General features: G+C 43.9%; 4 protein-coding genes across 9 annotated transcripts in view; 3 read left to right on the top strand and 1 right to left on the bottom strand.

Annotated features, from left to right (window-relative positions):
• Positions 1–11,694: 11,694 nt before the first annotated feature.
• On the top strand, positions 11,695–20,804 carry atp6v0d1 (ATPase H+ transporting V0 subunit d1). Its single transcript, XM_023951357.2, has 8 exons — positions 11,695–12,084; positions 12,762–12,933; positions 15,568–15,746; positions 15,824–15,903; positions 17,292–17,369; positions 19,729–19,905; positions 20,015–20,092; positions 20,215–20,804. Exons 1-8 carry the CDS (start codon positions 11,958–11,960, stop codon positions 20,374–20,376), a joined length of 1,053 nt encoding a protein of 350 aa, XP_023807125.1. The 5' UTR covers positions 11,695–11,957; the 3' UTR covers positions 20,377–20,804.
• A 3,915-nt stretch (positions 20,805–24,719) lies between these two features.
• Positions 24,720–89,567, top strand: foxr1 (forkhead box R1). Of its 5 annotated transcripts, XR_013654739.1 has the most exons (9): positions 24,720–24,983; positions 25,162–25,254; positions 26,137–26,285; positions 26,730–26,798; positions 26,925–27,052; positions 29,181–29,413; positions 76,409–76,615; positions 86,772–86,811; positions 86,904–89,567. XR_013654739.1 is itself a non-coding variant. In XM_078944084.1 (7 exons), exons 1-7 carry the CDS (start codon positions 24,863–24,865, stop codon positions 35,456–35,458), a joined length of 828 nt encoding a protein of 275 aa, XP_078800210.1. In that variant the 5' UTR covers positions 24,721–24,862; the 3' UTR covers positions 35,459–35,473. The 5 variants fall into 5 exon arrangements, 4 of the variants coding, with proteins under 4 accessions (XP_078800210.1, XP_078800211.1, XP_011490737.1 ...); XM_078944084.1 differs by lacking the exons at positions 76,409–76,615; positions 86,772–86,811; positions 86,904–89,567 and adding an exon at positions 35,424–35,473 and having other exon boundaries at positions 24,721–24,983; XM_078944085.1 differs by lacking the exons at positions 76,409–76,615; positions 86,772–86,811; positions 86,904–89,567 and adding an exon at positions 64,315–65,591 and having other exon boundaries at positions 24,722–24,983.
• A 637-nt stretch (positions 89,568–90,204) lies between these two features.
• On the top strand, positions 90,205–103,146 carry LOC101159792 (troponin T, fast skeletal muscle isoforms; the record flags this gene model as incomplete). Its single annotated transcript, XM_023951312.2, has 12 exons — positions 90,205–90,508; positions 92,208–92,225; positions 92,424–92,444; positions 94,630–94,648; positions 94,737–94,776; positions 94,883–94,999; positions 95,080–95,157; positions 95,474–95,587; positions 95,690–95,799; positions 98,030–98,120; positions 100,491–100,531; positions 102,958–103,146. Coding segments are annotated over 12 exons (990 nt in total), but the record flags the coding sequence as incomplete, so codon positions are not given.
• A 15,108-nt stretch (positions 103,147–118,254) lies between these two features.
• LOC105357454 (myoblast determination protein 1 homolog 1-like) overlaps positions 118,255–121,896 on the bottom strand; it is a 4,758-nt gene continuing 1,116 nt past the window's right edge. Inside the window, exons 2-4 of one of the 2 annotated variants that reach the window (XM_023951300.2) lie at positions 120,937–120,990; positions 120,009–120,063; positions 118,440–118,730 (exon numbers count right to left, since the gene is read on the bottom strand). In XM_023951300.2, the coding sequence (XP_023807068.1) occupies positions 118,582–118,730; positions 120,009–120,063; positions 120,937–120,990 (258 nt within the window). In that variant the 3' untranslated portion in view covers positions 118,440–118,581. Of the gene's footprint in view, positions 118,731–120,008; positions 120,064–120,936; positions 120,991–121,896 lie in introns of both variants that reach the window. The other variant, XM_023951304.2, reaches the window with a different exon arrangement.

Below are 121,896 nucleotides of genomic sequence, written 5' to 3'. Positions count from 1 at the left end.
AGGTGATTTTCTTTTTTTAATTCAAGATGAGGTCAAAGGTCAACATAAATTCTACTATGCTTGTAAAATTTTGTAAAAAAACGGACAAACAAGTTAATTGTTTTTTTATACTGTGGGAAAATGTGAAAACCGGCAAATATCCTACTTTGTCACAGACTGGCTGCTAAGCTGTAGGTCCTGTGGCCATCCCATAATCATTTCAAAACGTGCTTTGGAAACCCCTGACACGTGTGTTTGGGTTTTCTTAGTGGACCATGGCATGTTCTTAGGAGCCCTATAAGAGATTTAGGTCCTATTCTGTTCTATGTGCCTTCTCCCACTGTGATGTCATCTTTTTTTATAGAGGGGGGGGGGGGGGTCGTTCACTATGCCCCAAATTCCCTCTTGTCAGATATGAGGTGTTTGCAAATTTTGGGGAGTTCCTCAGTAAGTGTGTGTGTGTGTGTGGGGGGGGGGGGGGGGGGTCATACTATTGCTCAAAGGCGCAGTAAGAGAGAAGAATTGTAAAAAGGGGGGTGGTCCTTCAGTCCAGGACTGCTGCAGGACAGAATACACCTACTCTCAAGTCCAAGTCTCCAGTCACTGGGTTTGTGTGACTGACATGTCTGATTCCTGCCAAGGACATGTCAGTTCCATCACGTAAAAAACAACTAAAGTTCACAAGAAAACACTTTCTGCCTCATTTCAACCTGTCATCTTCCTCTGTTAGGATTTACCTTCAATGCTTTGTCAATGTAAATATCTCTGTAAAAACAGTCAAATAAAGAACATGGTAGCCTAAGAAAAGTTGAATATTACTACTGATGATTGATGATTGTGTGATGAAATGATCATTTGTGTGGAGAAGGTTTGGTACGACACAGTTTTAGGGCCACAGTGAGAAAAAACTGTGGGGATCTTTTTTTGTTGTTTCTCACTTACTGGAAAAAAAGTCAAAATAGATTTAAGCCGCTACAGCAACGTTGTCTGTTCATTGGAGCCGTGCTTGAAGATGAGAGATGTGGAGCCTTTTGTGAAGCTTTATTTCCAGATAGGTTTCAAAAACAAAGAGATTCTGAACCTTCTGGTGACTCTAAATCAGATTATTGTCAGTGTAGTCGTCTTTCTGGGGTTCAGTGTCGGTAAAACGGAGTTTCATCAGTAAAATAAGGGGCTCAGAGACACGTTTGGGTGTAGAGGACCAATACTTTATTCTCCTTTTCATTCACAAACCCAGAAGTCCATTTGTCTCATGACGTCATCAACCTGTCATCAGAACACCAATGTGTTCACAGTTCCATACGCCCCCTCCTCCAGAGGAAACGTCCCATTTCAACATAAAACAAACATAAAAATATTCTGTTCTATTAGCTTTAGAACGCTGAAAATGCCAGAAAGTGCTGCTCCTCCTCAGACGGAAGCGTCACACAAACGTAGAGATCTGGCCTTTACTTTCTTTTTTGGGGTTTTGGTGGCCCTAAAACTCTGTCGGCAGAGGGTGACAGTGAGGGTCTTTTCTTTTGATTCTTGGCTCTGATGAACCTCTGCAGGACTGAGCCACAGTCAGTTTGTAAGCTCCGCCCACCTTTCTGTGATTGTCAGTAGCTCTTCTAGCCTCTTTGAACGACAGCTGACATTGTAAATACACAAAGGCTCTTAAATATAAACTCTCTAATGGGGGAAAAAATAGTGTAAAATACATACTTGTTGAGTTTGGATAAACGTTTATAATGTCAGAATTTATAGCTTCAGAAAAGACTAATGAAAAGCTCTCCATGTATTTGTAACCTCTATTCAAATGTGCATTATTGCTACAAAACAGGTGTTTATATTGTGAAATTTTCCTGGATAAAGTTAACTTAATTAGCCCTGAAAATTCTCTTTTTCTAACAAGTCGTAAAATAATTTTTTTATCACTTTATTTTATTGCCTTTTTAACCAGTAAAACATGTTGGAGATGATAAACTAAAGAGTGAAATACAAAAGCACAATAAATCCCATCTGAAAAACAGAACGCAGGAAAAAACATTGGTTTTTGTAACTGTTTTTGTGATGTTGTCATTGTGTAGATAGTTTTCTACACAATGAGTTTTTTGGATACTTTATTTATCCCTCAATGGGGAAATTCTTCTCCACATTTGACCCATCCCCTGGGGGAACAGTGAGCTGCAGCTGAACCAATCCGCTCGGGAGGCGGTAGCGTTAAGGGTCTTGCGTAAGGACCCTCACTGAGTGATGTTAACTGCTTGCCATTGATATGGTAATTGCCTCCGGGATTCCTCTGGGAATCGAACCCTGGGCTCCTGCATGGTGGCCTCTCCCTTACCAACCGAGCTACTCAGCCACAAGTTTGTATGATTCAGCAGTTCAATCACACATTTCCTTCACATTTTTCCTCTTTCCTGCTGTGTTGGTGAGTCTGTCTTATACTTGTGACAGTTTTCTTGCAAGTGGCTAGGAAAATGTTAACGTGTCATGTTTACATACCATGTTGTTCGATATATTGCCCGGATACAGAGTTGTGCTGGTCTTTGGTGTGTGGTACCCCGGGATCCTGCTTGTAACCTGGTGAATGTCCTTCCAAATGGGACCAACTTTGGGGAAAAACCAAAAGACATGGAAATGACCTACATTTAGACCACCACATTTGTTCCAACATGGCTGAGGCCCAAGAGGGTGCTTGATTGTGATTTGTTGATGTGATTTGACATGACTCGTAAATCCAGCCCCATACAGGTAAACAAGAGGAAGTAGAAAGGAGGGCGGGTCCTAAAGTTTGGCTCCTTCCTATAGAAAGAGTTGTTGACTTATTTGACTCAGTGATGTAATGTTGTCAAACACAACAAGAAAAGAACAATCTAACCAAACGAATCGGCTTCCTGAAGCCCCGTTTTCAGCCTGTGGGGGCTCCCCTGAGGTTGTGTGTTTCTGCAAGAGAAGGTCGCTAAAGGAGCTTTGGAGTAGAATACTGTGGTGTCAAAGGGTGCACTGAGGTCTAACAGGACCAGAATGGAGACTAGTCCTTTTGCTGAGGCCAGTAATAAGTCATTACAGACTCTAACTAGTGCAGTTTCAGTGCTGTGGCCTAAGCCAGGGGTGTCAAGCTCATTTTGGTTCGAGGGCCACATTCAAGGCGTCTGATCCCAAGTGTGCCGGACTAGTGACAAAAGCAAAAAATAGCTTTTTTTTGTTTTTGGTAGCCTACTCACTTACTATTACACATTAATTCACAAAGACCAACGGATCTAAATAAAATGCATTTCACTCTAAAAGAAACTGGTTTATTCAATTTTATACAGTCTGAATATTTTACATCTAACACTGAAGCAATCCCAATAATAAACTCAAACGGAGCTACAGAAAAACAAGAAACATTTGCCTAAAATGTAAATATGCAAATCAATGAATAACTGAACTAAATTAAACTTACAAGCATTTGTGAACATAAGAATTTGGAGTTAACCTCTTTTCTCTCCTGAAACGTCACCAGACCATCAATATCAGGATTCGGATTCTGTGCAGAAACACATTTACTGTCATTCAAGTGTGCAAACACAATGAAATGTCCAAGAATCTTTTAATGGTTGTTGCCTCAATTTTGTGGCTACACCTGCCTTCTTCCTGACCTTTGATGGGCGCCATCAGTGGCCAGACTGACGTCAGTGACCAGACTGACATCAGTGACCAGACTGATGTCGGTGACCTGTTCACTCCAACATTGTCCAGTACAGTAACTAGAGAGCTGACTATGTCATCAGCTGTTGTGTCCATCAACAGCTGACGTCTCTTTAACACCTTTAATAAAAACATCCAGCTGTATATTTCTGTGATGTGGACGTTTTCAATAATAGTGACCAAAAATACAATGGATGACTGGATTCCTTCATTTGGTTTCAAGTCTCCTCAGAGCAGGGATGTTGGATCTGATCGTAATCCTTGATAGACTCATGATGGCAAAGGTCGACTGCTTTTTGGGGACAAGACTTCTACAGCCTTCAGGATTTTTCCATAAGTTCACCATCTGAAAATGGTTTGGATGTTTGCTCCAACGTGTTTGCAATAAGGTGTCTGTCACTGCTCCATCACTGATGTCATGCTGCAGTAAATGCAGACGGTTGTTATTCAGTCCAGCTAATAGCTGGTAAATCTTCTCTTTTCGTAACCCTTGTGCTGTCTTAGATGACCCCCCCCCCCTTGCATTGAGGTGTTCTCCCTACCATAACAAAGGTGGATAAAGGTGGAAAGATTTCATGTAATCCATGGACACCAGTGAAGATCACAAATCATTGAAGAAAAAAGGTTCAGAGCACTGTCTAGTGGGTCTAGATGACCCAACTGTCTAGTGGGTCTAGATCAGGGGTCGGCAACCTTTTTTACTCAAAGAGCCATTTGGGACCGCCCTTTAATGAAAAAAAAGCACCCGGAGCCACAACCCGTTTTGACATCATTATATATATTATGCATGTATATATTATATCAAGGGTGCTCATTACGTCGATCGCGATCGACCGGTTGATCTTCAAGGACATGATTGTAGATGGCGGTCCAGAAAAGATTAAAAAAAAAGTACTTCTTTCTTTCCATTGTCATGTTTATTAGTTACATGTTTATTTGAACATGATTGTTTATGTACTGATGATTAAAAACTACACAGTAGGATGACACAAAGATCCTTTTGTATTAACAGATGAGGCGTTTTATTACAAAGGCAGAAAGCAGCAACCATCGTATGTCATGCTCTGCTGTAAACCGTTCAATGGGGGGAGCATCATGGCATTTAAGGGGCTGCTGGCTCCGTACGAAGCGCGTGCCACGTAAAAAACAGCTTCCTTATGAGCTCGTATTTATCAGGCGAGAACTGCAGAGCTGATAGCGGGAGGAGACAGCGGGGCGGCTTCAATAAACACTCCGGTTGTCCGGAGTGGTCTTCTGCCGGGGCCATGATGTGCCGCGGGGCAGAAAGCGACTTTCTGATGACAGAGTTTGTGCTCAGTGAATTTAAACACACGTCTGCAGTGACGTACGTATCAGAGGATGTCCGATTGGCCGTTCTGCATGTCAATCAAGTCCCGTACTTCTCGGTGAGGATTTTGATTGGCTGGTGGATTGTTAAGAAGTACTTTTAAAAAAAAAAAATCTTCTCTGTCCCGCGATCTACCCTCATGTCCGTGAAGATCGACCGTCGATCGCGATCGACGTAATGAGCAGCCCTGCTCTGAAACATACATCAATGCACATCTTCTTCCACTTTCGGCTTCTCCCATCCGGGGTCGCCACAGCGAACAAGTCGCATGGTAAATTTGGCAATGTTTTACGCCGGATGCCCTTCCTGACGCAACCTTCTCAAACCGGGCTTGGAACCGGCACAGAGGTAGAGAAGGGAACAATACATCAATGCACATGCATGTTTAAAAACACTAAGCGCAAACTCTCTGTCATCAGAGAGTTGCTCTCTGCCCCGCGGCACGTCAAGAAAACCATTCCGGACAACCGGAGTGTTTATTGAAGCCGCCCCGCGTGTCTCCTCCTGCTATCAGCTCTGCGGTTCTCGCCGATAAATACGAGCTCATTCATTAAGGAAGCTGTTCTTTGCGTCGCACGTGCTTCGTACGGAGTGTGCAGCGCCTTTGAAATGCCATGAAAAATGAACAAACTAAAATAAATTGTATTTTTATAAAATACTCATTATTTTCCAAAGTCACAGGGAGCCACAACAGATGGATGAAAGAGCCACATGTGGCTCCGGAGCCATGGGTTGCCGGTCCCTGGTCTAGATGACCCAACTCCCAATGTTAATGTCCCTAGGATAGCACAACTCCAAATGGTGAAAGTTTTCTTTATGGTGAGTCTCATAGTAGTGCTAAATGTTATTTTCTTTGAGCACCTGTTGATGACATACCAAGCACGCAGGTTTTCAGCTCCGTGAACAAATAAAACTCTGTGAATTTTTCCTGGAAAGCTCAGCACTTCACTTCAACCTTTTTTTCTTTTAGAAAACATTTTGGTTATCATTGTGTCACTAATGATCATTCTTTTAGCAACATAGCAGCGGTGAGGCTCACGGGGAACCAAACTGCATCTTTCTGAGACGCAGAGCTGTTCAGTTTTGCTTTTGGCACATGCAGAGATTTGCTGTCTCACCTGTTTTGCTTTTATCTAGTCAGATTTATGAATTTATGGCTGAGGATCTCCTGAAACTGTAAAATAAACTGTAACGTTTATGTGCTGACATTAAATCAACAGGTCTGTGTGATGATCTGTGAATCCTGCAGAGCAAATTATTAGTAAAAAGTTAGATTTTCTTTAAGATCTATTTGTTAAAACATAATAAAAAAGATTTAAAGCACATATTATTTTATGCTGCATAAGAATTTTTAACTTTTATGTTCATTTTTAAAGAGTATCCATGAAAAAATGCTATTTTCTCTTCATATTTCTACATGAACTGATGAAAATAAAACAATATTTCAGATAAAAATCTTAATAAAATGTAACTTCCACGGAGTCGGAGCTCTGACGTTTTTTTCTGCTGCACACATTTTAAACCTGTTGCTATCTTATGCCCCCCCCCCCCCCCCCCCCCTTCCATTGACGTGTTCTCCCTACCATGACAAAGGTGGATAAAGGTGGAAAGATTTCATGTAATCCATGGACACCAGTGAAGATCACAAATCATTGAAGAAAAAAGGTTCAGAGCACTGTCTAGTGGGTCTAGATGACCCAACCCCCAATGGTAAAGGGCCTAGGATAGAACAAGGGTTACACATGCTGGTCGCTACACAAACATGAATAAAAACAAAACTTGGTTTGATTTTAGCTGCTTTGCTGCTCTTTCTGGGTTGTACTCTGAGAGAAACGGGCCAGAATGGTTGAAAACGGCAGAATCCCCGTACGAACAGAACCGACTCAAAGTCTAAAGTTGGGTCTGAATTCCCGGCCTAACCCCAAACTACCAAAAACTATGTAGTGGCCTGAATTTTAAGAACATTCAGACACCATGCTCACTACTGTTTTTTAAACGACGTCAACAATTTCATGAAGTTAGAATCTAATTGATATGAGCGTTTTGCAATGAGTATTTATGAGATCACTGTCTTCTGAAGATAAAAACGTTGCTGGTTTATTAAAACTGGTTGGTGAAAATGTTCCGACGCAATGCATTGTGGTCTATACTCGCTGGTCTAGTGAACATCGATGCACACTGGTTTTTCACACAGAGATATCTAGGGCTCTGGATTTTAGAATGTAGATTCAGACAGAACTAGAAAAGGGCCAATAATGCAGTAATGCAAATTAGCAATATCATGAAACATGTTGAACATTTTATTAAGCTTTTATAAACAATACAAAACCTTCTTACTGTTTACAACTTTGCTTTTCTCAGGAAGTCACCATCATGAAGATATCAAGCTAAAAGTTCAATAATCTAATTCAGACATGCTATCATTGCTGGGGCATATCTATTAGGGGTGTAGGGAAAAATTGATTTGGCTATATATCACGATAGTTCATTTGGTGATACTTGTATCGACATAAAATGCTGTCAAAACGATATTTCTTTTAATATTTCTGAGCGTCCTTCAGCGTCCGACTCTTGTTTTCCACTTCACCTTCCAACCACTAGGTGGCAGCAGAGCACACTGAGCCTCTTTGAAGCAGCTCTACAAATGACAAGATCTCAGTGAAGCAGCTTTTTGTTATGATGTTATGGAAAAGAAATGTTTTCAATCCCAGTAAAACTTGAAGTGAAATATTTAGGAATTAAATTAGAGATGAAAAAGAAAGAGAAGAAAAAAACATGATGGGAAAAATTAACCAAATGCAGAAATCATTGGTTTTTCAGGGATTTTTGGAAGAAATTTGTTGTCCAAATCAGAAGGAATTTTTTATTTTTTTAACTTGTCCTGTCCAACAGCTGGGCAGACAGACGAGAGCTGAGGGCCTCTTGTGTTGGACATATTTTACTTTAACAAGAGGGGTTATTCATCTTCAGACAAACCAAAGGTATGACTGAATAAACCCCTTTTGGAATTGAGGCCAAACTTTATTAATTTCAATCATGTTTGAAAATCTTTTGTGTTGGACCGGACGGAAAAGGAAAGAGGGGAAGAAGAGAGAGGGACGTTAGAGAGGGGGGTGGGGTGGGGGTTGGAGGGTTATAATAGGGGGGGGGGGATAAGACCATGAAGCAACAAGTTTACTGGTTGTTTATCATTACGGTACGGTTCAAATGTAGTACAAAAAGGGCGGGGCCTGTTCACACACACTCAAATGTTATCAACACACCTGCTAGCTGCAAAAATGTCCACATGTCAACATGTACACAAATCAGATAGTGTTCACACGCATACCTATGCCTTTAAACCAACTAGTGTGAAATATTTCAGTCATTCAATCATGCAAACTATTAGTGCAAAGGTGAGCTAACACCTGTGCTCAGGTGAGTGTTTATGTTCTTCTAAAATGGATGGTGGAATGTGAAAAGAAGGAGGAGGAGCGCCCAGCCACCCCCACACCCAGACCCCAGCCGCAGCAGCAGCGGCAGCGGCAGCGGCAGCCGGAATCCCCCCAACGCCACACGGGAGCAGGCAGGGAACAACCGCCGCCCGGTCGACCAAGACCACCACCCAGGCCAGGTCCAGCAGGACCGCCGCGAGGCCCCCAGAGCCAGAGCACAGGGAGGCACGGGGGAAAGAGAGCGCCGCCCCAGCCCAACCAGGAGAGCAGCCCCCCCGCCGCACCGGGAGGGCCCAACGCAGGGCCCCACCCGAGAAGGGCACCCACAGCCCCAGACGAGCACCCCATCACCACCCAGGAGTTCTGGGCATCCCCCTGCCCCAACCCCAGGTAGGAGCCAGGAACCCCCAAGGGAGACCCGCTCCGCACTCCAGGCAGCCACCCACCCAGCCCACGGTTGGTCCAGGGAGGAGCAAGGCAGGGGCCAGCCACCCCCGCCCAGAAGGGGAGCACCCCGGGGAAAAGGGGGGCCCACAAGGGGGGTTGTGACCAGGCTCGGCCACAGTTGGAAATTTGGCGGGGCCCAGCGCTCAGGGGCAAGGACCAGAACCCACCCCACAGGGACACGAACACCCCCGGCTCAGGTGTAATGTGAACCCCCTCCCCGCGCGGAGAGAGCACTGCCGGGCCCAGGAAACCAGCACCCAGGAGACACGGCCATTGTTGCCAAGGGCCCAGTACCCCCCACCAGGGAAGGGGTAGGGGACAGATGGTCCTAGGTCCCACCTTCCTTGCAAAATGTGTGTGCGTGTATGTGTGTTTGTGAGGGTGTGTGTGCATGTGTGTGTGTGTTTATGTTTGAATGTATATTTTGAGGAGTAAAGGGTGTGTGTACTAAGGGGGTGCAGAAGGAATTTTTAAAAATTAATATATCTATGCCAATCTCTCTACATTAATCCAAAGAATGTCAATAAAAAGTAACTCAATTATTAATAGATTTATTTGGAGAAATAAGACCCATTACATCAGAAAATCTCAACTAATTAAGGAATATAATTTGGGAGGTATAAAGACGACTGATTTCGAATCAATGATTGGAATCTTTAGAATAAAATGTTTAAAGACTTTATGGCTAATCCTGACTCAATATGGTTTCATTTTCCCAAAAACATCTTCAAAAAAGACGGTGGATTAGATTTTTTGCTGAGATGTGACTTTCAAATTTCCAAACTTCCTATAAAGATTTCAGAATTTCACAAACAAGTTCTTTTTCCACTGGAAAATGATATTTAGTCACAATTTCACCCCTCACTGCGCCCCCCTGTGGAACAACAGAGTAATGACCACAGACAGGAAGACAATGTTCCATCAGAATTGGTTTGACCACAAGATTCTTTTTGTAAGTGACATTCTTGATTCAAATGGAGAAATTCTTCAGTTAAGAGACTTCAAAAGTAAATATGATATTGAATGTTCAACCAAAGAATTACAGAAAACCTGCAGAGTAATACATTTAATAAAAATACAATATTGTCTTCCAATGTTCAAATTAAACTACCAAATTTAGTAATAGGAGAAATAAAACTTAGTGAAAAAATGTGATAATAAATACCTAAACAAATCCTTTAAATGTAAATTATACCATGACTTTAACAGAAAAGTGAAATATAAAATAACTGAGACACCTGTCAGTCACATCAGGTGCTCAACTATGGACATTCATCAAATGGCCAGTGGTCCACAAAATGAAAGAAATGCAGTTTAAAATGATAAACAATTATTACCCTTCGGCAGAGACGTTGAGGAGTAGATTTGGCTTTGAGGTTGATCCGTGTGATTTCTGTCATGCAGCCCCAGAAACAACCAGACAGCTGTTTTTTTCATGTCAGTGATCCAAAGATTCTGACAAGATTTTCATAACTGGCTTAGTCAAAAAATTAGCAACATACAATTCACAGAAAAACACATTTTCTTTTATAACAGTAAGTTGCCAAAAGAGACAACAAAATTAGTGAACATCCTCCTGATTTTGGCAAAATATACTTATAAAAAAAGTGGGGAAAAAATCGGCCGAATTTCCTGTGTTTTAAAAATGAAGTCAGATTCTATTTATCCTCATTAAATGTATTCACAACTCAAGTCCTTTGATTGATGACATTTGTAAATCTGCTACAGAATAGTTACTGATCTAGGGGCCAGACTGTTGATTGCCTTGTATTTTAATTCATGCTGAAAGTTTTTTTTTATATTGTTTATATATGTATACATTTTATTTGTTCTTTGTTTTTGTGAAGAGCTGTGCTTTGCATCATTGTGTGGTTGTGTCTGCGAGAGTTTTGTAACAATTATATTTCAATTTAAAAAAAAAAAAAGCTTTTTGTTCTGAGACGTGAACCACTGAGTTTGTACTTGGGATGGGAGCCCAACAGAAACCATGTTGCTGCCAGGATCAGATAAAAACTCCGTTCAGACTCCTGAACCGTTTAAAGGTTCTGGAGAATCTACATTCATGTTGAAACTAAACAGAACTTTATTTCCTTAGTCACACTTGTACAACCTCATTGGTTCAGACACATTCATTCATTTATTTTATCTTACACTAAAATATATTTTGTTGTGGAAATCAGACAATGTGGACTGTTCCCTTAATAAATTTGAAGTTACCAAAATAAAAGCCCTATGAATTTGTCTATACGAGATCCAGCTGCAGTGCTTAATGTTATGATCATTAAATAAACAGAATTTTACAATTATTACAATGAAAGACGTCTTGATATTCAGGTAGAGTTTTATTTTTTAAGTCATACTTTAAAAAAGAAGAAAATGTTCTGGTACAAACATCGTAATACATATTGTATTGCCAGACTCTTGCCAATCCACTCCCTGTCTATTGTTTATGACCATCACCGTTGGGGCATACCATTCTGTGTATACCCACCATAATCACTCCTTCCACTAAATCTCTTTGTAATATTACAGCCATTAATGATCAATGTTGGTGTGTAACTCGGAGAAAAATATTGTCATTGTCTTTAACAACATTTACACAGAAAATCCAGACGTGAATTTAGGCTCCCAGCAGTAACTTTCTTCCTTCAAATGTATTTTGTTTGCTTTCATTCTTGTGTATAGTCCCAGACTCCTTTGTTTTATTACACAACTGAAACAGGGAATTTATGTACAGCAGGAATGTTAACACTCAGGAGACAGACTCCTGCGAGTGACCCCGACATGGAGGACACGCGCTCCTGTGACGTCACACGAAAATACACTACATCACAAAATTGTAATATTTTATCCAAATTCCTGGAATTCCAACAGTTGTGGAGAACGGAATGAAATAAAGTCTGCTGTTGTCATCCCGCCTTCTTTGGGATTATCGTCTCGTTTGTTTGCGGAACAAGGAAGCAGTGCTCACGAGCAGCTGACGAGTCAGATGACGGTCACGTGACGTGGGTCGGTCAGCTGACGCTAACGCCAAGCGGCCAGGAGCCCGGAGACAGATCCGACGGTCCGACAGGATGCCTTTCTCCGAGCTGTACTTCAACGTGGATAACGGGTACCTGGAGGGTCTAGTCCGAGGTTTTAAGGCGGGAATTCTGTCTCAGGCGGATTACCTTAACCTCGTCCAGTGTGAGACGTTGGAAGGTGAGCGGAAGCTGCTCGCGCCAAGCTAGCTGCTAGCACGCGCTGTCATTCTCCCTGCTAGCATAGCTCGCTTTGCCCAAAACATTTTTGCTGCGTTTACTCATCATGGCATTATTTACTGTAACTAATCATGTCAGCACGTACGTTTCACACCGGAAACGGGCCAATAACGACCTTTAGGTTCACCTTGTGTGAACCTTTTAGGTTGACGTGAGGTAAATTGAGGAAGTTATATGTTAGCTTAGCTGTTCTTTGGTTGACCGTTGGCCTGTGGAGGGCCGGTGACCGCAGCAGAAAAACGCTGCAGGTCTCTAAGGCCCCGCTCCTTCGTCTGGGAGGCTTTTGTCGTTGGGGGGGGGGGGGGGGGGGGGGGTGCTCACGGGGGACCACAGAGTAAGTGTGTGTGTGGGGGGGGGGCAGCTTCCCAAGAATTGACTAAATGCATATGAATGTTAACACTGTCCCACATTTCATGTAAGGGATAAACTCCTACAGTAACAGTGATGAGGATGTGGTGCTCAGATCAGCCTCCGTGCTCATGGAGCTGAAGGTTTCCCGCTCACCTGACGCTGAGTCAGGCTGCTGGACAAAAACGGTCTTCCTGGAAAGGATTCATGGATCAGCGATGTGCCATCCGGCCTCACGGCTGACGTGGTTACCGTGTTCTTGTCCTGCAGACCTGAAGCTCCACCTGCAGAGCACCGACTATGGCAGCTTCCTGGCCAACGAGGCGTCTCCTCTCACCGTGTCGGTCATCGACGACAAGCTGAAGGAGAAGATGGTGGTGGAGTTTCGCCACATGAGGAACCAGTCTTATGAACCGCTGGCCAGCTTCATGGATTTCATCACGTATGTAAAACAAACTCATGAGGATTGTGGCTGACGAATACCAGAATCTAGGGAAGAGATTTCCTCATTTCAGCTTTCTGCTTTTATCAAGGATGCTAAAGTTACAGACGTCCTGATTTACGTGGCGTCAGACTGTTGCATCCCGATGAGGGATTGGATATGTATGTTTTATATGTGTTATTATGAGGGCGGGGCGATACAGAATGTTTTTAGTTCACTAAAATAGTTTGATTCATTTCAGGCGATATAATCCAAATAACTCTACTTGTGAAGTGTGAACTCTGTGGCTCATGAAACGTGTGATCATCATTGATTTCCTGTCATACTTTAAACAAAACAGATTTACTGAAAAAACACGATTAAAGCTAAACGATCAAGTTTCAAAAGAGAACAGAAAGAAAACAGAAAACTGATCAGTTCCATTTGAACAAAACAAAATTCTACACAGATTTTAACGATTTCAGGACAAGTTGATGAACATTTTAGTCCACATCCTGTGAATAAAATCAAATGTTGTCTTCTGGTGGATCCGACCGGCTGACCTCTGTGGTTTTTGCTGGAGAATCATGTTTGCAGACCACGTTCCTCTGTCGTACCTCTACACAGGGGCCCACATTTGATTGCTGAGTAGCGGTAAAAAAACCTACCGGCAGAAGTATTCGGCCTGCAATAACTGTTCGGGGTCCCGCGACTAATGATGACGTCACACGACGGTAACACTGCTTGGACGAACTTCACAGCTACGTAGCGTCAAGATCTGCCAGGGTTCTACATATTTTCATTCAGTCTATGGCGATAGACGCATTCTTCTATCCAGAAAAGGTTATATCGTGATTTATTGAATTATTGTTTTATCGCCCAGCCCTAGTTATCATTTATATGGTCAGCGCTATATATTTCAAGCTGATTATTACAGATAAATACTTTACTAGAGTATTTTCCCACCTCTGGCATAAACGGATCACAACATTTTATTCCCGTAAAGCGCAGCAGACGTTGGCACAAGTTAGAGCAGTTTGATAAAGTTAGCAAGATATTCCCAGACCGGGACTTCAGGGCTCAGCACGTCTTAAAGTGACAGCAAGCGTCCGTATCGGTTTGTCTTAATGCAAACGTCGGCCTTCAGAGGCATTTCACTGTTTTCTGACCTAAACTGAGAGTAGACTGAAGGACTCTGCTGAGTCCAATGTTTATCACATCAATGATGAATCTCACCAACAACCATTTATAATAAATGTTTAGTCATATGAGATGGTCATCAATACTTGTCATAATAAGTCTTTAGGATATTTCAATGGAGTTATGAATCACATTTGATCAAAAATGTTCAATATTCTGAAAACACTTAAACTGCAGTCACCAAAGGTTTTGACATGACTCATTATCAGCTGTTTTAGGAGTCAACTAGTTTTTCTAGTTGATAGTTGCACAGTTCTTACTTGGATGTTAAAGCTACTTCTCTGAATTGCTCTGTTTATGTGTTGAAGCAGTGTTTTTCACGGCACACTTTAACCTTAAAAAAAATCCCGCGGCACACCAGCATCCAAAACTTTAAAAAGAAGGAGAAACTCTGTATTGATCTACAGCCCCTCCCTCCACAATCTCACATGCATTTTTGAGATAATTGTTGCAGAAAAAGCTGGAAACTGCAGCTGTTTTTTTCTAAAAGATGCAATAAAAGTTAAGTTAGAAGATTTAAAAACAGTTTGAAGTGTGTTCGTTGGTTTCAAGACGTTTAACGACAGATCTCCTTGTGCGCTGTCAATCTCATGACCCAATGCATCATGGGAGATGTAGTGCATAAAACGGCAGAAAGACTCTCTTCTCTGAGCTTCATTGTTTTGTTCACTTGTTCCACGGTCTGATACCGGATTCTGTGGAAAGCTACAGCGCTAAAGACGAGCTTTAGCTGGTATTTCTGTTGGAACTGAGAGACTTTATGAGCAGAATCAGAACAAGGAAGTGAAGACTTTAACTACTTCTGATTGGTCAGACTGATGACATGTGATTAAGCCTCAAGAATGATTGGTGGAGACAGTTAAAGGGGCGGGACTTTTCTAAAATACAGCCCAAGCTGCAGCTGAATCGCGGTACGGTCATTCTCTTCAAAATGTCTTTAATAAAATCAAATAAACACAAAGAAAAAAGTATTTTATGATCTTTCATATTCCTAACTACTCAGTGTTTTATCAGGGCCTGTTTGGATGAACACAGAGCTGAAATCCTGGAGATGGAAATGTTTTTACATCAGTGACTGAGGGTGATTACCCACGGCACACTGGTTGAAAAACACTGTGTTAAAGGATAAAATAATAAATGTCAGGAAACCTGGATAAATGGATTTAATTTGTTCATTTTTAATGTTTAACCAACTATCAGATTGGGACTCGGTGTAGAAACTCCAAACCAAGTGTGTCTGGTCTGGATCGGGCCATCCTAGTTAAAGTGACTCCCTTATGCTGACTGATGCAGACATGCATCAAACCCCCCCAGCTCTAAAACAGTTTCTACATGAAGCAAACGTGTTACTCTCTTCATAGCTGGAGGTAAACTCAGGCATCAGGGTTCAGTTGGATAGAGGAGCTTTTAGAGGAGCTTTCTGTTTGGTGTTGACCCGTTCTGCCCTGGACTCAGGTACAGCTACATGATCGATAACGTCATCCTGCTGATCACGGGGACGCTGCACCAGCGCGCCATCTCTGAGCTGGTGCCCAAGTGTCACCCTCTGGGCAGCTTTGAGCAGATGGAGGCCGTCAACATCGCCCAGACCCCTGCTGAGCTGTACAATGCCATTCTGGTGGACACCCCCCTGGGTATGTGACTGCCTCCACTCTGTATGTGAGGGAGAGCCGGGGGGGGTTGGTGTCTGACGTCTTGTTCTTCTGTCCAGCCGCGTTCTTCCAGGACTGCATTTCTGAGCAGGACTTGGACGAGATGAACATTGAAATCATCCGGAACACGCTCTACAAGGTGGAGTATGCTGTAGTTTGTGTGGAGAAGCTTGAGCTGCGTTTTCCTTCCACAGCGGCAGTCCTTCCTGGTGGGAAGAACCTGATGGGTTCCTGTAGAATGTTGATGAACTTTAGAGAGGATGTGGAATCAGGGGAAGAGCTTCCAGGGAAGATGCTGGAGATTCCAGCTTTGAGGCATTAGACAGAAAAACCCAAACCTGTTCCCCTGAAAACTGTCAAAGGCTGCTGGACGACTCCAGTCCAGGAGGGGGCGCTGCAGCAGCTTCTCTCTTTTTTTATGGATAGACTTTTTTCTCTCAAAGAAATTTCAGCTCATGTCTGTTTTTGACCCGCATCATGTAAGAAATATTGTCAAAAGAAAACATTTTTTGTCTTAAATGGTTTGTAAAGTTTATTGTTAGCATCAGCTTTTGAGTTTGTCTCTTTTTCTGTGTTTGAAACTTTAATGCAGGGGGGGCAAACAAGTTTGAGCATCTTGGATGTAAATTTGTGGGAATTGCAGTTGCAAATGCAGTTTCACTCTGAAAATGAAAAAGCATTTCTGGTTTTGACTTTTATGTGTAATTATGCCACAGAAAGTGGGATGATGGCCGTTTTGAATGTTGGAAAAGCTTCAACTTGTTCATAAAGGAGACATTTTGTGTCAGATGATCAGGAGGAGTAAACATAGTGACGCCATTCTGTTCAGTTAGAAAAGTAAGAATCTTCTCGTTCTTCCAGAAACGTCCTGTGTTCATCTTTATTCTCTGAATTAAGTCATTTTGACCATGAGGGAAACAGTCTGCAGCACAGCAAATGTTTAGGTTATTTTTCCAGTTATGGGGCGTAACCCGCGCAGATGATTGACGCTCACTCATGTGTCGGCAGCAAAACACACACACTGCCAAATTACTTTTATTATTTCTTTTTAATACCCTTTGATGGATTTGAGTGTGGTTTAAGGGGAAAAAACTATGAAATGAGGCACAGTATTTAGAAAATATGATGAGATGCAAAGAGCCACATTTGGCTCTGCGGCTCTGGAGCCGCGTGTTCACCACCCCTGCTTTACGGGATCTATTAGATCTTCCTCTGAGTTCTAGGATTTGGATCCAGCTACATCTAACAGGGTTCCAGTGGATTCATCCATCTGCATGTAAATTTTCCCTCACGGAATCACAGTCACCTTTGACCTTCTGAAAGTTGAGAAAGTGTGTAGTGAGGAGTTTTACAGCCTTGAGACGCGACTTCTGCAATAAACCAGCAAACACTGTAAAACACGAATGTGTTAATGTAGCTAATTTAGCATTAAGCTGTTGATTTGTTGTTTTAAAACGATAACTTTCAGCTGTGAAATCCGTGTTCCTCAGATCATTGCAGTAACGCTCATCGTTTTCCTCCTGTTAGGCTTATCTAGAGGCTTTTTACAAGTTCTGCTCCAACCTTGGAGGAACCACAGCCGATACCATGTGTCCAATCCTGGAGGTAAGCCTCAGAGCACGTCTGACTGAACGCTCGTGAGTGTGCACGTGTGCATATCAGGTGTTCATGAGCGTGCACGTGTGCATGTCAGGTGTTCATGAACGTGCACGTGTGCATGTCAGCCGTCCGTGAGCGTGCATGTCAGGCGTCCGTGAGTGTGCACATGTGCATGTCAGGCATCTATGAGCGTGCACGTGTGCATGTCAGGTGTTCATGAGAGTGCACGTGTGCATATCAGGTGTTCATGAGCGTGCACGTGTGCATGTCAGCCGTCCGTGAGCGTGCATGTCAGCCGTCCGTGAGCGTGCACGTGTGCATGTCAGGCGTCCGTGAGCATGCACATGTGCATGTCAGGCATCTATGAGCGTGCACGTGTGCATGTCAGGTGTTCATGAGAGTGCACGTGTGCATGTCAGGCGTCCGTGAGCGTGCACGTGTGCATGTCAGGCGTCCGTGAGCGTGCACGTGTGCATGTCAGACGTCCCCCATGAGCGTGCACGTGTGCATGTCAGGCGTCCGTGAGAGTGCACGTGTGCATGTCAGGCGTCCGTGAGCGTGCACGTGTGCATGTCAGTCCCCCATGAGCGTGCACGTGTGCATATCAGGTGTTCATGAGCGTGCACGTGTGCATATCAGGTGTTCATGAGCGTGCACGTGTGCATATCAGGTGTTCATGAGCGTGCACGTGTGCATATCAGGTGTTCATGAGCGTGCACGTGTGCATGTCAGCCGTCCGTGAGCGTGCGCATGTCAGCCGTCCGTGAGCGTGCACGTGTGCATGTCAGGCGTCCGTGAGCGTGCACGTGAGCCTGTCAGACGTCCATGAGCGTGCACGTGTGCATGTCAGACGTCCGTGAGCGTGCACGTGTGCATGTCAGTCCCCCATGAGCGTGCACGTGTGCATGTCAGGCGTCCGTGAGAGTGCACGTGTGCATGTCAGGCGTCCGTGAGCGTGCACGTGTGCATGTCAGTCCCCCATGAGCGTGCACGTGTGCATATCAGGTGTTCATGAGCGTGCACGTGTGCATATCAGGTGTTCATGAGCGTGCACGTGTGCATATCAGGTGTTCATGAGCGTGCACGTGTGCATATCAGGTGTTCATGAGCGTGCACGTGTGCATGTCAGCCGTCCGTGAGCGTGCGCATGTCAGCCGTCCGTGAGCGTGCACGTGTGCTTGTCAGTCGTCCATGAGCGTGCACGTGAGCCTGTCAGACGTCCATGAGCGTGCACGTGTGCATGTCAGACGTCCATGAGCGTGCACGTGTGCATGTCAGGCGTCCGTGAGAGTGCACGTGTGCATGTCAGGCGTCCGTGAGCGTGCACGTGTGCATGTCAGTCCCCCATGAGCGTGCACGTGTGCATATCAGGTGTTCATGAGCGTGCACGTGTGCATATCAGGTGTTCATGAGCGTGCACGTGTGCATATCAGGTGTTCATGAGCGTGCACGTGTGCATATCAGGTGTTCATGAGCGTGCACGTGTGCATGTCAGCCGTCCGTGAGCGTGCGCATGTCAGCCGTCCGTGAGCGTGCACGTGTGCATGTCAGGCGTCCGTGAGCGTGCACGTGAGCCTGTCAGACGTCCATGAGCGTGCACGTGTGCATGTCAGACGTCCGTGAGCGTGCACGTGTGCATGTCAGTCCCCCATGAGCGTGCACGTGTGCATGTCAGGCGTCCGTGAGAGTGCACGTGTGCATGTCAGGCGTCCGTGAGCGTGCACGTGTGCATGTCAGTCCCCCATGAGCGTGCACGTGTGCATATCAGGTGTTCATGAGCGTGCACGTGTGCATATCAGGTGTTCATGAGCGTGCACGTGTGCATATCAGGTGTTCATGAGCGTGCACGTGTGCATATCAGGTGTTCATGAGCGTGCACGTGTGCATGTCAGCCGTCCGTGAGCGTGCGCATGTCAGCCGTCCGTGAGCGTGCACGTGTGCTTGTCAGTCGTCCATGAGCGTGCACGTGAGCCTGTCAGACGTCCATGAGCGTGCACGTGTGCATGTCAGACGTCCATGAGCGTGCACGTGTGCATGTCAGGTGTTCATGAGCGTGCACGTGTGCTTGTCAGCCGTCCGTGAGCGTGTGCATGTCAGACGTCCATGAGCGTGCATGTCAGCCGTCCGTGAGCGTGCACGTGTGCATGTCAGTCGTCCATAAGCGTGCATGTGAGCCTGTCAGACGTCCGTGAGCGTGCACGTGTGCATGTCAGACGTCCATGGGCGTGCACGTGTGCATGTCAGACGTCCGTGAGCGTGCACGTGTGCATGTCAGTCGTCCATAAGCGTGCATGTGAGCCTGTCAGACGTCCATGAGTGTGCACGTGAGCCTGTCTCCTGTGGCTCTAACCTCTTTGTGGGTCAGTTCGAGGCAGACCGGAGAGCCTTCATCATCACCATCAACTCGTTTGGGACGGAGCTGTCCAAAGAGGACCGGGCCAAGCTCTTCCCCCACTGCGGCAAGCTTTACCCAGAAGGCCTTGCACAGCTGGCGCGTGCAGACGACTATGAGCAAGTGAAGGCCGTGGCTGATTTCTACCCTGTGAGTCTGCAGCTCCTCCCAGACCCACTGAGTGTCTTCCATCTGTCAATCATTACCATGACAGTCTGTATGGTTGGAGGCCATCATTAGTGCCTTTTTGTGTTTGCAGGAGTACAAGCTGCTGTTTGAAGGAGCTGGCAGCAACCCTGGAGATAAAACCCTGGAGGACCGTTTCTTTGAGCACGAGGCGAGTCGGCTGAAAGCCTTCAGGAAGTTTCATGTGAAGCTGGACGTGGAGCAGGAAGCATGAACCTTTAGCGGTTCATCACAGGACACGTTTGGTCCAACCGGCTTTGCTTCCATTTCCAGGTGAAGCTGAACAAGCTGGCCTTCCTCAACCAGTTCCACTTCAGCGTCTTCTACGCCTACGTCAAGCTGAAGGAGCAGGAGTGCAGGAACATCGTGTGGATCGCAGAGTGCATCGCCCAGCGGCACCGCGCCAAGATCGACAACTACATCCCCATTTTCTGAGTGCTCAGCTTCTTCCATCCTTTAATGTCCAGTTGCAGTTCAGTGGTTCAGATCCTGTCGTTGTCATGAGGCATTTTCCCGTCCATCCACAGTTTGAGTCGTCATCACGCCGCTTTCTGAAGCTGTTTATTCAGCTCTATGCTAAAAAACCAACATTAAGCTGGAACTCAGATTGTAAAACATGAATAAGAGCAGAGACCCCCCAGGACAGCTGCTGGTCATGTCAGCATGTAAATACTGTCTGAGGGACATTCCAGGTCTACTGTCTGCATGTCATGGCACAGGCCCCGCCCCTTCTTCATTCCTTGATGTTTGTGTGTATATGACCGTAACGGTCCATGTGAAGTGTTTGTGTGATGTTTTGTGGTTGTGGTGATGGGTGAGGTGTGTAGCATTAAACAAACTGCTGGGATGCAGCTTTGGAGAAACCTTCAGCTTCAGGTTCTTCCTTTACTGCTCTGAGCTCCAAGTCTCAGCTTTCCAACAGGAAGTGGGCCGAACTCAAACGCTGACTCCGCATTAGGCTGGTGTCTGGATGAACAGACCTCTGTGTCCACAACGGCCTGACCGCTGGAGGATGAGGAGGCAGTGGATGAAGATTCCTGAGCTCCACATCTGGAGAGCCGACGGACAGAGAAGCATGTAGGATGTAGAGATTTATGTGGAATAACTGTCCTGAGATGATTAGAGCAGCACATGAATGCTGTAGAATGTTGATCTTTGGAAAACTGACAGGCGTGACCTCAGCCTGCAGAGAGAACTTCAGTGCTAAACGGGTAAAGGAAAAACACGAGTACCTGTAAACTAGAACAGAAGAGCCCTGAAAAATCCCCAGTCCAGAAAAGATCAGGAACAGCTGAGATCCTGCAGGACCCTCAAGCCCCCAGGACCCAGCTTGGAGGAGAAAGCAGCGCAGAGGGGGAGAAACAGATCTTTTTCTGTTTCACAGTAGCTTCCATGCCGATGAGTGTTTGGAAAGCGGAAGCAGCAGCTTCTGCCTCTCAGACACTGGTGACCCTTTGACACCATCAGTGAGATTCCCACAACTTCTGTTTATGTTGTCATGACAACCCAGCAGTCACAACAGTAACAAATGCTTTTCTCTGAGCAACAGAAGGGCTGCACTGCATGACATCACATATACAGAACCCCCCCCTGTATTAGTGGGGGTTAGGGCCCAGAGACCCACAAACCTACAGACTCCATGTATCCATGTAAACAGAGAAGCATCCAGGCGTCTGGACTAGTCTGAGCTCTTGTGGTGAACCGGAGGAGTGACTGAAAACTATCTGTGAATCAGCGGCGGAACGCCGAACCTCTAGAAAAGAAGACATGGCGATGAAAATAGCTTCTCTGGTCAAAAGGCTGGAAACATTACAGCGAGCATGAAGCGTTTATGCTGGAGTCATGGAACTGTTTAGCTTCAGGGATAGAAGTTATTCTGTCCAAAGAAAAACCACTAAATGTACAAACATGCAGTTTTCCTGAAAATGAGAACCACACAATAGAAATGAATGAGGACTTTGAAAGTATCTTCTCTATTGTAGTTAAACTTCCTCCACATGCAGGAATGTATTAACGCACCTTTAAACAAACGCTTGGATGTTCTCATTGTATTTGTGTAGCTGCTCTGCTGTAGTGCAGGAACCCATCAGTCATTTCAAATCTTAAGTGACTGTTAATAGACACATATGGCCTTTTGTCCCAATCGCTTTCATCAATATTCATTGATGAGTCGTCATTCCAGGATTTTCCTCATGAATCTTCTGATGTAGTGGATACAACAGTCCAGAATGAGGCCTCTGCTCAGTGATTCCTCATCATCACATGTTCATGTCTACATGTAACCAGCTCAGTCTGCGTTTCTGCGTTGTGTTTTTTTGTTGTTGTGGAACGACAGGACAGCCGGCTAGTCTTTTATTTCGTGTTTTATTCTGCACAGCATAAGGGTGATGGTCAAACATGGACGGCTCCTACACATGATGGACAGGCAGCACGCTACAAAAAGGACAATAGGGTCTATTGAACACAGATGAGCTAACTTAAAATACATTAACCAAACAAAGAAACACTCAAATGATGAGACAATGATAATAAATTGAAATAAATAATAATGTTGATTGCTGCAAAATGCGACCTGCCTCGGACGTCTGTGTCACAACTAATAAAGTTTTTGTTGCTACACGTAGAATACAGACATGAACCGATAGAGGGCGCCCTAGAGCCCATTAAAATAATAAATAAATAATGACATCTGTGGCACGTGGATTCACATTTATTCTGTCACATACAGTAGACTGGATTCAGAACAACAAGCTTTTAGGGTTTGTTTTGCATTTTACAGACATTTTTCATGTGTTTGCGTTTCATTTGAATGTAGCTCCGCCCACACAGCCATTCTCTTCCACACACTTTCTGGGCGGTATTCCAGGAAGCATGTTTAAACTAGCCTGACTTTAACCCTGAACTCTGGCTGAAATCCTCCTGAACTTGCTTACTCTGGGTATGTCGGTTCCAAAAGACCGGATATGAGTTGGCGTAATTGCACTCGACTTGGTAACCCTGGGTTAATGCTCGTGCACGGAAGGTACATAAAGACATTCTCAATGGATAGCTGATTTAAGGGGTCACCATGGAAACGCGTGGTGAAAAAAAGAGAGCGCTATACTTCAGTGAGACGGAGTCTGAGATTTTAATGACGGCGTATGAAGATTATACGTCCATCAAAAAAGTAACACGGCTGCATCATCAGAAGAAAGAGTTTCTGCTTGTAGTAGAAGAACAGACAAAGTAAACGCACAAGTTTCTGATCTTATTTCCATTTTCTTTGTGACGCATATTTATATATATATATATATATATATATATATATATATATATATATATATATATATATATATATATATATATATATATATATATATATATATATAACTTATACAATTTTGCCAACTTAAATGAATTACTTCTATAGGTAACAAATAATTGAGTTAAATTTATTCAACCTAATTTCTTACGTCTATAAAACTCAGTAATTGTTTATACAACTCAAATTTACGTATTTATCTAACTAAATGTCATATTACTCCAATTCAATTAATATTTTTTCCATCTTAATTAATTATATTTCTTGATCTCTCATATGTCTAAGTTTGAACCGGCAGATATGCTCATTTTTATAACAATTAAAAGGATGGGGAAAAAAGGAACATTGCGCTCAAAGTCATTAAAGAATAATCCGTCTTTATTATTACACCCAGGTTTGGTAGGGGTGCTATATAAACTCATCATCCTCTCTTTCCCTCTCACTCATGGTGCAGAGACGCGAGCACAGTAAGACAAAATAAATTCAGCAAAACACAGTAAAACAGCTAAACAACTAAACACATTTGGTCAAAAACCCACATTTAAACCCAAATCCGTCCAGACAGGCAAAGGAAATGGTATCCCACAATCCCTTGCGGTGCCGCTCTAACAGCAGCACCAAAGTTACACCTACTTCATTGAATTAATTTGAATGAAAGTAAAATAAATGTCTGATAACTACGTGTTATTTTTAAACTGACTTAACAAACAAAGGATTTATCTTAACTGAAGCAAATAACTAAGTTAGATCAAAGTAAAAAGTTTCTCTTTCCAACATCCATATGTGGTCTTATCACCCTCTCACGGTGGAAAAAGTATTATCTGAGCTTCTTCATCCACTAAATCATCTTCAAATGGACACGCCATGCTTCTTCACCTCTCTGAAAACAAACTAACCTTCAACTAAACCTGCTCCCGACCAGGTTATGTTCAGAGCATGAGTTGCTATGGCAACTTGACCTACCCTGAAACATACCTCCATTTTTGGAACTGAAAGCTGAGGTTATCCACTTCCTTAGCCTCAAACTTACCGTGGGAGCTAGCATAACCTGCTCTCTGGAATACCCGCCTGATGCTGTTGCTTGAAAACACCAACAGCTGAGCATCAGTCAGTTCTTTTTTAAGCAAATTGATGTATTTCCTGATTAGTTAGCGTTTCCTTGTTTATCAGTAGAGATTCCTTCCATAACCCACCCACAAAAGGCGAAATCCATGAATATGAAGAACATTTTCTAAAGGAAAAATGAAAACAGCAGAAAAAATAAACTCCTCAGAATAACCCAAAAGACCTGTGAATCCATCATTTCACGGCTGAGATGTTGTTAACGACTGTTTTATTTGAAAATCCTCTCTGCAGCATCCAACAGGTTGTTGGAAGCATTGGACCATTCTGATCCAGAGTTTCTGTGATGAGGGTCACCTGACAGCAGGTGTGACGTGTTAACCTGTTCAAACATGAACTCAGACCAAGACCTCCATACAGTCACAGGCTGCACTCTTCTGGACCTAATTGAGGCCAATCAGGCTGCTGTGCTCCACCTGCTGCCCCCACAGCCAGCAGGCCCTGCTGTCTGTCATCACGGGTCCAGAACCTTCCAGAGCTCAGGGAAACCAGCCGGCCATGACGCTAGAGCTGAAAACCAGTGCTCGACTCCTGGACCTTCACTGCTCTGTGGGTCTGATGGACTGGGACATGCACAGGGAGCTGAAACTGCCAACGACCACCGACCAGCTCCTCCTGGGTGAAGGATTGTGTTTATCAGTTCATTGGCTGATGGCTGTTATTATGATTTAATAAAAATCACCAAGGCAATGATGTCACACAACTGTTAACAGTAAAAGAATCAACTATTCTAGTTTTCAAGTAAAAAAAATGGCTAAAAATGAAAACAACCCTCAGATTAGTTCTTTCCCTTCCAGATGAGAAGCTGAAGGATCAACATGCGGCTGAAAGACCTTCAGCAGGAACTCTGAGGAAATCCGACCCGTTTGTCTGGAACCAGAAAACGCCCGGTGAGTTCAGCGTCCACAGCTGGACTGTCCTGAAGAAAGTCAATTAGGGATTCAAACCCTCCACAGTTAGGAGGAGCCACATGGATGCAAGTTCTGCTGTGTGTGTCAGACGACAAACTGAAGAGATTTACAGAAATACAAGCCAATGGAGACGGTCCAGAAAGATTCTCCTGTTTTGAATGACTGAACTCCTGCAGTGAATTCTGATTCCGATGGAGGTCTGTGAACAAATGAAGTCGTGTTCAAACCTTTTGAAGACAGAATCCATCAGCCAGAATAGAAAGCCTTCACTTCCATAACGACATTTAAAACCAATGAGAAGCATTCATGCCGGGTCCGTCACATCTTTAGTGCTAGAAGGGACCGAAGGATTCAGGAAACGGTTCAGATTGCTTCAGAACTCTTTAATCCAGCAGAGCATCTGAAAAAGAGAAATCTCTGTGCGTCAGGAGCAAGACTCCCTTGGCTCCCTGTGGTCTTCATCTTCACGTCAGCGGTATTCTGGAAGCATCCAGAATTTTTCCAGAATCCTCATGAAGATGAAGCTAAAGCGTTGGGATCAGAACAGCCTTATCTGAGTTTGGTCCAGAAGAACCATGGACCCATCTGTAGCTAAAAAAAAGGCAAAATTCCCCCAAAACCAAACTATTACAAATGATCTAATCTAGAAAATAAAAATGAAGTTTTCCAGTTTATTTTGTTCAGCTGTTCATAAAATCCAGGCTAATGTGAAAGTCTTTAAAGCTTCAGTTCTAATGAAGTATTTCTGTTGTGAATGAAGCCTGAAGATGTTGGATGAGTTCAACACGTCTCCTTCTGTGCAGCGTTTGTCTCTGGCTCTCCCTGATGCTGTAGCTGCTGTGACAGGTTTCTGTTTTCCAGATGGCTTTAAGCCCAGCCTCTGGCTGCTGGTCAATCCCAACCTGGTCTGTCCCGTCCAGTACGAGCGCGGCGCCGCTGAAGCTGTGAGGGGCGTGGCTGAAGCTGCAGAGCGTCTCTTCACAGATCAGCCCTCTTCTGCTCAGCGTGAGGTAAAAACTTCAATCCCCTTCTGGGATTTGGATTCATGGAAACACGCCTCCTACTGTCCTGACGGAGAAGAGTTAGTTATTGCAGCAATTCAGCAAATTTCTGATTTGAAGATCTGCTAAACGTAGCTGATCCCCTTCACCCCCCCCACCTTGGGTCCATCAGACGGCCAACGATGCAGCAGGTGAAGGTAAAGCAGAGCGTGTTCAAAACAACACGCTGTCTGCAGTGCTGTGGGTGGAGGCTAAAAGAGCCAAATCTGAGAAGTATGTGAACCTCCATTGCTGTATTAAAGTCTAATGAGGGAGAAACAAACACCGTCTTTGCCAAAAAGTGCTTGAATCCTGAACATCAGCAGAAATCCAGCATTTGTTTGATCACGTTTCATGTTTTTTCCGTTCTGGTAAACTCTGGAGACACGGAAACACTTTTCCTTTTCCTGACAGACCAAGAAAGCTGAGGCGTTTCGTCGGCCAGCCAAGAGCAGGCGCATGGGGAGGACCACCAAGGTCATGGTGAGGGGTTTTTTGGGTGACATGCTCTAACTTGATCAGACGTCTGTGACCAACAATTTAGTTGTTTCTTTGCTTTGATTTCAGTATTTGTGATGGATTTGACTAAAATGATCCTTTTGTTTCCAGGACGTCAGTGCATTGAAGCCAGGCTGTTGGCCTCGACCGCCTGTGAATTACTGCATCCTCATTGCTTTGGCCCTCAAAAGCAGTCACACCGGATGCCTTAAAGTCCAGCAGATCTACAACTTTACCAGGTCAGGACAGCATGGTCTGCTCAAAAGCAAAAACTAAACAAAAAAAAGATTTTCAACCCACATCAACTAATGTTTCATTCAAACAATAACTGAGATGCTCTACTCCTGATCAGATTTGAAGTGAGGTTCTCCAAAGGTTCTTCGAGTAGTTGTGTTGTTGGTGACAAACGACTGTGCAGAAGACTGCCTTTAACCTCCAGCAGGATTGTGGTGGTTGATCTGGAGAAGGGCGGTGACAGAGCGGCTGTGGTTGGATGAGGAAGTCTGGAGTGACGAGAACTTTGAGTTGTTCAGGACCTGAGGTGGATCTGTGCAGGCTGACAGAACGACGGACGGATGGATCCCTCATAAAAGGAGCATTAGAGGTTCAGGGGGCAACAGCACTCCAACTGTCCAAGCACAATAAGCTCTGTCTATTTATTCAGACGAGGAAGTTCAGCTCCAGTCATGATTTAATATCTTCTAGGCAGCTCCTCCAGATTTAGCAGGAATGCGGATCGTTGTCATCTGCACTGAAAAGACGGCTTGTTTCCTAAAAACGGGCAGGTAGAGTGAAAATGAGAGGTTCCTAAAACGGAGCCCTGGGGTACATCGTGTTTGAGTGGCGCCTCTGAGGAGGACAGCTGTCCCGGTTGGACAGAACCTCCCACATAAACAGGACCTGGTCCTCCTTCACAGCAGCAGACTGCAGTCGGGATGATGAAACCATGTGGAAAAAGCTAAAGGCCAGCAGGGCCGTGCACAGGATTTTAGAGGGGTGGGGGCTCAGAAAAGCGCAGCAAAAACATACTTTTGTCCTTTTAAACGAGACGGAAATGAAGTGAAATTTGACAATAAAGTATAAATAAATACTCGGCTACTGCAGGTGAAAGTGGTAAAATAGTCATTTCTTTTATGTGAATGAATGATTGTAAACATGAGTTTGTTCACTTTATCATAGAATATTAACTGCTATTACTATTAACTATCATAGACAAAGCAGTAAAACACTGGAGGCTCTTTATATTAGTGCTCACAGTGTGCTGCAGACAGAATCAACATGAATCCAGTTTAATCCAGATGGTAATGTGTTAATCACAGATTTCCTGCAACTTTTATCCCCAGAATGCTGGAATTATTCCTATTTAATGTTCTGCTGCTGTGAGGATTCTGCAGGTCAGTCATGTTCTGTCCTTCAGTCACTCCAGGTTCCTGTCAATCATCTGCATGTCTTCGTGGTCTTCAGTCAGTAGATGGTTTGCAGATCTACATTGTTTTTTTCGTTTCTGCATTTCGGCTCCTCCGGTTCCTGACAGCTGCATCCAGTGTGACTCTGGTTCTGGATTTGGATTCCCAGCTGAATTCTTTTGCATCTGATCCTCTAAACAAACTTTGGTTGTGACTTAATACAGAAGACTGTGAAACTGAATGACAGAGCTTAGAGAAATACTACCTTAAAGTCATTCATTTAGTGTCAGACTGCAGTGAGGAAGCTATGAACTCTCCATAAATCCTGTTCATTTATTTTGAGAATTCCCCCAGTGTTTTATTTTGAAGTTATGACCACACTTCCTGTCCCTGCATGATCGGCTCTGTCTTGACTTGATTTACTGTTCAGACGTCAGGCTAAAGGAAAAAGTGACTAGAGCGTTTTCTAAAAGAGGAACCACATTTAAGCTCGTCCAATCAGCAGATGTCCACCAGTTGGACCAGAACTCTGATTCAAGCTGCTTCACGGGTCTCTTGGGTTCTCAGCAGCAGCGTCTCTTTCTGTCCCTGCCTGTCCCCAACTCTCTCTGTCCTCAGATGACAGAAGGGGGGGGTCTGTAGGCACTTCTCCCCTTCCATCTCTACCAGAAATCTGTTAATGTTAATACTACATTATAAAATGGCACTTTTTAACATGAGGCACATGGGGGAGGAGCTTTAGCCCCCCCATGTCTCTGCTGAGCAGAGCTGTTTCCGCTGTGACATGATTGAAACCAGACTGGAACTTTTCTGCAAAAGACCACAAAACACATGTGGACAACTTTACAGAAATATACCTACAGAACCACAAACTCCTGACTGGTTTAGGAGTTGTCATGTGATCCAAATGTTGAAGGCAAAGTCATTTTGGCCTTGAGATGTTGGTTCTTTTCCTTCACAGGGAGAACTTTCCCTTCTTCCAGACGGCTCCAGACGGCTGGAAAAACACGATTCGCCATAACTTGTGCTTCAACAGCAGCTTCCGCAAGACCTGCAACCAGCTGTGCAGAGACGGCAAAAGAAAGTCCTGCTTCTGGCACCTCACCCTGGACGGGCATCGCCGCCTCAAAGACGAGGTCCACCTGCTGACGGGGGACACCCTCAAGCAGCTGCAGAGGAGCATGTCCCAGCCAGGTGAGCTGCTGCTTTGGTGTGTGCAGCATGTTTCTAAGCCGACTATATTTATTCTGAGCTCTACATGTAAAAGTCTGCAGAGGGGGAAGACACAAAGTCAGGGATCTTCTGGGGATTTAGTCGCTCCAGGAGCCTTTCCTCTTAAAATATTTACCAAAATAAACCATCGCCTAAAAGCAAATGTGCATGGAAAACATCAAGGATATACAAAGCGTCTAATAAAAGGCAAAGGAACGGGCATTTATCTACTCGATGAGTCAAAGTCTGCTGTGCCGCTGTCCCAAAACACTGAGGGTGACGTCATCCCTGGAAAACGGTTCGCTTCAGCTCCAATTAAATTAAATCAGTTCAGTTTTTAGTCAGTAAACCGTCATTGGTCTCCTGGCTACAAGTATTCATGCAGTTAAACAGCAAACATGCACAGAAATGAATCTTAGGATTCAGCCGCTACGCTTAGGTTTGGGGGGAGAAGCTGATTCACCTGCATGCTCCTCCCCCCCACCAATGACCAGTAACACTATGCTGGTCTCGCTGATCAGGACCTGCAACCGCCCCCACTGGCGTTCTGCCATCTCTGTTCGACCTTTTGTTCACTCACCCTCCCAAGCACCAGGGGGCGCTCCTCAGAGTTCTGCCACGTTCTGCCTCAGTCTTGTGGGCCACGCTTCTCCTGCTCAGTTCTGCTGCCCCCCCTTTGTGTGCCACTGGCAGATTATAAAGAAAACAAACCCCCGTCCTCCAAGCCACGCCCACAGGTGTGCCTCACCTGGCCATCAATGAGCTGCGGAGCCGACATGAAAGCATTTTATTGGGTTGTTTTCAGTTTTGGAGTCTGGACGACACAGATCTTTTCAAATGCGACCCAGGCCACTGGGGTATGTGGTCCTGAATCCGATACGTATCCGATCTTTTGAAATGCGACCTCCGTCTGAACAGCCAGGCCACACGAATCCGACCCGTACGTCATCGATACGCTACAAACGACATCATTCTGCGTTGAAGTAGGCGGGAACGAGAACATAAACAGCAACCATGGTGGACGATGCTGCTGAGACCAGACAGTGGAAGGGAAGTGAGGTCACCCATTGGATTAACATTTGGGGTGACAGCTCTATTCAGGACAAACTCCAGGGCTCTGATCGCAACCGGGCGGTTTTTGAAAATATTTCCAGCTAAATGGCCGAGCGAGGTGTTGAACATTTCCCGCAATGTTTTCTTTCCTCCATAACACACAACATGAATGCGCCCCCACTGCCCCCCCCTCATTCTCTACCTCGCTGCACGCGCTCTCTCCTGTCTCTTACACACACACACGGCCCCAGCACACACACATCCCCATTCCACTACAGTGGGTCCAGACGACCCTGCCTCCATTGCCTTCTTAAAATGAGAAGATTGTTATTGTTCTGGCTCCTTTGTGAAAATAAATGTAATAATGCAAAAAGAGCTCAGCTGTTGACAACACTGATGTTGACATCCATTGCTAACGTTGGCTACTTCCACAAACAACAGTGACGTCGTTCACCGTTGAGGACTCTTCTGCGCATGCGGGTCACTTCTGGGTCATTTCAGGGTCACACAGGAGATCACAAAAGTTCACATTTCATTGGAAATGTGAACGGCCTTGAAAAACAATCGGATTTTTTCAAAAAATCTGAATTGAGCATTAAGCCCTGCAGTGTGAACGTAGCCTTAGAGACGTTCTGCTCTGGCTGCAGATGGAGCCTCTGTTCCATAGACGAAGAACAGCAACAAATAGATCCGACATGTCACAATGATGTGTCACATTTCACCTTCAAAGCTCAAACAAACTTCTTGGTTCTTGGAGTTGGTGCTTTGGAGTTTGAACAGAACCAGTCCTGACAAAACCCAAACTTAGCGGACTCTGGGATCAAATGCAGTCTGGTGCAGAATGAAGGCTGAGCTGTGAGAACCTAGAACCGTCTGGATGTGCAGCTGATCTGTGCAGCTGTAGGGTTTTAGTTAAGCTGGGTGTCGGTGATGATCCTTAAATATCACATGCGGATTCTGAGCAGACGATTGTCGTCCTAATAAAACTACTTTCTTTCTGTTTCAGATACAGTTTGGAGTTTACTTGAGATGTGACTGAATAAACTTTGAAACTGCATGTGCAGTTTTTCTGAGTTCAATGGTACAGCCGTGTCACCGTCTGGTCTTTATGATGCAACAGTTGATCAGAACCGCATTTTGTTCAGGACAAAAAACTAGCAGATTTATTTCAAGAAAAGATGCTTAAAGCCAGACTGAAAGAGATTTCCTGGCTGGGAAACTTCCTTTCTTGTTTCTGATTGGTTGGTGTAAAATAAGAATTAACTTGGAGTGAACTGTGAGCTAAGCAATGCGGATGATGGCTGTGCATGGCTACCAAAAAACACTTTTCCATAAGTATTGACTTTTTTTATATTGCCATAAATGAAAAGTTAGTGTGAGGCTGGTTGGAAACAAATGAGTAACTAACAACAACGAGGCCAGAACCAGTCCAGCTGTTTCACTGTTTAATGCAGGTTTCCTGGTTAGCTGAATGGTTTCATCCATGGGCGTCTCTCAGTAACATTTTTTTTTCCTTTACCACCACATTTGTGCACATTTGCATAAAAAACTGCTGCCTGAACCCTTGAGCAATAAAAAAAAAGATGGTCAACAGAAGGGATAAACGACCAAACTGGTGGTTTCAAAGAAAAAAACAGTTTTGACTCAAAGACAGGAAGTGAATGAACCGTCTGGACGTCTGATGGAACATTCCAAAATTGAGGTGCAGAGAGACCCAAAGCTTAAAGGAGTTGGACAACTTAAACCGAAACGCTACAGTCTGAAGATAAACCAGAGCTGTTAAAACTGCTCCCATCACAGATTCAGACTGAACCATCAGACGTCTGCAGGTGAGTTTACATCTGCGGGATTCCCTCCAGGAAAGCTCAGCCAATCCTTTCAGCGAGGCAGATGGACAGTAGAACCGGCCCGTCTTCTTACACATTTGTTCTGATGGAGCCCACAGCCTGGCTGTTGGTCTCCAACCGTTTTCAGGCTGCAGTTTAATATTTTCAGGCATCGGTCCTAATGGGGCTGAAGCCGGCGCTTAACGTTTTTTAGCTTTCAGTTGATGATTGATGTTGATGTTTAGCGTTAAAATGCTACAAGAAATGTAGTTTGAAAAAATAAAGCTGAAAACAGTTTTTCTCTTTGCAGATGATTTGGTGAAGGAAATTTGTTTTGTAGAAGTTGATTCTGATTTATAAAAACTCAGTAGAAGCGACATTATAGTCCCCCCCCCCCCCCCCATATAAAACTATTGCCTGGCATTAATCAGAGAGGGTACAAGTAAAAACCAATAACCTCATTATTATGGCCTCCATGAAAATAACAAAAATATAAAGTTCAGGGGGCCCAAGCAGGCTGGGCTCCCCGTCCCACAGCGGGTCTCTGCCTGGCTGCCAGTTCACCACCCGGGAGCCGGCATGGTGATCGGGATGGGTCCAGCTCCATGACTCTCCAGGGTGTCCCCGCCTTCACCCAATGGAAGCTGGGACTGTTGGGTCTATGTGTTCATTTTTTGATTTGCTATTTCTTCATGTGAGGCGGGCCACATATCGTCATTGTAACATTGATCACTTGTTTCCTCACATCGTGCAGCACTGTTTCTAACCCCCGTCTTTGTTGCCATTGGTCGATGCTGGTCACTGTCTACTGTTCTGCTCCAACCCACCTTTTCTAGGGAAGTTGCAATGGGATTTCTGTGACATAAGAATGGGAGCAGCTGGGAAGAGAACATGGGTTTAGAGAAGCTGGGAGAGAATTCAACATCAAATCAATGGCACATAAGAAGAAGTAAGGGGAACAAAGCAAGATGGTCCCAGTTGGAGGAAAAATGATGTGTGATTCTGTAGTCTCTACCTCAGGGGGGGGGACACTTTTCAGCATGCAAGCTTGCTTTGAAATGACTGGCTCCAGAAGATCTACCTATACGTCTCATATCTACAGTGGGGGAAAGAGTATTTAGTAAATTACCAATGAGAGAGGCCTGTAATGTTCATCACTATGAGAGACAAAATGAGAAAAATAATCCAGAAATTCACATCGTCTGATTTTTAAAGGATTCTTTTGTGAATTATGGTAGAAAATAAGTATTTGGTCAAAAACTACAGTTCATCTCAATACTTTGTTATACATCCTTTGTTGAAAATTAGGTTTTGTACAAACTAATGCTGGTATTTTGGTCCATTCCTCCATGCAGATCTCCTCTAGAGCAGTGATGTTTTTGGGACTGTCGCCGGGCAACACAGACTTTCAACCCCCCCCCCCCCCAAAAAAAAAAAAATTCTACAGGGTTGAGCTCTGGAGACTGGCTAGGCCACTCCAGGACCTTGAAATGCTTCTCACAAAGTCCCGCCTTCGTTACCCGGGCAACGTGTGTTTGGGATCGTTGTTCTTCTGAAAGACCCAGCCATGTTTCATCTTCAATGCTGATGGAAGGAGGTTTTCTCTCAGAATCTGGCCATTCATGGCTCCATTTATTCTTTCCTTTACACGGATCAGTCATCCTGGTCCCTTTGCTGAAAACAGCCCCACAGCATGATGCTTCCACCCCCATGCTTTACAGTCTGGTGTTCTATGGATACAACTCAGCAGTCTGTCTCCTCCAAACACGATGAGTAGAGTTCTTACCAAAAAGTTCTATTGTGGTTTCATCTGACCACAGGACATTCTCCCAATCCTCTTCTGGATCATCTAAATGCTCTCTAGCAGACTGTAGACAGGCCTGCACATAGACTGGCTTTAGCAGGGGGACACGTCTGGCCCTGCAGGGTTTGAGTCCCTGGTGGTGTAGTGTGTTACTGATGGTAGTCTTTGTTACTTTGGTACCAGCTCTCTGCAGGTCATTCACTAGGTCCCCCATGGGGTTCTGGGATATCTGCTCACCGTTCTTGTGATCATTCTGACCCCACGGGGTGAGAACTTGGGGGAGCCCCAGATGGAGGGAGGGTATCAGTGGTCTTGCATGTGTTCTATTTCCTAATAATTGCCCACACAGGTGATTTCTCCACACCAAGCTGTTTACCTGTTGCAGATTCAGTCTTCCAATCTGGTGCAGTCAACAGTCTGGTTTCTGGTGTCCTCGGACAGCTCTTTGGTCTCCATAGTGGAGTTTGGAGTGTGACTGTTGGAGGTTGTGGACAGGTGTCTTTATATAGATAACCAGTTCAAACAGGAGCCATTAATACAGGTAACCAGGACGGAGGATCCGTCCTGGTTACCTCTACAGCAGAAGTTACAGGTCTGTGAGAAACAGAAATCTAGCTGGTTTGTTTTGAACCAAATACTTATTTTCCACCATAATTTACAAATAAAATCTTTAAAAATCAGACAATGTGATTTTCTGGATGTATTTTCTCATTTTGTCTCTTATAGTTGAAGTTTACCTATGAAGAAAATTACAGGCCTCTCATCTTTATAAGTGGGAGAACTTGCACAATTGATGGCTGAATGAATACCTTTTCGCCCCACTGTATATGTTGATATAAATATTGCTTGGATGATATCTTGATCAAGATATATGAAACTTAAAGTGATATATCGCAGACCCTTTCTAAAAGAAAAGATTGAAATATCATGGAAAAGTTTATTCATTTCTATAGTTTCAAAAAACATGACATTTCATAGAATAGAGGTTCTGGGCCCACTGATTAACTGATTTTAATTCTTTGTTTTGTTTTACATAAACTGGGGTTCCAGTTAATGAAACCCACAAAGAGGATTTCAGAAAATTAGAAAACTGTGGAGAAATCTGCCTAAATGTTGGAGTGCATGAATATTTTAAACTGGGTTTCACCAATTGATCATCTACATCCCCAGATGTTATTAAATTGGTTCAGTTCAGTTCAATTGTCTTCTTCAATATGGGGAAGACCTCAGACTTGACAATCAGCTATTAGACTATAACTGATCCCCCTCCATCGTCTGGGTAAGCCACAAAAGCTCCTGTTGTTCACAGAGCACTGTGTCCAAGCAGCTCAATGGAGAATCTAATGGAAGGACAAATGCAGCAGGAGAAGAGACTGATGTGGACTTCAGTGGATCATCGAAGGGACGACATTCAGGAACCTGCAGACATCCAAAAGGAGTGGAATGAGGTGGAGGAACAGCTTCAAAAACCAGCACATTCAGACGGACTCCAACTGTCGGGTTCCTCGGGTCAAGCCACTTCTCATCCTGGGCCACTGGAGGAAACATCTCAACTGGGCCAAGGAGAAGGACTGGACTGTTGGCCAGAAGTCCAAGGTCCTGTTTTCTGATCAAGGTCCAAGGTTTTGGAGGAAGACTGGTGGCGAGCAGAACATGAGTTGCTGGAGCTCCAGAGTGGAATCTCCACAGTCAGTCATGATTTGAGCTCAAGTGTCCGGCACTGGTGTTGGTAAACGCTTTCTTCCATCCAAATCACTGCAACAGTCTACCAGAATGTTTTAGAGGACTCTATGATTCCTTCTGCTGCAGACCTGGATGGAGGGGCAGATGTCATCTTCCAGCAGGACGTGGCCCTGCCCATACTGCCAGAAGCACCAAAACCTGGTCTGATACCCACGCCATCACAGTGCTTGACTGGCCTGCCAACTTGCTGGACCAACGCCCCATTTAAAATGTATGGGTTACTATAAAGAGGAAAATGAGGGGCACAAGCCTACAAAACAAAGAGGTGACGATGAGCATCAAGAAAATCTGGACTTCTAGAAGCTGCTTCAATGCCACAAGCAGTGAGGCAGTAAGTAGGGCAGAGGGTTTCCCCACCTGTTGAAGATGGACATATCGTTTTGAAGTTACCTTACTTTGATTGGTTTGGTGTGGTTATGATTTCTGTCTAATTCTTTTGGGGGAGGGATAGCTGAGAAGTAAATTGAGTGATTTCTCCACAGAATTCTAACTTTAGAAATCCTGTTCTTGTTTTTTTTTAGCTGGATCCCCAATTTATGTAAACATAAAGAATTTAAAGTAATTAAAGAGTGGGCTCTGAATCTATTTGCTGTGAAGTACAAACCTTATTTGGAGAGTAAAGAATGCAGAGTTTCATCTCATAAACCTTACTCTCCCTGTGAAGCACGTGGGCGGAAACATGGTTTGGGGCTGGTTTTCCTTTTGTCTCTCCACTCTGCTGTAAAGTTTGGCTTGTCCAGGGCCCACAACACGTGAAAGTCAACTGTTCAAAGTTTGGGAGATTTAGTTTAAAGAGCCACTCCAATCATCTTTTGCTGTTTTTTCAAAGCATTCTCAATGGTCTTTTAATCATCTTCTCTTCTGCTAGTTCCTGCTAACTATCTAGCTGTTCTAATCTTTAGAGTATTTTACTCCAAAGATCACATCACTCCTGTGTTAGTTTCACTTCACTGGATCCCAGTTGATTCTAGAATCAAGTTCAAGATCCTCCTGTTAACCTATAAGGCCTTACATGGAATGGCCCCGTCCTATATTAAGGACCTCATAGTCCCTTACCATCCAATCAGAACACTTCACTCACTAAATGCAGGACTGCTTGTGGTTCCTAGAATTAGTCAAAGTACGGTTGGAGGTTGAGCGTTTAGCCACCAAGCCCCTGTTTTATGGAATAAACTCCCAGCTCATGGAAGAGAGGCCGACTCAGTTTCTACATTCAAAGCTAGACTGAAAACATTCCTCTGTGGACATGTAGTTGTAGGGTTAGATAAGTTAATTCTTCTCTAAGAGTTCTGGTAAATCGCCTGTTTGTCCTGGGGGAGGATCCCTCCTTCATGTGGACACCCCTGAGGTTTCTTCTACTTTTTTCTGGAATCTGTTTTTTTTTTAGGAGTTTTTGCTTACAGAGAAGGGGGCCTGAGGGGAGGGATGCCAGTATAGTTTAGTTTTCTCCTATTGAATTCTATGTATTCATGATTCTTGTGATTAATGATTTTTTTTATAATGTTTACTTTACAATTACCGGTCCGAAGCCCATGAAAACTACAAGATGAGCTGCTATTAAGTGATGAAGAGCCACAGTGTCCGTGTCACAGACATGATCCGTGTAGTTTTTGTGTTGGTCACCGTATCACCAGTCTGTTCTGTCCTTCTACTGACTTTATCCACTAAGGTTTCAGAGCAAAGCATTGGATGTAGTTCTATTGACCAGCATGAACAGTTCATTTGTGTCTGTGGTGATGCAGAAAACGATCACAGCCAGACCCGTCACCCCTGTCTGTGTCTGATGTGACGCTGCAGAAACAGACAGGGAGCGTCAATAAAGTACAAGTATACGCCACAAACAAATAATGAGTTTCTCAGTAACTTCCCATAAATAATCTCAAAAACTTTACAAGAAGTTATTACAGTTTTGTGAAAACAAATCCACAGAAATCCCTGACATCAGTTCTCTTTCTCCGGAAGGGAAACAGCATGTTTGAGTAATGCAGGTTGTAGACGAGTCCTTATCCCGACGCTAAAGAAAATTATAGCGATATTTGTAAGAATTACAGCAAATTCTGAAAAAATGACAGTGGATTCTGGAATATAGTGGATGCTGAAAATATCATTGTGAAGTTGATCAAGTTGACCACACCCACAACATGAGCGTCCAGCAGGTCACTCACAGACTTTGCTGCTTTGTGCCGTTATTGTTCGGGATTAAGTCACAAACAATAGAGACTCTTCTTCCTCAGGAAGCTGAAGAGGACTGGACTCTTATCCCAACTCAAGGAAACTTCTACAGAGCCACCGTAGAAAGCATCCTCTGTCTGAGTGCTACGGTGTGGTACGGGAGCGGCACCGCTCAAGTCAGGACGGACTTGGCCCGGGTGGTGAAAACCGCATGGGATTGTGGGAGGACCTCTCCCACAACTCGACTCGGTGTACGACAGCCGGCTCTGACGGAGGGCTGGTTGTTTAGCTGCAGACCTCTACCCTCTGGAAAAAGATCCTGGAGCATCAAAACCTGATAGACTGAGAAGAAGCTTCCTACCCAGAGCTGTAAGGTCCTGGTCCTGCACTGCATAATGACAATCCAAGATTCTGATTCTGATATTAACACACTGTTCATCCTGGTCAATATGGAATACTTCCCCGGAGTTTTGCTCTGTAATCTTGGTGGATAAAGTAGGAAGAACAGAACAGATGGTGATGTGGTGACGAGCACATGAACGACACGGATCATGTCTGTGTCACGGCCACCATGTGGCTTTTCAACCTTTGATTGCGGCTCATCTTGTGGTTTTCATGAGCAGATGAGGTCAGAGCCCACCATGTTTGGAGTTCTTTGCTTTTGTAGTTACAAATTTCAGAACCAAAATCACGGAAAACATTTGAACAAAGATCACCTTTTTTTGTTTCTTTTATGCACAGACATTTTATTTTAAATGAATGCAATACAATACACTACCATAAGAGTCCACTTAATTCTATTTAAAAAAAAGACAAACAAGCAAATACAAGGTTTGCAGTATTTTATAATTTTTTAAGTCAAAAACATAAACAGAAACATGTCAGGCATCTGTGTAACTAATGGTTCTATGGTTAGACTACAACAGGGTTCAATACCATAATTCCTCCTGGATATGGGCATCTTTAGCAAAAACAGTTGTTTTTCTCTTTGGTTCAGAGACAAGAGGGTAGTCAAAGAAACCCCAACAACCTTTCAGTGCCCGCCCCATCCCTCTGTCAGTACATCACACATGTAGCTACATTTCTAACCTCGTTCTTTTGTGTTCACTCTCCCTCTCCAGATCCTTTCTTTAAAACATTTTTCTACTGTACCTTAAGGTTACAGTTGACAACGGTTTACAAGTCTTTGACAGTTACTCAGGGTGCTTTCATGCTAGCATGTTTGGTCCACTGGAATTCTGATTTTCTTTGCTTAATTTGGTCAAATTAAAATCATATCTTGAGTCAGGACCAGCAGTCAGACGTTGACCCGTATGATGATATGCGTCTTTTACAAACAAGACCCGGCTTGGTTCACTAGGGTAAAGGAGATGACACCACGTCTAGATGTATGAACATCAGCAGACAGGTGGAACTGGTCAGTTTTTGTCTCTGATCTTTTTTTTCTCCTCATTGTTCATGCTCATTTCGGTTAATGCTGTCGCCTCAGCAGCAGCTGTTGGATGCTTACAGGTAGGTTAGTTCACATGAAACCAAACCAAACCGAATGAATAAAGATTTTTTAAATTACCTACTCAACTTAACAAAGCAACAGAGTTATCCCAGTGTAAAGTCGCCTTTTTAAAACAGGAAAAATCTCTCTGCTGTCAAGGCTAATTATAGATTGACAAAAACCCATAATTTACACAATGAGACCTTTTGAATGTGATCAAAAATCAATAACATCAAAAAAATTGAATTTTTGCACACTGTGACACACCTAAATCCATCCATTTGACCAGCATGCCTTTGTGTCAGGGTTCAAACATAAAGGGACAACTTGGGCTTTTGTTGTAGGGTGTAACGATTCATTCTAATGACGATTCGATTCGTATCATCATTTGTGGTGGAAGATGCAATTCATAGTCGATTTTGTTTCATTTTTAACGATCCGATTTTTGACCTAAAATGGATCCAGCCCACTTTAGAACTTTTCCAGAGGTTTTCCAGATTCTTGGATTCCTTCCAGATCATGATGGACTGATCCATTGTCATGACATCACATGTGTGTTGTCCGCTGGGATGCACTTGGTGGTTTCTACATTTTAGAAAATAAACCTACCATGTGTCAATCTAAATGGAATTTTCCAACATTGACAAAAGTATTTTGAAACAGTTTTATAATGGTATAGGTCAATTTTTATAACAACTTGCTTCAGACAGATTGGTCTGGTTGCATCGTAGGAATATAATCAATTGATGGATAAAGTCGATTAATCGTCACACCCTTAACTGTAACCCAATGTTAGAAATGGTATTCATAGAGCACACTTGGTAAGCAGTTTACCTTAGGACAGTCTTCATGCAGCCCATATACTGTGGCCGTCTTATGACATGTGGACCAAACATGTATGATATTCCACGACCCAAACAGGCCCTCTGAACACAACAGTGTTGTGAACCATAGATGCTAAAAGTACCCCAGAGTAAGTCCAGATAAACCTTTGAACCTTTTTATTCACTTACTTTCCAAAACCTTGTTTTCTTCCAGACTCTTACATTTCAGACTATTTTTCCTATATGCCCCATTGTTTCAGGAATGTAAAAGTCCTTACATCACTTTTATAAAGTTTAAAATCTGCCTGCAGCAGTAGATACTGAACCTTTTTTTTTAAAAACAACAAAAACATAATAAACAAACTTCATTGCATCTACTCCTGTAAAGTAAGTTGCATCCTACTTTTTTACTTGTAAAGCTGAGATTGATCGTCTTTTTAAGCACCAGTAACTTGCATAGTAGACTAATTTCCCAATAAATCAATACAACATATCATTTCTTAGTTTGGATCCTCAACTATCCAAATTTGATCACTTCCGGTTCTATAAGATAGAAATGACTTTCTACATGTAGGGCATTTTTCGTTCTTTCTCCTTGACCTTTCAGCTCTAAATCTTGAATCAGTCGTTTCTCTTACAAACCATGGGTATCATCAGCTGTATCTGTATTTTTTGTTGAACCAAACCCTTTGGCTTTTCGGTTAAAGTCCTTCCGTTCATCCTCTTGAGATTTGCGTTTTATCAACCCCATTCCAAAAGCCGCTGCTGTCTTCAACGGTTTCTCTGCTGCCTCTTTTAACTTTCTGGCATCAAACCGTGGGCTGTACAGTAAAATAGGCAGGCGACTGACAAAAGAAGGAACATCTGTCTGATTGTCTTTTGACTGGTTCTTTTTTTCTGAATCTTTCTTCTTCATGTTGATCTGATCCATGATTCTTTCTTTGGTAGAAAACATTTGAAAAAGAAGCGCATCCCACATCTTGAGAGCCTTTGGATCTTCTTGGTTCTTAGTAACCTCCTGGTTAACATCCACTTGATGAGTGTCCTCATTGCTGATGCTAGAACCGACTGAAGCTTCAGCCTCCGGCGCTGGGAACGTCGGTTCGTCAGGCTCAACCACCATGTGTTTCTTCAGTCGCGTCCATCCACTGAGCTTTCCCTTCAGGCCTTTCAGCTTCTGGGCTGTTTTTGGTTCTGTAGTAGCGGGTGGCGTTCCCACTGTGTCTGACTTGTCAGTAGCTGAAGATACAGCTGATGTCGCTGACTTCATGGAGGGCCTGACTGCCTGAGTTTCCGTCACAGCAGCTGCAGTTTTGGCCTTCAGATCGTTTTTGCCTGTGAGGCCAGTTTTTTGCGGAGATGACGGTGACATTCCTCTGTTTGGAGTTAGGGTTTTGACTGAGACTGAAGCCTGAGGCAAAGAGGTAGGAGTGGCAGTGTCAGTCACAGTAGTCTTACCTACAGATGCTTTCATGACAGTATTTGTTGCTGCCTTGGTTAAAGTGAGCTTGTCTACCGCTTTCCTAACACTATTCATGCCTGAGATAATCTGCATTTCTTCGGTGAGAGGCCTTGGGGATTCCAGGGCTGGTATTTCTTCAGGTGCTGGATTTTCATGCTTAATTGGACCGTTTTTTGGGAGATTAGGTGTGCTGCATAAAAGTGGATTAGTGTAAAAGCTGGACATGCTGGCTTCTGGGTAATGGGAGGAGTTGATTTCTTTTGCAGTTGAATCAGATGAGAAGTTGTTTTTCACATGGCTGATTGGTTGCTGCATTTGTACTTCAGTGACTAATGTGTCCTTGGTCGAGAGAAGTTTGATTTTTGGTTTCAAGATGTGTTTAAGGGTTGGTTCAAAAGGCTGCTCTGCAGCATCAACAGTCGTATTAATGTAAAGAGGGTTTAAGGTGGGGGGGTTGTGCTCTTTGGACAACCCTGTCAAACAAACAGGACTTAAAGATGTTGCAGTTTGTGGGTTGTGAGAGACTTCCTTTATAGAATGCATTTTGATGGAAGCATGTTGACTATTTGAATCAGTTTTTGTCAGGGATGGAGAATTGGTTTCCAACGGGGTTTTTGTGTCATTTAAACAGGAGATTGGACTTTGTGAGTTCCCTGGAGGTTTTGAAGAGATTAATTGTTCTTCAGATTTAAGATTCCCGGTCTGCTGTATTGTCTGTTCAATATTGATGGCATATGTTTTGGCCCCAGCACTCACTAAGTGGATAGACGGTACTGTCTCAGATGGTTTTACATTTTTCATTTTGGGTGGTGGGCTTGCTAAACATTGATTTTCAATAATTGTTGAACTTATGGGGAATATCTCTTTTACAGCAGTTTTATTGGTAATTTGAAGCCGAGGTATCAGTGGGGATTTGTTACCATCAGCTTGTTTACTATTAGAAGCTCCATAACCTGATGTTTCCATGGTGTCAGATTTAGTTGTAGATGGAGAATAAGGTCTTTCTGGTTTGATCAGAGGACTCTTCGGTGCAATAAGCCTTTGACTGGAGATTATTGGGGGTGTGCTGATGTCCAGAGCAGACAGGTTCACCGCTTTAATTGGTAAAACAGCTTCTATGTTAGGTTTGTTGGGGACAGTGGTTTCTTTTGTTGAAATATCATTAGATTTCCGATTTAAATAGAAAAAATGTGTGTGTTCAGTTTTGCTTCGTATGTTTTCTAGAGTTCCAGGAGTGGAACACTGAAGTGGCTCAGTGGATGTCTTTCTGAAATATATCGTTTGACTGTTCGTGCTCATGTCTTCCCTTTGGAAGTCTGCATTTTCTGGAACATTTTCTGCTCTGACATTCAAAGTATGGAGACGATCTTTCATTTCTTTAGTGTTGACAGTGGCATCCACTGCATTGGAACATTCCTGGTAAGTTCTGTAGGAGTTCAAAGTTGTGCCTTGCTCAGTAACATCACTACAGCCTATCCTGGCCTGTATGTTTATATCTGAGCTAAAACGTTGTCCCTGCTGTTTTGTTGGAACATGTGATGTGTCTGAGTCTGAATAGAACTTACTGCCCCAAAAACCAGCTGACTTGGTTTCAGTATCAAAGGGCACAGGAGAGGTTGGTTCTATGTTGTCTCTTCCTAATAAAGCACTGCTGATAGTAGGGACTGCTGATTTTAGTGGATGGTTTTTTGTGTCTGCAGTCTGAATTTCTCTCCAAATGTGACTTGAGTCATTAACAGAAGGACTGGGTCCATTGCTCCTTTTAGGCACAGATGATGAACGGACAGAAGAACACGTGGATGCTTTGACTGGTCTCTGTGGTGAAGGGAATTCATTCGAATACATGTTTGGTTCATTGTTGCATTCCGCCTCAATGCTTTTCTTATGAAGGGGATGTTCTGTGTTAGCAAATACTGGAGGATTGTTCCAAAAATTACTTAGCAAGCTATCACTTCTCATTTCCATTAATTTCTGCTCTTTACCTAAAAGTAATTCATTGGCTCTTAAATTTGGCAGGTTTGCTGAAAGATCATTGGTGAACTGTTGCACTCCTGTGGTGTTTTTTACAGTATGGCTGTCTGTAATTTTGAGTTCTGGCTCTACTGTTGGAGGTGCGTTCCTGTTTTTACATTCACCAATGGAACTTTGTGTTAATAACAGACTAAAATTAACAACTTTTTCTGACTCCTTTGAAACTTTAACTCTAGATTCTTCACTGCATGTTTTATCCAACATCAGAGGTTTTCTAACATTATATGTTTTATCTGTGTTATCTACCTCATCTCGGTCACGTTGTGCCTTTGGAGTAAAACCGTTGGTGAAAGAAGAACTTGACTGATACCTACTTTCACCTTTGAATGGGGTCATGGCAAGCCCTGCATCTGTAGAAAATACCACACTTTGTGAGTGTACCTCACCTCCTTTAAGTACTGGTATTGTAGCTTTTGAAGTGGAAACGTCATTTGTTGATTGTTGCATTGTTTTGACCCTGTCCAGATTGGAGGTTTTCTGTAACTGTATTTCATTACAGTGAGCTCCAAGCCAACTTTCTTGAGCGGCATCTTCGCTGCCTTTGACACTCTGTGAAGGTGAAAGATCAGGACCACGTAATGTCTCACTGCGGAGCAAAGCAGAGAGATCCTCATGGCCATTGAAGGATTTGTCATCCTTGCAGACGGATGGTTCATTTACGAAGGGTTTGTTGGGATTAAAGGGATTGGGGCTGGGATGTAATGCAGTTGTCCTTATTCCACCATAAGCAGCATATTCTGCTGGGGTCAGTCCATAATATGTGGACTGTGACTTGGGCTTTGAGTTAGCCAATGACATTTGTGCCTCCAAAAGCGATGTTAAAGACTTGCGAGCCTGCACTGCAGGTGGACGATAGGAGGAAAACCCTGGACTTGAACATGGGGTTTGCATTTGAGTGACTGGTGAAGGTCTGAGTTTGTCTGGTACACATAGAAATGATGGCACTGTTGGCAAAGATGAGGCTTCTTTCTCTGGACCTTGGTCTGTCCATGGCTTTGTTATCATAGAGGTGGATATAGATTTCATAGCAGGGGTGTCAGATGTGTTTGAGAAATCTCTGTGGAACAGCTCGTTTTGAGTTTGAACTTTGGTTTTCTGTCCCAGAAAATCTGGTGCTTGTGAACCCTGGATCGAGTTGAAACCAGGTGTTTCAGTAACCGGCTGTTGACTGTATTTTGATATATTTAAAAAAGGAGTAGGAATTGATTTTGGGCTTTGAAGAATGTCCCTCTGAGACTTCAGTAATGATGGTTTCTGATGTGTGTTAGCAACTGATTCAGTTGTTTTCTCTCTCAATCCAGCAGATGAATACGTTCCCTCATATGTCGGGTTGGTTAGAGCGAGGTCTTGAACGGAAAGTGGCTTCGAAATCTCAAAAAAAGTGGCCCTTGATGTGTACATCCTAGCTTGTATGTCTTCTGATCCTTTCTCCTTAAGTGACTTATTTAGTGAAATCTTTGAGGCAGTAACTTCAGATGACACTTGACGAAGACTGTTGCCATTGCTGGTTGGGCTGGCAGGCCAGGATGATGCCTGCCTTGTAGAACTGTCTCCTAGATAAGTGTTTGTCCCCCTCTGGCTGCCTATAAATGGCTGTGTCTCTGTGTTTGAAATGGATAGTGGCACTGGAACAGGATGCAGTTCTGTTACTTTAGAATGTGACAGACCTGGGTAACAGTTGCTGGTGAGAGCAGAGAGAGTGAGGCAGTGAGTTGATATTTTAGGACTGGACAGTGCCACAGAATCTGGGGGGACTGTTGTGACTGTCCCATGGGAGTTTGAGGTTGAATTTACAGTGGGAAGGGGAACTGGTGCTGCCATATTCTGTGGTGGATAGGAGAGGGCAGGTTTCAAAGGTGGAAATAGAAAGGGAGTGGCATCGTCAAACAGAAAGGAAGAGCATTGGTACAGGGGAGCGACCTGGACTTCAGAGTTCATGGTCTGAGCTGTGCAGGGCTGAGGTTGGATGTTGCCCATGGTTTGGCCATGAGTGCTTTTTTGAGGAAGAGGGGAACCAGAATGGTCATAGAAAGAGAAGGTTTCTGCAACAGAGATTGGATCCGGTGTTCTTGGAGGGCTGGACAGATCACTGTGCTCCAGATCTGTACTGGCTTCATTGACGGGTGACAAGCAGGAGCGGAAGGGGATGGGTGTCTGAGACAGGCTGGTTTTCTTCTTGGCCCTTTTCTTCTTGAGTTTCTGAAGCCTTGCATTGTCTTTGCCAGGTTTTGGCATCAAAGGAGGCGGATACTGCTGGGTAATGTCCGATTCCAAGCCATTGCTGTAGTAAACCTCCATTAACATTTCACGAATCTGCAGGACAGATAACAGGCAGGTGAATCTTGACATCACACTCATAATGGGCTCATTCAGTCAAAGCTTTATGTACACACGGCTATTGATAGGATTTTGGCTGTTTAATCATGCAGGTAAACCAAAAAATTGTGTTCCATTTTTTTGGATTGGCTGTAAGATTTTTTAATTATTAATTAGAATCAGTTTCTACTTTTTAATCTTCTAATTTTTTACCTCTTTGGAGTTTCTTTTAACTCCATTAATTATGACTGAATTATGCACATGTTTTGAAACCAACCAAACTACCTTTTGAATGCTAGTTTGGTTTTGTGTATCCAGTTTAGTTCTTACAGATATATCAGAGTTGGAGTTTTATTTTTACAGTATATTTGAAACAAACAAACAAAACTAAAAAAAACTAAAAACAAACAGAAATACTTAAGAAATTCAACTAATGTCCAATTTTCACAAAAATGAACAAATCCATTGTATGTATGTGAGTATGATAGCTGGGACAAAGTTATCAAATCCAAAGCTTTGTGAAAACACAGGCGGCCGTGGTGCAGAGGTAGAGTGATCAACCTCTGCATGGACGATCGGAAGTTCCCGCCTTGCCTGTAGGAGTGTTTTGAAGCGTCCTTGGGCATGACACAACCATTGCTCGTGGTGGTAGGAGGTCGGCTACAGTGTTTGGCAGTGGAGCCGTTGTTAGTGTGATTATAGATGACTGTGACTGTAAAGCTCTTTAGGGCTTTTAAGAAGGTAGCAAAGTACTACAGAAGTGCTGCCATTTCCCATTTCACTGACAGTATCTCACAGGAGCCATTATTAATAGTGACTTATAAAGTCAACTTAAGGAAAACTCTAAACTGTGGCAGAAATCATTCATTCTGAAATGTATCACCCAATAATAAAAGTTCAGTAAGCTTTAGCATTACCAAGTATTTTATTACTTATCTTTTCACCGACCTGTCACTCACCCTCACAGGACACATTCCAACTAGAGTGTGTTCACAACACTCAATGAATAATAGTGAAAGATTTTCACCTCTTTTACATGTTTTTTTATTTGATTTGAAATGGTTTATTTCGAGCAATCAAGTAAGAAACATACACAAAACAATCCAATCATCAGTTATACATTCATACAATAACAAATCCAACTTAGGATATTTAGACATATTAATAATTATTGCTTGAAAGGGAGTGGAAGGAAGCGAACTTATAAAATCCCACCCCGTTATACCGTAACCGTTTTATTACATGATTTATCAATATCTGGTTCCTAGCATTTATCAGACAGAATTAAGAATCCTGAAGTATCAATAAATATCATGACAAAGATCAATTACTTAAATCATTATGTAAAAAGGAAATAAATAAATAAAACTACTTTTAGGAATCAACATGGCAAATGCAGATCATTTATCCAAAATCTATGCAGATTATATTACTTATAAAAGTCATGTATATGATTAATAAAAATAAGACTATATCAGTAAAATAGAGATAACACTGTTTCAAAAAATTTCTTAGCAAAATCTGATCAAGTATCAAAAGTTAAAATATGTGCAAAATTATGTTACATAAGAAAAATCATGCATCAATTTTTCAATTTTTGGAGCAAGTGAAGTAATATAATTAGTAATCAATCAATTTAACCATTTTCAAAATTGAATAAGCTTTTTTATTTTTTATAACAAGTTAACGCTGTGACATAAAATAAAAAAGGGTCCATAATCTGTCAAATGTCCAAGGTTGGTATTCCTTCTTCTGCTGATTAACAGCCGTTCTTCTGGGTTTAAACAGAGTTAATAGTTCTCTTCGCTGTAATGTCTGCAGACATTAGATTAAGGTCCATATCCTTCTTCAGCTGATATCAGCGGCGCTGAAAGTTGAGGTCAAGTTGTCTGCAGGTCAGAACTCTCTGCTGAGAATCAGGTCACTTCAGACTTAGAGAAAGCAATGAATCCAGGCGTCATATTTCTTGAAATTATATTTGGCTCTTTGATTTCTTACTGCATGTAACACGTCCGTGATCAAACACTTCTCAAAATCCTTCATGGTCTTCACAACCAGAACCTTGGACCGGTCCGGTGGACCGAGTGGTTTGACGTAAATCCTGCAGCCTTTAACCCAAGTGTTCTCAATCTGCTTCTGCTTCCTGAGAAGCCTGGCATGTTTGGTGATTTCAGCATTCCTTCTGGTCAGATGGTCGTTCAGATTAGCAGCAGATCCCTTCAGGTTCTTCCTTTGGTTCATCAGAGCTAGCTTGTGTTTTTGATTCAGGAACGCTGGTTTATCCGTCTCTTTCCTCCTGGGGAGCGGGGTGGCAGGTCTCCATGGTGTTTAGATCCAGGGAAATCCCTTTAGATGTGAGAAATGATTCCACTTGGTGTTCCAGAGATTCTCCATCGCTCCCCCGTTTCAGAAGAACCACTAGCAATGGTAGTGCTATTAGCATTAGCAATGCTAATTCCAGCTGCATTTAGCTTTGCCCGAGGTTTGATCAGTACTTCAGTGACAATGACATTATTGATCCTTACTTGTTGTTCCACTTCATCCAGTCTCTTCTCCAGAATGTCGACCCCGGTTATTTTTTTGCTTGTTTTGAGCTCGGAATCTTCCGAAGTCTTCCATTAGCTCCTTCAGTGGAGTTAGCTTAGCGTCACTTGTTCCATGAAAGGATACAGTGCAGCTTGGATTTCATCAAGAATCTTTTTAAGGTCTTCTTAGTCCTGGTTTTTCTTAGAGGCCATGGTCAGCTCTCTTTTTCCGGAGAAAGTCAACTTTTAAGTCACTTGAAGATAGTTGTGTAGCTGCCGTGAGCCACACGCATCCATGCTGTAACATGTAGATCATGTGCCTGCCTGGATTCATCCACTGACAGCAAAGCGTTGTGTATTCCTACCCTACAGTCAGAACTATGCACCTGTATTCATGGGTTCTACTGTATAATAACCCCCCAGAGAAAGTAACAACAGTTTGTCTGTGTTGTCTGGGACCAAAGAACATGACAGTGTTGTTTCTGCTTCAGGGCAGTTGTCAAATTCGACCCACCAAGCCCATCCTGAACCTCCCCAAGTGTGGGAGTTTGTTGCAAAAAATCACTCTTACAAACAAACATTTGTAAAGTTATTATTTGAAAAACTTTAGAGACAACATTCAGATCAAAAAGCTATTTTGAATGACAGACGCCTGCTAAACTCCCCTTGTTCTCCACAGTGATGACCCCTATGGAACTGCAGTCACTGATTCTGTCCATGTAGGCTAAGCCCCCCCTTCTGACCCCTCAAGCTTAGAGACGTTTTTGGTATTGCCAATGCTTCATGCCTCGCTTTACGGGGGCAGCCGTGGTGCAGCGGTAGGGCAGTCAACCTCTGATCAAAGGTTCAAATCCCACTTTGCCAGCTCATGTGTCAAAGTGTCCTTGGACAAGACACTGAACCCCACATTGCCTCTGGTGGAAGATTGGTGCCAAGGTTTGGCATCAGTGTGTGAATGGGTGAATAGGACTGAGAGCACTTTAGGCCTTCGGGCCATATACAAGTATACAGCATTTACAACAGGGGTGTCAAACTCCTTGAGGGACGACCTCCTGCTGGATTTTCAGACATCCTGCCTTATCTACAGTTGATTACAGGGATCAGGTGTTTTTTCCCAATAAGAAGCTACAATGTCTGGTTAGTTGGAAAGCATTTAGGACATGGGCCCTCAAGGCCAGGAGGGCCATGCTCCACTATGTCATTTGTTGGCACACAGAGAAGAAACTCTATGTGGTCAGTCAGTGCAGAAATTGATCTTCTCTGTTAAAACAGTGTAGACGAATCAAAACTCACAAATTATTACAGTATTAAGGTTAAAATTGCCAAAATAACCATGCGAATCATCCACAACACTTTAGACATAACGGATCGGTCGAGGCCCGGGTTAACAACGACCGCCACCAATGCTGTTAACCTACAGGGTGTCGGTGGAAATTTGACTACTGTTGGTCGAAGAAAGAGGGGAGGCAGAAGGGTCCGTGGCCAGAGAGAGAAGGGAAAAGGCAGGAACATAGGTTTGAGAATAGGGACTCTTAACGTTGGCACAATGACAGGGAAAGGCAGAGAGCTGGCAGACATGATGGAGAGAAGGAAGGTAGATGTACTGTGTGTGCAGGAGACAAGGTGGAAGGGCAGCAAGGCACGTAGTATTGGAGGAGGATACAAACTGTTCTATCATGGTGTTGATAGGAAGAGAAACGGGGTAGGAGTGATTCTGAAGGGGGAGTTTGTAAACAGCGTTCTAGAGGTGAAAAGAGTCTCAGACAGGATGATGAGCCTAAAGTTAGAAATTGAAGGGGTGATGGTGAATGTAGTCAGTGGGTATGCGCCACAGGTTGGCTGTGAGTTAGAAGTGAAGGAGAGATTCTGGAGTGAGTTGGATGAGGTCATAGAGAGTATCCCCAGAGGAGAGAGAGTTGTTATTGGAGCAGACTTTAATGGGCATGTTGGTGAGGGCAACAGAGGTGATGAGGAGGTGATGGGCAGGTTTGGTGTGAAGGAAAGGAATCTGGAGGGACAGATGGTAGTGGACTTTGCAAAGAGGATGGAAATGGCGGTAGTCAACACTTACTTCCAGAAGAGAGAGGAACATAGAGTGACATACAGAAGTGGAGGTAGGAGTACTCAGGTGGACTACATCCTATGTAGACGAGGTCATTTGAGAGAGGTTAATGACTGCAAAGTGGTGGTAGGAGAGAGTGTAGCCAGACAGCACCGCATGGTGGTGTGTAAGATGACTCTGGAGGTCAGGAAGAAGAAGAGAGGGAAAACAGAAAAGAAGACCAAGTGGTGGAAGCTACAGAATGAAGAAACTTGTGAGGAATTTAGGCAGAAGTTGAGGCAGGTCCTGGGTGGTCAGGATGAGCTTCCAGATGACTGGGAAACTACAGCAGAAATTATCAGGGAAACAGGTAGGAAGGTGCTAGGTGTGTCATCTGGAAAGAGGAAAGACGGTAAAGAGACTTGGTGGTGGAATGAGGAAGTACAGGAATGCGTCCAGAGGAAGAGGTTGGCTAAAAGGAAGTGGGATGTAGAAAGGACTGAGGAGGGTAGACAGGAGTACAAGGAAGCGCAGCGTAGAGTGAAGAGAGAGGTGGCAAAGGCCAAACAGAAAGCTTAGGATGAGCTATATGACAGGTTAGACACAAAGGAAGGAGAGAAGGACTTGTACAGACTAGCCAGACAGAGAGACAGAGATGGGAAGGACGTGCAACGGATAAGGGTGATTAAGGACAGAGATGGAAAGGTGCTAACAACCCAGGAGAGTGTACAGAAAAGATGGAAGGAGTATTTTGAGGAGCTGATGAACGAGGAAAATGACAGGGAAAGAAGGGAGGAAGATGTGGTTGTTGTGGAGCAGGAAGTAGCAGAGATTGGAAAGGAGGAGGTTAGGAAGGCTCTGAAAAGGATGAAGAGCGGAAAGGCCGTTGGTCCTGATGACGTACCTGTGGAGGTATGGAAGTGCTTAGGAGAGACAGGAGTGGAATTTCTAACAAGGTTGTTCAATAGGATTTTAGAGAGTGAGAAGATGCCCGAGGAATGGAGGAGAAGCGTCCTGGTCCCGATCTTTAAGAACAGGGGTGACACGCAGAACTGCAGCAACTATAGAGGAATAAAGTTGATGAGCCACACAATGAAGCTGTGGGAAAGAGTAGTGGAAGCCAGGCTTAGGAAGAAGGTGGAGATATGTGAGCAGCAGTATGGTTTCATGCCCCGTAAGAGCACCACTGATGCCATTTTTGTTTTGAGAATGTTGATGGAAAAGTACAGAGAAGGTCAGAAGGAGCTGCATTGTGTGTTCGTAGATTTAGAGAAGGCGTATGACAGGGTGCCGAGGGAGGAGCTGTGGTACTGTATGAGGTCGTCTGGAGTGGCAGAGAAGTATGTCAGAGTAGTTCAGGACATGTATGAGAGAAGTATGACGGTGGTGAGATGTGCTGTAGGTCAGACAGAGGAGTTCAAGGTGGAGGTGGGACTACACCAAGGATCAGCTTTGAGTCCTTTTTTGTTTGCTATGCTGATGGACAGGCTGACAGACGAGGTAAGACAGGAATCTCCCTGGACAATGATGTTTGCGGATGACATCGTAATTTGCAGTGAGAGTAGAGAGCAGGGGGAGGAACAGCTAGAGAGGTGCAGGTTTGCTCTGGAAAGAAGAGGCATGAAGGTCAGTCGTAGTAAGACAGAATACATGTGTCTGAACGAGAGGGATCAAGGTAGAAGCGTTAGGTTACAGGGGACTGAGGTGAAGAAGGTGCAGGAGTTTAAGTACTTGGGGTCAACAGTTCAGTGTGATGGGGACTGTGGAAAAGAGGTGAAGAGGCGAGTGCAGGCAGGTTGGAGCGGGTGGAGGAAAGTGTCAGGAGTGTTGTGTGACAGAAGAGTGTCAGCAAGACTCAAAGGAAAGGTGTACAAGACAGTGGTGAGACCAGCTCTGCTCTATGGGTTAGAGACGGTAGCAGTGAGACAGAGACAAGAGGCTGAGATGGAGGTAGCGGAGATGAAGATGTTGAGGTTCTCCTTAGGAGTGACCAGGTTAGACAGGATAAGGAACGAGTACATCAGAGGGACGGCTCATGTTGCCTGTGTTAGCGACAAAGTCAGAGAAGCCAGACTGAGATGGTTTGGACATGTTCAGAGGAGGGATAGTGGATATATTGGTAGAAGGATGTTGGAGATGGAGCTGCCCGGCAGGAGGGCAAGAGGACGGCCAAAGAGGAGATATATGGATGTCTTAACAGAGGACATGAAGTTGGCTAATGTTAGGGTAGAAGATGTCCATGATAGAGTGAGGTGGAAAACGATGATTCGCTGTGGCGACCCCTGATGGGAAAAGATTAAGGTTAAAATAATAAAGACTCAACGCTTATTATAATATTTAGTACACCTTTGTAAAGTCATTGAGGGAGACCTTGGGACAGTATTTGCTCCCATAAGAAACAGATTAGTAATATCCTTGTCTAGAGAACGTCTGTTTAACATAAAATTGTATTTATTCTCACTGAAAACCACATTCAACTTCTTCACACAAACTAGCACGTGTTGATATTTTTGTTTTGGGAACATTCCCCCACATGTTGAGCATCTTGCATCCTTCATCATCTAAAACCTCACAAGTGTGATGTTAGTCTGCACACAGTGTCCCCCCCCCCCCCCCCCACTCAGAGGTGGATTTCTAATGAACTACTGTGGCTCTGCAGAAACTATGTCCCAAAAAATGACATTTTTTTTTAGTTCGGCTAAAAGCAGCATAATCATAATTAAAAGTCCACTAGGAACAATTTGACAATTGATACAAAAATGTTTGGAGTATTGGAGTGGGACTTTGAGCTGATCCTGATTTTGTCATGTCCGCTGCAGCACTCACCTTGTTTGGCCAGGCTTCCGGTGGGAGCAATCAGGCTCCATGGAGGACACCTGGTCATGCCCCTTCATAAGTCCACGCCTGTGCTGCACTCATTGCCGGAACGTCAGTCTTCTCTGATTCATTCCAGCTAAATTGTCCACGCATCCGCACGGATCGTAAGCTACCGTCACGTCACGTCACGCCACCGCCTCGCCATCGCCATCGCCTTGCTTTCTCCTCACCTTCTCCATCCACACGGATTTGCATTGTAAGCCAAAGACTTTCCATTGACTTTATAAAGTGGAGATTCCTCTGCCGAGGTCTCCTAGTGTTTACAACTTCATCACCGGCATCCAGGCTCTCTCCCCCCTCCCAGCTCTGTTCGCTCATTTCCTCTCACGGCTGTGAGTCTACCAAGTCCTGCTCCCCCTGCTGGCGGGAGGTTTCCACACTCCCTCATCACTCCAACCCTCTGACCAGGACAATAAACACTATTTAACCTTTACTCTTGGGTTTGCTTTCTGGCTGTCCTCGACTAAACCTGACAGAACGTTCCGGCCATGACGGACCCAAAAGCAACTCAGGAGTGGAAGGCACGAGTGGAGTCTGCAATCTACAACTCCGAGACTCAGCTGGGGGAATTGACCTCAGAGATAAAAGAGATCTCCAGAAGACTGGACAAAGCCAGTATTGCCGCCAGTGCGACACTGGCCAGACCAGTAAGTCAACCTGCACCTGTACCTCATACCCACCCTCCGGAGAGATATGATGGGGATCCTACTTCATGTCGGACCTTTTTGACCCAGTGTGAGATCCAGCTTTCCCTGCACTCATCCTCTTTCTCCTGTGAGAAGGCCAAGGTGGCATATGTCATCTCCCTACTGACGGGGCGTGCTGCTCAGTGGGCTACTGCTGAATGGTCAAGGGGTTCAGAGGTTTGTTCTTCATACCAGAGTTTTTCAGCAGAGCTGAGTCGGGTTTTTGATCCAGTGAAACCCCGGCAGGATGCAGCACACCAGTTGTCCCGTTTACGCCAGGGGAAAGACTCTGTCAATGATTATGCCATCAGGTTTCGAACACTGGCGGCTGACAGCCAGTGGAACAATTATGCCCTGTTTGACATGTTTTACCAGGGTTTGTCTGAGCAGGTTAAGGACGAATTGGCAGCTCGTGAGCTGCCTCAAGATGTCAACAACCTCATCGCTCTAGCCTCCCGTATTGACCGGCGGATCCAGGAGAGGAGAGAGGAGAGGGCGCGAAGACCTGTTTCTCACGGTGTTTTCCAGTCACGTCCTTCTCCCCCTAGAACATCATCTCTGGTTCGTCATGCTGTGGAGGAGGAGCCAATGCAATTGGGTCGAACCAGTCTCTCCCGGGAGGAGAGAGAGAGACGCCTTAACGAAGGACTTTGCTTTTACTGTGGTTCTCCAGATCACCAGATCCATGGGTGTCCAGTAAAAGACAAGGCTCCACACGCAAGGAGGAGACGTGTGTGAGCCGTTCAATGTCCTCCTTTTCTGGTTCAGATCATCAGACCCGGGCCCTTTTTCATGTCAGAGGTGAAGTTTTCCCAGAGACTGTTTTCGTTGATTCCGGTTCTGACAGTAACTTCATGTCTGAAGAATTCGTCAGAAAATGGGGAATCAAGGTCTTCACCCTACCTAAACCACTATGGTTTAGGTAGGGTGGCGCCCCCCGAGGCGCCCCCCGAGGCGGACGTGTTTGCTCGCGCTGCTCCAGAATGCCGGCTTTTTGTTATTTTTTGCGTATTTATTGTGTTTACTGCGCTGCACAGATGCCATGCAGGACTGGCATACAACAGGCAGACACTGCTTAACATTGCAGACCTGCATCATATTGGATTTAACGGATTTATACCTCCGGACCTGCAATTCATTGTGCGCCCTAATGACCACCGCCGCCACAGCCATCGGGATGCCCCCGGCGCGCCGGCCTCCTGCGAACCAGCTGACCCGAGGAGAGTGCTTCAGAGACGGCGCCGCAAGAGAGGGAAGAGGGGGGGGCTCCACGCTCGGCTAAAAGCCCGTGCAACCCGACCCCCGCTACCCAGCCTCCTGCTAGCCAACGTGCGGTCTCTGGACAACAAACTGGACGAACTAAGAGCCAGGACGACGACACAGCGGGAAATACGAGAGTGCTGCGCTCTGATCTTCACCGAAACGTGGCTCTCGGAAAACGTCCCAGATTCCGCTCTGCAGCTACAGACGCACTCCATTCATCGGGGAGACCGGACAGCAGCCTCCGGTAAAGCGAAGGGGGGCGGCGTGTGTGTGTTTATCAACAACACGTGGTGTGGGGACGTACGGACTGTTCACCAGCACTGTTCGCCTGATGTGGAGTTTTTGTTGCTAAAGTGCCGTCCCTACTACCTGCCAAGGGAGTTTACAGCCGTGTTTTTAGCTGCTGTTTACATTCCCCCGCGAGCCAACACTGCAGCGGCTCTCGGCGAGCTATATGACGTCATCAGCGCTCTAGAGACGGCTCACCCTGATGCTGTTTTTATTGCTGCGGGCGACTTTAATCAGTGCAATCTCCGGACCGTATTTCCCAGATATTACCAGCATGTTAACATTCCCACTCGTGACAAGAACATCTTGGACCATGTTTACACAAACATAAAGGGTGCATACAGGGCCGCACCCCGCCCCCACTTTGGACACTCGGACCACATCTCTTTGTTTCTGTACCCAGCCTACAGACAAAGACTCAAACAATCTAATCCAGTCACCAAATAGGTTCAGCTCTGGACCCCTGAGACTGAGAGCACATTGCAGGACTGTTTCATGACAACAGACTGGGATGTGTTTAAAGCTGCAGCCACTCTGGAGGACTCTTCTGTCAGCATACAGGATTATGCTGACTACGTGACTGGATATATCAGCACTTGTGTGGAGAACATTGTGCCCACCATCCAAGTCAGGAAGTTTCCTAATCAGAAGCCCTGGATAAACAGCCATGTACGTCACATGCTGCGTGCTCGCTCCACTGCATTTACATCTGGCAATGAGTCCGAGTACAAAGCTGCGAAGTACGGCCTGAGGAAGGCCATCACAGCAGCAAAGAGGCAGTACAGAGAGAAGCTGGATGGCTTCTATTCTACTGCTGACTCTGGCCGCATGTGGAGGGGCCTACAGCACATCACGGACTACAGAAGCAGCACCAGCACCATCAGTGCTGCAGACAGCCTGCCCGACGAGCTCAATGCATTCTACACGCGCTTTGAGACGTCCACCCCCCACACGGAGGGACCATTATACTCTTGGACAATTACACCCCCCTCACCCCCACCAGTCGTCTCATCAGCCCAGGTAAACAAAGCCCTGAGGAGGATCAACACCCGCAAGGCAACCGGTCCGGACAACATTCCTGGACGAGCTCTCAGAGCATGTGCTAACGAGCTGACAGACATTCTCACCTCCATATTCAACCTGTCCCTCAGCCAAAGAGTGGTCCCCTCCTGCTTCAAGACCACAACCATTGTTCCCCTCCCCAAGAAGAGCCCTCCCACCTGCCTGAATGACTACAGGCCAGTGGCACTCACTCCGATCATTATGAAGTGCTTTGAGAGAGTGATGCTGACCCACATTCAGAGCAGCATCCCAGACACACTAGACCCCCTGCAGTACGCATACCGGCCCAACAGGTCCACCTCAGACGCCATCGCTGCAGCACTGCACACCTCCCTCTCACACCTGGAGAATAAAGACTCCTACATCAGGATGCTCTTTATTGACTACAGTTCTGCTTTCAACACGGTTGTTCCCCACAAGCTCACCCACAAACTGTTCACCCTTGGAATACATCCCATCATCTGTGACTGGCTCCTGGACTTTTTGACTGGCAGGCCTCAGTCTGTCAGAATAGGGAACAGGACTTCAGCCAGCATCATCTCTAACATTGGCACACCACAGGGCTGTGTTCTCAGCCCAATCCTCTACACCCTGTTCACCCATTACTGTGTGGCCTCTCACAAGGACAACATCATCCTGAAGTTCGCCGACGACACTGCTGTGATAGGACGCATCACTGGCGGGGACGAAGCAGCCTACAGGAGGGAGGTGGCCAGTCTGGTGACATGGTGTGAGGACAACAACCTCACCCTCAACACAGACAAGACAAAGGAGATGATAATGGACATGAGGAAGGAGAGGAGGAACCTTCATCAGCCGCTTCTTATCCGAGGTCTGGAAGTGGAGAGGGTGAGCAGCTTCAGATATCTGGGGGTCCACCTCAGCCAGGACCTCACCTGGACACTAAACACGTCACAGCTGGTGAAGAAAGCTCATCAGCGGCTGTACTTTCTGAGGAGGCTGAGGAGGTTCGGCATGTCCCCGAAGATCCTCAGCAACTTCTACAGCTGCATGGTTGAGTCCATCCTGACCAGCTGCATCACAGTGTGGTACGGCAGCTCTACCGCTGCGGACCGCAAACGCCTGCAGAGAGTGGTAAAGACTGCGTCCAAGATCACCAGGACTCCTCTTCCCTCGCTGCAGAGCATCTACAAACGCAGGGTCTGCAGGAGAGCTGCCTCCATCATCAAGGACCCCACCCACCCGCAACGAGGACTGTTCACTCTCCTCCCCTCAGGACGGAGGTACAGGAGTGTGAAGTGCAGGACCACCAGATTTAGGAACTCTTTCTTTCCCTCTGCCATCAGACTCCTTAACAGCTGACTGGAGTCTGGAAAAACAAACTGCACCTTTGCTTATCCTAATTGCTGCTACTGTCATTGTCACTTTTGCACATTTGCACTTTTACAACAGCCACTCGACATCTTGTGTTTTTGTGTGTATGATGTGAGTGAATTGTTTTTGTTTCCTCTATACTTTTGGGCATTCGGAGCAGACAGCAAAGAAAGAATTTCATTGTGCAGGGAAACCCGTTTCTTTACTGTGCATATGATAATAAACCCTTTGAATCTTGAATCTTGAATGTGTCAGAGCCATTGATGGGCACGTCATCACGTCTAGTCATCAGTTCACAGAACCAATAAGGATGCAGATTGATAATCACTTTGAGCAAATAAAGTTTCACGTGATTAAGCAAACTAACTCTCCCCTCCTTTTGGGCTTAACTTGGTTGAAGGAACACAATCCTCAGATCGATTGGTTGTCTGGAAGAATCTTGGGTTGGAGGTCTGAGTGTCCTACTAATTGTCTTTGTGCTGTGGGAACGCCTTCACCAGGTCAGAAAGTCACCACCATAGAAACCTATCCTGATCTATCCAGAGTTCCTGCCGTCTACCACGATCTCAAGGAGGTGTTTAACAAGATCAAGGCCTCTTCATTGCCTCCTCATCGTCCCTATGACTGTCCCATCGACCTGCTACCAGGTACGTCACCACCAAGGGGACATTTATATTCTCTGTCAGGTCCTGAGAGGGAGGCAATGGAGAAGTACATCAAGGAATCACTGGCAGCGGGCCTTATCCGTCCATCCTCTTCCCCGGCTGGTGCTGGCTTCTTTTTTGTCAAGAAGAAGGATGGAGGCCTACGCCCCTGCATTGACTACAGAGGCTTGAAACAGATCACTATCCGCAACAGGTACCCTCTTCCTCTAATGTCATCCGCTTTTGAACTCCTCCAGGGAACCAAGATCTTCACCAAACTGGACTTGCGCAAAGCTTACCACCTAGTCAGAATGAGAACTGGAGACGAATGGAAGACTGCCTTCAACACTCCCTCAGGACATTTTGAATACCAGGTCATGCCTTTCGGTCTTACCAATGCACCTGCGGTTTTCCAGAACCTCGTGAATGATGTCCTAGGTGATATGATTAACAAATTCGTGTTTGTCTACCTAGATGACATCCTGATATTTTCTTGCTCCAAGGCTGAACACATTCAGCATGTCCGTGCAGTTCTCCGGAGACTCCTGCAAAATCGGCTGTTCGTCAAGGCTGAGAAGTGTGAATTTCACGCTTCTACCACATCATTCCTGGGCATGGTTATTGAGGGGGGTAAGGTAAAGATGGACCCGAGTAAGGTCCAAGCAGTCCTTAGCTGGCCAAGACCTGACAACCGCAAACAACTCCAACGTTTTTTGGGTTTTGCCAATTTTTACCGGCGGTTTATAAAGGACTATAGTCGGGTTGCATCTCCATTGCATGCCCTCACTTCCTCCAAGAGGGTGTTTTTCTGGGATGAGGCTGCTGACAAGGCGTTTCTAACCTTAAAGGCCCTATTTACATCGGCTCCGGTACTGATTACTCCTGACCCCACGAAACAGTTTATTGTAGAGGTGGATGCATCAGACATTGGAGTGGGGGCGGTACTATCCCAGAGATGTGGTCTTGACCAGAAGATCCACCCATGTGCCTTTTTTTCACGGCGGTTAACAAGTGCAGAATGCAATTATGACGTGGGTGACAAGGAAATGTTGGCCATTAAAGAGGCTTTGGAGGCATGGCGTCATTGGCTGGAGGGGACCGAACTTCCTTTTCTGGTTTATACCGACCACAAAAACCTAGAGTACCTGAAGTCTGCCAAGAGGGTTAACTCACGTCGAGCTAGATGGGCGCTTTTTTTTAACCGTTTCAATTTCACCCTGTCCTACAGGCCCGGATCAAAGAACACAAAAGCGGACGCCCTGTCCAGGAGGGAGGGGGAGCCAGTAGCAGTGCCACCACCAGACTTTATCTTACCTCAGTCGGCACGAGTGGCTGTGCTCAATACGGACATTGAGGAGGAGGTAATGGCAGCTGCCAGTAACACTGGATCTCCGTCTGCCTGTCCTACAAACTGCATTTTTGTTCCTGACACCCTGAGGTCCAAGGTGTTAAACTGGTTCCATGCATCTCGCCTGTTTTGCCATCCGGGTTGTAAGCGCACTTACGCTCTCATCAGACGTGTCTGGTGGCCAACTCTGAAAGAAGATGTCCAAGAATATGTATCTGCCTGTCCTGAGTGTGCCCAAGTCAAACCTACTAATAGACCTCAGGCGGGTTATTTGCATCCCCTTGCAGTTCCCCGGCGACCATGGTCCCACATCTCCATGGATTTTGTCACTGGTCTGCCTCTTTCCAACGGTAACTCTGTTGTCCTAACGGTAGTCGACCGATTTTCCAAGATGGTTCACTTTATTGCCCTACCCAAACTTCCTTCTGCTAAAGAAACGGCTGAGGTGCTCCTTCAGCATATTTTTCGTTTACATGGTATCCCTCGGAATATCGTATCTGACCGGGGCCCGCAGTTCACCTCAAGGTTTTGGTCTGAGTTTTGCTGTCTTCTCAATGTCTCTGTCAGCCTGTCGTCCGGTTTCCACCCACAGTCCAACGGCCAAACGGAACGACTAAACCAACAACTGGAGACCTCTCTGCGTCTTTTGTGTGGCAGTAACCCTTCAACCTGGTCTGGTAACCTCGTCTGGGCAGAATTCGCTCACAACTCTCTCCCATCTTCTGCTACTAGACTGTCCCCATTTCAAATTGTCTATGGTTACCAACCCCCTCTGTTTTGCTCCCAGGAGGTATCTGTGTCTGTCCCTTCTGCCCACGCTTCAGTCCGGCGGTGCCACAGAACTTGGAGACAAGCTCGACGAGTGCTCCTACGCACTGTGGAGGGTTATTGTAAGGCGGCCAACAAGAGACGGACTCCAGCCCCCGCTTATCAGGTCGGCCAGAAGGTCTGGTTGTCCACAGCGGACCTGCCCCTTCGAGTGGAAAATAAGAAGCTCGCACCTAGATTTGTTGGGCCTTTCCCTATTGCCAAGGTGGTCAATCCTGTAGCGGTGCGGCTTCGATTGTCCAGACCTCTTCGTGTCCATCCGACCTTTCACGTGTCTAAAGTCAAGCCAGTCTGTTCTAGTCCTCTAGTTCCCCCTGCTCGGTCCCCACCTCCTGCTCGGTTCATCGACGGTGGTCCTACCTACACTGTCCACCGTCTCCTGCGATCCCGTCGCCGTGGCCGGGGTTTCCAGTACTTGGTGGACTGGGAGGGCTACGGCCCGGAGGAGCGTTCCTGGGTTCCCTCTCGTTTCATCCTGGATCCAGATCTTGTTGCTCAGTTCCACCGTGAGCATCCTGACCAGCCTGGTCGACTGTCGGGTGCCGGTCGTTGAGGAGGGGATAATGTCATGTCCGCTGCAGCACTCACCTTGTTTGGCCAGGCTTCCGGTGGGAGCAATCAGGCTCCATGGAGGACACCTGGTCATGCCCCTTCATAAGTCCACGCCTGTGCTGCACTCATTGCCGGAACGTCAGTCTTCTCTGATTCATTCCAGCTAAATTGTCCACGCATCTGCACGGATCGTAAGCTACCGTCACGTCACGTCACGTCATGCCACCGCCTCGCCTCGCCTCGCCTCGCCATCGCCATCGCCTTGCCTTCTCCTCGCCTTCTCCATCCACACGGATTTGCATTGTAAGCCAAAGACTTTCCATTGACTTTATAAAGTGGAGATTCCTCTGCCGAGGTCTCCTAGTGTTTACAACTTCATCACCGGCATCCAGGCTCTCTCCCCCCTCCCAGCTCTGTCCGCTCATTTCCTCTCACGGCTGTGAGTCTACCAAGTCCTGCTCCCCCTGCTGGCGGGAGGTTTCCACACTCCCTCATCACTCCAACCCTCTGACCAGGACAATAAACACTATTTAACCTTTACTCTTGGGTTTGCTTTCTGGCTGTCCTCGACTAAACCTGACAGATTTGATCCCATATCAGTCTTTCTCATCTGCAGATAAACTACTGTCACCAAAAGTAACAATAAAAAAACGTAAGGTATAGTGTTGAAGAAAGTTCTTATTTTCAAAGAAAAACTATCAGGTTTTTTTTTTTGCAGATAAAAAAAAAGTGAGACTGAAGTTTCGTGAAGGAAAATCTAAAAAAACTATTTTGTTTTATGCAGTAGCACAATTAGAATAAAAAATTAGAATGAATATCAAAATCTTATGATCAGTTATGTGATGTAACTGTGGAAAAACTGATGAAAAACTGTGGAAACATTTTCAGGATTAGTTGTTTAATGCTTTAAAACAACAGTAGCTTTGCGTTTCCATGGAGAAAGTAATGACATGAAGGTCTGATCAGGATGAAAGGCGTCATGTCAACACGGCGTTCAGAACATTCTGCCCCGATCAGCATTTATTCTGATGGAGATAGCTGGTTCTGCTGATTGTTGATCTGATTGTGGTTCATGGAAACACTTCATTCTGATCCTGGGTCACTGCTGCTCTGGTTTACGTCACGCATAGACGTGTGGCTCCAGAGGAGGCTTTGGACCGCAAACAGGACCGACCGCTCTGCGTGAGCGAGCTGCTGCACTCAGGAGAACCGGGTCTGGCGGTAGAAGCAGGTCTGGCGGTAGAACCGGGTATGGCGGTAGAACCGGTTCTCCAAGCAGAGGAGCGGCTCTGGGACGATGCAGAAATGCTGCTCAGTCCTGAGAAACCGTGTAAACAATCAGGTGATTCATGTTTCCAGTGGTGTCCAGACAGAATCAATGCTGATGTCATTGCAACATGTTTCCACATTGCAGCTTTGACCGCATGGATTTGAACTGCATCCACGGCTAAATGTTGTTGTTGGTACGTGTACACAGTTCAATTCTAATCCGATCTTTGGTCGAAGACATTTCGCATATGGAACCACAGCTAATGATGCTGATTAAATGCCTATTATTAAAATAATTATTCAGCCAGTACAAAGACAAACATATTGCAAACAGTCATACATATGTAGATTAAATAAGAATTGTAGTTGAATCTATGAATTGTTGGTGCTGAGTTTTTGAATGAACTGGATTGGTCTTTGTCTGTTTGCTGCTACTTACAGTGACGTGCAGACGCCATCGCTTTGCATTTAGTCAACAGAATGCTGCTTTTCCAGTTTAGGACAGGCAGACATCAACCACAAAACTTCAGGCTGGCTCCCTCATTTCTTAAAAGATTTTCACAAATCATAGCTCCAATTAGAGGCTGGAGGTTGGGCGGTTTTGGTTCTGAATCTGCGGGCAAAAATCCCTTTGGGTGGGTTGATCTGGGCCTGTTTGGCGGTTTGTACTGTTGGTTTTGCACAAAATTAGGAAAACAGCAAATAGTTTCTGGAGCAATCTCAGGTGATATTTGATTTAGTTTGAAGGTTTTATCAATGGACTATTAAGAACATTTTGATTCACAGAACAGATTTTTAGAAATCTAACCGCTCTTTCCTCCGTTTCTGAAGGACATTTGCTTATGTTTTACATTTTACATGCATTTCAAACATGTTTCAAACATGTTTTACTTCACTTAAATTCACAAAATGTAAAAATGCGGGAAACATGTCCACTTTTGATCGTGAGATTGTGTTGTTTTTTCCTATTCTTCTTAAGTTTCCGATTGTGGGGGCACGCAAGCTCACCTTTGATCTCTTTGCTTGTTAATGAAGCCCAATGGGAGTCCACTATTTTATATTTTGCTCTGACTAGCAGCAAAATTGTGGCTAAAAAATGTCCCAAAGTTGGGAAGTAATAAATAATGGATGATTGAACACTGCTAATTAAAGATAATTAATCACTGATTCCTTTTTTTGGCAGTTTTTTGTGGGACTTTAGATGTTTTTCGATGACATTTGGGCTGAAAAACCGTGACTCTATCTGGCAACACTGCCAGTGCGTCCCGTGAAGCTGCAGGACGGCCTGTTTCTGCCACTGAATGAGACGTGACTTGCAGCAGCTGTCGTGTGTGTGATGCTGTCTGGAAGAAATCAAAGTTGTAAGATGTTGTCTATTGTTCATGTTCTATTTCCTGTCTGGCATTTGAAGACTTGATTTCTTCCATCTGATTTTCTTTCAGTTACATAAGATCTTCACTCCGTACCACCATCACCTCTGGAGTAGGGGTCTCCCATTTCCTTTAAATTTGAAGAGGGTTTCTCTTCTTTCCCCCCAGATGACAGCATTGTTGATGCGTCCGGATCCAAAAGACAAGCACATTACGACCAGCAGTCTGCTGCAGAATGTAGCCCTCAGGAAAAAGAAGCAGCATCTGTTGGATCTTTAGTGCAAAAGCTCCTGCAGCCGACACACTGATATTTCAATAGAATGTCATTGCATTCTCCAAATGATATGATTGACATCCACGTCATTGTCACTGCACATGTACAAAGTACAAAGTAGAATGAAAACCTCGTGGTTAATAAGTAAAACACAATAGGCAGAAAACTGAGCTGCTTTTGCTGTTCTGTAGCAGAAAGTCCTGGAGCGCTGTTGTGGCCTTCAGCACAGCAACACGCGTGTCACATGACCGAAAACTATCAGTTTAAAAACAAACAAACAGCCCAATGAGGACGTGTCATTAAGAATGCCATTTAAAGTGATGAAATGAGTTGAGTTAGCATGACTTTCAGTGACGGAGACATTTGAAGCAGGCGTGAAAAGCTCTGGTTTTCCTGATCACTGAAGCGGTTTCTGCCCTCTAAGTGTGGCAGAGCCTTTAGCAGCACCAGGAAAGATCTGCGGTCTAATTTTAGAGGCAGGGAAAGAAGAGCAAACATCCTGACACCCAGCACCTGCTGCCTGATGTCCCACACTCGCTGAAACAGCTTCGGTTTGCTGGAAATAAATCCACGGCTCAAATTCTCTCAGATCTGTTCCAGCTTAGCCCGTCGGTGCTCAGACAAAGATTCACTTCGTTCTATCAATGTGAGCAGAAATGTGGCCCCTCAGAAGCAGGGAGGTGGGCCCTCCCGTGGATAATAAGGCAAGGCGGAGACAGAAAAACGGCCCCAACACGTTCGGCTTTGGGATCAATTCAGTGGCTTTAGATGTTAGACTTTATTTAGACATTCATGGAAAACACTCGATGACAGAGAGTGACAGCAACCTAAAACAGCTGAGATCACAGAAGGTTGAAATCTGGGACGTTCAAACCCAAAACAGCATGCAGGACACCGAGTTCTCCACCTCAGTTTAAAGTTTGAATTGAAGAAAAACAAGGAGGTTCTTGCTGATGTCCACATCGTGCCACCCCATAATGTGATGATTATGTAAAGCCGTGTATTTCGTAAAGGAAAATAGTTGACATTAGTGGAAGAGGCTATCAAAGGAAATTTAAATGTAAATAAAATAAAAGTATGAAAATGCTATTTTTTTTAAAGCTTGAGAATTTTCTCACATTGCACCAAATCGGGGGCTCAGAATAAGAATAAAACACTTAAATATGAGGTCAACACAAGCTTTTCACTGTCGGTATGCATGAGGTGTCTTAGAATGCACATGCACGTGCAGCTATTCAGTGGCAGGTCTGCAGCTCTGCACCTGGCCGGTGGGTCGAATCGCGCAGCAGAAGCATCAGCTCGTCAATCGACAGACTCTCCAGAGAGTTTGACTGGTTTACCTTCAGCAAGTGCCTGGCGAGACAGACTGCTCTCTGCTTGTTAATCCCGGCTCAGAGTGTCACAGGGCGTCTCATCCTGAAGGGATCTGAACTCCTGAGGAGTGAGCTGCCGTGCTAGTGACCATTCCAAAAATAGATGTGTTTTTCTCAGGGGGTGCTGTGGGGGGGGTCCAGACCACCTGAGATGGTGGAGGTGCAGCCCCTAGAGGCAGCTGAGAGCCACCTCCACATGAATGGAGGAAATGCTACTGAAACAGGGAGAAGACACTGGTTGATCAATCTTTGCAGTCATTAAAACAGGGATTAGCCTGATAGCTACTCAGTCTGGGTACTAACTGGTTATTATTCTATTCTTCTTGTATGATCAAATGTAATATTGCATTCAGTCAGTGTCCCCATTAGAATTACAACAGAGATAACACATCTCTAAATATACGCAACTCCAAAAAATAAAGGAAACACTACAAAAACACATACCTGACCAAATGAAACATTCTTATTACAGTTTTTCTCCGTTGGTTTGGCTCATTTCTTGAAACAGAAATTACATTCTTAAAACAACACAGACAAAACCTCCAAACCACTTGGCAATTGTTCACAACAGAATGGCATTTCTCATTGGTTTCATCAAATTGCTAATGTCTCAGTACATCTTTCAATTGATTAAGTACAGGTAGCCTTCATTTAGCACAATTTCCAAGTGAATAGATCTTGTTGATCTAAACTGATTGTTGATTCTCAGTCTACTGGTTGTTCGCTCCAAAATGAGTCAGCATCATTTCATTGTGTAAGTCATCACATGCACAATAGTCTGTTCAATTGTCAAAATCAGTCAAGAAGATAATACCATGAATACGAGATATGAATCCCTTGGAAAATTTGATGAATTTATTACAGCAATTGACAGTCAGGTGAAACTAGAACTTGACTAACGAAGGAGGATGTCCCAGCCCAGCGAGGGGGCAATAGAACTATGTGTGCTGCCATATCTGAGAATGGTGGGGCCACTCACATCCCCAGTCTTGGCCCATACAATACACAGAAGCCCCTCATCTTCTTGGACCGCCTTCATTTTGATTTTTTTTTTTTTTTAACTTGTCCTGTCCAACAGCTGGGCAGACAGATGAGAGCTGAGGGCCTCTTGGGTTGGACATATTTTACTTTAACAAGAGGGGTTATTAATCTTCAGACAAACCAAAGGTATGTCTGAATAAACCCCTTTTGTAATTGAGGCCAAACTTTATTAATTTCAATCATGTTTGAAAATTTTTGGTGTTGGACCGGACGGAAAAGGAAAGAGGGGAAGAAGAGAGAGGGACGTTAGGACGTTAAGACGCCTTGATTTTGATTTGATCCCTAAAAACTGAGAGAAGTCTCTTAGGGCCTCACCTACCACTATATGTTATTGTATGGGACAATCTGAATTTCCACCGTGGCCTCATCATCAGGGCCTGGTTCACTACTCATCCAGGGATGTTCATAGTGTTCCTACCACCTTACTCTCCTTTTCTCAATCCTATTGAGGAGTTTTTTTCCGCTTGGAGGTGGAGAGTGTCTGAGCATCGGGCTCAGGATCAGAGGTCCCTGCTCCATGCAGTGGATGCTGCGTGTGAGGATGTTACAGAAGATCAGTGTAGGGGATGGTTGCCACATGCACGCCGTTTCTTCCCTCGTTGCATCAAAAGGGAGAAAATACGCTGTGATGTGGACGAGAATCTGTGGCTAAACAGACAGCAGGGTGAGGACGATGGCCAGGAGAGGGAGGGTGAGGACAGCGACCAGTGAAGAACTGTTAGTTGTGAAACTCAAGAATTATTTACAGCACTGTAGGCTACATTTCATTTTTATTGTGTTTTGTTTGTGTATGAATTATAAAGTATTTTATGGGTACTTCCGGTTGTGGGTTACAGCACGGGACGCGTGTGGGCTCACGGCAGCTATACAACTATCTTCAAATGACTTAAAAAGTTGATTTTCTCCAAAAAAGAGAGCTGACCATGGCCCCTAAGAAAAGCCAAGACTACGAAGACGTTAAAAAGACTCTTGATGATATCCAAGCTACATTGTATCCCTTTATGGAACAAGTGAATGCAAAGCTAACGCCGCTCTCAGGGCTATTGGAAGAATTCCTGAGGCTCCGCGCTAAAAACGAGCAACGAGAAAACCGGGTCGACATTCTGGAGAAGAGACTGGACGATGTGGAACAACAAGTAAGGATGAATAATATCATTCTCACTGGATTACCGATCAAACCTCAGGCAAAGCTAAATGCAGCTGGAGCTGGCATTGCTAATGCTAATAGCGCTAGGAGCTCTGAAACAGAGAGCGATGCAGAGGCTCTGGAACATCAAGTGGAATCATTTATCACATCTAAAGGTATTTCCCTGGATCTCAATACCATCGAGACCTGCCACCCGCTCCCCAGGAGAAAGGAGACGGATAAACCAGCGATCCTCATCAGGTTTGTGAATCAAAAACACAAGCTAGCTCTGATGAACCAAAGGAAGAACCTGAAGGGATCTGCTGCTAATCTGAACGACCATCTAACCAGAAGGAATGCTGAAATCTCCAAACATGCCAGGCTTCTCAGGAAGCGTAAGCAGATTGAGAACACTTGGGTTAAAGGCTGCAGGATTTACGTCAAACCACTCGGTCCACCGGACCGGTCCGAGGTTCTGGTTGTGAAGACCATGAAAGACTTTGAGAAGTGTCTAATCACAGACGTCTGAACCAACATGCAGTAATAAATCAAAGAACCAAATAATTTCAAGAAATATGACTCCATAAGTCTGAAGTGACCTGATTAACAGCAAAGCTCTGACATGCAGACAACTTGACCTCAACTCTTAAGGCCTGTTCACACCGGGATGAATTTCGCCGGCGATTGTCGCAGACGTTTAACGCCTCGTGACTAAACAAAGGGCACCAATGAGAGTGTGCACACCGACGTGAAAAAACGTCACGCGTCACAGCGTCAAAAAAAACAAAACGCCTCGGGTTCGTTTTTTTTTTTTGACGCGTCGCGTCGAAATCTATTCGACCAATGAGAATGGCGCTTTTGCACACGTGTCTGGAGCTTCTGAAGTTACAGTAAAACACAACTTGGGGGCGCTCAAACACAAAACTGCCTTGCTGAGCACACATACCAGCGAAGAAGATAGACGCCAAGTAGCGTCTACACTGCCGCATAGAAATAATGACGGACATTCTAAAATATCCCCGAACCAAGCACCAGTTGGAGCAACTGATGCTTGAAATATTCATGTTTTCTTTGTTTGATTCTGACAAGCGCGTAAATACTTGCTCTCTTCTTCTGAGGGAAAAACGACTTTAAGAAGCGTAAAGTTGCGCAGCTCCACCTTGTGAACAGGAGTATTTCTGTTTACATTAAGCGCCATCTAATGTCAGGGAATGAAATTGCATGTGCGCTCGGCTCATTAACTGCGAAAATCGCCTGGGTGTGAACACAAAAAACGTGGCGAAAAACGCTGGCGAATAACGCCTGGCGAATATTCGTCCCGGTGTGTACGGGCCTTTAGGCGCCGCTGATATCAGCTGAAGAAGGATATGGACCTCTATCTAATGTCTGCAGACATGACAGCAAAGAGAACTATAAGCTTTGTTTTAAACCGAGAAGAACGGCTGTTTATCAGCAGAAAAAGAAGAAATACCAACCTTGGTCTTTCGACAAATATGGACCCTTTTTACTTTACTTCATAACATTACTTTATCATAAAAAAAGATAAATAAAAATACAAAAAAATAATAAAACAAATGATTAATCAATTATTGAAAATTGTCAAATTGATTGACTTTAATTATATTACTTCACTTGTTTAAAAAAAATTGATAAGATGATTCATGAATTTTTCCTAATGAAACATAATTTTGCACATATTATTAACTTTTGATACTTGACCAAATTTTGCTATGAAAATTCCTGAAATAGTATTTTGTCTATTTTACTAATATAGTATTATTTTTTTAATCATATCAATGACTTTTACAAGTAACATAATCTGCATATATTTTGGATACTTCATTGCCATGTTGATTTCTAAAAGTTATTTTTTACAAAATAATTTAAGTAATTCATCTTTGTCATGTGCTTTCTAGGAACCGGATATTATAAATCATGTAATAAAATGGTTACAGTAGAACAGGGGTGGGATTATAGAAGTTCACTTCCTTCCACTCCCTTTCAAGCAATACTTAATTTTATGTCTTTTTGTGTATTATTCCTATCTGATTGCTTGAAATAAACCATTTCAAATGCTGTAAACATTTTCTTTTTACTCTGATGTATGAAAGTTACTCTATGTGTGTGAATGATAATGGTTACAATTTCATTGGCGGTATGAGTGCAATGTGTGGTGTTATACCCAAGAGGCTACTCTCACCCTAAAATCCTTTTTTTTTTTTTTCAGTTTCATAAAAAATTGTATTCTGTTAGCTATACAAAACAGTACAACAACCATTGTCAATAAAGGACTGAGCTAAGACTGAAAGGTGGACATGAGGGTTATTTCAATGGTCCTCTGCTATAGTGACCAAACATCTACTCATTTTGACTTGCAGTGCTTACTCAATGCCAAAGGGAGAAAATATTTTGGGGGCACTGACTGTTTAAATGAGAAGGAAATTTAGTTTTGACACATGAGTGAATTGTTTTGGGAGAGATATGAGCTTTTGCAGGTGAACCATGGTGTTGGGCTGAACCATCCACATTATTTTAGCAAAAGCACCAAGAGTGTTGAGAACGTCCAGTCTGATCAAGAAATGAGCCAAACCAATGGAGAAAAACTGTAAATGTTCCTAACAACACCACACAAAAATGATTAATGGAAATGTATCCGCCTATGGAGGGTCATACCCAGAGTGAAAGTGGAAAAACACACTACAGGCTGATCCTGCTTGGATGTTATGTCTCTGAAACAAGTCAAAATGAGGTTTAGTAGTGGGCGTGGCCTCCACATGCCCATATGGATTATGTTACTTGAAGAGAATCTATCTGATCAGAACCGGATTTAAAACACTGTAAAACTACCAAATGAATGAACTCAGTAGGGGTGGGGTTATATAAGCTTGCTTCTTCCCACTTCCCACTTTTCAAGCAATATGTCATGATTTTCAGGCGAGACAGACCCAGACGCTGGAACTCAGAATGATCAGGCAGGTGAGTAGCTTGGTAAGTCACCATTAGGGGTAACGAACTGGCGTTGAATGAATGAGCTGGATCTCCTCAAGAGCAGGCTGGTTGATGAGGGTGAAGTGGTCACAGCTGGTGGAGTCAGGAGCAGAGCAGAGGGGGGCGGGGCTGACAGGCACCGTGACATAATAAATCAAACTCTACTTATACTTTAGCTAATTATCTCTATATTTAATAAAGCAAATGTGATTTAAGCGACATTTTTGTTTTGTTTTATTTTCTGTCTTTTTAATCTATGCATTTCATCATTTCTGTAATGAGTTTGATAAATATGTGTAAATTCTTTATTGCTTTGACTACGATGCTTGAAATAAATCAATAAATCAAATCAAATCAAATCAAATATGAGTTCCTTGTAACGGCTGGGTTTGCTTCTTATGAGGCGGCGGATGGTCTCCTGGGGAATCTCCTCCCACACCTGGACCAAAGCATCCACCAACTCCTGGACTGTCTGTGGTGCAACCTGGCGTTGGTGGATGGACCGAGACATTTGTCCCAGATGTGCTCAACTGGATTCAGGTCGGGCAGGTCGGTCCGTTCTATCAATACCTTCATCTGGCAGAAACTGCTGACACACTCCAGCCACATGAGGTCCAGCATTGTCTGCATTAGGAGGAACCCAGGGCCAATCGCACCAGCATACGGTCTCACGGGGTCTGAGGATCTCAGTACCTAAAGGCAGTCAGGCTGCCTCTGGTGAGTGCATGGAGAGCTGTATGGCCCTCCAAAGAAAAGCCGCCCCAAACCATTACTGACCCACTCTCAAACCGGTCATGTTGGGTAATGTAGGCAGCAGAACGTTCTCCACGGCACCTCCAGACTCGGTCACGTCTGTCACATGTATTCAGTGAGAACCTGCTTTCATCTGGGCGCCAGTGGTCAATTCACCAGTCTTGGTGTTCTTCAGCAAAGCCAAACGTCTTGCACGGTGTTGGGCTGTAAGCACAACTCCCACCTGTGGATGTCAGGCCCTCATTCCACCCTCATGGAGTCTGTTTCTCATAGTTTTTTGTGGTCTGTACAAATGTTTGGCCGGAGGTCATTTTGCTGGAAGATGACCTCCACAAAGGAGGAGGTGGTCCTGAGGCAGGGTTGTGACCCTCCTACAGCCTCCTCCACATCTCCTGGTTCCTGATGAACTGGCATGTCTCCTGGTGGCGCCTCCGTGCTCTGGACACTACGCTGACAGACACAGCAAACCGTCTCGCCACAGCGCGGGTTAATGTGCCGTCCTGGATGAGTTGCACTACCGGGACCACTTTGTAGGTTGTAGACGCCGTCTTATATTACCTCTGGAGTGACAACACTGTTGGCATTCAAAAACGAATGTAACTTACCCACTTGGTAGGTGTGTAATGATTCTCTTTAACGATGATTCAATTTCATTCAATATTTTTCTTGCAGATCCAATTCATCGTTGATATTGGTTCATTGGATCTGATCCTCTGTCCTAAAGTTTTGATTTTTGATTTGAAATGGTTTATTTAAAGCAATCAAATAGGAATAATACACAAAACAATCCAATCGTCAGTTATACATTCGTAATATAACTAATCAAACTTAGTATAATTAGACAAAAAATTAAGTATTGCTTGAAAGGGAGTGGAAGGAAGTGAACTTCTATAATCCCACCCCTGTTCTACTGTAACCATTTTATTACATGATTTATAATATCCGGTTCCTAGAAAGCACATGACAAAGATGAATTACTTAAATTATTTTGTAAAAAATAACTTTTAGAAATCAACATGGCAATGAAGTATCCAAAATATATGCAGATTATGTTACTTGTAAAAGTCATTGATATGATTAAAAAAATAATACTATATTAGTAAAATAGACAAAACACTATTTCAGGAATTTTCATAGCAAAATTTGGTCAAGTATCAAAAGTTAATAATATGTGCAAAATTATGTTTCATTAGGAAAAATTCATGAATTCGCTTATCAATTTTTTTGAAAAAAGTGGATCCAGATCCTCTTCATCCAAACTTCCATACAGAAATTCCTGCTACTGAACAGTTTTCCAGATTCTTGGATTTCTTCCAGATCATCAAGTTAATGAAATCTGTGTCCAAACCAACCAGTAAACTAGAATGAATGTCAAATCCATTCACATGTTAGTTTCCTAAAGTTCACCACTGTTGTTTTTCCACATCCAAAGAATCCAAAGGGAACATTCTAGACACTGGATGGTCACATGACTTTATTCACAGTCTGTCCACACTTTGGACTGGAATGATGGACTGATCCGTGTTGATGACATCACATGTCTGTTGTCCGCTGTGATTGGTCGGCTTTATTTTATAGTAAAATAAACCTACTGGACCTCATTTCAAATGGTATTTTCCAAGAATCAATTCGATTGTGCCTCAGACTGATCGATCTGGTTGGATCGTAGGAATAGAAATTGATTCATCGATAACCCCCCCCCCCCACACACACACACACACTACTTGGTTATCTGTTTCTGGCAGTCACACTGAACTAACGCGATTGGTGACTCAAATTTGCCTGTGCCGCCTCTATTTGGATGCTTGGTGAATTCACTGCCTGAGGCTTCTCCAAAAAGGTTCACCGTCTACTACAGGAGCTGCATCTGAATGGCGGCCGCTTGTATCAGTACTTCAGAAGAGGGAAAAAATGAGAATAAAACCAATTCAACTTTCTATTCTTGTCTTTTTACAAGTAAGAAAATGATCATAAACTTCTGGACAAGAACAATAAGCTTCTCCCCATGTTGGTTTTAGACTCCACCCACTAATTGCATCATTGAACATGCCACTGGCCAAAGCTAAGTTCCTGATTGGTCGACATGATGCATCTTCGTCATTCTGATTTTTCACTCTGGAGGCGTTCAAAAATTGCTCATATATTGTGTTGCCTCCAGAGCGACGCACCGTGTCCAAATTGAGACATCAAATGGTTCTGCAGGACCTCAGATTCCGTCTGTACTCTGACCTAACATTGAAACTGGACGCCTCTGCCGTGTGAACCATGTTCGGTTTGAACACAGCTTCAGACACGGACAGACTAGGAATCTGTTGTTACACTTAGGATTCTTAATGGTGGAAAAAAAGCCTGAAGTGGCTAGCTCCGCCCACCTTAACAATGTGCTGATAATTAGCAGGAAGCTCAGACCTTTCTGTCCACCTGTGGGTCCACTATCAATAATGCCAAGTTAGAATGTCCCCTCCTCAAGAGCCACAACCCTGCCTGTTTTTCAGGTCTCCGGATTGCTGCTGCTTAGCTAAGTTAGGTGATTCCACGTCCTGATTGGCTGAACTCACCTGATTTAGGTAGTCAGCATCCTGCAGCCCAGGAAAATCCTTCAACAGATGGGGGGGCTGGTTTGCTGCCCTAAAGTATCAATTTATTTATTCACTGAGATAAATCTGTTTTAAATTTCTAATTTTCAATTCCAATGGCAAAATAGACATACGGGGTAAATATTTGACATTGCACCTCCCGCGTTGTCACTTCGGCTGCACACCCTGTGGTAAAGCCGGCTGCTGGACATGGGCACTGATCGATACTGGTAGGACTGAGGCTGTAGCTGATTATTTTTCAATATAATATTTTCCAACCAGCTGTCATGAACCTTCCTTGGTTCATAAGGAGGTAGTTAGGTAGTTTAGCTCGTGCTGGTAGTTTAGCTCGTGTTGGATAGTTTAGCTCGTGCTGGTTTGCGGCGCCTTCCGTCCGTGAAACCCAGGTTCGACTCCGGGCTGCTCCCTGTTCCCTTCTCTACCTCTGCCGGTTCCAAGCCCGGTTTGAGAAGGTTGCGTCAGGAAGGGCATCCGGCGTAAAACATTGCCAAATTTACCATGCGACTTGTTCGCTGTGGCGACCCCTGATGGGAGAAGCCGAAAGTGGAAGCTGTCATGAACCTTCCTTGTTCCCCCCCCCCCCCGCCCCCCCCGCCTAATCTGCAGTTTTCTGCACGTTGGGGTCAAGTAGAGAAGACTGTGGCCAAGATTCCCCTACGACCTCAGATTTGACCTTTGCTGTTCAGAATCCTCTGTGATGTTAGAAATAATCATTTCCACGTATTCACGTCTCTGGACGAAGAGCAGCTCAACGAAACTTGTTGTTGTTCACCTTTTGGCTTATCCCTTCAGGGGTTTGGCAGAAGGATTTATGCAGGACGCCTTTCCTGAGACAACCCTGCATTTTATCTGGACTAGGGACCGACACTGGGGGACCCAGACTTGGGCCCCCTAGTGGCCACATAGTAGCAGTAGTGAAGGGCTTTACACTGGATAAAGCTCAAGCTGGCCTCCTGGAAATCAAACCCGCATGTTCCACGTGCCAGTCCTGCGCTTAACTAAACTGTTAAACAGTTTGTTCTGGAACTTAATTAACATTTCTTTGTCTTTCAATAACCCTTAAAACCAAAATGCAGAAGACAGACCATTTTTGATCCTTTAGTGAATATTCTGTTCTGCTGCGCCGAGGCTCTGGAACTCCCTTCCTATCAATCTCAGAACATCACAGACCCTGGACCCTTTTAAAGACATTTCTATTTAAAAAAGCCTATGACTGCTGATAGTTTTATTTTTTTGCTTGTTAAGTGCTACTTTTATAGTTTTAGGTTAGTTTTGTATTAAAATGTGCACATTATTTCTTTTTAATCGAGTTTTATTCATATCTTGTAGCACTTTGAGGTTTCATTTAATGAAAAGTGCATTATAAATAAAATGTATTGTTATTGGTGCGTGAGACAAGCCTGTCGTCAGTTTGTGTGCAACACCCTCCCACCTCTGCTCTGATTGGTCCAGCCTGACACATAGGCATTCCTGAGTCTCTATTCTTTTATGGGACTCAGTTGCTGCTACGGTGGACCGTCGGATGAACCTGTGGTCTCAGGTCAAACTTACAGAAAGGATTTTTCTGTCAGTAATAGAAACAGTGTTATGCAGATGATGTTTTGTGAGATGACTAGAAAATGTGACAGCATGTGTTACAGGTATAATAATGTTCAGCTGTTGGGACACGGGTGGAAAAACACCCTTCTCTCTCCAAATTCTTACTCCATTAAATGAAATAAACCACTCGGGGAAGCTCGGTGTCATTCCGTCCCTTCACTGCTGTTTCATGACACCATGCGCTTTCTTTTCATGATGTTGTGTTGTTAATCTCCTGTTCTACTCCACACCAAATGTATGGGCTGATGGACACACACAGACTTTCTCTCCATTGTCTGGATGCCAAGCTGATGCGTAAGCTCCCTGTCTGCCTTCTATCACTGTATATTTAGCAACAGGAGCTTCTCAGCTGCTCCTTTCTAGAACCTGAGCCTCCCTCTTCCATCCACACTATTTTGTCTTTCTCCTTCTCCAGGGTCAAGGCTGGTCCCTCCACCCTCCCCCCCCCGCGTCTTCCATGTATTAACATATACTCTTGGAAGAGGCCGACATAATCACACAGCCAATAAGGACCCGGTGATCTCAAGCACTGTTTTAGCACAAGGACTTATTCTCTGAGCACAGCCTCCACATTTTTAGACGCTCGTCTTTGTCGCCGGAGGTGCTCCTCTTCCTCTTGGAGGTAAGTCACATGCAGATTTCAGAGCATTTACTTTAATGAAGCGGTGTTTTTTGTGACAAACAGACAGCATTCAGAGGCTTTCCTCTTCGGCAAAGTCAGGTAAAATGTGATTTTCATGGCAGAACATGGACGTTGTTAGAATTGAAGGTGTTGTTGTTACACAAAAACAGTTGTAAAGAGCAATAACCTTCAGAACAAACGACGTGATAAATCAGACAAGGAGCCTTTAAGGAATGAGGATGGAAACAAAACATTTAAAGGAAATCATATTTATTGCTTTATAAGATACTTCAAACCTGTTTAGTTGCATAAAAGTTTTCCTTCCTTGAGACGAGTCTCTGGGTGGATGAAGCGGCGCTGAGGCGATAGCGGCGTGATTTTCATCACAGAGTTCCACTGCAAACCACATTCTGCCCCTTCTGCCTTCTTTCACTCCATCTATCTGGTCTTTTTCCTTTTCAACACCATGACTGAGTTTCAAAAACATTGTCACTCTGAAGAACGAAGGAGCGGCTCACTAAACAACACAGCATCCAGAGGACCGCCGCGCTCTGAGCCGGTCCGCCGTCACTCAAGTCCATCAAACGGCTCAGTGGATGGTGCTTTGATGCTTATTGGCAGTCTGAGCACAGAGCAACTCCCTCTGGATCAAGCAGAAGGATTAAAGCTGCTATTTGGATACTGACATTTGATCCAAAACTAATCCTAAGAGTCCTCTGCAGCTGTGCTCACTGCTAAGTGCAACACTTTATTTTTACATCCAGTTTTTCTGGAAGAGAAATATGTAAAGAAAGGAAATCCTGATCACAGAGCCAACCCCATCCAGCTAACTATTCCACTAGATTCCTTCTTTATTCAGTATCAAGTACAATCATTGTTTCTTTTGTCTTCTTTACATTTCTTGTTTTGAGTGTTTAAAAAGCAATTCACAGAAAATTAATAAAGTCTCAAAAAACAAATCCTATTTTTATCATCTGGTGTAAAAGACTCACATGACGTTTCATAAATGAAGATGGGTTTAACATTTTAGTGTTCACCGTTTCCCTTTTGTTTTGTCTAGATATATTTACAAATCAAGCTACAGTATTGACATTCAGATAATAGTTAACTGTTCAGAAAGAGGATCGGACCATTTCTGAGCTTTAGGGGTTTGAAAATCCAACCATGACTTTAGTTAAGAAGCACCAGCAGAACGAAGTTAAAGGTGCTGTTCAAGAATTCCAGAAAATATCAAAGCAAGAAATAAAGTTTTGTTGGAACCGCACTGTGCCGGTTTAAAAGCCCCGCTGACAGAGGAGGGAAGTTGTGGCCGTACTCTGCACACAGTAAAGACGCTTATACGGTCATCTGCTGTGACGCTGGCAAAGACATTGACATGTTTAGTTACGTTTCCCAAACAGTGTCTGATGGCAGAAGGTCTCGTGCATTTTGCTGCTTTTGTTGTTTCTGTGGAAAGCTGGAACCTGCAGGTCTGCAGTGAGTGTCCTTGGACTAAAGAGTCCCGTCTTGACACGCTCAGGTGTTCTTGTGGTGGGAGAACAGCCTTCAGTCAAAGAACCAGAGAGCTGGCAGGGTGCAGGTCTGCAGGCAGGAAGACGCCGTCTCCTTTAAGGACCGACATGCAGAAATATTTCAACCATGTGGTACCGTCTCTGCAGGCGCTTTAAGGCAGGCCTAGAAGTCCGACTGATGTCACGGCCCGGCCTGCAGCTGATGGTTGTGATCAGCTGGAGAGTAGAGGAGAGGAGAGGCCTTCAGCTCCACAGCTATGCTTGAAGCTCTGCTTGTATTTCTATTTGTAATGTCGGATATTCTGTGATATGGTAGTTTCCCTCTGCCTGCTTTTTTCCACGTTTTTCTTGAAGGTTAAATTAGTTCCATATGAAGCTTCACCTGACAGGCCTCCAGATGCGACTGGCGGGTTTAACGTCACATGACTTCCTCTGTCGGAGCTTTGTTATTTTGAGTCTGATGACCTTTAAAAAACTCTGAAAAAAGGAGGTGGGGGGGGGGGTATTTAAAGCTTAATATCTTCAGCTCTTCATGTCAGAATTTTCATATGAAATCACGTTGATGTTCAGGAGCTGATGACACCAGGACAGATCCACACAGAACAGGAACGGCCAACTTCCCGTCACCATAGCTACATTTCTGCAGAATTATAGTTCATATATTCTATTAAAAACTGCCTCTTTCTCTTTCATGTATCTCATCTCACCTCTCAACTCCAGCCTTTCTGAGCTTCGGCTGAGGGCAGCTGTGTTTGTCATCAGAATTTCTGCGAGAAGAGTTTTTTTTCCATTTGCAAAGTATTTCCAGCACTTTTGAAAGCAATGAGTTATATCACTAGAGGAGACACGCCCGCTTTAGAAGCCTGGCCGACGGTGGCGGAGCGCGACGCCATCTTGGTGAGGTCGACGACGCCCACATGACAATGATTTCTATTGCTTCTAGTGGTGTCTAAGTAGCTTTTATATACTATATTTATATTTACATTTATATATATTTATACATATATGTAAATATATTATATTTATATATATAATATATCTATAGATACATCATTTGTTGTTGTTAAAGAAGAGAAACAGTCAGTCTTAAAAGCTCAAACTTTAATGAAAAGGCATTGTTGCAGGACTTCTTACTAATAAAAAAATTATTACAAAGAATTTTTAAAAATAATTTCTAAACATTTAGAAGTTTTAGACCTCTTTGACATGTAATTTAAATTATTTAGAAAAACCCAACAATAAGTCAATAATAATAATAATAATAACAATAAATAAATAATAAGTCAATAAAAAATAAAAAAATACGTTTATTAATAATAATAATAATAATAATAAATAAATATTCAAAAGAAGTCCAAAAGTGAACAATAGATTTAACCTAAAAAAAACAAAAAAAACAACAACAACAAAGAAAAACAATAGATTTATACTGATTCATGCGAGTGATCAGTTTGTGTAACACAGATATTATGGTGTCGGGTTTCAATCAAACAGCTTCTGGCCTCTCATCAAAATCTGTTTCCACAAATGTTTCTAACATATCCAAACTGAATTACTAGTCGGTTCCACAGTGATCCATCTGGGTTAGCTCTTTTTATTGCTAAGATCCACTTTATCCTCAAGTCTGAATCCACTGGAAACCTGCAAAAAAAGTTCAGTCACTGAGTCAGAAATGTATAAATCTATATTACTATAATAGCCTAGTATGCTGTATACAGGTTTAGCAACATAAATTTAAATTTATGTTGACATCAAATTATCCGTACATCATGCAGCATGTTGATAACAGCCCTGCAGCATCATGCATGTCAACATGTGTTCTATTAATAAAGCCCCTGCAGCATTAAAAGAAAAAAAATCAAAATTCTCACCTGTGAAATGTTCTGCCTTCCTCCTTCATGGACTCATTTCTCTGATTTTGGCAGTTGAAACCCAAACAATGAACTGGTATTATGCAAAAAAATGTGTTCACATGCACTGCAGCAGTGACTTGACCTCACCAAGATGGCGGTGCTCTCCTCCCACGAGGAACCACGTGATGTCTCCTCTAGCCATAGAACTCATCGTTTGAAAGTGACTTCTACGTTTTTCGGAGTACGGCTCCATGATTGCGTTCCGTTAGCATCCGCTGTTGTCATTCAGTGAAGTTTTGTTGGTGATTTGCAGATGTTTGAAAAAAATGAGCAGTGGAAATATGAACATCTTTGCTGAAGCAGAAACGTTTAAGGCTTTACTAAAACATTTTAGTCACATTTTATCCAGTTTACTAACTTGTGTTAGAACAGGTGAAACTATTGGATCCATTTTGCTGGTGATGCATCACTCTGGACTCTTTTTGACTCAAAATACTGAGCTAAACCATTTATCTGTCAGCTTTCATCAACCTGAACACGGTCATGTCAGTGACGTGCGGGGAGGCACTGATGGCTGGTGAGGCACTGATTCCTCTGGAGTCAGATTTACAATGAAAGAACTGAATATTTCAGAACTCATCCAACAGCAGCTAAAAGCTTAAAAGACACACAAGAACATATTTGTCGTTTTAGAATATTTCTGTCATACACATGGATAGAACAAAATGAATTAAAGTATGCTGAACTAAATGAAAAGAACTAATGAACTAAATGATTCATATGTACTGTAAACAAATGAAAGGAGTTCATGCTGTGTTTTCAAAGGAAGGAGAACCTTAATAAAGAGAGGGTGTCCCCCCAGAAGAACCGTCATAGTCTTTATTAACCCGCTCTGCAGGCTGAGGGTCTGAACGTGGAAAGTGAACAGAAAGAGAATCCGACTGATTCTCCTGGAGAAAATCTCCCCTGCCTTTCCAACCACGGTCGGAAAGGAAAAAAGAGAAATCATTGCACATGAAAGGTTCTACATGATCGTAAAAGTAAAATAAATGATTTATTTACATTTTTTCCACTTACTCCTATGTTATTTAAAAAAAAACAACATTGAAAAACATGTTTGGCCTTACTTTTTGAGTCATGTGTTGATCCTTCTCCACTAAAATCTCTATGATCTGTTGGAAAAGTCTTCCTTATTTGCCTTTAGTTTTTTTTTTTATTTTATTTTTTTTTTTTTAACTTGTCCTGTCCAACAGCTGGGCAAACAGATGAGAGCTGAGGGCCTCTTGTGTTGGACATATTTTATTTTAACAAGAGGGGTTATTCATCTTCAGACAAACCAAAGGTATGTCTGAATAAACCCCTTTTGTAATTGAGGCCAAACTTTATTAATTTTAATCATGTTTGAAAATCTTTGGTGTTGGACCGGACGGAAAAGGAAAGAAGGGAAGAAGAGGGAGGGATGTCAGAGGGGGGGTTGATAGTGAGAGGGGGGAGGTAAGACCATGAAGCAGCATAAAGCAGACAGGTTTACTGGTTGTTAATCATTACGGTACGGTTCAAATGTAGTACAAAAAGGGCGGGGCCTGTCCACACACACACTCAAATGTTATAAACACACCTGCTAGCTGCAAAAATGTCCACCTGTTGACATGTACACAAAACAGATAGTGTTCACACACGCATACTTATGCCTTAAAACCAACTAGTGTGAGATATTTCATTCAATCACGCAAACTATTATTGCAAAGGTGAGCTAACACCTGTGCTCAGGTGAGTGTTTATCTTCTTCTAAAATGGATGGAGGAATGTGAAAAGAAGGAAGGAGAGTGCCCAGCCACCCCCACACCAAGACCCCCGCCACAGCAGCAGCGGCAGCCGGTACCCCCCCCAACACCACACGGGAGCAGGCAGGGAACAATCCCCCCCCCGGGCGACCAAATCCGCCACCCAGGCCAGGGCCAGCCGGACCGCCGCGAGGCCCCCAGAGCCAGAGAGCAGGGAGGCACGGAGGGAAAGAGAGCGCCGCCCCAGCCCAACCAGGAGAGCATCCCCCCCACCGCGCCAGGAGAGCCCAGCACAGGGCCCCACCGGAGAAGGGCGCCCACAGCCCCAGACGAGCACCCCATCACCACCCAGGAGTTCCGGGCACCCCCCCGCCCCAACCCCAGGTACGAGCCAGGACCCCCCAAGGGAGACCCGCTCCGCACTCCAGGTAGCCACCCACCCGGCCCACGGTTGGACCAGGGAGGAGCAAGGCAGGAGGGGGACACCCCGGGGAAAAAGGGGGGCCCACAAGGGGTGTTGTAAATATGGCCCGACCAGGCTCGGCCACAGTTGGAAATTTGGCGGGGCACAGCGCCTAGAGGCAAGGACCAGGACCCACCCCCCAGGGACACGAACACCCCCGGCTCAGGTGTAACGTGAACCCCCCCCCCCGCACGGAGAGAGCACCACCGGGCCCAGGAAACCGGCAACCAAGGGACACGGCCGCCAGCGCACATCTCTGTTAACATTGAGTCCTGCCAACAGACGTGAGGCACAGTGCTTCAGAGCCTCACCCGGAGATTCAGCTCCCTCTGTGTTGGTGATTTTAACCTCAGAAACCATAGAAAAAGTGTTGATTTGACTGAAAATGTATATTTAACACAGATCAGTGGAAAATAATAATTACTCAATTTACCTTTTTCTATATCATCAGGATGATGACAGGTGAGGCTCTGCCTCACTTGCCTCACCTGACCTCACGTCACTGGTTCATGTTGTGTTTTCATTGCTAAACTGTGTTCTTAGTTGTGTTTTCTGTCACATTTTTGGGTCCCCGTGTTGAATAATAAAGTGTTTTTCTCTCTTTTCTATGTAAACAGTCTGAATTTATAGACTAACCCAGGGGTCGGCAACCTTTTTTACCCAAAGAGCCATTTGGGACCGCCCCTAATAAAAAGAAAGCACCTGGAGCCACAACCCGTTTTGACATCATTATATATATTATGCATGTATACATTATAATATTATATCAAGGGTGCTCATTACGTCGATCTTCAAGGACATGAGTGTAGATCGCGGGCCAGAAAAGATAAAAAAAAGTACTTCTTAAAAATCCACCAGCCAATCAAAATCCTCACTGAGAAGTACGGGACTTGATTGACATGTAGATTGGCCAATCAGACATCCTTTGAAACATACATCACTGCAAATGCACATTATGTTCTTAAAAGGATGATAGCGCGGGCGAGTGTGGGAGGAGCCACCAGCTGAAGTTCTGGTCTGATCTCTGCATGGAGCGATGTGTTTATCAATGCATGGTAGACACGGAGAATGTGGAGAGATCAGGTTTATTATTTTGAAGAGTTCTACTTGGTAATCATGTTTCCATGTGTGAGTTCATAAAATCATCCCAGGGAAAGTCTCTGCTTCAACTCCTGCAGGGAAAGCTGCGTCTGAATCTGACGCCCGTGTTTGCATCTCTGACAGAGTTTGAAGCCAAAGCCCCTCCCCCACCTCTCCACCTGCTTTTCCTCTCTACCTGTTCACCTGTTCACATCCTCTGCAGCTGACAGTTGTTTCCCCCGCGCTCCTCAGTGTGTCCTACACAGAGAGCACAAAATACGATAGTCGGGGCGCTCCAGCGCGGCACAAGGATGAAAGAGCCGGACGCAGGTTATAGCGGGGATAGAGCGGGTTAAGCAAATGAATGGAAGAAGGCGGCCCGCTGAAGAAATATTTAATACTATACTTATTTTATTATTAGTCTGAACTAACTTTTATTTAGAAAAATATTTTATTTTGCTAAATCAGTCCAGTATGAAAAAAAACATCAACAAAAGTTATGTTGGGCGGTTTTTGGCTGGGTCTGGCGGTTTTCAGATGACTTTTGGGCTGGAAACCTGTGACTCTATCTGGCAACACTGTCTCTGCCCCGCAGCACGTCAAGTTCCTGGCAGAAGATCACTCCGGACCGCGTGTGTCCTCCTGCTATCAGCTCTGCAGTTCTCGCCTGATAAATACGAGCTCATTTAGGAAGCTGGTTTTGACGTGGTACGGAGCCAGCAGATGAACAAACTAAAATAAAATTTAATTATTATAAAATACTCTTTATTTTCCAAAGTCACAGGGAGCCACAACAGATGGATGAAAGAGCCACATGTGGCTCCGGAGCCATGGGTTGCCGACCCCTGGACTAACCTGTCCTGGGATGAGTTTATGTTTTCCATTATTCTTCAAATTTCTCTTCAACAACTGTCACCATTCATCAATATTTAATCACACTACTGTATTTCAGATCTAAATGTAAAAAACTGCAGCACATTTGTCACTTTGTGTTTTATGGTTTTCTGCAGACAAATTTACTTCAAAAAATAATGACAAATCTGAGGTACTAATGTTGTAGATATTGGGATGAATTATGAATAATAATCATGATGGATCTGGATTAGATCACAAATTAAAGGTACATGGTTAAGCTGCTTTCTGTCCACTAATTTAATTGAAAAGTTGTTGCAGTCTTAACTGAATAGAGCTTTCCATGGGGTCACATAGCAGCTAGATTAGGCCCGACAAACACCAGAAGGTGAAGCCACAGAGTCCATGTCTCCGTTAACTCGGTTCATCCGGAGAACGATCCATGATGTCCTCTGAATTCAGGCCAGAAGAACACATAAGACCCAGAGCAGAGCGTTGGCTGAGAGCAGCTGGATAAAGGCTGCAGTCAGCGGTGATGCTGCAAATATATGACCTTCTGGCAGGTGGAGGCAGCTCCCAGAGGCTTTTCTAACTCTTTCCATGATGACCAGGAGCTTCATCTGATTACAGCAGTAATGCATCCTTTTTTGTAACTTGTCCTGTCCAACAGCTGGGCAGACAGATGAGAGCTGAGGGCCTCTTGTGTTGGACATATTTTACTTTTACAACAGGGGTTATTAATTTTTTGACAAACCAGAGGTATGACTGAATAAACCCCTTTTGTAATTGAGGCCAAACTTTATTCATTTTAATTGTATTTGAAGATTTTCTATGTTGGATCAGACGGAAAAGGAAAGGAGGGAAGAAGAGAGAGGGACGTTAGAGAGAGGGGAGTAGGAGGGTGATTATGAGGTAAGGGGGGGGTGTAAAACCATGAAGTTGCAACAAGTTTACTGGTTGTTTATCATTACGGTAAGGTTCAAATGTAGTACAAAAAGGGCGGGGCCTGTCCACACACACTCAAATGTTATCAACTCACCTGTCGGCTGCAAAAATGTCCACATGTCAACATGTAACATGTTCTTAGAAATAAAAATAAACGTGTTCACCTAAAAAAAAGAAAATCAGAGTAATGTAAGAGATTGGTGTTTCTCTTCTTAAAGGCATCTGGACTTCTTTCTTGTCTTGAAGACGTTTCACTTCTCCTCCAAGAAGCTTCATCCATCCAACCAGAACTGATGAAGCTTCTTGGATTCAGTATAATACCCCTAAAAGCTCAAAACACTGATTTTGCATGATATAGGCCCCTTTAACAACTGTACAAAACACACCTTACAAAATATCTATCTGGTGGTTGGGGGTCATATTTGAAATGACATTTTTGTGATAAAAATTAGATATTTGAATAAGGAAGGAACTGCAGGACACCTGTGGTGAGCTGTTCCTGCACAGGCAGCTCTACAATCAGCAGCAGGAGCTTTTGCAGCTGCTGCAGCGGTTCTGCAGCAGCCGCTTTTGTAGGAGTGGTTCCTGCTGTAGCAACAGCTTCTACATCAGTTTTTGATCCTGCAGCCACAGTTCAGTCAATCCTGCTGTTTCCTTTGGCTTTGAGGCAAGCGACTCTACTTGGAGCACAGACAGACGCTCAAATATACCTGCACAAACACAAAACACACAGCAGAAGTCACACTCTCCCCCCTTCATACAGTGATATGAGAAGGTTTGGGCACCCCTGAATAATTTCCAAGATTTTTCTTCATAAATCATTGGTGTCTTATCATCAATTTCAGTTAAATTTATCATATAGCAGATGAACACAGTGATATTTGACAAGTGAAATGAAGTTAATTGGATTTAAAAAAACTGTGCTATAATTACTTCAACAAAAATAGGTAGTTGTGTAAATTTGGGCCACCCCTGTTGTTTTATTGATTTGACTACCTTTAGCAATAATTATTGGAACACTAAATTAGTTTTATCAGCTCATTGACCCTTGACCTCCATACACATGTGAAGCCAATCATGAGAAGAGGTTTTTAAGGTGGCCAAGAGCGAGTTTTTCTCCTCTTTACATCTTCTCCTAAGAATGTCAACATGGGAACCTCCAAACAGCTGTCAGATGAGATGAAAACAAAGATTGTTCATCATCACAGTTTAGGTGAAGGATACAAAAAGCTTGCTAAGAGATTTCAGCTGTCAGTTTCCACTGTGAGGAATATAGTGAGAAAATGGAAGACCACAGGCACAGTTCAAGCAAAGGTCCGGAGTGCTTAAATATTGATGGCATGTTTTTGTTGGGGTGTCTAAATTTATCCACCTGCCTATTTTTGTTGAAGTAATTATAGCACAGTGTCTTTAAATCCAATACACTTCATTTCACTTGTCAAATATCACTGTGTTCATCTGCTAGATGATAGATTTAACTGAAATTGATGATCCGAACAACCAATGATTTATGAGGAAAAATCTTGGAAATTATCAGGGTGCCCAAACTTTCTCATCCCACTGTGGGGTATTTTCATTCCGTGTTTCTCCACCTGCGGTGTCAGATGGCGCTTGGCGTTCCTCCAGGAGGTTGTCTGTCAGCTTTCACGTCTTTGTGTTCTTCCTCAGGTGTCGTGTCGGCTGTCGCCATGTCTGATGCTGAGGAAGTGTAAGTCCACCGCTGACTCTTTATATGACGTCCCTTTGAATGTCACACTGAACTTGCTTTTTAAGGATTTCTGATTTTCTTTCACCTTTCAGGTATGAGGGTAAGTGACTTTTTATGGGATTTTTTTAAAAAAATCAAGGGAAAATGCAGTTTTAATGTTTTGACTGAACACAAACTAAAAGCAGCTCAATAGCCTGGGTCCTTCAGAACTGAATGGACTAGTACATAGAAGTCAAATATTAAAAATGGCTACATGACAAACACATTTTTCATAACTTCTATGATCCGGTTCTTCCTTTGGTAGTTGGGACACTGTGAGCTGGAAACTGAACTGTCACTAAAATGTTCTTTTGCTTGTTTTCGTTTCAGAGGAAGAAGGTAAACACAACCTAATCTGTTTTATTTGGACAATCTTTTGTCACAAAAACTAATTTAGCAGCTTCCCTCCTTACCTTCAACTCAATGTGTTTGACACTGGGATCCCAGAAACCAACACTAACATCTGCGTTCATGTCAGTCACATTGAAGTGGATTTAAAGGTCAAAATGAATTTGTCGAGGCGTCATTCATATGCGTCTTAACCAGGGCTGTCTCTTTAAATGTAAAAACAGGAGCTGTGAGGCTCTGAATATTTTCTCTGAACGCTCAGAGATTTATTTTTATTTCCCTTTTTAAGATGTAACACTTTCATAAACGATGACAAATTAAAGGTTTTCCCACCATTGTTCCAGTCCAGTGAGCATGACTGCATGCACCAGCACAGGAAGGGTCAGTTTGGTTGTTTGCATGGGCGCCTGACTCTGACTGGTAGAGACATTTGGGGGGGTGGGGGGTCCCTGTGATGTTTAGCCTCTTGGAAACCAGGATTTCTTGTCTTGCCATGGACATGCGGTTGGTTTGTTAATAGATTTCACACAGCAGCCATGTTTGAATCTGTTGATTTTACACCCAGACTTGAATTTTGGGAAACTGGAGCTTCTGCTGAATAAAAAAGACGGTTTGCAGATGCAGACGTGACGGCAAAGACAATGACGTGAAAAAACCCATTTGACCAAAAATGCAAATGATATAAATCCTGACTTTTGTGGTGTTGAAGTCCAAATTGACTTCCCCGGTTCTGATTGGGAGTCAGAAGGATCCGATAGTTGAAGGTCATAATAATGAGACTTCACACCCTGAAACTTTGCTTCGCCTTTGCAAATGGAGAATTCCAGCACAGCTGCTCACATCTACTCCTCACACAGACTGTGCTAAAACTCCGCCCTCCCCTTGTCAGACGGCTCTTTTTATTGATCCACACATAATGTATGCATAACTTTCACTCTGCTCAGTTATTGTTAAACAAAGCCTCCAGGTTCACATTCCTCTTTTGACCTTTGTCTAAAGCTCTCTTAACCAAATCCTTCACTTGAACTCACAGGTTATCACACACATGTCTCATGTTTGCTTGACTCACATATAAAACATTAATATACTTTTAATTATAATTCCCACAATTCCCCCTTTTGAACTCATTTTAAGAGTTCACAAACCCCCCTTTCAAACATGTATACTTGTCCCATACACACACATCACACATGCTAAAAAACATTTAATATGAATGTGATCCCACATTCTCCACCATAACAGTCTGGAGGGTTCCTTTTAGATATCAGCAAATAGGTCAGATCGATAGATTTGGATACCCTCCACCTCCTCAGGGTCAGCAGGGGATACATGTGAGCTTTATCCTGGGGAGCCGCTGTGATAGCAGTTGGGATTAATCTATTAATCATCATCTCAGGCATGGTATGCAGCGGCAACCACACAGCGTCAGGATAGCCGCAAACACTGGCATGGAAACCAACACAGAGGAGATCAAAGTCCTATATTTACCAAGAGCATCTAACCAGGAGTCCCACATAGAAGTATCCACACCAGAATGTTCCTTCACCAAACTTTTCTTCACTTAAATTGAGTCATCTGGTGTTTGATCGTTAGCTTTGATGTTCAGGTCATTAGAACTTATTAAACAATGTAGTTCAGCTTTACACTCTCACTGTGAGGTTTTCCAGCTTCTGTCAGTCAAAGTCCTTCCTGTCTGAGCATTAAGGATAAGCAATCAGCTGCAAAACTGTTCCATGAATCAGCAATCAAACACAATCATTCATTCTGTCCCACAGCAGCAGTCCTGCTCTGAGGACCGGGTCCTCTTCTGTCTAACTGCAAAAACTTCACACGTTCCCAAAATGTCTCCAGAATGAAGGAAATAATGACCCCCCCCCTTCAAAAAATGATGACATCACAGCAAGATAAACCATCAGTAAATGAATGGGCTCAAAAAATAGTAGAAATCCACCAACAAAACCAAAACATAGCTGTTGGGAATGTCCAGAGGAAGTTGTGAAACTATTATGGGATGGCCAAAAGTCTTACGGGTAGGCGGCCATTTTGTGGCAAAGTGTTAAATTTAGCGAATTTCACACAATATGAAAAACAAAATACCATTTGTTCGAGCAAATTTCTCAAATTTTCACACACACACCACCGGCTTCAGTCTACAACCACAGCCGTGGTTTGGTTGACCTTTGATCGGGGGAGGAGGCAGCCATCATGAATTCAAAAATGTCGCTTTAAAAGTTTTGTTTAGATTTTTAACGATGTTAGCGTCCAAGCTCGGAAAAGTGGTGGTTCTCTGTGGTTCATACATCTTTTGCTGAAATGTGTGAAAATAAAAGACCTGAATCCCGGCCTTAACCTGAACAAAAAAAAAAAAATATGATGTAAACATATTAGGAAAGTGGGTGTGGTTAGAAAAAACCTCTGCTGGCAAGGAAATCCTAAGTTTCGCCGTTCGCCATTTCTTTTAACAATGACAGATGTGTTCGTCACCTGAGGCGACCAAAAGATAAAATGGTTGCTATGGAGATAAACCCATAGAAATGCCTCCATTATTGGAAAAAGTGTTTTTTACTGAATTTCTCTGACCAAACTGGCAGAGGCAGAAGGAAAGAGTGAGGGGCGTGTCAGCCAGGGGGGGCGGGTAAAGAGGGGACGGCGAGTGCCGGGGTGTAGTGCCTGCGGGCCATCCCACGCCGCTCACAGATTTAATTCAGTTCTAATTTTAAAATGCTAAACTAAAACCTGTAAGGATCCTTTATTTAAATCAGAAACACAGACTCTCTGGATCAGGTCCTCCCCTCTTCTTCTCTGTGTCAGAACAACACATGCTTAGAAATCTGGATCAAACCAGGGTTTTCATGTCATTTAAGGTGAAACTCTTAAGTCCCAAACGGGTCGGGTCAGAACCAGCAGCATGTAGCAGTTTGTGCAGCAGCATTTGCATGCTAAAGGCCATGCAAATGCTGATCCAAATCATGGGCGCCTGACCAGTTTAACATGGCCTCTGTGTGAAATGTCAACCATCTCTCTGTGATCCCCATCATCATCATCATCATCATCATCATCTTTTCCCTCTGTTCTCCATCAGTGTTGTCCCAAAGCTGTACTTCATTCTGCTTACAATGGTTCTGTCGTGTCTGTGGTTCTCATGATGTCCTTGTCCAACACCCTCTACCCCACGGTTTGGTGCATGTAGCCCAGGAGGAGGTAGTAGAAGTAGAAGTAGCCCCTGAGGCAGAGCCCGAGGTAGAGCCTGAACCAGAACCCGAGCCACAGCCGCCGGAGAGGGTGCAGGAGGTGGTTCATGGGGAGGAAGGTACGTGCCAGGGGCGGGCGGCCCTTTCACTCGTTTCCCACAGACACCCAGCAGCCCACAGGGCGACCGCGTCTGCCTGCAAAGAGGAGACCTGTCTGACAGACCCAAGTGTCGAGACCTTCTTCATCCGTCTGAGACATTTTCAACCACCTCTCTTGGTTTCATCACTTTAACATCGTTTTTGATTGTTACTCAGTATTTCAGTCCTGCTACAATTAAAAGCAAAGTCTAAACCACAAGGATTTTATAATAAAGGACAGGATGTTTTGATCCCTGTTGCCCCCAAAAATATAGAACATTCCCATCATGCACCACTCTGTGTAAACAGATTACTTTTCAGGAAGTGTTTGTTTTATAACCAAATCCATGTTTTTCCCATCACAGCTGTGGCGTTGGCAGCACAGTTGTTGAATTTGTCTTTTCAGTGTCAGTTCTGCATCTAAATGTTGTCAAAGGAGAAGAAGAATGTCTGGTCTTTACATGAGCCAATGCCCGCCTTCATCCATGGCCTTCTGTCTATTTAACGGCTCATTTCTGACCTTTATCATGTTCATACCCAGAAAACTGTTGTCCCTCCTAAAGGCCATAGCAGAGGGGATGATGGGTAATAATTGTGTCATGTAAAAACACATTCTCCGCCAGCCCATGTTTAGTGTGTAGATAGAGAGTGAAAGCATTTACGTTGGGGTGTTGCGATGCCAAACCTTCCCTGCTGAGCTCTGAGGGCCACAGGTCACTGAACGGGTCTCTGTGTGGACGCTCCCCGAACCGCCACTCACTCCACTGCTTTGGCATTAAAATCCTCCAAGAACCACTCCATCCACTGAGCCTTTTTCAGCAATGCTTTCAGAAGAATTTTCCTAACTTCTGTAGCTCTGAAGTGCTTTTGTTCCTCTGCATAAATAAGTGTCATATTCTCATTGGAAACCCTCCCACTGCAGCCCCGCCCACAACTGAGAGGTGAATTCCTGATGAGCTCCTGCTGCTCTGCAGAAACTATGTGCTGGAAAACAACCCAGTTTTTTAACAACAGCATCATCACAGTTAAGAGACCACTGGGAACACTTTTAATAGATCATCATGATCGTGGGTAATCTGATGCTTTAAAAAGCTGCAGATTCATCAATCTGAAAGATGTTGTTTCCTATGTTGCTGGTTTCACACCTGGGCTGAATAGAGAACGCTGATGAAATCTACACCCAATGTAGTCCCAGCAGCTGCTCACCTGGGGGCAGTACTGTCCAGGAGGGCAGAAAAGCACAGAGAAGACCAGGAGGGTACTTGTAACAGGAGCCTGCAGCACAGGTTCAGCATTTTCTGTGATGCTTCAGAGTTGATTCACTTTCTTGAAGTTCAACTGGACTATTTCTCTACATTCAGACAGGCAGAGCTTCGCACACCGTTAGAGAGGAGGAGCTCCGGTCAGGCGAGGATCGATGTGTTGGAGAATTCTTTGTGAAAACATGTGAATGAGGCCGGCCTTTTGCTGATGTTCTGTCAGAAAGGTCCAAACCAAAGTCCGCTTCCACCAACGTGAAGCTGCTGCCTGCAGCCTCAGCTATTGTGAGACTTGTGCAGTGACCGGCAGCTCAACACCCCAACCCAGTAAATGTGCCTGTTACGGTCATTCAAACAGCTGCTCAGTGCTGTCACTAATGATTTCTGTTCTGCTCTTGCTTTGGACGCTTGCTGCATGCAGAAGCCTATGAAGAGGAAGGTATGTGGATTTGAATTCTTCTCCATTCTTCTGATCGGACGCTGTGTTTCCTTGTTGGATGAGTCACTGATCCTCTTGGGAGAAGATTAGAATAAATCCGATTGTTTGCGCCAAGAATTCATCAATGCAGAGGCGGAGTCACGGGCCTCACTGCTCATCTCTGCTTCTTCTCTCTTTTGCATGATTGTTTCCTGCCAGGGGAGGATGGAGATCAAGATGGTAGTTTGTATTTCATGCTGAGTCCCTGTTGCTCTGCTTGCTACTTTCTCCTTGTCTGTTGACTCCTGTTTTCTTGTGGAAGGGTCCCGTAGATCTAAGCTAATCAAACACTTCCCACATGTAGCTGTGTCTTCTCTCCCCCAGAAGTGTGCACGGATGTGCTGGATGCCTCTAAAACGGAACCTTCACATACTTCTATGTCATGGTTATCCCTCAGTTTGATTTACAAACTAATTCTCCTCCAATTAACATTCAGATGAAATAGATGTGTCACTTCTACAAGTGGATTTCCAGAAAACACAGGAATACTGCTTCAGTCGGAAAGGAAGACGGACAAACACCAATCAGTTGGATTTTTGGGAAATGGACTAAACTCAGAGAGGGTTTCCTCTTGTGGAAGAACGTCTTCATGTTCTGACTCTGTACGGTCAAATACCAGACCGTAGCTTACAGGAACACCAAAGATCTGCTCTGAATGTGCTCCTTTCCAGAAAAAGATGCGTCCATCCTGGAGACTGCTGCTGAGCTGTTTTCTGTTGAGGACATCCCATAATGTAGACCTCTGATTTATGCCGAAAAGCTGAGCAGGAATGCACAGGACAAGGCGTGTTTGAAATCTGACAATGAATCTCTCAGGCCCCACAAAAATCCCTTTTTAATCTGGGTAAATACTGGATTCTGATTGGCTGCAGGGTGTCCATTAAAGAGTGAAAAAGGACCCTAAACAGGAAGTTCAGGTCACTTATTGATCTTTAATAGTGTGTTGGCCTGAGTGACAGCTGATAATCGAAACAAGGGGAAGTTGGAGCGTTGGTGGACAGACGGTTTATTATAAGACAGTAGATGTCCTTCAAATGTCTCTATGATGGACATGACAGGACCTCATGTGACCATCAGTGTTGACCTTCATTTTAAACACTTTGGTGTCTTTCTTTGTGTCTCATGTACCAAATTGTTTGACTGAGTAAACTCATCTTTATTGATACTTTTACTATTAACTAATAAAAAATAGTTTGCTCGTCATTTGAGTTAATGCTGGACATTTCTTTCTTAGGAAACTGCTTTAGCTTAACAAACTTTATCTTCATCATTTGGACTAAAACAAGCGGTCAGAGGTGAAGCGTCCCTCTGAACGGATGCGTTGGGTCTCTGAGCAGCATCTAGACCACTTTCCTCCACTGGTTAGTCCTCATTCAGCAGCAGAGGCAGCTCTCACTGTTACCATGACAACATGTTGGACCATCCATGAAATAGTAACGGTTTCAACATGAAAAAGAAGATGTGAATACTTCCATGTTGATCCCTTTTGTGAGTGACCATGGTCTGAAGGGCTGATGCCCGTTGAGGTCGTGTTCAGAAATGAACGTCTGCAGAAGCAGCCGTCTGACGCGCAGCTGAGACGCCTCTGTGTCCTCCTGAGAACCTGACCGAGCATCCTCACTCACACGTTTCATTCATAACATAAAAAATCCACAACATGAGAGTTTGTCTTTTCATTCTGTCTTTGGACGCCTTTTCATGTGGTCACACACGTCAGGCTGGAAATCTTTGAGCTCCAGCTGCAGAATCACTGAAAACGTGTTTGTGTTTTCAAAATGGAAAGACCAAAGTCAAAATGGAGAGCATGGGTTTCTGCTGGATGCTGTCAGCATGAGATTGACAGACAGAGATCAGCGTTGTGGAGTCAGAAGACCCTGAGGGGTCACTAACTTTCTGCCTCAGCTTCCACCAAAGATCAGAAGGAAACCTTCAGTTGTAGAGTCCCAGCAGGATAAACACTGATGTTTGGACTCACTTAGTGGCTGCAGTTTTCATCCATATTTCACATCAGGAAGGGCTTTTCAGAGCAGCTGGTTCCCGTTTCCGCGGATGGATTGACCTTCCAGCGTCACCGCCTGCAGCTGCTGTTCTGCTTTAACCCCAGATCTCCAGAAAAACCACATTTCCCAAAACATCAACAGATGAGTGTTTCTTCCTTGCAGTCCCTTTCCACAGTATTGCTGTGTGCGTTTTTCATTGAGACCAGGCGCTCGTGCACCGATAATCAAACTCACTCTAACATTTAAGGCTGAGGAGAGAAAACGAAACCACACACACCTTCTCCATTAACTTTTGGCTCAGATTTCTTGTTCTGCTGCTTTTTAATGATGACATCTTTTCTCTGCATTGCTTTGGTTGTAACCAGAGGAGAAGCCAAAGTTCAAGTAAGTTTTCCCTTTTTGTTTTACGTGTGAAGGTCTTTAACTGTTGCTGCTGCCTTTCTCTTGTTAACGCTGTTTTCTCCTCCAACAGACCTCCAAAGATCCCAGATGGAGAGAAGGTGGACTTTGACGTGAGCAGACTTCTTCTCCACTCATTTTGAATGACATTTCAGCTGAAAGACTGGTCCCCGCAGCATCACGGCAGCATGATGTCGAACCCGTCCTCTGTCTGCACAGGACATCCAAAAGAAGCGTCAGAACAAGGATCTGGTGGAGCTCCAGTCGCTGATCGATGCTCACTTTGAGTGCAGGAAGAAGGAGGAGGAGGAGCTCATCGCTCTCAAAGAAAGAATCGTGAGATTCTGCTCCTGAGTTTCTGGGAAGTTTTGGGTTTGATGCAGACATGTAGACAACAAGCACCTTTTGGTTTCCAGGAGAAACGGCGTGCAGAGCGAGCCGAGCAGCAGCGGATCCGCTCTGAGAGGGAAAAGGAGCGACAGGCCAGGCGCGAGGTACGCCTCGGTCTCTGCAGGGTGCTGGGCTTTGGACTCACACTTTTGTTTCCGTCACTTCACTTTCTAATGGAATGAAACCAAAGCCACACGTTTCTTTCCTTTCTAAAGTCACTGCTTGTTGTCATCAGTGATAACTGAATGTCTGCTCTAAATGATGGTAGCCACAGGCAGCTCCGCCTTCATCACATCATTTATGTAGGACAGGAGGAAGCAGACGATGACTGAAGTTACTTCTGTTTGGTTAAAACAAACAGCTTTTCACTGCAAATGCTTGTTTTCCTCAATGTTTGTTTCCTGTGAACCCCTTTGACAGGCTGAGAGGATGAGGAAGGAGGAAGCTGATGCCCTGAGGAAGGCTGAGGACGATGTGAAGAAAAAGATAGCATTGACCAACATGGGCTCAGGCTTCAGCAGCAATCTTCAAAGGGTACTCCTCTTTTTGTCTTTTGGAGTGAGAACTGGTTTAGGGTCAAGTGAGACTGAAGATGTAATCCAAGGGAGACATTCTGAGTGAGTATGTCTTTTTCAGATCGAGCAAAAACGCGGCAAAAAGCAGACTGAAAGAGAAAAGAAGAAGAAGATTCTGGCAGAGAGATACAAACCTCTGAGCTTTGATGATCTCAGTGATGACAAATTGAGGTAAACATCAGCAGAACGCATTTGTTTCCAACAACAGCAGGATGCAGACAGACAGTTTCTCCGTAACACTTCCCAAAAAACCTAAAAGCAGTGAAAGATGGAGCGGGTTTCCCTTCATGTTTCCGGGTTCCTCTGTGGGCAGGAATTCAGCCAAACCTGCTCATGTCTGTGAACTAGTAGTGCTTCCATCAATCAGTCACTGATAAAGTCTTTATGCTTCATAATAATCTGAGGGAGGGCTTCTTTAAAGGGGAAAAGGAGTGGATGGACATCGGTTCCACTCCGGCTGCAGCCGGCTGAGGACGGTAGGTAACGGAAGAACAGCAGCAGGCGCTCTCCGTTGTCCTGAAGGCACGTGCAGACAGATCCAGAGGGTTCCTCCTTTTCTCCATCAGAATCAGAATCAGCTTTATTGGCCGAGTCCAGCGCTTGTCCAAGGAATTTGGATCGGTGTCTTGTGCTCTCATGCCAACCAAGCAAGGTGTTGAAGGTGTAAAAGGGTCAGGACAAAAAAGGATAAATACTTTAGAAAAGTAATGTGAAGATAGATATAAGGGTAAATAAACATAACAATAAAAATGCAGCAGTAGTGCCGGTGTGACAGTTTCTGTGGTTTTGTTCCGTGCTCTGTGATTGGTCAGGAGGTCATCAGAGTGACGGCTCGGGGGAAGAAGCTGACTTTGTGGCGAGTGGTTTTGGCGCACATTGTTCTAAAATGCCGCCCTGACGGTAGAAGGCTGAAAAGGTGGCGTCCGGGATGAAAGGGGTCTTTTCCGATTCTGCCAGCCCGCTTCCTGACCCTGGACTGGTCCAGGTCCTGAATGGAGGGAAGACTGGAACCAATAGTCCTCTGAGCAGATCTGACGGTCCTCTGTAGTCTGTTCCTGTCGGGTCTGGTTGCTGAACCAAACCAGACCATGATGGATGTGGTCAGGACAGACTGGATTATTGCCGTGTAGAAAATGGTCAGCAGCTCCTGAGGAAGGTTGAACTTCTGGAGTTGTGGCAGGAAGTCCAACCTCTGCTGAGCCTTCTTCTGGAGTAAGTCACTGTGAGAGGTCCACTATGGTCCCGTGAGATGGTGGGCTCTAGAAACTTCTCACACACAAAGACCTCCAGTCGGCTGGGTCCTGTGAGCAGCTGCTGATAGGCTGATCTGAACCCCGAAGAGGCGTCTTGAAGTGCTCTGGCACCACAGTCCTGCTCACATCTCCGACCGGGGGCCACACAGTCACGGTCCCCTTGGCCTGGTTTAAAAACAAAAGCTGTCCAATGTAGTCAAGCCTCCACCTTCCATTCCCAAACTAGGGGGGGAGGATGCATGCGGGAGGGGGTATTTAAAATATTTATATTTCATCAGAGCTCAAAGTTGTGCATTAATAAAGACATGCTCTTCAGCACATGGAGTTCACCCTGGACCGTCGCTACACAATGCTGGCACATCTACCAGCTGGAAGAAGCGGTGCAGCTCTTTCCCCAGGCTTTTTCTTTCACTGCTCAAAGTCCAAAACCTGCGACCAAACCAGAGGAGCGCCGGCCTTCAGGAGCTGCTCCTCGTCTCTGGAACCCCCTCCCTTTGTCAGTACGACTGATCGACCCCGTTGAGTGTTTTAAAAGTCAGGTCAAGACGGTTTTATTCAAATGAGCTTTCAGTTGATCTATTTCAGTCTTTTATTGTGTTTTGGGTGGTTTCTTTTTACTCTCTTTTACTTTCTTTGTCTCTGATGTGTTTGGATGCTCACATTTGAGATGTTTCTATTGGGAAGGACTTTGTGATTTTTATCAGAGAAAGGGGCTACAGAAGTAATTATTCACTTACGTGACTTATTTACTCACCCACAAATCACTACCAAATCCTAGTCCCTGATTGGTCAAAGTCCTCATTCAATAGCCATGAAGCCGAAAACGGTCGTAGAAACACGGGAACATGAGAGACTTCAATGCAATGAAACGCAGCTTTACAAAGACTTTCCATGAGAAGATGTCGCTGGAACGTGTGATTCCAAGGCCGCTGTGAATGTAGCTTCACTTTTGCCCCAAAGTTCTCTCCCTTCTGTGCTCGGGGTGAAATCTTCTGGTTACAACCAAACGTGCTGACCGCGCTAACCAAACCTCTGATTGGATGTCTGTCTCTGTCTCAGCATTTGAATGGAGATTTTCTCTCCAAGTTAGAAGAAACTCCTTTGAAGCCAGAAATGTGTTTTCAGCTGATTTTTCTTGTATGTTTTAGGGAAAAAGCCAAGGATCTGTGGGAATGGCTGCACAACTTGGAAGCTCTGAAATACGACTACAGTGAGAAGCTGAAGAGGCAGAGATATGAGGTCAGTCATGAAGGATTTCGGCGCTTTCTCACTCCTAAATGAGGGAGAATAAAAAAACGTATAGGTTTAGGAAAAAACATTTTGTCTGTCAAATGGAGAAACTGGAGCTGTGGCTGATTTTCTTACATAGAAGAACTTTCACTTATTGATCTGTAAAGTATTTGCTTCTTCCTGTTTCCATGTTTTTCTGACCATCGCTGCATGAACATAGATAAACAGGACTATTTAAATAGGATTAAATGTATACATAATAAATAAATACATAACTGATGAATAGTAAAGTTAAATAAGAAATAAATAAATAAATATAATAAATAGCACATCTGCATATATAATTATATTTGAACAATATTCAATTTATGAAGATTAATTTTCGTATTGAATTACTTTAATTACCTTTTCAGACCAAAAGAAATCAAACATTTTAATTAATTTATTTTCTATCATTTGCCAAAATTATAATACATTCTGAGTTGGTAAACAGAATTATCGTAATGAACACAAAAATTGGAAAATTTAATCACGCATGAAGGAAAAAACAGAGTCGAACCACCTTTACACTTCTCTACTTTCTTCTTCTTCTTGTTGTTTTAGTTTTTTTTTTAGTAATTAATATGATAGGAACTGTATTTTAACAGCTGAAACCCCTAAGTAAAAAGTACTTTATTTAAGTGTACTACAAGTAGTTTATACTAAAAGTGAGGCAGTATACTTGCAGTTTACTTTTATAGACCATCTATTTATTGTAAACTTAAAATGTTCCAGTTTAGTGTGAATAGGTATTCAGTTTTTACCTTTCCCATTACAAGTACACAGTCCATAGTACACTTGCTATACTTATACTCAAAAACACTTCATAAAGTAATTTCATAGTGTAGTGATCCTGACTCTGTAACGATCATGCCTTTGGCAGCAGTGCATTGTGGGAGTTAGGGTTATTCTGTTGGTGTTGTTAAACCATGAGTGAGTTGGTTTGTTCAGTCTTTGTGTGTTCTGTTCAATGTCCATGAAATGGTTTAGCTGAGGTCGTTGGACTATACCATTTACCTGTAGCTCCTGAACGTCACGTATGATACATGGGTCACCTGCTAGAAAGGTTTAGGCTGTAGATGTGAGCACTTTGCTAGTCAGAATAGTTGATTCCTGTTCCATCCTGACCTACATCACTGCAGCCGCTTCAATATGTACTACCTTTTGCTAATGGTCAGAGGGTTGATGGTTCGATCCCCGCTCCCCCCAGCCAGCTGTCGTTGCACTTCCCCCTCCACTGGTGTGTGAATGTGTCTGAATGTCCCGGCAGCCACGCCCCCATCGGTCTGACCCGGGGCAGCTGTGGTACATCAGGGGTTACCATCACCACGTATGAATGGATGATGGAAACTCTGGAAGAAGTTTGGGAGTCTGGAAAAGAGCAGATCGATCTGAGCCATTATTGTTATTATTATTATGGGATGCTTGGTTTCAGATGTTGGTAAAGTTCTCTGTATTTGTAATTTACACCAGCATTTTATAGTTGCTGCTTCAGTTGATTTAGTGGGAGGAGCATAAGTGGAGCAGAAAGAAGCCTGGATGTGTCCGTTAGCAGAGCTAGCTTTAGCCTGGGTTTAAGCTGTGGGTCAGTCTGGAGAAGTGGGGTGGTGGGAGGAGGTGGTGATATTTAGAAGGTACATAAAAACAATTCTTTTTTTGAACATAGCAACAGTTTTGACTTCTGATAAATTTGAAGATTATTCTTGAACATATGAAGCATCAAGGAAAACGTGAGGAATGAGATCCTGATCTGATGAGGACCGCTCCAGTCCTGGTTCTGTTCTACAATTCTAATCTAGAAAAACCTTTAATGACCTTCAATGTAAGACTTCCTGTAGGTCCAACGGGAGACTTATTTTAGCTGAATATCAATAACAATCAAACTGTAGTTTTGAATGCTGCTGTGCTCCCCAGGGTTTATTGATTCACTGTTAACAAACTATTTGTGATGCTCTTCCTTGGGTTATTGTGTTAAACACTGTAAACATTCATTCATTCATTTTCTATACCGTTTTATCCCTTTCGGGGTCACGGGGCTGCTGGAGCCTATCCCGGCCACTTGTGGGCGAAGGCAGGGAGGACACCCTGAACAAGTCGCCAGTTTGTTGCAGGGTAGAATGTCCTCAATCAGACATCCATTCACTCCCGCACAATGTAAACAGTAAATAGGAAACTTTTTTCAGGTCCTTCTCTTAAAATGACAGCAATATACATTTATAACGTAAATGTGAATGGGAAAACATTTGATTTACATGTTTACATTTGTTAAAAAGGGATTAGGAAATGGAAAAATGTAAACGTTTTCACTTTCAGCCTCAAATGTTTCTCTGACTTTTTCAGGTCGTCTCCCTCAGGAACCGCATTGATGAGCTGCAGAAACAGTAAGTGATGAAGGCAAACATGGCAATGAACTGTTGAAACAGCAGCGTCACACTGTTCTTTCAAAAGGGCAAAACGCTAATGTCTGAGGGTCGGCAAACGCAACACGAGTTGTGCAGATGGAGTTCTATGTGAAGGCCATGTCATACTGCCTACACATGTAGCACAGATAAAAACTGGTCATTTGTGAACATACGTCACAAAAGTGAGAAAAGTTGTGGTTCTGAACGTGAAGTTTTCACAGACGTATCAGGAATGAACCACATTAAACCACGGAAGAAGTAGGAATAAACCATGGGAAGAACACATAAACCTGCGTTTCTTGGAATTTCTTCACTTTCACATTCAGAGCACTGAGCAGAAATCACATCGCGTTAGCACCACGGTCAGCTCCCGTTGGGGCCCCAAACGATGCTTTGTTTAAACAGTTGGGTTCCCCCAGTCCGCTCCATTGACTGTAGAACATAACTGAATGAATCACGTGTGACGTCACTCACAGGAAATAACGTGCTTCCAGATATTTACATCGCCATGTTGGAACCAGATGTCCTCAGTAAGACGTGACAGGTTAATCTACATTTCAAAGGCAACTTCTCTCTCCAATCAGGAGTGAGCATATTAGAAGGCCACACCCCTTTCATTGAAAGTTGGCTCTGGAGAATCGTCAATCAAATGGTTTGAACTTTTGACCTTCATTGAGGCATCTGATTGGTCAGTTTATAATTTGAAAAACTTGCGCTACATGAAAAATATCATAGAAATCAAAAAGGATTATCAAGAACATGTCAATAAAAGGCAACCAAGTCAGTCCATTCCCCCCTTTCTGTCAATAGTCCGCAGCAGGTCTAAGTCAGTTGCTAGGCACCAGCCGAGGCTGCCCCCGCTGGGGGAGGGACCCCCAGCGGGGGCAGCAGCTAGAGATGTCAGCTAGAAGGGACGGGTGAACCATCAGGATCCCATCCACAGCCGTCATACACGAACGCCTTCCACGACATGCCTCAGCGCGGCGCCAGACACAGCCCTGAATTCCCACCTGGACGGGCTGGAGGGTGGGAGCGGGATACCCCAACTCGGCAAAAACTGCTGGAGGGGCGAAAGGTCTGCGGTAAATATATCCGTCATACAATACGCCAATCATGCGTGATTATTGTGCTATTAATGTGTAAGTTGTTATTGATTACGTAATTTAACGTGACATGTGTCCTGCATACAAGATCTGAAAGTCACACATTGGTGGTACATCCATGAAAAGTCCGTTAGACATACGCAGAACGGTCCTAGGAAGCCTTAAATTTGCATGTGCATCTCGCAAGAATCACGCACAACTGCGTATAATGCATGTAATAATTATGTATGAACTACGTGACAAACGCATAAACTGCGTAATACTCAACCGACCCAAAACTTGAAACAGCTCAAAACTGAATTCACATGAGGGTCCGATAGCCGAAACCCGCGACACACGTCAATGAATGCAAGAAACACTTACACATTGGGTCACGCATGGATCACAAAAGATGAAAACGTCATACATGGAAAATGTATGTAGCGTCTGAGTGACACAGAACTTTACTCTGATTTCCTTTTGCTTTGATATTTTCCATTTTTTCCCAGATGTTAAAAACTCTCTTTTCTTTTTTTAAGTTTGTTTTGTTACTCTGACAATAGAAAAACAAAAGAACATTTCTTTTGAATAACTTTAGTCACTGATTATTTTTTTGTTTTGTTTTATTTAGTGAAAGTTATAGATTGCCCTGATAAGAAAACTGAGATATTTCCTGTTCCACTTTCCATTTCTTTTCGACAAAACAAATGTGTTTTTGTGGGATAGATGTTTAGGTGTTTTTGTGTTCTTTGTTTTTTCGTTATCAGAACAGCACAAACAAGTATCTACTTAAAAAAAATAATATTTTAAAGACTGCCAAAAAGAGAGAGTTGTCATTTCTTGTGTTAGATGCTTGTTTGTGAAGGCAGTGATGAAGGCCTAACGGTTTGATCTCAGTGTGATCATACCTCACAAAGGCAGGAATGTGAGTGTAACCTCCGACCACGGCGAGTTCTGTTTGCATGGAGACGTGCCTCTCATGACCATGAGGCACTGTCACCCCTTCATCTGTAGAAAAACACATCTGTACTTTTTCCCAGTGTCTTGCATCACTTGGTAAATGGTGTATACTTATATAGCGCCTTTCTTCCTCCAAGGACAAAGCGCTTTACAGTCACAGACCCATTCACCCAGTCACACACACATTCACTCACACATTCATTCGACTCATGGGCGCGCAAGGCGGAATCGAACCTGCAATCTCACGATCATGGGTCGACCGCTCTACCGCTGCACCACGGCCGCCCCTACAAAGTGACTTCTTTGTTACTAAATGCTCAGTCATCCCTCTGAAGACCTGATTTTGCTCTTTGCACCTTGCAGCAGCAAGAAGGGAGCCGCCAGTCGTCGCAGGAAGTGATGCCATGGCTGAGGAAGGCAGTCAGATTGAGTGGGACGCACGCTTCATCCAACTCCGCCACAATGGGAGCAGCTAGATCTTTTAGTGCCTGTACCTGCTTGAGTGAAACCGTTTTACCATTAAAACCATAAATAAATATGAGATGGCACCAATGTCTCTGTTCAAAGAAAACTTCATTTCTGTCCAGCTAGTATCCCTGATCAGGGTTCCTGAGAACGCTTTGGTTCTTTGGTCTTTATGGAGCACAAGACAATAGTCGAAACTGGGCTTTTGGCATCCACACGCATGGACATCATATTGAGTTATTGAGTGAGTAGTAGGATCATAGTACTTCATAGTAATTCAGGTTAACCTTTGTGCTATCCTAAGGGGTCCAGATGACCCGATCCATGTCATTGAGTTTTTACTCAGTTCTTGTTCTGAATCTTTGCTGCATTTTAAAAACCAAAAGCAAATGAACGAAACAGCAAAACATTGTGTGAAGCTGCAAAACGCTGCAAATGTGATGATGTGAGTTCAAGCACTGCAAACACTGTTGATGGTTGACCTCTTAACCTTTAACCCTTGAGCTATCTTAAATGACCCCCCCTTCCATTGAGGTGATCTCCCTACCATGACAAAGGTGGATAAAGGTGGAAAGATTTCATTTATCCATGGACACCAGTGAAGATCACAAATCATTGAAGAAAAAAGGTTCAGAGCACTGTCTAGTGGGTCTAGATGACCCACCTCCCAACGTTAAAGTGCCTAGGATAGAACAAGGGTTAATCAGAAGCTCAATGAACAAAAGAAAAATGTTCAAAATTTCCACAAGGTTGAATTTTATTGAACGCTACTTTAACTCCATAACATGAAATTAAATCTAATCTAACTCAGTTTCACGTAATGTTCAATTTTACTTAAATATGTTAAAGCAAAAATGAATACACCATGCTACAAAAACTATTACATCTAGTATTTTCTATGAGCTCCGTGATTTTATTATTTTTTAAACTTTTATTTTTCAATTTTGTCAATAACCACATACACACACAACAAGACAATACATAAAATGGACATAATCAAAAGCAAACAACCAAAGAGGGGAGGCAGCCCCTATATCTCAGCAATATGGGAAGAAATAAATATATATATATATATATATAAGTAAATAAGTAAAAAGTAAAAAATAAATAAAAAAATAAATGAAAACAGCCGGAGAAAAGAAAAACTAGTTCCAGACAAGATGTGTTGGGTACATCAAAAGTTTTCTATCACGGGTTATGCCGTGTAACCCGGTTCCGGGTTACACGGCAGGACGCGTGGCGTGCCTCTCTGCAAATACAACTATCTTCAAATTACTTAAAAGGTTGATTTTCCCCAAAAAAGAGAGCTGACCATGGCCCCGAAGAAACCCCAGGAATACGAAGACCTCAAAAAGACTCTTGACATTATTCAAGAAACGCTGAAAAGTTTTATGGAACAAGTGTCGGCTAAGCTAACGCCACTTTGGGAGATGATGGAAGAGTTCCGAAGATTTCGGGCTCAAAACGAGCAGCGAGAAAACCAGGTCGAGATTCTGGAGAAAAGACTGGACGATGTGGATCAGCAAGTAAGGATGAATAATGTCATTCTCACTGGAGTACCAATCAAGCCTCGAGCTAGCACTGCTAATGCTAGCGCTAGCGTAGCTAGCAGTGCCAATACGGATATCGGTGCAGTGTCTTTGGAGCAGCAAATACATTCATTTCTCAAATCTAAAGGGATTTCCCTGGATCTCAATACCATCGAGACCTGCAACCTGCTCCCCAGGAGAAAGGAGACGGATAAACCAGCGATCCTCATCAGGTTTGTGAATCACAAACACAAGCTAGCTTTGATGACCCAAAGGAAACACCTGAAAGGTTCGGCTGCTTATCTGAACGACCATCTGACCAGAAGGAATGCTGAAATCGCCAAACATGCCAGGCTTCTCAGGAAGCAGATTGAGAACACTTGGGTTAAAGGCTGCAGGATTTATGTCAAACCGCTCGGTCCACCGGACCGGTCAAAGGTTTTGGTTGTGAACACCCTGAAAGACTTTGAGAAGTGTTTGATCACGGTCGTCTGAAACAACATGGAGTAATAAATCAAAGAGCCAAATAATTTCAAGAAATATGACGCCTGGATTCATCACTTTACGTAACCTGAATAACAGCAGAGTTCTGACCTGCAGACAACTTGACCTCAACTTTCACCGTCGCTGATATCAGCTGAAGAAGGATATGGACCTGAATCTAATGTCTGCAGACATAACATGGAAGAGAACTATTAACTGTTTAAACCAAGAAAATCGGCTGTTATCAGTAAAAGAAGAAATGTCAACCTTGGACAATCGACAGTTATGGACCCTTTTTACTTTTCCCCTACAGCATTACTTTATCATAAAAAATAAATAAATAAATAAAATAAAAATACAAAAAAAAATATTAAAAAAAGTAAAACAAATGATTAATCACTTATTGAAAATTGTTAAATTGATTGACTTTTAATGATTTTACTTCACTTTCTCCAAAACTTGATAAATTGATTCAAAAATCTTTCCTAATGTAGCATAACTTTGCACATGTTTTTAACTTTTGATACTTGATGAAATTTTTGCTATGAAAATTCCTGAAACAGTGTTGTGTCTACTTTACTGATATAGTATTATGTTTTATTCATATGCATGGCTTTTATAAGTAACATAATATTTAAGATGACTGATCTGCATTTGCCATGTTGATTTCTAAAATAGTTATTTTTGACGTAATACTTAAGTAATTCATCTTTGTCATGTGCTTTATCGATATCTTATGATTTTTTAATTCTGTCTGATAAAAACTGGGAACCAGATATTATAAATCATGTAATAAAATGGTTACAGTAGAACAGGGGTGGGATTATATAAGTTCGCTTCCTTCCACTCCCTTTCAAGCAATATTATTAATATGTCTAATTATCCTAAGTTTGATTAGTTACTGTATGAATGTATAACTGATGTTTATATTGCTGTTGTGTATTATTTCTACTTAATTGCTTGAAATAAACCATTTCAAATCAAAATCAAATCAAAACAATCCGTTAACAATGCAGGGGGGGGTCTTAAGCTGGATATACAAATAAGTGAATAAATAAAGTACAGCAGATGAAAAGAAAGTACACTTCTACACAAATGCTCTTATTATAATGGCAGAAATGTTCACATTAATATAGTCAAGGAAGGGCCTCCAAGTTTTCTCAAAGACATCAGTTTTGGAGTGTGAGAGACAAGTCAGGCGATCCAAAGGAACGTTTTCCAGTAAAATCCTCTGCCATCCAGAAGTTGAGGGTTTTTGTCTTTAATCCAGTTGTGAAGGATGTTTTTCCTTGCACAGAATGCTAATATGTTATAAAGCCTTTTATGATATTTATTAGTAATCCTGCAGCCGGGAAGGCCGAGAACCAGAGAGATTGGGTCAGACCTAAGGTCCTCTTTCAGAATGTTTCGCATTTCAAATAAGACATCTCTCCAGTAATTCTGTATCTTAATACAAGACCAGAAATAATGAGTGAAATCGCCGATCTCCGTCTTACACTTAAGGCAGAGTGGAGAGATATCCTTTCTGTATCTAGAAAGGCGGTTTGGGGCAATATGTGCTCGATGCAGAATCATTAGTTGTATTGCTTTTGCCCGGTTACACACTGTTATTTCTGTTGCATTTTCCCAAATGTCTTCTGTTATTGTGACACCCAGCTCCTTCTCCCAGGTCCTTTCGACTAGTATCCCAGAACTAGCATTAGAGCAATTCTTCAAGGCAGCATAAAAGGTTCTCATGGAGACCCCCCCCCCTGATGGAGAAGTACCAGTTTTTCCATCTGTGTGACTCTCACTTCAGTCAACAGTGAAGAATCCTTGAAAATAAAGTCTCTGATCTGGAAATATCGGAACAGATCGCTCCTCGGTATATCATATTTGTCCATAATTTGATTGAAAGACATAAGGGTTGGACCATTAAATAGATCCCCCAAAGAGCAGATTCCCTTAGCTGACCACTTTTTGAAGACTATATCCAAGGTGCCAGGGAGGAAGTCAGGGTTATCAGTAATTGGGGTGAGAGCCGAGGTACACCCCTGCCTACCTTCCATTTGATGTGTAAGTCTCCATGCTCTGACTGCACTGACGGTGACTGGGTTGTTGCAAAGTGTTTTTGCACATTTTAGCTTTTTGATAAAAAGAAGATTACTTAGGGGACAGGCTGAGAGAGATTTCTCAACATCCAGCCAGATTGAACATCATCATCTGTAATCCAATCAGCTATGTATCTCAGATGGGCGTTCATTTGATATCTCCTGATGTCAGGGAAGTCAAGCCCACCCAGAGCACAGGCTAACTGCAATATAGACAGCCTGATCCGTGGTCTCTGTTTACGCCAAATAAAACTGCTGAAACAGCCATTTAATTTTTTAAGGTTTTGCAATTAAACAGAATGGGAATCATTTGTATTGTGTAAAGTAAACATGGGAGGGTACACATCTTCAGGAGGGAGATCCGGCCTAGCCACGATAGGGGAAGGAGGCTCCACCTCTCCAGATCCTGTTTTATTCTGTTGAACAATGGGTCAAAATGTATTCAAAACACCTGGTTAAATTTAGGAGTAATATGTATACCTAGATATATTAGGCCTTCAGGGGACCACTTAAATGGAAAAGGATTGGGGCTGTCAGGCTGTTGCTGCACATTACCAAGGGGCATTGCCTCTGATTTGGATACATTTATCTTGTAACCCGAGAAGGCAGCAAACCTTGTCATGATCTGACTAAGGCGAGGGACCGATAGAGAGGGGTTTCTCAGAAATAGTAATACATCGTCCGCATATAGTGTGATCTTGTGTGATTTCCCCCCCAGATCCAGTCCTATCATTAGAGGGTCCTGCCTGATATATTCTGCTAGTGGTTCTATTGCCAGTACAAACAGAAGAGGTGACAAGGGGCAGCCCTGTCTGCAACCCCTCTGGACCACAAAATTAGCTGACCTTAAGCCATTAGTTCTAACTGCAGCCAGTGGCTGAGTATATAAGACCTTTATCCAGTTAATAAAGCCATCACCCAAACCGAACTTTTGAAGTGTTAAGAATAAGTACGACCACTCTACTCGGTCAAAGGCTTTTTCCGCATCCAGGGAAATTACCAAACCGTCCAAAGCTTTTTGGTCAGAGAGTTGAATGATATTTAATATCCTTCTAACATTATTATACGAGTTCCGACCCTTAATAAAGCCAGTTTGATCTTCCTTAGCAATAAGTGGCAGAAGGTTCTCCAAGCGTATTGCTAACACTTTTGAGAGGATTTTTAGATCAACATTTAACAGCGAAATTGGTCTATATGAGCCGCATTCCTCGGAGGGTTTGCCTTTTTTATGGATAAGGGAGATATTGGCTTCTCTTAACGAAGGGGGTATAGTTCCGAATTCAAATGAATGATTGAACATATTTAACATAGGCTCTATGAGAAGGTTTTGAAATTCTTTATAAAACTCGCTTCCGAGTCCATCGCCTCCCGGAACTTTGCCTGTTTGGAAGTGATTAATAGCCTGATGTAATTCAGGGGCAGAGATTGGGGCATTTAATTTCAGTCTTGAATCCTGAGATATAGTTGGGAGGTTTGTTTCAGAAAAGAAGGCCTCTATTGGGCTTTTGACATTGTTGGTGTTTTCTGACTTATATAGTTTAGTGTAAAAGCTTCTGAAGGTGTCATTAATTAATTTAGGATCTGATAAACAGGTCTCCGACTCGCTCAGGATTGACTCAATCATCTGGGTCGCCCTTCGCTTTTTTGTTAGGGTAGCTAAGTATTTTCCTGGTTTATCTCCAAATTCAAATAATTTTTGTCTAGCATATTCTAATTTTTCCCCTGCTTTCTTTGTTGGAAGGGAGTCTAGCGTATAGCGCGAATAGCAACAGTTTCTTTTAGTTTAGCTGCTGTCGGTTTCTTTATGTATTCCATTTGTGATTCGTTTAATCTTCTTTCCAGTAGAGTTTGCTGTTCCAAGTTTTGGCGTCTTTTGGTGGCAGAGTAGGATATAATTAAGCCCCTAGCATAAGCCTTTGCAGTTTCCCAGAGCAGAGATGGACTGTCGACGGAGGGAGTATTAATGGAGAGAAACGCCCTAAACTCTGTTGAGAAGTATGACACAAAGGCCTGATCTTGCAACAGTGTGCTGTCCATTTTCCAGCATGCAGGGTTTTTTGGTTGTTTTTTGAGTGAAACGTTCAGATATGTTGCTGCATGATCTGATATCACAATATTACAGATTGAACAAGAAACTACAGATTGTAAGAGTTGTTTTGGGGCAAAGAAAAAATCAATTCTTGTGTAGCATTTGTGAGGGTTAGAGAAAAAAGTGAATTCTTTTTCTGTTGGATGAAGTGTCCTCCAAACATCCACATACCCCAATTCTTCACAGAGTCCAAGAATTTGTCTCGACTGTTTTGATGTTTTGATATCTATCAAAGGGTTCATGAGACAGTTGAAGTCGCCTCCTATAATTGTGTTTTCCACTGCGAACTCAGATATCTTGTTAAAAGCATCCACTAAAAAATTAAGAGGATGGCCTGGTGGATAATAAACATTCAGAAGGGCAAAATTTTCCCCATGCAAGGAAGCTGAGATGAGCACAAATCTTCCACACTTATCTTGAATACATTTGGACACTTTAACTGGCAGGTTTTTCCTAATTAGTATTGCACACCCCTACTTTTACTGGTAAAGGAGGAGAATTAGACCTGGTCAAAACCACACTGTCGCAGCTTTAAATGCTCTTCATCATTCAGGTGGGTTTCTTGTAGCATAGCAATGTCAACCTTTTCCTTTTTCAGGGACATCAAAATCTTCTTCCGCTTAATAGGAGAATGACTTCCTTTGATATTCCAAGTGCACAATTTTAATGTGTCAAGAACCATAATGTTTTCCACTAAAGAAAAGATGTAAGCTCCCGCTTGTGCGCTTGTGTAACCCAACGAAAAAATCAGAAAAACAACAACAAAATTAACAGACATAGAACAGTATATATAACGGTACATATAACAGATGTGCCAACAGCACAGTAAAGGAAACCTTTCCCACTCAGAAACCAGTGGGATACCCTAAACCCTTCCATACTCTTACACACTCACAGATTACATCTCTTAAGGCTCCGTATATAAAGAAGAAAAAAAAATTTATACATATATAGGCATATATGCACGCGCACACGCACGTACACACGCATACAAAAATAAAAAACCAACCCACTATTATCATGGTAACCACCTTTAAAAGTATAATAAAATGAAGAGAAAAGAAAAACCTCCCTCTGGGGAAAGGGAATTAAACCATGTTCAGTAATAATATGGCATTAATTAAATGTTTCATGTGCTTCACTCAATTGAAGCCACTCTGAGCAGCAGTGGAGCAAAGTCAAACCAAACAAACTTCTGTAGAGCATATAGCCAACTGAACGGTTGTAACAAACTGAGCCGTGCTCCGTAAGAGAGAGAGAGACAGGAACTATCCCGAGACGCCTGTGACTCACGTGCAGATTATTTTAGAGTGACAGCAAATGTCATGGCCTTCTCAGGTGAGTCGAAGCTCCTGGCCTCTCCATGACGTAGGATTTTCAAGGTGGCAGGGTACAGCATCATGTATTTAGCACCGATGTCCTGCAGATGTTTTTTAACCTCGTCAAATCCTTTCCGCTTGGGCATGACTGCAGCTGACAGATCCTGGAAAAACATGATGCTCGACTCCTGAAATTTCACAGACCTGTTGCGTCTTGCTGCGTTATTAAAAGATCTTGCAAGAAACACCTATTTTTGTCCATGACTAATTGTGAACCTTCACAGCCTTGATCCATTTTTCTGCCGCATCGGTAGTGTGTTCCGTCGCCGAGATCCGATCCTCCATTTCTGTAGTTCGTTCCTCGATTTCCTTCAGCTGTTGAGATTGGGTCTCCAGCAACCTTGAAAGTGGGCACAGTCTTTCGTCTATCACCTTAGTTATGTTTGCAGTTATTACTTGTATGGTTTGACAAAAAGCCGGGTCCAGAGCACTCTCTGCGTTATTTAGTGCGTGTTGCTCCTCGGCTATCGAAGGCTGGCCGGGCAAGCTAGCAGTGGCTTCGGGCTTGCTCGTCTTAGCCGATTTTCTACTCTCCTTCGGTGGCATCTTGTCCTGGCACTTCAAAAAATACTCATCAATGCTCAAAAAAAAAGTCAGTTTTTCCTTATTTTTCCTTAAAATGGATGTAGATGACAGATTTAGTGGGGTTATGCTGAAAAAACAGTGAAGTGGTGCGGAGCTAAGAGAAAATCAACCCTTCTACGCCGCCATCTTGAGTCCCCCCGCTCCGTGATTTTTAAGGACAGCACCAAGTCTTCTAGGCATGGAAAGAACAAGTTGGCGTCATATTGGAACATCTCTCTTTATCCATTTTTCAAGAAGAATCTCTTTTAGAGCCTGGATGGAGAGGGATGCTCCCAAGGTCGGTTTGCTCACCATTCAGATCTCTCTGAGAGTTGTGGTTGCAGGTGACTGTTGGATAAAAAGTGTTGTTTTTTTTAGAAGCCATGGATAGTAGAGTTCATCTCCGCACCTCATAAGTCCAGCATCTTCACGTATCTCTTGTTTAGATTGTATATTTTTCCAAATCTTGCAGGCTCCTGATAAGAACAACCTTGGACTGCTCAGGGGAGCCACAGAGTTTGGCATAAATTTTACAGTCTTTCACCCAGGTTCCCTGAATTTTCCCTGCTTTTTCAAGTAACGTGCTCTTCTGGCGATGTCGGCATTCCTTTTCGTGAGGTTGTCATTCATGAAAACGTTGGTTCCCCTCAGATTTCTTCCGTGCTTCAATAAAGCTGCTTTGTGTTTCCGATTGACAAACTTTAAGAGGATTGCTGGTTTCTCTTCTCCTGGGAAGCGTTCTGCAGATCTCCACATTGTTGGTATCCAGAGAAATTCCATTGGACTTAAGGAACTCCTCCACCTGTTTTTCCACAGAGCTCGTCTCCTGCTTGTCGGATTCCTCACCGTTCCCAGTGGTCACTGCATGCGCGTATGACCGGGGTTTGATTTTCAATCTGGTGATTATCACGTTGTTAGATCTGGAGTGCTGGTCTTGTTCATCTATTTGTTTTTGGATTATATCCATCCTGTTGAAGCACTGCTCCTGCAGAGCCCGGACCTGCTTCACCTCTCCGATAGCATCCAGAATTTGTCCGAGAACAATCTTCATAGCTTTAATCTCTTCCAGCACGAAATCAAGCATCTTCCTCAAAATTCAAAATTATTTATGTATTCATTGCCAAGACTAATACTCCTTTGTCTCCATCTATGCATCACTTCCTGAGCCTGCGACCCCCTCCTCCCCGGTCAGAACTTCAGTTTCTGGTGGATGACATAAACCTTGACAAAGTTGTCTGGCTCCAAGTTCCACAGTCTCTGCTCGTCCTGCAGCTTCCCTGCAGATCGTTGCCCCTGCACTCCTTGATCTGGAGCTGCAACGACGACTGCACTCCACGTACCTACTCTGCACTGGAAGTGATGGGGCGGTGGACCTCCTCCAAAGAGACTTCAGACTGAAATCAACCAATATGTTAGCAGCAGAATGGAAAACAATTTCTTGGATTATGGATGTTTGAATACTATATTACACCAGGTGGAAGCCTCGAGATTACGATGTGTCAAGCTCCTATTATTAGTATGTAGATGGAAGCATCGAATTTATGGCCGTTAAGCTCGTTCGTAGTACTTCAGATGAAGCATTGAATTTATGGATGTTCTTATGCTCGTATCATGGTATGCTAGTGGAAGCATTTGGATGTTAGGCTTCGTGTCGCCTTACAGGTTTGATTCATTGCAGATTCTTTGCAGATATTGGCTCCACGTTCAATTTGCCTGGCTCTCTTTCTCTTCTATGTAGATAGTGTGTTCCCTTCGTGGCGCTGAACTTGAACGGGAGCGCCCCTACGGTCAGAGGTGCCGGGTCACACATGGCAGTCATACTTAAGTCTGTTGAATATGGAATGCCTCCCAAAACACACTTCATCTGACTTAAACACACATAATACTGATCTTAACATTCACTTTCTCTTCAATCTCTTGCTGATCTCCTTTTTGGTTTTGGGGGGTAGTTTAACACCCAAAGTTTTCTATGGAGATCTTTGTTTTATGTATCTGAACAGAGCTTTATGCCAAACTAGAAGAAATGTGGAATAAATCTTCTTTAATGCATGAGTTGTCTGACTAAAGTATGCTTGTATGAACATTAGTTGTATTACATACATGTTTACATGTATGTATGTGAACATTTTTGGAGCCAACAGGTATGTTTATAACATGTGAGTGTGTGTGTGGACAGGCCCGCCCCTTCTCTATTTGTATTACAGTTGAACCTGACAGAAATGATTATTAACATCCAGCAACTTGTTTTTATATGCTGCTTCATGATTTTACCCCCTTTCTAGAATCACCCTCCTATCCCCCCCTCTCTCTAACATCCCTCCCTCTTCTTCCCTTCTTTCCTTTTCCGTCCGGTCCAACACAAGAGATTTTCAAACATGGTTAAAATGAATAAAGTTTTGGCCTCGATTTCAAAAGGGGTTTATTCAGTCATACCTCTGGTTTGTCAGAAGATTCATAACCCCTGTTGTTAAAGTAAAATGTGTCCAACACAAGAGGCCCTCAGCTCTCATCTGTCTGCCCAGCTGTTGGACAGGACAAGTTAAAAAAAAAAAAAAGGAGAGGCCTCCTTCATGGACGATAACCACGCACGCCGTTCCTCTGCAGCGTGCGCCGGGTGGCGTCACGGGAAAAAGTCCCTCCAGTTTGGCGTTCTACAGCTTTAGCTAACTGCAGTGAACCTGCATGGTGGTTTCCTTCAACCTTCTCATCAGAAGACGCTCCTGTCCAGATGTTAGCTTCTGTGGACGTCATGGTTCCACTTCCATCTTTCTTGAACTTCTGGATCACTTTTGCTTTAGGGTTTTGACTGAGATGTAAAGCTTTGCTGATCTTCTTGTAGCCCCCACCTCTTTGTGCAGAGAAATGATTTCCTTTCTCAGATTTGGTGACATTTCTCTTCCATGGGGGGCCATTGCTGACAGCATGAAATGGGAGGGGCTTTTCTATCTTAAGAAATGCCATTTTCTAGTCACCTGTGTGCTGGACTCACCTGTGGTTGATTGGGGTGTACTCATTTATGCAACATCGACTTAAATTAATTTGTTTGGAAATATCATAACATGTCTTGTTTGCAATCAATGGCCCACCTTTGGAGGTGTATTTTGTAGTTTATTATTTCAGAAAATGTTGATTCTGAAAGAACTCTAATGGTTTACTGACATATTTAGTGGGGTGTACTCATTTATACTGAGCACTGTATGAAGAACTGGACAGCACCGGGCCCTGACATGATACATGCCTACTGGCTAAAGAAGCTTACCACACTCCACGAGCGCCTGGCAGCACAAATGAACCAGCTGCTAAGAGATGGGTCTCACCCCGAATGGCTAACAGAAGGGCGAACGATCCTGATCCAGAAGCATTCCTCAAAGGGTGCAGTCCCATCCAACTACCGGCCAATAACCTGTCTCTCCACAACATGGAAGCTCATGTCGGGCATCATTGCAACCAAGATAAATAGGCACATGGATCAATACATGAGTAACACACAGAAGGGCATTGGTAGAGACTCCAGAGGAGCCAAACACCAACTCCTGGTTGACAGAACAGTCGCTCAAGACTGCAAGTCACGACACACCAACCTGTGCACAGCCTGGATTGATTACAAGAAAGCCTATGACTCAATGCCACACACATGGATCACTGAATGCTTGGAGCTGTACAACATCAACAGGACTATGAGAGCCTTCATAAGAAACTCAATGAAGCTGTAGAAAACCACCCTTGAAGCCAATGGGAAGCCACTTGCACAAGTGTCCATCAAATGTGGGATATACCAAGGTGATGCTCTGTCCCCACTGCTGTTCTGCATAGGTCTCAACCCCCTCAGCCAAATAATCAACAACAATTCCACAGGCAAATGGCAACCTGGAGCAGGCAACAAGGAAAGCTGCAACAGCTAAATACCTCCAACGAGTAAGGCAAGTCCTGAGAAGCCAGCTCAATGGCAACAACAAGACCTGGGCAATAAACAGCTACGCACTGCCAGTTATCAGATACCCTGCAGGAATAATAAGATGGCAAAAGGAAGAGATACAGACCACGGATGTTAAAACACGAAAGATTCTCACCATGCATGGAGGGTTCCATCCCAAATCCAGCACCCTGAGACTGTATGCTAGCCGCAAGGAAGGAGGCAGAGGACTAGTGAGTGTAGAAGCCACTATCCAGGATGAAACATCCAAGATCCATGAGTACATCAAGCTCAAGGCCCCAACTGACAGTATGCTCAGTGAATGTCTCAGACAATGGAGAGCAGAGGACACAGTGCTGGAGGACAGATCCTCATGGGAGGACAAACCCCTGCATGGGATGTACCACCGGACCATAACTGAAGTGGCTGATATCAAGAAGTCCTACCAATGGCTAGAAAGGGCTGGCCTACAGGACAGCACTGAAACACTCATCGTGGCAGCTCAGGAACAAGCCCCGAGCACCAGAGCCATAGAGGCTCAGATCTACCACACCAGACAAGACCCAAGATATAGATCTACCACACCAGACAAGACCCAAGGTGTAGATCTACCACACCAGACAAGACCCAAGGTGTAGATCTACCACACCAGACAAGACCCAAGGTGTAGATCTACCACACCAGATAAGACCCAAGGTGTAGATCTACTACACCAGACAAGACCCAAGGTGTAGATCTACCACACCAGACAAGACCCAAGGTGTAGATCTACCACACCAGATAAGACCCAAGGTGTAGATCTACTACACCAGACAAGACCCAAGGTGTAGATCTACCACACCAGACAAGACCCAAGGTGTAGATCTTTTGCAGGTTGAGTTGCGAAGAGCTTGTTTATTCGTCTGGCTTCATTGTCTCTTGTGTACCTCTTTAGGCGGCTGCTCAAGGCTAGGAGCCTTTGTTTGGCAGTTTCCAGTGCTTCAGGTATGGGCATCTGGCTGTATCTCTTAGGTACTTGCTTTCTCATTGTACCTCTTTGAGCCTCTGTCAGCTTACTCACATCCCTCCGAGTGGCCTTGATTTTGGCCTCTAACCGTTGCTTCCATGGTGGGTACTGTTTCCTTCCATGGTTGCTCTTGTAGCCAAGCATCTCAAGGATCACTGCTGCTGAAGTGTAAATCAGTTCATTGGTTTCTGTGATGTTTGTGGTAGGAATTGCCCTCAATGCTTCATTCACAGTTTCCAGTAGACTTTCAGGTACATCACTTAACCGTTGTAGTTGGTGTCGGGGTTGTCTAGTCTTCATTGTAGACATGATCTTGTCTTTCAGGTCAGTTGCTGCCTCGCTCAGCTTAATTGTGGTTGTTGGGGCTGTGTACCCAATCTCAGGGTGGGAGTGTGGCATAACCTCCTCTCTGACCTGTTGTTCTGGCTCTCTCGTGGCATTGTATTTTATCGCTTCAATCTCAAGTTGTGATAGGAGTTGCCGTTTGTGGATGTTAGAGCACTGAGCTACCAGTTGTTTGGCAGTTAGCCTTGATTGCCTTGATTGACACACACACACACACACACACATATACATATATATATATATATATATATGGGATATACCAAGGTAATGCTCTGTCGGGCCAACATCAGTCACCTCCTCTACATGGATGACATCAAGCTTTATGCTAAGAGCGAGCGTGACATTGACTCCCTGATCCACACCACCAGGATCTACAGTACTGACATTGGGATGTCATTCGGGCTCGAGAAATGCAGCCGGATGGTGAAAAAGAGAGGCAAGGTAGTCCACACAGGAGGGGTCTCACTCCCAGAAGGAACAATAGCAGACATCGAGGACAGTTACAAGTACCTTGGAATTCCACAGGCAAATGGCAACCTGGAGCAGGCAACAAGGAAAGCTGCAACAGCTAAATACCTCCAACGAGTAAGGCAAGTCCTGAGAAGCCAGCTCAATGGCAAGAACAAGACCCGGGCAATAAACAGCTACGCACTGCCAGTTATCAGATACCCTGCAGGAATAATAAGATGGCCAAAGGAAGAGATACAGACCACGGATGTTAAAACACGAAAGATTCTCACCATGCATGGAGGGTTCCATCCCAAATCCAGCACCCTGAGACTGTATGCTAGCCGCAAGGAAGGAGGCCGAGGACTAGTGAGCGTAGAAGCCACTGTCCAGGATGAAACATCCAAGATGCATGAGTACATCAAGCTCAAGGCCCCAAATGACAGTGTGCTCAGTGAATGTCTCAGGCAATGGAGAGCAGAGGATACAGTGCTGGAGGACGGATCCTCATGGGAGGACAAACCCCTGCATGGGATGTACCACCGGACCATAACTGAAGTGGCTGATATCAAGAAGTCCTACCAATGGCTAGAAAGGGCTGGCCTACAGGACAGCACCGAAGCGCTCATCCTGGCAGCCCAGGAACAGGCCCTGAGCACCAGAGCGATAGAAGCTCAGATCTACCACACCAGACAAGACCCAAGGTGTAGGCTGTGCAAAGAAGCACCTGAAACAATCCAGCACATAACTGCAGGGTGTAAGATGCTGGCAGGTAAAGCATACATGGAGCGCCACAATCAAGTGGCTGCAATAATATACAGGAACATGTGTGCAGAATATGGACTGGAAACCCCAAGGTCAAAATGGGAAACACCTCTGAAGGTGGTAGAGAATGAGAGGGCAAAGATCCTGTGGGACTTCCAGATCCAGACTGATAGGATGGTGATGGAGAACCAACCAGACATTGTAGTGGTGGATAAAGAACAGAGGAAAGCCGTTGTGGTGGATGTGGCAGTGCCAAGCGATGGGAACATCAGGAAGAAGGAACATGAGATACTGGAGAAATACCAGGGACTCAGAGAAGAACTGGAGAAAGCCTGGAAAGTGAAGGTGACAGTGGTGGCTGTGGCAATTGGAGCACTCGGGGCAGTAACCCCCAAGCTGGAGGAGTGGCTACAACAGATACCTGGAAAGACCTCAGACCTCTCAGTCCAGAAAAGAACAGGAACAGCTAAGATACTGCAGGACCCTCAAGCTCCCAGGCATCTGGTAGAGGACCCCAGCTTGGAGGAGAAACCACCCGCGGAGGGTGAGAGGGGCGTTGTTTTTATAAATATGTATAGAAATAAACATGTATAAATGTGGGTTTATTAAAACTTCACATACTTGTAAACATAAAAAACAATCAATCTTAAACATTTTAAGAACACTCACAATTTGTTTTTAGATGTGATCGACATCTGAACAGCAAAACTCGGTCAATTTCTTTTTAAAAACTTATTTTTCTGCTTGAAGGATTCAACTTTTCTGTTGTTATCAATAAACTTAACTGGAACTTTAGAAGCATTATCTACTGACATGACGTCATCGGCTCCACAAGTTGGGGAGTAGTTTAGTTGAGTTTTTGTTCTGGATAGAGATGGGTTTGCTTTCATTGCAGTGGTTCTTCCTGAGGCTTCAGCTGCTGCTGGGATCTGCAGGTGAACTCGGGGCAGCAGGGGAGCAGCAAGGCGGACCTGCAGCCAGCTCTGAGCTGATCCGCTCCACAATGTTGGACAAACAGTCCAAACTGGATATGAGCGATGTCTTCCTGCTGCTGCTGCAACCTATAAAGACACAACAATCATTTATTTCTATACATTATATATGGAAAATAATAGCTAATAGTTTAAAGATATTGCATGATAACAATGGCTAATCAAAAAAACATCCATACATTGGTGACATTAGCAGGAATCTGCGTGTAACCTTCAGTTGTGGGTCTCTTGACATTTGTGTTGTCAGCAAATTATAAAAGCAGAACCAAAGAAAATTGTTGTGAGTATAGATGATCGATGCTGTTCAGCTATTTAGGGGAAGTTTAGGAAAAAAGGGAGGTTCCGTCAAATTTAGCAGAACAAAGAAACGTATGTTAACCCTTGTGCTATCTTAGATGACCCCCACCCTTGCATTGAGGTGTTCTCCCTACCATGACAAAGGTGGATAAAGGTGGAAAGATTTCATGTAATCCATGGACACCAGTGAAGATCACAAATCATTGAAGAAAAAAGGTTCAGAGCTCTGTCTAGTGGGTCTAGATGACCCAACTCCCAACGTAAAAGTGCCTAGGATAGCACAAGGGTTAAATAAAACCAAAAGCAGAAAGAATATTCTGCAAAGGCTTCTGTTCATGAAAAAAAAAACGCAAATCCAACGATAAACTAGAAAATGTTCAAATTTACATCTTAGTAATTAGGAGAAAATATTTTAACACTCAATATTGTTGAGCAAAACAATTATGACACATTTTAAAAATAATGTTTCTCAACAGCTGATAGCTAAGTTTTTGTAAGAGCACAACAGTGATAATGTGAAGAAATCTCTGTGACTGTCGTGGTCGTAGACCCTGATGCAGTTCCTCAATGATAATGGATACTTCCTCGGACCTCAGAGGGAAACTCAAGGCTCCTGGTCTGCAGATGACACTCGAGCTCCATCATCAGAAAGGAGGAACATGGTCCCCAAACTCTGGAACTCTCTTCCTCTGGATTTAAGGAACTCTGACTCCCTGTCCCTCTTTAAATCCAAATTCTAAATGCATCTGATCAGGAAATCATATCTTTAACACCTCCTCACCATTTCTGTCTCTCCCGTCTGTTTTTATGGTGCTCTACCTATTTTTATTTGTGCAGTGACCTTGAGGGTCCACAAAGGCCATTTCTACAAAAATTAAATGTATTATAATAAAGAACCATAGTGTCCTGAAGCCTAATCTCAAAACTGGACTGTTTGAAAGTGGGACTGGGTTCCACTTGGTGGTCAGATTAGTCCAAATGTCACATTTATCAGGGTAATAATGGAGGTCATGTCCTCTGGTTACAAAACACTGAACGGTTTCAACTCACTGTCAGCCGTCTGCTTGTTTTCAATCCTGGCACAACTCAAATGGATAAAATCCATCTGAAAGCAGAGAAAAGATGAAAAGACTTCAGCCAAAGTTTAAAAGGACACAGACTTCAACCGCTCTACTGTCATTGAGTTTTTACTCAGTTCTTGTTCTGAATCTTTGCTGCATTTTGAAAACCAAAAGCAAATGAACGAAACAGCAAAACATTGTGTGAAGCTGCAGAACGCTGCAAATGTGATGATGTGAGTTCAAGCACTGCAAACACTGTTGATGGTTGACCTTTAACCTTTAAACTAGTCGATCCTAATGTCCCATACAGGTGGTTGATTCATATATTTGCTGCAGGTTATTTTGTCTGTGGGAGAAAAAGGGTCCAGCCTGGATGGGGCACGTAGGTGACCCGCTGGGACTTTTAGGGTCGTAGTGAGGCGAAACACATTTATTTTGATGGCATGCTGCGATATGTAGTGAACACTTACACAACATGTGAGGGTAGTAAGGGGGAAGCAGGTGAGATGCAGGCGTGTTGGATGGACTTTTAATTTTTTCCAACCCCCCCAAATTCTGTGGACTGAGCACAGACCCTGTTGGTGCCGTTCATGTGATATATTAGCGCCCCGTGCATGCAGGCTCATGACGGACGGATGATGCCGCCATACAGTGTTCTCAGTCCACATGGTTCAAGGACTGGCCCATTACTGACCGCACACAAATGCTGCACGCACGGGGTGTGCACGTGATGCTTAAGGGCCCGTAGGACACCTGCAGGACGTCCGCACTAACTACACTGATTGTTGAATTCTCTCATTTCTAACAGTCGGGCTGCAGCGAGGAGCGTGCCCGTGTCACATGAACATGCTCCTTGTGTAGTCTGCCGGATTTGTGGGGTTGAAAAAAAAGAAAAATCGCGCCTGCGTCTCACCTACCTCCCCCTTAGGTGTTGTGTAAGTGTTCAGCACGACATGGTGCCCGCCCCACACCTGTAGATAAAAGTGAACAGGATTTTCTCTCTATGGTTCACCTAGCGGTCTATGACCTTAATGTTTTGTCCTGACACCTGTGTTCCAGTACAGGTTTGATCATTTTTTCACCTGCAGACAGCCGTGTCAACCCGTAAGGACAGTTGGGACTAAGGCTTTAACAGTTTAAACTTCATGTATGAGTTTTCTTCACGGTAACCCTTGTGCTATCTTAGATGACCCCCCCCCCCCCCCCCCCCTTCCATCGAGGTGTTCTCCCTACCATGACAAAGGTGGATAAAAGTGGAAAGATTTCATGGAATCCATGGACACCAGTGAAGATCACAAATCATTGAAGAAAAAAGGTTCAGAGCTCTGTCTAGTGCAGAGGTGGGCACTGAGGGCCGCAGTCCTGCATGTTTTCCAGCATGCCCTGCTCTGGCATGTTCTGATTGGCTGGACACACCTGAACCAGGTAATCAGCCATGAGTAGGGCAAGACTATCTGGAAATCATGCAGACACACCGGCCCTCGAGGCCTGGAATTGCCCACCCATGGTCTAGTGGGTCTAGATGACCCAACTCCCAACGTTAAAGTGCCTGGGATAGCACAAGGGCTATCACTACATTGGGTGACATTGGCTCAGGCGGTTGAGCGGGTCGTCCAATGACCGAATGGTCGGCGGTTCGATCCCTGCTCCCCCCAGCCAAAATGTCGTTGTGTCCTTGGGCCAGACACTTCACCCTCCTTGCCTCCAGTGTGGCTCCACTGGTGTGTGAATGTGCATGAATGATCCCGGTGATGGTCAGAGGGGCCGTAGGCAGCTGTTGCTACATCAGTAGCTACCATAACCAAGTATGAATGAGGAGTGAATGGATAATGGACACAATGTAAGCACTTTGAGTGACTGGAAAAGCACAGAAAAAT

This window comes from Oryzias latipes, chromosome 3 (genome assembly GCF_053564925.1).
Source record: "Oryzias latipes strain Hd-rR chromosome 3, Olatipes_Hd-rR_3.1".
Lineage (NCBI taxonomy): Eukaryota > Metazoa > Chordata > Actinopteri > Beloniformes > Adrianichthyidae > Oryzias > Oryzias latipes.
Note: the sequence above shows the minus strand (reverse complement) of the source record. Positions and strands in the feature narration are given on the sequence as shown.

Bases quoted from the DNA above. Each gene is read 5' to 3' on its own strand.
- atp6v0d1 (XM_023951357.2), top strand. From the start codon at position 11,958: ATGCCTTTCTCCGAGCTGTACTTCAACGTGGATAACGGGTACCTGGAG. The intron at 15,904-17,291 runs GTGGAGTATGCT...TCCTCCTGTTAG, and splicing joins TCCGGAACACGCTCTACAAG to GCTTATCTAGAGGCTTTTTA. The intron at 20,093-20,214 runs GCGAGTCGGCTG...TTCCATTTCCAG, and splicing joins ACCGTTTCTTTGAGCACGAG to GTGAAGCTGAACAAGCTGGC.
- foxr1 (NM_001160468.1), top strand. From the start codon at position 24,863: ATGACGCTAGAGCTGAAAACCAGTGCTCGACTCCTGGACCTTCACTGC. The intron at 24,984-25,161 runs GTGAAGGATTGT...TTTCCCTTCCAG, and splicing joins CACCGACCAGCTCCTCCTGG to ATGAGAAGCTGAAGGATCAA. The intron at 29,414-30,349 runs GTGAGCTGCTGC...CCGTCTGAACAG, and splicing joins GAGGAGCATGTCCCAGCCAG to CCAGGCCACACGAATCCGAC.